Source organism: Lycorma delicatula, chromosome 2, assembly GCF_047948215.1.
Source record: "Lycorma delicatula isolate Av1 chromosome 2, ASM4794821v1, whole genome shotgun sequence".
Taxonomy (NCBI): Eukaryota; Metazoa; Arthropoda; class Insecta; order Hemiptera; family Fulgoridae; genus Lycorma; species Lycorma delicatula.
The window spans coordinates 28,068,975-28,213,153 of record NC_134456.1 but is presented as its reverse complement, the minus strand read 5'-3'; the positions used below and the strand labels follow the sequence as shown (position 1 = coordinate 28,213,153).

At 30.3% G+C, this 144,179-nt stretch overlaps 1 protein-coding gene across 2 annotated transcripts; it reads right to left on the bottom strand.

The window, feature by feature from the left end:
• Positions 1 to 93,797: 93,797 nt before the first annotated feature.
• Arp2 (Actin-related protein 2) lies at positions 93,798 to 140,891 on the bottom strand. 2 transcript variants are annotated; one of them, XM_075358571.1, is made up of 10 exons: positions 140,737 to 140,891; positions 138,178 to 138,288; positions 136,535 to 136,549; positions 112,491 to 112,570; positions 110,954 to 111,089; positions 108,385 to 108,594; positions 107,836 to 107,985; positions 104,148 to 104,241; positions 97,530 to 97,714; positions 93,798 to 95,644 (listed from the first exon to the last, which is right to left on the bottom strand). In XM_075358571.1, exons 1-10 carry the CDS (start codon positions 140,782 to 140,784, stop codon positions 95,474 to 95,476), a joined length of 1,200 nt encoding a protein of 399 aa, XP_075214686.1. In that variant the 5' UTR covers positions 140,785 to 140,891; the 3' UTR covers positions 93,798 to 95,473. The 2 variants fall into 2 exon arrangements, with proteins under 2 accessions (XP_075214686.1, XP_075214687.1); XM_075358572.1 differs by lacking the exon at positions 136,535 to 136,549.
• Between the last annotated feature and the right edge of the window lie 3,288 nt (positions 140,892 to 144,179).

Genomic DNA, 144,179 nt, shown 5'->3' with positions numbered 1-144,179 from the left:
ACGCTTATTATCTACTTATTATTTTTTTTTTTTTTTTAATTGGGCTGTATAATGAAATTAAACCAATGAAGTCGAAATTAATAAAATTTAAAAACCGGCATTTTCAATCGAAGCTGGTCAAGATTTATCCTGTGCCAATAATCTTATTTTTCAGCAACATCGTAAACACTACTCTTTGCTCTTTCAGCAACATCTAGAGCACAGGGTATCTTTATTGTCCATGATAACTGTTTTAATACTTTTATCAGCATTAAGAATTATGATTTTATCTCTCACTGTCAACATTTTCAATGGCGTTTTCAATATTTTTAATAAAATCTTTTGTTGGCAACGGTTTATGTGTAACTGTGTCTCGCTCGTGACTATTTAATGTTAGTGGTAACGCAAATTTAGGTCCTAACGGCACCTTTAATAACATATTCAGGAATTGGTAATGTTGATAAATTTTGTATCCATTTTTAGTTGTATTCAACGAAGTTAGGTTTCCTCCACCGGTATCCACCGTGGATAACTGTGTTCTTTGGTTGTTGGGTTTCAATTAACCACACATCTTAGGAATGGTCGAACTGAGAATTTACAAGACTACACTTCATTTACACTTATACATATCATCCTCATTCATCCTCTGACGAATTATCTAAACGGTAGTTACCAGAAGCTAAACAGGAAAAAGAAAAGGTTACCTGTACCTATTTTTTAAGCGGTTGAATCTTTTTCTTTTATAATTTTAAAACTATTTTCGCATTTGTGTTCTTCCTAAATTATAAAACTCTCAAAAAATTGTGTAGGTAAACTACCCTTTATGGTATTTATTTCTTTAGAAATATCATCGATAATATTTTCAATTTTTACATTGGAGAAACATCTTAATACCTTAAAAAAAGAATAGAAGCCCGTAAAAATAGAAAGGAAGAAGTGACAGCGCTCACAAAACGTACAGTAGAACATAAACACTCGTTTGATTTCAACAGCACCAAAATATTACACAAAGAACAAAATACACATAAAAGGACCACTCTAGAAATGATAGTTATCATCTATCTCCACCTCCATTGCTGGCCCTATACCTCGAACTCATCAGGATGCTATGATTTGTTTATTTTTATTAACCTTGATTTTGTGGCCGCAACCTGCTCCAAGGAAGACTCAAAGGTAATTATTGACTCCTGGACATCTTCCACCAAATTTTTCGGATGATTTTAACCATCTTATTGGACAACTCGTGCCATGATTGATCCGTTTGTAGTATAGTCCCAACGATGTGTTCTGGCGAAATAAAAAATGCCAAAAACATGCAGTAATCATCCTATTTATCAACGGTTTTTTTTTTCAAAACTATTCTGGACAATATAATTATTAACAGATTAATAAGACAAAAATATTTGTAAAAAATAAAACTCATATACATTTACTGCATGTGATGTGTTAACTAAATTAGAAATTGGTAACTAAGACAGGCGAAAGGAAATACTTCACCAGAAACATAAAACAGATATATATGTGACATATATCCGTACTAGTAAGTCAATTGCTTTTTGTTACTAAGAATATAAAATTTATTATCATTATTCTTTTTTTTAACACTTTTAAACGCTTAATATAATGAGTTTCTACCAACGATGATTATATATAATAATACTCAAATTTATTCAGAAACTATCTCACCGTAAGGAGCTAACGAACTTTTGCAATAAATTCATGCACTTTCCAAAATAAGGTCACTTTTAGTGACAGGTAAAATTTTTAATTATTATTTCTTTATTATATTACCCCGTAATCCTTATAACATTTATGAACGTGATGAATTCTTTATCTTCCTTAATTTCATTTTTTCTTTCAGTTCCACCATTAGACACTTAAGTAAATATCTTTACTTTTTGAATAGCAAAGAAAATAACGAGCTCGGAATAAGACAGAGAAAGAGAATTATGCATAACCTGCATTTATAATCCATCTTAATGACGGTATTATTTTAACAGAAAAAACGTAGAAGGAAGGAGAATAAGCCAGCGAGATGAAAACTATTGAGTCAGCACACATTTAACAGAGAAACTGAGTACCTCCTCACTGTTCTCTTCTAAAGCGAGAGTTCCTATACGACTCAATGTCCCATGAGAGCCAAAGAATAGGTCAAGAGTGAAAAAATGTAGAATCCAATTCCAATTTAGATTTGTGACAGACATCAAATTCTTCGATCTTGTCAAGGTACATTATTCTCAAGAGGTGACAATTTAATATCCTAATACCCTAACTATATATATATCAAGAAATAAAATAATTTTTTATATTGAACACATTTTTATAAAGAGCTTTTATCTAATTCCTATGTATCTCATTTAAAGCACTATGTCTTAACAATTCAAATTAGACTAATTTAAATTTAAAAAAAGTTATATATCATAAACGATTCGTTATTTACATTACAGTTATCATAAATAATAATTCTTGCTCCACTGGATGTCTGATCCCATCTGTTTTGTGAATTTCGTGCACGTAGTACACGTTATATTTTCCAAAAATCCAATCGGAAAAATACATGAGCATAAAACATAAATATAATAAATAAAATAAAATAAAACTATTAACACATATTACTATATTTACATATATATATAAGAAAATCGGTAGTGAAAGCATCGGATTAAACGTATAAATGTAGCTGAAAGGACACTTTTAAGGTATATTTTGAGTGATATCTCAATATGCAAGAGATCAGTATTCTTTATGTATTTGGGAATTCTCATTGTCCCATTGACATTGTGTTCAGTGAATAGGGGGCTAGTGTGTTTATATTCATATATCTGATTGTTCTGTGGCGTAAATTAACTTGAAAAAACACATTATATGCTGTTTTCTATTCAGTAACAGTTTTTAACCCTTTTGTGATAAGTATTTTTAAATAAATTATTATTTTTAAACTAATTTTTGTGTAAGTAAAAAAAATTATTGCTGTTTGATCTGTTTTTACGTACATTTAGAGTACTTGAACATAGAGATGAAATTTTTTCTGGAGTAATATTTTCGCATATATGCTTATATATGCGAATCCATAACATTAATTCCCTCACACAGAAATCGACGGAACCATTGACAATATTGTAGCCGTTTTTCTTTGTCGGGCTCAAGAAGTTGATGAACCGTTTGAATGCGATAAGGTCGTAATTGTAATTGTTTAGTCGCCCGATGAACAGTTGATTTAGACAAATTAATTACAGCAGACAAACGTCTGATCGATTTATTTGGCGAGGCGAATAATCGGTCTTTCAGTGACTATCTGTATTCAACACTGACGCAGATCTTTTGTGTTCCTTGTTATTAACAGAACCAGTCTCTATAAATTTTGCAACTAACCTTAATACTGATGTTTTGTTAGGAGCTGGTTTGTCTGGGTACATATGGCGAAACAAATCTTGCACTGCAACCACTGATTTCGTACTGAGGTACGACTCAACAGTGAAAACACGTTCATCTAGCGAAAACACCATCTTGTCTCTAGCAATACACTGAACGTTATGATTGCATTGTTGTTACTATCGGTAGTGTTCTACTGCGTCGCCGCGATGTTCAGATGTTGGACGAGTCCATTTCTGTAACGAGTAGGGGAGTAAGCTTGACTTTTGAAATTTCATGGATGAGTGATTGATGGGTTTGAGTTTTATATGGGACACCCTGAATATATATATGAATAAAAAATTATTATAGCATACTGTAAAACTATTTTTTTTTTGCTTAAATTATTAGTCACCACAGAAACTTTTGAAACTTGTACATTGGAGTATGGAATGAATTTTATAGGGTATAAAAAATGCCATGCCTGACAGGATTCGAACCCTTCATCCCCGAATGAAAGGCTGAAACTCTCCCACTCCATCACGAGATCTCAACCTTTTAATTACTTTCAAATCAATATATACAGAGTGTAACCATTGGATTGAGACGAGAGTTTGATACGTTCAAGGTATACATTTTTTTATACGTTTCTTGAAGTCAGTAAGCACTCAAGTCATATTTATATATTTATTTCATTTCTAATCACACTTAGTATTTTTTTTTTCTTCAGAGTCAATTTTCAATTGTTTTCAGTGATTTAATTTAAATTATTTCTTACAGTAAATTTTTACTGTAAGGTCAGGCTTGGCCTTTTTCATACACAAAAAATTCATTTATTATAAAATAACTGTAACTGGGCATAAACCTATTTCTGCTTTGAAATAAATAAATTATATCTACATTATAAAGATTTCTATCTGTAGTCACACTTTTGTAAATCTTTTTTTTTAATACTTTTATTTATATTCGCATCAACAAATAAAGTCATTAGCGACTTATCTGTGTTATGTAACTGTACCGGTAAATTTGTAGTCTTGAACAAACTCAGGTCGACTACTCGTGACACGTGTGGTTAATTGAAACCCTACCACTAAAGAACACCGGTATCCACTATTGTAGATCTAACACTCAAAAACTTTACTATGGTACAAATTTGTCTATCTGAAAGATTTCGGAATCATAAAGATGATCTTTTTAAAACAATGTCAGGAACATGGTAGAAATGCTTCATCAGAAGTATCGCAAAATATTTTGTTATTTTTCACTCCATAAAGAATTAATGCTCTCTGTTGATAAAATGCAATGCAAGGAAGAAAAGAAATTAGATGTCAGAAGCTTTAGAAAAACAGTATATCAGCAACTATTACAGAAAGAATGGAGCGAAAGCTTGTAATAATTGAATAAAATTACATCTAATGATGAATCTGCATTTTATCAGTCAGATTTGATTTACAAAGTTTGATGTCCATTTTTTCAACTGAAGAGTCATGTGTTACACAGAAAAACTATGCAAACACAATTCCTCAGGAAAAAATTCAACATAAACTCAATGCATAATGTGTACAGAAACACATGGAAGAATGATGAAAAAAGAAGTGATGAAATAGGAACAAGATTAAGAAAGATTTGAATTGAATAATTTGCAGATATAACAAAAAAAAAAAACACTTTTTTCTGATAACGTGTTGGAAAAAATCATAACAAACCGGTTGCAATCGTCTTTATTATCCTTATCCAAAATACTTTACCCATTTGTATGCAATAGAACAAACACAGCCACATTAAGACTGACAGTATGAATAGCACTATTGAAAAACAGAAACCGTTTTGCTGAAATTTATTCTACATGTAAGGGTTAATTTTTATGTTTCGGCAAGAACTAATAAGAAGAGAAAGACTACCAATCCTTATAAAGTCTAGGAGTCAACATCTATTGATATTATACATAGATTTAAAAGATCTTTCAAAGAACATTATAAAGAACTTCTTAAAGGATGAATTTGGAGAGAACATTGCGTATCAAATGATTGAAATATAACAAAGAAAAATCAGGAACAATGTTATTTAGATAGAGCTAATACAGTTCATACAAATGTATAAAAGTTTTTGTAAAAGGGCACACTCAAATACCGAAATTAAAAACGATGCAAATATTGCATAATTTTTCACTTGTCGTTCCAGTAGTTAAAGGATAGTTTAATTTACCCTGCAGTACGTGATGAATGGGATTTTAAAACAATATACTCATAATTATTACTGAGAAATAATTATATCATAAAGAACTTTTTGAAACAACTTTTTTTTTCTACTCTTTAACCAGATTGTCTTGGCAGATTTTAACTCTTCATAAGTTATTGATTGTTTAAGGATTAAAAATAATTGTAAAACTGGGTCAAATATATCAAATATTTTCATTCAAGCAAACATTCAATGTTATTTTATTAATTTACTAATCAATTGTATTGACAAAATAAGTAATTTGTTACTTCCTTGTACGAAGTAAAGAAAGTATTGTGATCGCGAAAAATCTCGGTTTCCAGATTTCAACGGAAATATCCATTTTGACCATCCCTGAATCCATTTTGACTAGTTTTGGCGTGACGTCTGTACGTACGTATGTATCTCGCGTAACTCAAAAACGACTAGCCGTAGGATGTTGAAATTTTGGATTTAAGACTTTCGTAACATATAGTTGTGCACCTCCCTTTTAATTGCAATCTACTGAACCAAAAGTACCTAAAAATGTTCAAAATCCAAACAAAATTGGATTTTGGACTTTTTCTTAACTTCACTAATAAGCCCTCATTGAGAGTTTTTCAACAATATACCATAAGTGATATTTATGTTCATTGGTTCTAGAGTTATAGCCGAATAAAATTTTAATTAATGAAATGTTTGGATCTTACATGGGGAAGGAATAATATCGGTTCGAATCAGATTTCATCTCCTTTCTTTTTAACTTTTTTTTATTAAATATAATGATTTATTATTATTTATTTATTGATTTATTATTTAGTAATAAACCTGTAATTGTTCATAATTTTTTTTATCGTAAAATACTATTACGATAAATAATTATTCAATAGTAATAATAAAAATTTTAAAAAATACGAGAAGTTATTAATGAAATAGAATTATATGTACTTTTCATTTTAAAAAAATCTGATGTGAACACCACATGACTTCCTTGTACGACTATTAAATTACATATACACATTTAAAAAAAATGAAAAGTACATAAAATTTTATTTCATTAAGTTCTCATATATTTTTTTAAAATTATTATTGAATTCTAATTTACCGTAAAACTTTTTTACGATCAGAGGTTAATAATTATTAATAAATGAAACATGAATTTTATTTATACTATTAACATTATTGCAATTTGTTAAAACCAAAGAAATAATAAAGAGATTAAGAGAAGATGATAAATACAAAGAGGAAGAAAATGTTAAAATCAAAGAAGAATAAAACGGAAGAAAGTGTTGCAAACCAAAAAAAAAACAAACAGGACAAAAATGCTGCAAACAAAGAAAGAATAAAAAGATTAAGAGACGATGACAAAAGTAAAGAGGAAGAAAGTGTTAAAACCAAAGAAAGAATAAAAAGATTAAGAGAGGTTACTAGATATAAAGAGAGAGAAAATTTGAAAACTTGAGAACGTGTACACAAATTAAGATCAGAAGAATTATATCAAGTCAAAGAGCGTTTAAATGATTGGCAACAAAAAACAAATAAACGAAATGATGATCAACTCCGACTTAGGGAGAATACCGCGACAATATCAGAGGAGTAATGAACTAAAAGATAAGAATTTTTTGAAATTTACTAAAGATCGGCATGTTTGCCTCAGTGTATATGTTGTTCTTGTGAGAGTCTATTTTTCAGTTACTCTGTAGATAACTTTAATGTAGATAAAATTAAATAGAAATTACAGAATAATTAAGCAAAATTAAAAAGAAATTAAACTAGAAAATCTAAAAATAATACTATTCTAAATTATAATTTTTTATTAATATTAAATAATCAGATGTTTCACCAAATCTATTACGTATACACATATGTAATAATGCCTATTAAATTACATAACACATTTTTAAACATAAATAAAATTTTATTTCACTAATAACTTCCAATTCTTTTTATTTTTTATTTTTTTTTATAATTATTTATTGTAATTTTTTTTCAATTATGGGTTAATAATTAATTATTAATTAATCAATATATTTACTTTAAAAAAAAAATTTGAAAAACGTTAAAAAAATTTTAAAAAATAACAAAATCCCTTCCGGAAGGCAGTAGTAGATTTCACCGGTGCTAAGAAGGGGATAATAAAGATTTCTACCTTAAAGTTAAGAAAAATTACAAATTTACTCAATACCACAAAGATTGCATGTGAAAATCTTTCAAATGTTAGCATACAACAAGCCCCATCATTTACCAATTCCAGCAAAATTTTAGTCATCTTTTGCCATAAGGGTTGGTCATATCAAAAATTGTTTCAGACAAAAGTTTTAGGTAATGTTTAGAGGACTAACCACCACTTTAAATCGATTCGATCCTGCGCCTATTAAGGGAGGTATGATTTTTTTTCTCTTCAAAACCCCATTTTTTTCACCCCCTGTGCCAATAGTTGGTGATATCAAAAAAATTACTTCCATAAGTTTTAGGCCGTTATACAAAAAGTAATAGGAATGTTAAACGAATTTGGTATTTTACTTAATAAGAAAGTTATAGCGATATTTTGTTGTTTTTTTTCGAAAAAGTCCTCCTATTTCCATTCCCACGGTCCGATTTTGCCCATTAGCAAACTCAACCGAAATTTTGGGTCGTATTTTATGTATCAATTTCAAAGTGATTAGCGCAAAATTATGGCAGTTATCATGTCCACAAGAAAGTGAAATATATACTATATATGTATATACATATGTACATAAAATTTTGAGCTAACGGTGGTTTTGGGGTCTGAGGGATGTGAAATGCGAAGATATATCGAAATTTTCCGGACGTCGAATCATGGTACCATTTAAATAAGTTGCTTTCTTATGAAATGTAGCTAAAAGGAAATTAAGTCTGATTCGAACCGATATACCTTCCCCTTGGAAGATCTAAATATTTCATTAATTAAAACTTCATTTGTTTATAACTCTGAGACCAATGAAAATAAGTACCACTTACGATATATTGCTGAAAAGTTCTAAATGAGGCTTTATTACTGCAGTTAAGAAAAAGTAAAATTTCCAAATTTTTTTTTAAGATGAGCTTTTTTGGACATTTTTGGTTCAGTCTATTGCAATCAAAAGGGGAGGTGCACAACTAGATTTTACAACAGTCCTAAATACAAAATTTCAACACACTACGGCTAACCGTTTTTTAGTTATGCGAGATACGTACATACATTTATACATACACACTATGTCACGCCGAAACTAGTCAAAATGAATTCAGGGATGATAAAAATGGATACTTCCGTTGAAATCTGAAAACAACATTTTTTGCCATCAAAATATTTCCTTTGCTTCGCAGAAGGAAGTAAAAAGGAAAAAATTGGGGTTAGAGCTGTATTAAAAAATCACAACGCAGGAAAGAACTAAAATACTCAGGTTTTTTAAACTTTTCGTTGTAAATTTTTTGTTGTTAGCATTCACAAACATTATTTAGTTGCAACTGGAAAAAGCGCATTAAATTATATTTATAAATACATTACATTTAACAAAATAATGTGTAATGGAACATAAACCGTGTAACATTTTCGCGGCGGGTCGTTTAACAAACCCCCAAAAAAATTAGGTAACTTTTTCATGTATAATTATTTTTTGTATTTAAAAATAGATAACCATTGCCAGGAAAGTACTACAACTCAGCTGCCAATTTTTTTTTAATATTTCCTTACTTCTTTTGCATTGCTATAAACAAATTTAATTAAAAATTACTTTTCATAAAATACTTTAAGATATCTATGTCACATTACAGTTTTCATTGATTAATTACAATAAAACTTCTACCAAGAAGCTGAAATTAGGATAAACCTTTTGTAATTTACAAAAATTATTATTATTTTACAAAAAAGGAAAAATGATTTATTGATTATTGAATTTAAAAAAAAATAATGATTTCATTTTCATTCGATTATTACAATTCTTTTAACACATTTAATAAAAAATTCAATGATATCTATTTATTCAGAGTTTGAAATGTGAATAAATTTCACATTTTCTCTGACATCATCAGTTTGCCTCTTTCATCACAGATGGAAGTCAACTTTTTTGATCAATATTTCTTCTAGCTTTTCAGCTGCTGCTACGACGGCTGATCGGCTTCAATTAATTTTATATATTTTTTAATATATATTAAATATATTGAAGTATCTAAGATTTAATTTATATTTATATTTCCAATTAATTATACAGTTTTAGTATTTTATCTCATCTGAGATGCATTTATTTTTTAATATAATTAACATTTTAAAAAACATTAATATCAGATGTATCGAAACGTCTGTTCATCGTAGATAACATGCTCTGAGGTCAGTAATAAAAAGAAAAAATTGTCCGTTAGTTTGTTGCTAAATAGCGTTCAATAGTAATTTTTTTTTTTTTTTGGCGTATGATACGCATTTATTTCAGATTTAATAAATTATGTACGCAGTTAGTAATATGTTTATTTAGATGTAATTGGGTTTTAACTTATCCAGAATTAAAATTGTGTAATTTTAATTTTAAATTAATCACCGTTTAACAATCTTACAAAGATAAATATTTTAACAGTGGCTAATTTAATAAAATAAATTACCTACTTTAGAATATTTGATTTAGAACTAATTAAAGTAGAAACTATAACGAAATAATGTAAACATGTGTAATGATATTAAACGCAGCGAGTACACGGAACACAGTAAGATAAATATTATACCGCAATGCTTCAACTTTAAACAGTGACGTTGCACAATAACACTTCACTTGAAAACTTCACTGTTTGATCTGTCTTGTTTACAATAGGTTAAACTAAAAGATTTGATAACATAAATATTTCCTTGACTTCAACGTGTATAATAAAATGCTAATCATAATTTCGTTTTCTAAGTATTATTTCTTCTGTAGAGATTAAATGTATTACATACAAATTGATGTTGTGAACCAATTAAATTGCGTGATTAAGTTATTTTACTAGGCGTTAAAAATGTTATCCATAATTTTCAAAATATTTCTCCTAACCGTAATGTTAACTGAACCCTAACAACATAAAAGGTTTTTATATTACTTTTTTTACTATATACTTCTCGAGGGGACGAAGACGAAGGCTTGGAATAAGAATGGATGGCGAGAAAGCAGGGACTTGCCGCCAGGTAGAACACCAATAATGATAATGATTTCCTCTTCATTAATAAATACTTTAACCGTTATTAAAGTTATATATATTCTTCTTAGCAAGAAAGGAACAAATCATTATCTCGTAAAGTTAGTATTATAACAGTATGTATAGGCTTTATTAACGGTTGTATTGGTGAGGATCAAATCATTCATATGGAATATAAATCTACAAATATATTTTGTATGAATGAAATAATTCGTCCTAACCGGCAAAATGAAACTTAGTTATCGCTAAAATTTAAAGAAAAACATGGACTTTTTTTTACGTTATTCAATCAAACCCTGCAATCAACCATTTCATATTCCAATAATGCAACTTTAATAATTAAAAAAAAATAATTGTTGTTAGCAATTCTTTCCGGAGAGGATGAGATGAGTGTTTTATAGCGTGTGTAAGAAATGTCATGCCTGACCGGGATCGAACCCAGGACCTCCGGGTAAAAGGCTGAAACGCTACCACTCGCGCCACGCAGGCTGGCTTTTTATTGTCACCTAGTCTTTCAACAATAGCTCTCAAAAGTTTCCCATTAAATAACTTTTAAATAAATTTTTTTTTCCATTAAATAGCATTTTTTTCCACTTATAAAGATTATATGAAAAGAAACTGAGTTAAAATTAAAAATTTTCACTTAATTTTCACGTTAATTGAAAACGATTAAAATATGTTTCTTGTTGATGAACGCTTTTAATGCAATAAAGAAAGAGACCGTAAAGGTTACAGGTTGCGGACAAAGTGAAACTGAACTTGAAAGTAACTTCCTTAGATTATAAATCTGTTTTATGAAAGGACGCCACGATGATTTACATATATATTTTTATATTCAATTTCTGGTTCATATAGAATATTTTTTTTGTAAATTTTACATCGATTATCAGAAGATTAGTTTCGATTTCATCAAAGTTAATATTAATGTTTGTGAAAACCATTGACAGTGCTAATGGGTACCGTATGTCGAAATGCTTCCTTAGTTCCTTCTTTTCTAATAACTCTACATTTGAATGATTACATTAATAATCATACTGATTGCATTATTTGAACAAGAGCGTATATATTCACCCACAATACACACACACACGCGCACACAAATTTACTGAGAAGGCAAATTAGAGAAGATTCCTGAGAATTAAGAGATAAGTCTATGAACTGGCAAAAGAATATGGCAAAAAGATAAAAATAAAAAATTTACAAAATATCAATAGCACACTGCATTAATTTTTTTTGCGTTTTTATTTCAGATATTACGAATTTGATTTTTTTCCCGGACAATCTCGGAAACGTAAGTGACGAACACGGTGAACGTTTCCACCAAGATATTTCGGTGATAGAAAGCCGCTAAAAAGGGAAATAGAATACTAACATGCTAGCCGATTACCGTTGAACATTAATTCGGGATGTGCCTGACGATATTTATAAAAGAAAAGCATCAGCGAAATCATTCTAACAAGTGTAGCCATTCAAAATTATAAATTTTACAGATTTTAACTGTATTTTCCCTTAATTTTTTTTGAAGCGTAATCTGTTTAAAACTAAGGGTGTTAGAAAAATTGTATTTAACGATCTGTAATGTACGCCAATAAGTAATTCATGAAATGGTATGACACTTAGAGAAACATTAAAAAATTTGTTTTTTTTTCTATCAGTGTAATTCAATAAGAAATATAAGTTAGCATTTAATTATAAGACTTTCAACCTAAAATATTCATTTATCCAATTTCTATTTTATCTCGAAATAGCTCACCTTATAGTTATTGATTTTTTCTCTATTTTATAGAGATTTTTTATGTTTTTCATTCTTTAAAATTGTGTTAGCAGTTTAACTTGAGGAAACAATCGCAGTTGCGCTGTCTGCTCCACGGAAATTGGAAAAAACTAAACCGATATAATCTGGTAGTATAAACACTTCGTTGGCATCAAAAACATTGCCCTAATACCACATTTTCATGTTTAAAAATTTAAATAAATTTTAGTATTAAAAGAAACAATAGTAATGTGCAATCCATATATGTGTTATTCTGTATATTAAGGAAATAAGAATGTAATTAATTTAAAGCCGGAATTCAGATCTGGAACCTTTGATATATCAATCGATTTTCTAAAAATATAAAAAAAGAAAGTATTAATTTTCATTACATTCTAATAATAATAAATGAATTATGAAATTCTAAAGCTTATTCTGTATAATATAAATGTAAAATATTTTTAATAAAATGAGCATTTTTAGGTTATTAGAATTATATTACATAACATTACAAAAATTTCATAAATTTAAAAAAGAAATTCTTTCTCTATCCTTTTTAATCATACTAATAATCAAATTATTATCATACATTGCACGAGTTTAATTAGTACGTTAATTTGGATTTCAAAAGATAACATCATGTACTGAAATTTCTAATATATTTATAAATTATCAAATAAATTTTTAATCAAACATTTATTATACAAAATACGAAATAGTGAAGTTTTTATTTCATTTACTTAATTAACTATTACAATTTTCTTATAAAAGATTTCTCTTTCAATCCATCTCTGGTAATGTATCATTATTGCAAGGGTTTTGCCTGTTAATTTGGAGCCGAGTGATTCGTTAGGATCTGTGTCTCAAGATACTGCCAGCCAAAAATCATCTGTATATATATATATATATATATATATACATGAGTTATGACGAAATGTCAAAATCGAAAGCACAAAAACTTTCGTACCAAGTTTTTGTAATTTTTTTTGTCAAACGGCTATCGGATTTGTCATCTGCGACCTCAAAAACCCCGCATAGCCGTTTTGCAGATTTTGAAATTTTTTACACACGCACCTTTAATTTCTACACTTAATTTACCTCCTTCCGGGGCATGTTCGCCAAAGTAATGGTAGAATATTGTATTGTCACCCGACCTTAGTAACTGTACAAAATTTCATCAATAGACAATGTCAGGAAGTATGTTAAATTAAGGATGCATGATTTGAGGTCAAACATGAAAAAAACCATTGTAAGTTAAAGAAACCCAAGTAAAAATGTGTTTCTTTCGGCTTTCTCATAAAAATAGATTGTAAAAGATTTTATGTTAGAATATTATTCAGGGAATTAAACAGTAAACAGTATAATATAGTTTGAATTTCTTCAAAAATTCTCTTTTTGATCAAATAAATAGACATTGATTTTACAGAGTGATCAACTTAAAATCGAATCGAGTCGGCAATGAATTGCAGTTATTTGAGTGTCATCTTTAACGCTGCCACTATTGGTTGGGTAATATTATTACTTTCGTCTATTGTTGTTAGTTGTAAACTGTTTAAGCTTCAGCACCGTGTACTTTCATTCTTTGTAATTGTGTTTTTGTAAAATGTCTTATTCGTTCGAGGAAAGAGTTGTTATAGTGGATTATCAACTTTCTGGATCCTTTCAATAGATACATAAATATTCACGGAAAATTTTCCAAATATCCAGCAAAAAAACAGCATATTTGCTTAAAAAATTGTGTACAACGAAGCCGAATTCAAACGCAAAAAAAAAAATAGGCAATCTTCCGTTACGACTTCGAGGTCATAATCGGTATTCAAAAAATAATTTCTACTAGTCCCATAAAATCTATGTAAAATGTCACAACAAAGTAATATAAAATACACAACTTGCAGTAAAATTCTTCATGATTTAAATTTAAAACTCATTTAATTGAAATAATAATTGAAATATGAAAACAACTTAATGAAACAAACAAACCGAAATGTCTTAAATATTGCTACTAGCTTCTCAAAAACATTGTCGATGGACTCATAGACACGACGCTGTATTTAATGTTAAACAAGGCATGGTTTAATTTATCTGGGCATGTTAATTTGCGCAATACCAGGTACCGAATGATTTAAAAACCTCACCAGATATTTATGCGTCCACTTTACGATAATAAAATCGGGGTATGGTGTGCTGTTTATGGTCATCGATTAAGTGGTCCAATATTTTTTGACCGGATGTTCAATACGAAATGTACCGTACAGTTTTCAAAGAACTCTGTGCTCGGTTAACAGATCGTGAAAGAAAATATGGAGAAACGAGTCTCACATCAAAAGATTCACTAAAAAGAATGCGGCTTCAAAAAAAGAATGATGAGTCAGCAAAGGGTGGTAGCCTCCTCTTCCCCCAGATTTGTCTAGTTGCGATTTTTTCCTTTGGAACTATTTGAAGGATAAAGTTTATAAATCAAATCCTTGTACTATTGATGAACTGAAAGCGAACATTCAACAAGAATCAATGTTATTGAGAACAATGTTTTACAACAGGTGTCTCTTAATAGAATTACTGGAGTATGAAAATGCATCGATGAGCAGGGAGCTTACTTAGAACAACTTTTAAAAAATTATGGTAAATATGTAAACTTTTTTCTCATATAAATACAGTATTTACGTTTTTGTTTTTCATTCCATTCAGAAAATGTAACATGCAGTAACTGTGTTTAATCTGTAGTGATTCGGTTTTAAACTGCTCTAGTATAAGCAATATTATAAAAGTTAAAACTTGAATGGCAAATAATCCAATAATCGCAAGTAATATTACTAACTGAATTTATTTTAATTTAAAATAAATTATTACTTTTACATTGATAAAATAAAATCATGTTTTCTGAAAAAGATTACACATTGAATTTAATAAGTTTTTTTATGGTAATTTAATACTTTATTAGTTTCACTTATCGGAAATGAAATTTTTTTTTGTAGGAATTATAATTCAGAGGTCATTTCAGTTCATTGTACTTTTAAGTGTCGAATTAAATATTTTTAGTTAAACGGCGTAAATATTAAACAAAAAAATAATAAAACCTAAAAATAAACTCATAAATTTTAAACATTGAAATCACTTATACTTCGCATGCAATATTATTTATTCCAGATAAATAACAATAATTATAAAATATTTACGTTTTAACCATAATGGAACTAGAAATATTGTCCATACGCTAGATATTTCTCAAAAAAAGAACTTTAATAAATCTTTCTACTTTAAACGTCAATAAATATACGGGTTAAATATTTTTAAGAAATATGCAAAACTAAAATATTTTTAATAAATTTTAATTTATTTATTCTTTTTGCAGATGTATCTAAAATTATACATATATATTACTTTTTATTATTTTCTTTATTGTAAGACTGACATGAGGAAACGTTAGATCCTTGCAAGGAATCGAAACCAGCATAATTTGAATGAGAAGTTAGTATGCTGAGCTGACCACTGCTAGCAGGCCAGTCGTATTAAAGATATATTGAAATGTTAGATCAGATAAGAAGTTAAATTAGAATAGTTAGGAAAATTAAATTTAGATAAGAGGTTAAAACAAATTTAGTATTTTATTGTGCTTTTACAAAAGAAAGTAAACATTCATTGTTATTGTTATATATATAGCAGTTCTGTAAAAAAGAAATATATATATATATGCAATCTGATAAGTCATTAAAATTTTACGTAGCTACAATTTTACAGTTTCAAGATAATAAAATTTTATTATTATTTAAACACTCGTAAAATTTTAATAGAACTCGAGTAACTATGTTTGAAGCTACTGAAAAAGAATTAATTTATTCTCATACTGACAGATATAGTAAATACGAATGTATTTAGTATTTGTATAAAAAATGAAGATTATGAATTCAGATACATAATCTATTGAAGTTTAATCGATTAACAGCAGCAAATGTATAAAGTTTTATATAAACATTAACCCAGTTGCATTAAATAATACTCACCGAAGAAATAGTCTTATTATTTGAACACATGAAATAAATTAACATAAAATACAATGAATGTTATTCGAGTAGAAGTTTTACAAGGTACAATGCGGTGGAAGAACCGCATTTCGTTGCAGAAAATCCGGCTATTTAAAGGACAGTATTAATTTGCATTTTTAGGAGGTAGACAATGGATGGTTGTTTCAGCATGAAACAGTCCCCTGTAAGGGTGAATTAATTTATCTCGCCGGCCATTGTGTGTTGAAGCCAATCTCAGTCGGTCTAATCGCGACCGATTACAGTGCTTTATATGCAAACTTTCCGTTCTTCCAGATTCCCTTTCGCATCGGAATACGCCCCTCCGTGCTCGCTTTTAACCATTTCAACCGTTTCATTTAATTAACAGTTTTATGTATGTATACATATCCTTGTAAGCCCCAAGAATGTAATAAGCTTCTACCATTCAAAATAGCAGAAATGTATCCCGACAATAGAAACATTGCTTAACAATGAATTTTCATTTACTTGCTTTTTATAATAAAACGCATAACGTTGAATTTTTTATATTAGAACAATACTGAAAGAAAATCGAGTTTACGCATTTTTTTATTTAATCCTTTGTGTTGGTGTACATGGAAAAAAATATTTAAATTAAAAAGACAAAAAACATGTACAATACTAAAGTATTATCGAAATAATCGCACTAAAATACTTCATAAAATAAAAATTCCCATTAATTATATAATTTATAATACATTTTTTTTTTTACCGTTACTTATTATTAATAGAATTATGTAAGAGCTTCTGAACTGATTGTTATACGGGATAATTAATTTATACTTACGTGGAGATATTTGCAATGCGTACTTTCGATCATAAATTTTAAGGATTTTATAGCAATCATTCAGAAAGGAACAGTAATTTTTGCCGGATTTAGTCGAAAATTACTTTTCGACTAAACGATGAATTAAAAATTTAATAAAATGAAAGAGAATGTTTTCTCGAAATTGCACGAGTATATCTTAAAAACAGATAGTGAATTGATATTTCAACTTATTGCTTATGTAGATAATAAATCACCTGAAACTTACCATAACTGATATGGTTGTATACAATTTGATACAACCTTTCAAGAACACAGGTTATTGCTGAAAATATCATAGGTAAGTCCACAATTAACAAATTTCCCTTGTCAGGCATATTACAAGAAGTTAAAAGTGACGTGGCTTCCTATTGTTTTCTAAACCGACCCGAATATAGGCATTATTCATCATTACTAGAAGTTCACCAACATTCATCGGTAAATTTCAGCAAAAGGGCTGGCGATATAGTGAATGTCATTTCCTTGACAAGAGAAAACTGGCGTCTTATGTTTCATACAAAATCTATAAAATCAATCTTATAAAAAAAATAATAATAATTCTTTCGATTTTTTTCAAATAGTCATCGGAAATTCAAAAACTTGACATAGATCTGCTCCTAGTCGAACTATTAAAACTGTTATTGAACTGATAATCCTGTTTCCTTTATTTAAAAGAGATAGATTTTTTTTTTTATCCAAGATATTGTCTGCAATCTCTAAGTAAATAAAGTATTTGAGTATAAGAAATCCCTAAAACCCGGAAAGCAGTCCTAAAACAAACATGTATTCTCATTTATATTTACCGATAAAATCTGTCACAACTAATGCTTCACCGGTTACTATAAATCCATAACATAATTATCCCTCCCAACCACACCAGTCTACACAAATCTGAATTTAACTGCCGCAAGAGAAACGAAAACCTAAAATATTGATCATTAAATAGACATGTTACACTTGAGACTTCCTCTAGTCATAACATATTTTTTTTTTTTTTTTTTTTTAGGGAGGTTGCGTGACAATAAGAGTTAGTACAATTATTGTAAAGTAAATCAGTGTTACAGAATAGTTGGTGCTAAACTGGGCTTTGATATTTGTTGAAAAGACCGTAATAGGAATGAATAATTCCTTAGGCAGGAGCGTTCTCCTGCCTAATTATGCGTGATATTCCGTTGAATATCACGGTAGTTGTTGAGTTCGTTAGTTGATACGCCCGGAAGTATTGGAAACTTTAAGTTAAGTTCAGTATTGCAGTAATGCAGCATTGCAATAAATTAAAATGTTTAAATACTACTATTTTATTCACCTCGTTCCTCTTCACATATAATGATTTTAGAAGCAACATTCTGGATAAAATACTGTTTTAGATTATCTTGTAAAGTTTAACACGGTGATTTATTTTAATAACGGCATTAAAATGAGTACAAAAGGATAGCGTCTACGATCTTTTTCAGTAAATGAAAAACTGCGCGTTATAGAAGAGGCTGAAAAAATTGGAAATCGGGCGGCAGGAAGAAAATTTGACATAGATGAAAACTGCGTAAGAAGAAACAACTTCTGGTGAAAGGCACTGGTAGTAAAAGGGCTTTTCGTGGTTTAAAACCAAAATACACAGACGTAGAAAAAAAAATTGTATGACTTTGTTGTGGAAAAAAGGAAATGCGGTTATGCTGTCACGACAGAAATGTGTTAATCATATGCTCGTGAAATCGTTAAATCATTGAATAAAGATGATTATAAAGCAAGCCGTGGATGGATAACACGATTTTTTGCACGAAATTATTTGTCAATAAGACGAAAGGCGACCATTTCTCAACGACATCCACACGCTTATAAACAAAAAATATTACATTTTCACATATACATAATAAATCTTAGAAAAGATAAAGGCTATTTGCCTTCTCAAATAGGAAACGCTGATCAAACCTCCTATATTTTGAAATGCCATTTGATAAAACCGTAAACAAAAAAGTTGAAAAAAGTGTTACGATTCGCACTGGTGGTAATGAAAAACAAAGGTGTAGTGTTATGCTTTGCATTACTTCGAATGGATCAAAATTACCTTCGTACATTGTTTTTAAAATAAAAACTCTTCCTACCCTACAGGTAAATGGAGTTATTATCAGAGAACAGGAATCAGGCTGGATGGACGAAACCTTAATTTTAGATCGGATCAGGTGTATATGGTAAAAGCGATCAGGAGATTTACTTAATAAAATAAAAAATACCGGTATGCTAGTAATGGATAGTTATCGGGAGCATACGACTGATAAAGTGAAAGAGATTTTAAAAAAGGGTATGACAGACCAAGTAATAATTCCAGGCCGATTGACATCTCTATTGCAACCACTAGATGTCTGCATTAATAAACCGTTCAAATCTGCATTAAAAAAACTGAACAGTAAATGGATGGTTCATGAAAATTTCTTTCTCACGCCTACAAGAAGAATCAAACGCCCAGATTTTAACCAGATTTGTGTTTGGATAAAAGATGCTTGGGAACGTATACAAATTCCACGGAATTAGTAAGGAAAAGTTTTAAAAATGCGGAATATCTAATGAACTTGATTGTAGTGTAGACGATCACCTTTGGCAGAGCGACATGGAGACTACCGGTAAGTCTTCTGCAGACATTCGACAGTGACAGTGATTAATTAAAAATAAAATCCCATATTAAAAAGTCTATTGAAATGATCCTTTTCAACATACTTTCTTCTCGTTTTACTGGCCTACTGATTTTGAATTAAACTAGTACTTACGGTAATTAATTATTAATGTAATATTAATATTGTAATTTTAATGAACGAAATAAATGCTTTACTTTCTGAATATTTTCGTATTTACATATTTTTTTATAATATCTGTTGCACATTAAAATACCGGTATACACTCTATTTTTATTTTATTTTTTATATTTTCGGTCCTGAAAATCATGGTGCGGGGCTTATTCGGGGGCGAGGGGTACTCGAATACATACTGTATATTGCGAGGTACAAGTGGGCTGTCATAATGTATTACAATTTAATATCCTTAGATGGTTAAAATTTGGCAATTAAATGCGCAGGAGATTTACAGATTTAAGTTTGAGAGACCGCATTGCTTAGGGGGTTTGATGTTGTACTGTTGCAGCATCCTATGTTGTATCCGCTGAACTGCCAAATTGTTCTCGTTGGAAAACATTTGATTCTGGTTCTGATAGCATGTCCGCAGCACTGCGCAGAAACGAACTTCATAAAACAGTTCGCAAAAGATCATTTAGTTTTTGCCCGTGTGGCTGAATAGAACTTGCGTCTATCTGTTTCTTGCATGTTCATTTTTCCAATATAGATATCCTGCTGATCGTCATCTTGAGGTCTGGTATAAAATCCTACGATTGTCAGGTGCCAGTCGGTTCCCTGTTTGTACGGATGTGAACGCTAAGTAACTTTCGTGGCATAGCGGCTTCACCGATGATGGCGGTTAATTAATTGAGGGCTTTTTAACAAAACATAAATTGTAGATATGTAATGTACCTGGTGAGTTGCCCACCTAAACAGGTAGGACGACGGGCGTCGGTTTTTGTTCTGGGCAGCCATGAATTGGGAATGATGCAGTACAGGGCAGTGTGTTGGTCAGTTATTGTGAGTGGTGGAGTTTGATTCACTTCTGCCGCTGAGGTTGCTCAAAGCGTGTCGCGCCGTGGCTTATGCTAACGATGGTCTCCTGCTATTCGAGGGAGTCACGTGGACGGAGGTTGAATTCCAAAACACTAGAGCATGCAGGATACTCGAGCTAAAGGGTCATCAACATAAGACTTCGTTTACCTCGGAGAAGAGCACGACGATGCTCGACAAAGACCGTTTGGCTGTGAGGCGGCTAGTCGGCGTATCGTTGTCTCGAACACCAAACATATTCTAAGTCCTCACAGAGACAATTATAAGCGGGATTTCTAATGACGGTATTTTCTAATGTTTCGCACCTCATGTTCGTCCCAGACCAAAACCATCCCGGATCTCCACCGATCGGGGCCTTTGCTATCTCCTGACCTTAAATTCAAAAAACCCAAAAAATTACCCCCTCCCCAAAAAAACGACGCCATGTAAAATCCTTCTGTTGCTAGGCTTTTCGAGCCATTTCTCACTTATCCGACCACTGCCACAAAATACGCCACCAAGAAAGTGAAACTCCTAGAAACGGAAAGATTTGGCCTGGCGAAATTTTTTTTTTGGGGGGGTGTAATTTTTGGGTTGTTTTGGATTTTGAGTCAGGAGATAGCGGGCTCCCTGATCGTTGGAAATCCGGGAAGATTTTGGTCTTGGACGAACAGGAAGTCAAAAAAATTAGAAAAACTGATCCTCTTATAATCATCTATGTGACGACAGAATATTTTTCGTGTTCGAGACATCGATACGCCAACTCGTTGCATGACCGTTTAGCTCTAGTGTCCTGCATGTTTGAATGGCTTGGATTTCAACCTCCAACCACGAGTTCCCTCGACGAGCAGGAGACCACCGTCAGCCAGGTTGTTGTCTTCCAGTTGAGTTCTGAAGTATTTTAAGGCGTCCAGCCTGAGGTCAAGTTGTTAAAAAAGTAGTTGGTTGAATAGATGATAAAAATTGTCAGTGATCACCTATTATTTAATATGTATTGCGATGCTTCGGTTCAAATCCAAGTATAAATCTAGTTACTATAATTAGTTGAAGTAGATTTGAATTCAATTCCCGTGAAACACTACTTGTCGGAATTAAATTAACGGCAATGTCTCATGAATTATCGGCTTAAAATGGGGTAAGTATGTTGCTAAGTGAGGGAGAATGCGTTAAATCAACTTTAAAACTTATAGTTTATAAATTCAACATAACTGATAAAAGAAAGGAAAATTTTTATTATGAATTTTGATGCTTAATCCGACATTTTTATTATCCGACACGTAAAGCATTTGATTTTTATTCATGGTATATTTGCCTGATATAAAAAGAAATTTCTTTCTGAACAACTTTTGTTTCTCTAAGTAAACAAACCGTAAATCCCAGCACACTAAATATTAAAAAAAGTTGACAACATAGTTGTTCCCATCACGCAGCTAAAGCCGTGTTCCAGGAAAGTCCTACAACTATGGGTTGTTTCTGATGCATGTCTTAAAACAACTTAATTTAAAATATTTATCTTTTTATTTAAATATAATTTTTTTCAGGGTTATTTAATTTACTGATACCAACTAAATCACGCGCGCATACCGTATTTAATTCGCGCGGGTGTGGTGGTACTAGCGGCGACGATCGGCACTAACTAATGAAATTTCACAATTTATTTAGAACAAATTTCCCTTGTACGGTCGGCAGACTGGTGTAGTCGCGAGGCTTAACGTACCAGGTACCAAGTCAACCGAGCGATCGAATTCGAGACGCAGCCAGACCGAGTTACTTCAAATATTATTACTCTATTAAATATTATTTTCATTATTTCATATTTAATATTATTTCCATAAATATTATTCATCTATTTAATTCTACCGCTCACCTGTGATGTCACAACATAGTAGACGACTACAATAGCATTTTTTTGCAAATATTGTTTTTTTTTAATAGTTAATAAATGTGAGAAACATGACCTTAATTAGTGAAATCTCGAGATACTGAGGGGGGCCTTGCTCTACAGACTCACTCCATAGACCTTTTAGTTGAAAATTTAATGGTATTAATGCCCCATTTATAGAAGTAATCTGACCAAGTTTGGTCAAAATCGGTTCAGCAGTTCTGGAGATGCAAGGTGATTTAGAGGCAAACTCTTAACATACACACACACTTATGTGTGCGCGCGCGCGTACATACGAACATTAACATCTGGAAAATTTCGATCCGGTTTTTTGGGTTCCTTAAATGTCAAAACGTCAAGATCAGGTGAAAACCGCATATATCCAAATTGGACCGACAACAATACTTTCCCTTCTCTGCTATAGCGCTATCTAGACGGGAAAGTAAAAACTATAAAACTATGTTAAAATATTAGCTCATTTTTGTGATCCAGTTTGTGATATAGATAAATCACAATAATTTAATCTTTTTGTTATTTTTTAATTGTTCAATAATATATGTATTATTGTATAAATAAATTTTGAGCTCTACCATGAATTTTAAAATTCCTTAATAAAATAAAATTAATTACGAATAAACGAATAAAAATGAAATTAAAAATAATCATTATATTAGACCTATATACTGTATATCACCGATCTAGAAATGTTTGATCTAGAAAAATACCTGTTAAATAAAATAAAGAAAAAAATAACTAATGAACAAGCACAAAATTTATTATTAAATCTTTTAAACTAGTTCAGATTTAGCAAGTATATAAAGTATCATTAAATAAGTGAATAAAACAAAAGTACTCTTGAAAGATGTAGGAAACACATAAAGATAGAACATCCGACACTACATAGCAGTATTGAAAAATAGTGAAAAGAAATGGAAAAGCCATGTTTTCTAACTCACACACACTTACGGATATACGAAACAATGAGAAATGATGCTGTTACAACTTTGTTCTCAATAGTTGACAGTCCTTTTTTTTTTTTTTAGATATCTTAAAGTTGAAATATTATTATGTGTTAGAATGTAACAAAATATTTAAGTAGCAATAAAAATAACGGTTACTTAAAACACTCATTCTAAGTAAGCAATAACTAAAATTTACTATTCAGAGTCGTTAATCAGATCTATTGGGAGTAACTACAGTTTCAATAACTGATCCTTCTCAATACTTTAACTTAACCAAAAAGAAAGAATTTATTAATATATTTTAATCGTTTAAAACTTTTTATATAAAGTTTAAAAATGTACGCTGTATAATAATTCAATACTTATTACAAAAAAAAAATAAAAATAAAACTAAAAACATACGTCTTAGACTACAAGAAAGAGTTAATAAATTTATTTTTATATTTTTTTGGATACAGGTGCAGTTTCATTATTATTATAAATCTGTTAAAATTATCGATCAAGAAAAACGTGTTCCAGTTAATTTGACCTTCTGACATTTCCTTTTTTATTTGTGTGGTCATGACACAATTACGGCGTTATTTGATATTTTATGAAACATTATTTTTACATTTTTAACAAAATAATAAATTATATTTTGTATATAATTTGTATAATTTTGTATATAATTTGTGAAAAAAAAAAGACTATGCTCCTTAGTCCAAAAAATCTATTGTTGTTAGACGGACGTTTGTGCGTATGTATATACGAATGCATGTTTGGACTGCTTTGGTCTTAAAACTCTGGACCCCGTTGACCGTATTCATCAAACTTCATAGACCTGCACAGGTACCTTCATGAGGAAAGAATGTATATAACATATTTGAAAAAAATTGGAAAAAGGGGTGGTGGTGAGGGTGTTTTAGCCGAAATAGATTTTCAAAACTTTATCCGGGTACTTAAGCAAAAACGTTTCTTACAAAGTTGAAGTTTTTTTTTATCAAGAACACAAATTACCAAAAATGTTTATTTAATATTCACACTACAAAAAAACAAAAATGACTATTTTTTTCGATTTTAGCTATACCTTGCTTCAGAAAAAGAGATTAATGAGAGTTTTTTGCGTATATATTTTTTATATCCTTAGGCCTTCAAACTACTATAACATATTTTTTTTGCCCATCCCACTCCAATGGTCTGTGGTAACAAAAAACTTTTTTTCATTTTTGAAAAACAATTTTTAATTTAAAAAAATTTAAATCCATCTCGCATGTTATTATTGCACTTAAAATGTAAAAATCTTAATTTTTGACAGCCCTTACTCTTTAGTATTTCTTGGAAAAAAATTTTCAAATTCCTTCCTAGAAAATTACAACTTTGTTTATTAAACAATTTTAAAAAGTATTTTTTAAGTTTATTATCCCCACTTAGAAATTATTTTCATAAGAATTAATTTTACGAATTAGCTTTTTACTCTTGAGTATAAAAGCTCCCTAATGTAAATAAGAAATTTCAAATTTTTAACGTTCAAAACGTATTTTGTTAAAGAATAAAGACATTAATGTAACTTAATACCTTTCCCCTAATAAAAGATCTCCCAAATTAAAGATTTTAATTTCGATTTTAATTTATTTAAGATGAATTTTAATATTTTAATTATTAAAGAACCATGTTATGCATCAAGTCCGGTGTAGCCAAGAAATTTATACAATCATGGCCGAATTTTTTTTTTCATTTTTGTTTTACAGAAAAGGTTTTTCACTTCGATATTTTTCCCTCACTTACCGAGGTATGGTCTGGAATATGCTTACATTTATTGTATTTAATGTAATTGTAAAAACTGAACATTTTAAAAGTACAGTAAATGGAAAGTCCTGGAAATAATTCTAAAGATACTGCCAATATAGTATGATTATTTTTAGCAATGAAACCTGTTAGTCAATTACAAAATTAAATCAATAACACGATTATCCGAGAACTATGATTTGACTAAATTAAGTCAAGAGAGAATAAAGTTTTCGTATAAATCTACGTGGAACTGTAATATTCAAGTAGCATGAGAGCATTCTCACAATTTTTAGTCAAATCATAGTTTTCGGATAATCGACTGTTTAAAAACAGTCTAATTCAAGCATGACTGAATAAATAATTTAATAAACCACATCTCATTCCAGTAATAAACATACTCGTGGAACGATTTTCGCTTTTCTTAATTTTTTATAATTATCTTTAATTTTCTATTACCTCTTCACGGTCTTCAGAGTTTCTCAACTTCTTTTTGTATCAGTTGAAAGGTTTGATCTGAATTATTACTGATATTTCGTAAATTTAATTTAATTTGTTATTGGAAAAGTAGTTTTAAACTAATTTATTCTGAAATGTTTACTACATTGCTGACCCAATAGAAACCCCATCAGTAAATTAATTAATTAGTTCAGACTACAATTATTCAGTCATTGGAAACACATCAAAATGGTAGTGGAATTAATTAATATAATTCTATCAGCTTATAAATCACTTAAATAAACCTACTTAATAGGTAACAATATTTTACTAAGAGAGATTAAAAACATAGAAAACCAAATGAAACCTATATTTAACGATATTTATTAATTTACATATTACGCAGTATAAATTTCAAATTAAAACAACAAAAACTTATTGCATGTAAATATAAAAAAAAAGTTAAATATATAAAAAAAATCATAGGCGGTATTTATTGTAATAATAATAATAATAAAGTGTCAGTGGCGTCGCTAAACCTTCCGGAAAATATAAAAATACTGGTTTTAGATATAAAACAATAGATAAAGAAAGTGAATATTTAAATTAAAACGTTTATTTTGAAGTTTGGGAAAAATTGTAAAAGTCCAAACCTTCAACCTTTTAAAAGGAATAAAAATTTCTACGAGTAAAATTTACATTGGTTCAACCCCAGTTGAGATATAACCACTGATCCCGTCTATATTCTGTCACTTTTACAGATTACGATTCCAAAATTGAACAGCAACAATGGACAAATTTGAAGATTTTTTCTCTAATCTAGCCCTCACTTTTTCTGTTTTGCTTCCAGATCCACCGTAAAGTATTATTTATTACAGGATGAATGAGGATAATATGTATGAATGGGTCAAAATCCTTTACTAGGATTTGAACCTTAGAATTCTCGACTTAGAAATCAGTTGTTATTAATCAAAATAAACACACACAGACACACAAACACACACACACACAGAGCCAAAAATATAATTTCTACATAACAATCCAACATTCGGAAAACGCTTTATAAATTTTAGCTTGCTGCCCTATGAAAAAGACTATCAAAACTAATTAGTTTTCAGAACATACTGGCGTATTGTAAAAAGATATTAAGTTAAAATAAATAGAAAAAAAAAATACTTGTACAAAGTTAAATGCATGACGAATTCAAAACATATAACTTATGACATTTTATTTGTTACAACAGAAGAAATATACCGATCGTTAGATTTTGAGTTAAGTCGTAAAACAATTTTGGAATTGTTTAACGACCTTTTAAAAAAAACCTTGTAAAAAGACCTTGTAAAAAAGACCTTGTAAAAAAAACCGTTTTTCCTATTCTAAATTAGAATAGGAAAAACGGTTTTTTTTTGTAAAGAATACTTTACCTTTTACATCGTTATTACCACCCTGAAACTAAAATCTTTTCCATTTTTTTTTACATTTATTTTCTTAAAAAAAGCAAAACTTCCAACAGCATTCTTATATTTAAATCTGTTACGTTTATATGATTTTAATTCCCTTTAGAAAATTAATGAAAATTGCGTGTATTTTTTGTAGAAAAGTTCTTCATATTTTACTTTCGCTTATTACTTGAGATCCATAGCTATCAAAATTTAGATCTATCTTCGATTCCTTTGAAAATTATTCATGATTCTTTCATTTTAATTAAATAAATGTAAAAAATTATACTATATACTAAATTGTCACCCGAATGTTTTTTATTATCCTATAGTAGTAGTTATCTTGTATTAAAGAGCAATGTTTTTTTTTTTTTTTTGGCAGTCGTGTATTTTAACTTTTAATATTCATTTCTTGTATTAATAAAATTGTATTACTTTTAAAGTGAAAATAACTATAAAAAAAACTATTTTTCTTCTACAAGTACGGCTGACTAGTAATAATTTCAAATAAAAAAAAGAAGGTTTTTCTATGATTTAAATTCTGTAAGTTAAAGTAAATTTATTCGTAACGCTTTCATAAAACGAGTTATGGTATTCAAAGCATCTCTTACGAATTATGAATAGAGCAGACACTGTTAATCAGTCAATATTCAAATAAAATAATCCATTGTTGAAAAAACAGTTATTGCAGTATTACGGTATAGAACTAAAAAATAATAATAATTAGTATTTATTTAAGCTAACCATTACTTATAAACACATTACATTAATAGAAAAAAGAATTACTTGTTTTGCAATAAAAACAACAGCCAAACAAAAATTTTAGCCAATAAAAATAATGAATATACATGACCAATCGGAATACGTCAATACAAAATTTTACCAATAGCAACACTTATAAGACGTGACAGATTGTAATACTGAACGGTGTTCCCATCCAATCACTAGACCGCAGTGCGCAACGGCTTTACACCATATTCCAACCAGTCGCAAGTCCAACAAATAAGTATGGCGTAATGTATGTATGCACATTTATATATATAGTGTGTTTTCTTATCACTAACAAGAAAGTTCAAAGAAAACAGCAAGTTTTAGCCAACAATAATATGGAATATTGTGACTACTTTTATCAAAAATATTGAATGTAATTTTCAAAATTTTATTACGCTTTTAAATAAAAGAAACCCCTTCGGCATGTTGGAAGGCGTTGGTAGATTTCACCGGTGCTAAGTTGGGAATAAAAAAGATTTCCAACATAAAGTTAAGAAAAATTTCAAGTTTACTCAGTACTGCAATGGTTGCATGTAAAATAAGGTTTCACATGTTCAGCATACGACAAGCCTCATCTTCTTGCAATTCCAGCAATATTTTTGGTCATCCCTTGCCGTAATATAAAAAATTGTATAAAAAAATAATATAAGATGGGGTTTGTATCTTATAATTCTAGCAACATTTTATTCATCCCTTGCCGGTTTGTCATATCAAAAATTGTTTCAGACAAAAGTCTTAAGGTAATGTTTAGAGGACTAACAAAAAATTCGATGCTGTGACTATTAAAGGGGGTATGATATTTTTGTCTACGATACTCCAGTTTTTATACCCTGGGCCAATGGTTGGTGATATCAAAAAACTTTACCTAGATACGTTTTAGGCCCTTATTTAAAGAATAATAGAACTTTAAACGAGTTCGATATTTTACTTATAAAAAGGTTATAGCGGATGTTATGTTTTTTTCGGAAAAGCCCTCCCACTTTCACTCCCATGGTCCGATTTTGCCCACTAACGAAGTCGATCGAGATTTTGGGTCGTTATATTTTATGTATCAATTTGAAAGTGATTGGCGCAAAATTACGGCAGTTATCGTGTCCACAAGAAAGTGAAATATATATAAATGTATATATAAACTTTTGAATTGACATGGTTTTGGGATGACCAAAACCACTGTGGTGAGGGAAACCAAACCATCAGTGAGGGATGTGAAACGCAAAGATATGTTGAAATTTTTCGGAAGTCGAATCATGGTATTCATTATAATAGGTAGTCTTATGAAATCTACCTAAAATACAAAACCTTCTTGTTTAACTAGTATGGCATTCATTTATTTCATGTAAAAAAAAAGTAAATGTGTGGATTTATATTTTTGTTAGATGCAAATCTTAAAGTGCTTCATTGCAACAAATGTGAAGTTGACACCATATTTGTTTATGATATACCAAATATACAGGTAAAACCTCCTCTTTGAATCACGAGACCTTGCCGTTGGTGAGGAGGCTTGAGTGCTCAGTGATACAGAGTAGCTGGACCGAAGGTGCAACCATATTGGAGAGGTATCTGTTGAGAGCCAGACTAAGGAATGATTCCTGAAAGAGGGCAGCAGCTCTTTCAGCAATTTTTAGGGGCGTGAGTCAGGACGACTTAAACGGCCATATCAACATCACTCAGTCCTCTGGGTACTGCGCAGCTGAAAGCAACGAAAAACCACAGCTGCATTTTTCCAAGAAAATGTGGCTCTCTGCATTTTCATATAGCAATGATGGAGGCGCCTTCCTTGGTAAAATATTCCGGAGGTAAACTAGTTTCCTGCTCGGATCTCCGGGTGGGGACTACTAGGGAAGGGGTCACCAGAAAATTAAAAAATAACATTCTACGAGTCGGAGCGTGGAATGTTAGAAGTTTAAAAAAAGTTGGTAGGCTAGAAAATTTAAAAAAGGAAATGGATAGGATAAATGTGGATGTAGTAGGAATTAGTGAGGTTCGGTGGGAAGAGGAAGGCGACTTTTGGTCAGGTGATTTTAGAATAATTAACTCAGCTTCAAATAATGGGCAGGCAGGAATAGGTTTCATAATGAACAAGAAGATAGGGAAGAGAGTAGAGTATTTCAAAACGCATAAAGATAGAATCATTGTAATAAGGATAAAATCAAAACCTAAACCGACAACGATTGTTAACGTCTATATGCCTACAAGCGCCCATGATGATGATGAGGTAGAGTGTGTATACGAAGAGATTGATGAAGCAATTAAACACGTAAAAGGAGATGAAAATTTAATAATAGTTGGAGATTGGAATGCAAGCATTGGAGAAGGCAAGGAAGGAAATATAGTGGGTGAATACGGGCTGGGCAAAAGGAATGAAAGAGGGGACCGACTTATAGAGTTTTGCACGAAGTATAATTTAGTAATTGCCAACACCCAATTTAAAAATCATTATAGAAGAACATACACTTGGAAAAAGCCAGGCGATACTGCAAGGTATCAGATAGATTATATCATAGTTAAGCAAAAATGTAGAAATCAAATAGTTAACTGCAAATCTTACCCTGGAGCAGACATTGATAGCGACCATAATATGGTGATAATGAAATGTAGATTGGGATTTAAAAACCTGAAGAAAAGGTGTCAGATGAATCGGTGGAATTTAGAGAAGCTTGAGGAAGAGGAGGTAAAGAAGATTTTTGAGGAGGACATCGCAAGAGGTCTGAGTAAAAACGATAAGGTAGAAAATGTAGAAGAAGAATGGGAAAATGTTAAAAAGGAAATTCTTAAATCAGCAGAAGCGAACTTAGGCGGAATAAAGAGAACTGGTAGAAAACCTTGGGTTTCAGACGATATATTGCAGCTGATGGATGAACGTAGAAAATATAAGAATGCTAGTGATGAAGAAAGTAAAAGGAACGAATATCGAGAATTAAGAAATGCTATAAACAGGAAGTGCAAACTAGCGAAAGAAGAGTGGATTAAAGAAAAGTGTTCAGAAGTGGAAAGAGAAATGAACATTGGCAAAATAAACGGAGCATACTGGAAAGTCAAGGAAAATTTTGGGTTACATAAACAAAAATCTAATAATGTGTTAAACAAAGATGGTACACCAATATATAATACGAAAGGTAAAGTCGATAGATGGGTGGAATATATTGAAGAGTTATACGGAGGAAATAAATTAGGAAATGGTGTTATAGAGGAAGAAGAGGAAGTTGAGCAGGATGAAATGGGAGAAACAATACTGAGATCTGAATTTAAGAGAGCATTAAAAGATTTAAATGGCAGAAAGACTCCTGGAATAGACGGAATACCTGTAGAATTACTGGGCAGTGCAGGTGAGGAAGCGATTGATAGATTATACAAACTGGTGTGTAATATTTATGAAAAAGGGAAAGTTCCGTCAGACTTAAAAAAAGTGTTATAGTCATGATACCAAAGAAAGCAGGGGCAGATAAATGTGAAGAATACAGAACAATTAGTTTAACTAGTCATGCATCAAAAATCTTAACAAGAATTCTATACAGAAGAATTGAGAGGAGAGTGGAAGAAGTGGTAGGAGAAGACCAATTTGGTTTCAGGAAAAGTATAGGAACAAGGGAAGCAATTTTAGGCCTCATATTAATAGTGGAAGGAAGATTAAAGAAAAACAAACCAACATACTGGGCATTTATAGACCTAGAAAAGGCATTCGATAATATGTAGACTGGAATAAAATGTTCAGCATTTTAAAAAAATTAGGGTTCAAATACAGAGATAGAAGAACAATTGCTAACATTTACAGGAACCAAACAGCAACAGTAATAATTGAAGAACATAAGAAAAAAGCCGTAATAAGAAAGGGAGTCCGACAAGGATGTTCCCTATCCCCATTACCTTTTAATCTTTACATGGAACTAGCAGTTAATGATGTTAAAGAACAATTTAGATTCGGAGTAACAGTACAAGGTGAAAAGTTAAAGATCCTACGATTTGCTGATGATATAGTAATTCTAGCCGAGAGTAAAAAGGATTTAGAAGAAACAATGAACGGCATAGAATAAGTCCTACGTAAGAACTACCGCATGAAAATAAACAAGAACAAAACTAAAGTAATGAAATGTATTAAAAATAACAAAGATGGACCACTGAATGTGAAAATAGGAGGAGAAAAGATTGTGGAGGTAGAAGAATTTTTTTATTTGGGATGTAGAATTACTAAAGATGGACGAAGCAGGAGCGATATAAAATGCCGAATAGCACAAGCGAAACGAGCCTTCAGTCAGAAATATAATTTGTTTTCATCAAAAATTAATTTAAATGTCAGGAAAAGATTTTTGAAAGTATATGTTTGGAGTGTCACTTTATATGGAAGTGAAACTTGGACAATCGGAGTATCTGAGAAGAAAAGATTAGAAGCTTTTGAAATGTGGTGCTATAGGAGAATGTTAAAAATCAGATGGGTGGATAAAGTGAAAAATGAAGAGTTATTGCGGCAAATAGATGAAGAAAGAAGCATTTGGAAAAATATAGTTAAAAGAAGAGACAGACTTACAGACCACATACTAAGGCATCCTGGAATAGTCGCTTTAATATTGGAAGGACAGGCAGAAGGAAAAAATTGTGTAGGCAGGCCACGTTTGGAATATGTAAAACAAATTGTTAGGGATGTAGGATGTAGGGGTATACTGAAATGAAACGACTAGCACTAGATAGGGAATCTTGGAGAGCTGCATCAAACCAGTCAAATGACTGAAGACAAAAAAAAAAAACATGTAAAAGGAGTTTTGCCATTTCTATTTTCTGTTTCTAAGCTACGGGAACATCATTAAATTGGTACGTAAATAGTTTAGGTAAAGTTAGATTTTATATGAATATCGTTAACAACAATAATTAATTTTTCATGACATTTTCCTCAAATGAATTGTCAATAAGGATTTCTCAGTCTATCTTTTAATTTAACAAAATGTCATCACTTTACTAAGTCAATGATAAATTATATTGTCATTTGCTGAATATTTTTACCGAAATATACTGGTATTTACATTTTTATAATTAAGTAAATCCGTTTCTTCCTGGAATATGGAATCATTTTTGCGAAAAAAAATATAAAATTGCTACCATTTTTAATGAAACCAAAAAACCATGAATCTATATTACTTCTGATCTATCAATTCATGTTCACAGGCGCGCGCGCGCGCACACACACACAACAAAAAAACATTCTAATTGCTTTTGTTATTCACCAAAGTTGCAGTATTTTGAAACGTGTATTAATTTTTATTCATCCAATAGGGCGATAAGATGTAAGAATTTTCATTTATTTAATTTAACTTATTTGAACTTGACTTTTCTACAGGTCAAACTGTATGAGTGTAGAAGATTACGTTTTAGGAGTAAATATGTTTGTGTATCGTTGATTTCAAGAAAAATATTTGAAAAAATAAATTAAAACTTTATATTTATTGATTATAATTTTTCGAAAATATTTTTATTACAGATGCATTTGCATTATTTTAATAATAATAATAATAATAATAATTGTTATTAGCGTTTCTCTTATCATCTATAGAGATGTCTTTTAATAAGCATTTAGGAAGGGAAGGAAAAAAGAAGCTATTTTAATTGAATTCAAAATTTAGTGCAACTATTTTTATTTTCCTGGCATCATAGCTGAAAAAAAAGATATGCTGAAAAAAGGAAGGAAGTATGATAATCGGTCAAAAAGTAGGATGTGGATTTTTTCTAAGCATTCATTTGTTCGACAACATTTCTCGACATTTCATAACTCAAGGACACCAAAAAAAAAAGTACGGGGGAGGTAATGTTCGTACGTACGAATGTTTTTGGGATCAGTTTTCTCAAAATTTTGCAAACATAACCCCACTTTATAATAAGTTCAAAACATGCGCGCATGTTTATCTTACCATTTTTAACAAAATTTTTCTTCAAAATTCCCCCTTCCACAAAAATCGAAAAAATTACCTTTTTATTTGTTTCATATTAATATTATTAAAAGTTTACTGTTTAAACTTTTAATAATAATATTACAATAAAATTTCATCAACCTAGCCCAAATAAACAAATAAGTAACTTTTTATTTATTGTACATTTTTCGGTGAATATTTTAGTTTCTTCCATTTAACATTGTAGAAGGTGATTAGGTGTTTAGAAGGTGATTTTGGAGGTGGGAAGTAAAAAAAATATCGATTTTTTGAATATTTAAAATTTGTTTTTTGTATATTTAAACTTTAATTTTACAATAAAACTCGTAAATTACCTTCACCCCAAAAAATAAATCTTAGTTATTTTTTTCAATTATTATTGTTTTCCACTATATAAGAATAAATAACCAATGTAAGGAAAGTATTATAACTTTGTTATCAGCTTTTTTACAGAGTAAGTCGAATGATTAACATATAATGAAAAGTATCAGTATCAAAATTCCTTTATAAAGAAAATTTTCACTTCGTGGAATATAAAATCCGAAAACCTTAAAGAGAAACATTAAAGATTGCTCAAAGTATGTTATACATACTGTGCTGTAGCTTGAAAAAAATCCAAATTTTAGTCGAGTTTATTTTTATTTCTTGTTTATATACAAAAAAGTTTTACTACAAGTGAAATGGTTAAACTTTAGACTACGAATGTATTGTAGTTTATTTTTTAAATCCACTCTGATTAAGATTAATTTGTAGAAATACGAGGTCTGTTCAGAAAATAACCGAACTTCTTTAATTACGCACTAACGGAGATATTAAGTGACGTCTGGCTGGCAGCATTGTGTTTCGCATAACCTCGTCTCTAACCACATGTTTTTGGATTGTTGATATCTCGTTTTGTTTTTGTGTTATTGTTATTTGAGTGCAACGTGTTTAAGTGTTAGTAGCGATTTTTGTAATGTACGGTTTTTTAGTGATTGAACTTTCGTCTCTATGTCGTAGAGGTAAACCCAGTTTCGTCTCTCGTCATGATCCTTTGCATGTTTCTTCGTCATCGGTTTGTTCAAGAAGAACATCCACTCGATATTCTTTCTCGTACTTATTCTTTTCTTCCAATTTCCCGCCCAACTCGAGGTGATGGGCAAAAACTGAAATAAAAAATTACCTTTGAACCAAAAAGCAATTTGCATTAGATTTTTCTGGAACCAACCGATAACATGCAAATAAAACCAACTTATAAATTTCTTCACAACACTACCGTTAATAATATCTACAGAATATATCGCGCTCTCTGATAAACATCCATTCTTGCTCAATTATGAGAATAAGGATCCAATAAAACTATCAATCTAATATATGAAGTAAAGTGAACCGATTTAAATACATTAAATACGAAATTAAATTCAGCCTTTGTGCTAACAACTCAGTAGAGAGAAGTACAATTATCCCCGACAGAATTTATTTAGCTTTCTCATAAAATTACTTCACGTAATATGACTTTGTGAAATGGATTCACTCGCTATTTAAATTTCAATGCTCAGTAATGAATGCAGAAATTTCGATAAATTTACAGCTACAAACGTTCTGAAAATTTTATTAAAAATTTTGATAAAAAAGTTATTCAAATAGCTCCAATGATGTTGAATTTTAAGCGATCATCTTTAAAATATAAACAAACGAACCATGCATACTGAAATTTATAAGTCCAATTATTTATCTTGAAATATATTTAATCATTCATAAGACTGACAACATCCGATCAACTGTGCAATGCGCACAAATCTGATTCATTACAATGCGTAACTCTTTTGATCAATAGAGCTAGTAACGCTGTTAATACCATATCCCACCCAACTAACTACAAAACCATCAGTTTTGTAGTTATCAGTCATAAGATAGTAAACCGTTGATAACGAAAATAGCCATTTTTTCGTCTCATTAAAATTAAAATCTATCAGCATTCTAGAAAAACAATTTATGTCAATTACCCAAATTATTGGTGTCAATTACCACTACAGGAGGTTAAAAATATAAAAATTTGTCTCTTCCAAATTTCATTCGCAGGTTGGGTTGCGTATTTATGATCGTATAATTATTGGAGCCAATTGTCAGAATGTAATCAGATAGCTGCTTAAATATAACATTACGTAAATATAACTTAATATAAATTTTATTGTTTTGGCTTAAGTAAAAGACGACTAGTTTTGATTAAATGTGTCACACATACACAAATATACTCAAACAGTATAAACTAACAGAATTTACCTCCTTCTATTTCGTGACATTTTATATAGGAATATAACTGCCGAAAAAATCAAACTACTGGATTTATTAAAACATTTCTTGAAAAATTTTGTAATACAATTTATTAAGAAGATTGGGGGAAATTTGTCACCCCAAGAATGATAGATAAAATAATTTTGGTAAAGAAGAGGAAGAACAACTGATCATGATTCCTGATGGCATTATTTTGTACATCGGAAATGGTTATATACGTAAAAAATGAAACTACCTTTTAATATTAATTACAAAATAGTAAATTTAAAAACTTTTTTTTTTTTAGAAGGCATAAGTAATTTAATAAAAACCGCAATTCAAATTGATTCATTGGTTAAAGAGTTAAAGAGGAACATCGACAAAACAAATATAATGAATTGCTAATATCCGTTACGGTGAACTGTCGAGGATAAAAAAAAAGTTATCATGCATTAAAAGTAATCCATAAATCACTGGTAATATGGATATATATTATAAAATACGTTTTATACTCAAAGTATTAATACTTGCAGCTACTAACCTCATAAATCTTAATAATGTAATACATAAATTAAAGTATAGGTTAGTTGATAGTGTAATTTTAATATCGTATTTTTAAAACACTATTTAACATAAATCTAATAACTTAATGTAAAATACTCTGCTAATAAGTTTTTGTATAAACACAGACATTTTATTCAATTTATTGTAAGTGTTACTAGTAAGGTAATACGTTATATAAATGTTAATTGCTTACTAATTATTATGGTTTTAAAGATTACGTGCTGGTGTACATTTATTCCTTAGTCTACGAGTCAAGTAATACAAAAAAATAAATAAGTTATAATAAACTTTCTTGTCGGATTAAAAGTAATAAGAAAGAGATATAGTTTTATATTTTATACAACTGAATACAAAGTCACGTCAAAGAGGAGCGGTGGACTTCCGTCGCACTACAGTAAATTTTTATGAAATAATTATACTCTGTTCAGTAGCATAACTATTACGTTGAGCAGATTGGGACTAATTTAAATAAGTTTTATTTAATTTTTAATTAGAAATTGCAGTTAAAACCTTTTTTCAAAATAATTTTATTGATTAATTAATATTTCGTTACAAGTTAAGCGTAGTAATTTAGAAGTATAAATCGGTTTTATTAATATATAAAACGGCGTACTTAAAAATATGTATTAAAAGACTTAAGAATAATAAAGCTTCTGGGGAAAGTTCAATTATAATATAAATGTGGAAGAAGGCCAACATAAATGCAAAAGAATTCTTGGTCAAAATTTTCCTATTCTAAACTTAATTTAGATTGTTTAGATAAAACCATAAACCAAAACAACGTTTACTAACGCTTACTCTAAAATAAAATTTCTGGCAGATTCTTTTCTCATCGAAACCGGCGTAAGACAATAAGATAGACTTTCTGCACTGTTTTTTAACTGTGCTCTTAAAAAGGTAGTTAAAGAAGGAAACAAAAATTTAACAAAAATAGTGAAATAAGACTGGGAACCAAAGAAATAAAGATTAACTGTATAGCCTTCGTTGATGATATGGTATTATTAACTAAAAACTGGAAAAAATCTGAACAACAGATTAAAAAATCTGATGTTGGCGTCACTTGACTTCCTTATACGCCTATTAAATTACATATATTTTTTATTACAATTTTTTTTTCATATTTTTTTGTTACTGTATTATTATTTATTGCAATTTTTTTATAGTCAGAAGTTAATAATTATTAGTAAATCAATATATTTAAATTAAAAAGAAAGTTAAAAAAATATATATGTATATGATAACGGATTCGAACCGATGTGCCTTCCCCTTGTAAGATCCAAATTTTTCATTAATTAAAATGTTATTTGGCTACAACTCTGGAACCAATGAAAATAAGTACCACTTACAACTAAAACTACAGTTTTGGAATCTATTTTTTCAATCTTTCATGCCAGATTTCGTATAAAAACATTAAATTTACCTTAATTTGGATCCCTAGAATTACAGTCTGACTTACTTTTAACGAAAGTGCAAAAATTAGGACGAATCTTTTCACCAACCGACACTTGCTAACGAAGCGTTTCCAAATATATGTTTATATGAAATTTCTTCTCTATTTTAACCAGTAAAATATATTCAGGAGGTTAGTTACATTCTACGCGAATCACCTCTATATAATATACACACGCGCGCGCAAGTATATACAGAGCAAACAGTTTAATATTAATTTTTTAGTTGTGCAGCGGTATTCCACCCTGTTCCAAGTTATTTATTCTTTTTATGGCACTAACACCTCCTATAGGATCCCAAAATATTATATTTTGAAAAGACTGGGTAAGAAAATTTTGATTCTCAATATAATTTTTGGTGACATTAACAACAATGACAATCCTTTTGAAATTAAAAGGATAAAAGGATGTGGTAAGGGAAAAAATGGTAAGTGAAATTTCAAAGAAAATTTTATAATTAAGATTGGGAAAAACTCCTGTTAAAAATTTCAAAATATATTTAAAACATTAGCTATAAAAATAATTATTTTTTTAAAACATGTAAACGGATGATTCAAATAAAATTAATTATTTTAATTTATAATGAAAGAAAATGGGGTAAAGACTACCATACACGTATCACAAATCTGGTGATTTACTAACCTACAAAGGATGTGAGTAAAGATTTAGTAAAACTCTGAGCTATATCTTAGATATCCAGCCGCTCCGAATCATGACTTTTATTGTAAGAATACTGCGTAAGTAGCGCATAAGTAGACAAATTAAAGACATACTACCAGTTCAAGTTTCAGAAACGCTTGTTATAATTAAACTTATATAAAATAATTAGATACACTTCGTTCGGGAACGCAGTGTCCCGAGCGGAGTGTAATGTTTGGGGCTCCTTAGTTGCTATCCCACTCAGTAAAATATATTCAGTATTTCAAAACCTATAGTTTATCTATAGATTTCATTAGAGTACAATCTTCTCATGAATTTACTGAGAATTCACAACAACAAGGGTTCCTTCAGGATTTTATTTAACCTGGATCCTCAACCACTGAAAATAGCAGTTATACTGAACATCGCCCGCCAGAATGTAATTTGAATATTGACAGTTCTAGTGGGAGAAATTTACTCAACAAAGAAAAATGAAGTTTAAAAATATATGTATGTTTTTTTCAGTTTTAACCAAGCGTTTTTAAAGGTTGTCCTTGTCTAATATAGTGTCAGAAAGGCACTAAGCGGTTTTATTTTCATAAATACAAGCATTTTTCGTCAAAATTCCATAAAAAAAATTGTATTTCATTTAAAAAATATGAAACAGTAAATTATAAAATTATCCAAATATATTTTTATTTCAATGAAAATGGTTTCAAAGCGATTTTCAAAATATTTCTCAAATTAAATTTCATTAATCTGAGTTTTTAAAACAACAAATTAAGGTTAAACATCACCTAATCTAACAACTAGAAAAACAACCGAATAAATGTTAAATTAAATAAATGTTTTACTTTATTCAAGCTTAACATATACCCTAGGGCAACTGCATTGATAAATAATGCATCATTAACTTATAAAATAAATAAAAATTAAGCAATAGAACGGGTTAAAATTTCATCATGTAAAATGATTTTTTAATCATTTTTTTTTTTTGTAGTGACATCTTGTCAAACCAATAAAATCTATTATTCAAAGCAGGAGGGAAGGAAAAATTTGTCATCTCACGGATTTCACTTCACGCATTTACGAATTTGGAAGCTATGCACTCAACTCTACGGAAGCACAATGACTATAGATCTAACTTAACATTCAATATATTTTACACATCAACGATGTTTCATAAAAATGACAACCGAAATAAGATGTAGCTGAAATTTGATTTTGAATTCCTTTTTTTCATTTTCATTCGAGAAAATCTTCAAATTTTTTTGTTTGGCTAGAAATTTCTTTAAACGAATTTACATATTTTACTTTTTTTGTAAGTACCTTTAACTGAGTTGTTAAAGCATACATTTTTTCTCAAATATTTATTTGTAGGCTTTGAACAAAAAAAGGAATCACTAATCAACTTGTATGATATAAATATTCAAACGCGCGCGTGCGCACACCCACAAATATATAAATATATAATATAAGTATATATATATATATATAAATATATATATATATATATATATATATATATATATATATATAATAGTGTGTGTGTTTATATAATTTCTCTTTTTAACTTCAATACAGAGTGATTCAGGAGGAAAGGGAGATAATTTGGAAACTTATTCTAGAGCTTTAAGTATGGAAAAAGGGTCATAAAAACATATGTCCAAAATCGCCTAACAGCTGTTTTTAATTTTCACAAATTAATAACATTTTTTGGTTAAGTTTTGTTCTGTCTTGTTTTAAATAATAAAAAATTATTTTTATTTTATTTTGTCATGCACATTTTAAAAGTTTTCTCAGAATTAAATTCTCTACAAATTTTGTTTATAAAATTTACGCATTTACGAATAATTAAACAAATTTATTGTACTTTAATAAATTTATTGTAAATTTAATAAACCGTGTTTATCGTCATTGAATTATTCTGTTTTACATTAGATACCATCAGAGGGGATCAAGCGGGTCAATCTGACCTAGACGCCAAGTCAGGGGGGCCCATAATGGCACCCCGATAGGTATTATTTAAATTTAAAAATGTTGTGTAAAATAATATTCAGACATACAGATAGCCTAAATATAACAGGCCGGTAAATACAGACCTACCATTATATACATTTTTTTTTCAAATCTATAACTAGGACCAAAAGAGAAAAATAGGTATCGAACATTTTGTACAATACGTAATTCTCTAACAAAATAAATATCACTTCCTTTTGAAGAGGCGATAAAAAATAATTCTTTAAAAAATACTTAAACACAACAGATAAAATTAAAAATATATTTTATTTTTTCTGATAATAATAGGAATGTCCTTGGATAAATACTAACAAATAAATTAATATATCTAATTAATATTATATATTAATAAATCTAATTAATATATCTATAAAGATATACTTTTTTCAGCTAAAATTTTATTTAAAATTTTACAAGTAAAAGTATCTTTGTGTGCTTTAGACTACTGTAACGAATAAGTTGTACAGTGAACTTGCTTTGAATTGTAAGAGTTTTTCAAAATTTTATTCATTAATATAGTTGTGAATTTCATTTTAACCACTTTTATATCGCTTCTTTCATTACATTTATAATTATTCGTATATTTCATAACGGAGTAACATTTTCAACATGCCGAGTGAACATTGATCCTTAGTTCTCTTGTTTTATTTCTCTCCCTCCCACGACAACCTCCCAGTATTACCTTCCAGTGATGTGCTTACAAAATGTAAGGACGTATCTTAATTTATATTTTTTACATCTTATTATTTGATTGCATTCTGGGCTAGAGTATCATTTGTCAAAATGTTCTGTTAAAATTGAAAATTTGAAAAAAATTATATCATACAAAATATATATATATATATATATATATTAAATTCACAGAACACATTTTTTATGAATCTAAATAATATAGCTATTATGAAAAAGTAAAATTTTTAAACAGGTTGTTTTAATAAACAATGTTAGAATAAATCGATTCACTTAACAACACAGAATTAATAAAATAGTAGTAACACGAGTGATGAAAGACGGTTGGCTACATGCGTCTTTAGCAGCAGAATCCTAACGTTAATTATCCGGGATTCCATACGGCTAAGAATCCAGCAGAAACTTTCTTGTGTGTTGCGACGGTTCAACTCAGCGGTTGAATTATAATTTCGGTGATTATAGGATCTTCTAAAGCTCGGAGTACATAACACGAATCGTTAAAAATAAGGATTTGACGGTATTTTGGGTTAATGATATTCAAAACCATATTGATGGCATACAGTTCAGCTTTGCAGACACTTCTAATACCAGGTAGACCGAATATATAAGTTCTGTCATTTACAACAAAAGCGCATCCAACGGTACCATAATAACCTAAGAACGAAACTAAAGATGAAAACGTTTTAAAGTTTTCATCTTTGATCTTTAACTTATTTTTAAAAATAAGTTAATAAAAGAATAAATAAAAGATATGAAAATTAAATTGAAATCAACTTAATAAAATAAAATTATCTAAAAATAAACTTCTATTTCTTAAAAACGGTTAAAACGATAGAAAACAAAAAAAATTTAATTGTGTTTTTTTTAAATATTCTCTCTTAAAAATGGATCAACTAATCAATAAAACTACCAAACTCAGAACTAGAATTTACCACTTTCATAGTATAAATATAACTTTAAAAGCCTAGTTTTGTTAGAAATAATAAACTATACGACAACGATTTGAAAAAATAATTTTTTTAAACGTCTTATGTTTAGTGTCAAATGTTATTCAGAATAATACGAGTAATTTATTTCATTAATATTCATTCATATCTATAAATTGAATATCCGCTAGTGGTTCCCTTTTTTAGAGCAATTTCCTTCGGTCCAACATTTCTTCATTTGTTAAAATTTCAAAAGTAAGACAAATACAGAAATATACTCAAACAATAAATTTAACAAAATATATGCTAAATAGCAGTTTTAAACGATAATTTATAATTGAAAGTTTTTGAACTTTTCGGAGAAAAATTTATTGTTCCAGTACCAAATACCTTTAAAACGAAGACACAAAAATCCTTAAAGCAACACTGGTAAAATCAGTGATGATTCTAGGCGGTTTGGAAAGTTCTCGGCCTGACAATGATGAATAAATGGTGAATGTATGAATAAATGACTATGATATTTATCAAATGTGTACTTTAAATGACGTGGTACGAAGTCTCAGATGTGTGCGATTAGCTGCTTATTTATGGCGATCGAGAAAATCAAGCAAGCTTTGTTTGTGAAAAATGGATAAAACAGACGTTCCAGGTGTTAAAAAGTACTTTGTTTTAAAAGAGTTTAACCTCAACGGAGTTTCAAAAAGAGTATCCCCTTCGTTTATGACGGTAAAAAAAGTGGGTTACTGAATTTATACGTGATGGTACATTCTGCTTTTTCCTGTTTTAGCCTCCGGTAAGTACCGTTCAGATAATAATTCAGAGGATTAACCCACCGGGTTGGTCTAGCGGTGAACGCGTCTTCCCAAATCAGCTGATTTGGAAGTCGAGAGAGTTCCACCGTTCAAGTCCTAGTAAAGTCAGTTATTTTTACATGGATTTGAATACTAGATCGTGGATGCCGGTATTCTTTGGTGGTTGGGTTTCAATTAACCACACAGCTCAGGAATGCTCGAACTGAGACTGTACAAGACTACACTTCATTTACACTCATACCATCCTCATTCATCCTCTGAAGTATTATCTGAAAGGTAATTACCGGAGGCTAAACAGGAAAAAAAAGAGATACTTCAGAGGATGAATGAGGATGATATGTATGAGTACAAATGAAGTGTAGTCTTGTAGAGTCTCAGTTCTACCATTCCTGAGATGGTGGTTAATTGAAACCCAACCACCAAAAAACACCGGTATCCACGATTTAGTATTCAAATCCGTGTGAAAATAACTGACTTTACTAGGACTTCAACGCTGAAACTCTCTCAACTTCCAAATCAGCTGATTTGGGAAGACGCATTCACCACTAGACCAACCCTATGGGTTGTGGTGGTACTTTTGAAGGGGATGACCGCACGGGACGTCCAAAAATTTAACAACAAACGAAATCGCGACAAAGTGCCCTAGCTTGTTGACATTGAAAACATCTCGATACCGTTTCCACTAAATTTTACGCGGTATTTTGAGAATAGGTGCCCCTTGTATTAATAATCAACCAAAAATAAACATATTCGACTGAACTGTTCCCAAGAATGTTTCTGCTGAGTTTATTCAATGTTTTATAATAGTAAATGAAAAAATTATTGACCATTACACGACAAAGACCAAATAATAGATAGGAATAAGTAAAAGTGTGCCAAAAAAAATCAAAACCGGTTTCATCTGCAGGAAAAGTCAGGAAAAGTTTTTCAGGATTCTTGTGGTGTAGCACTAATAGACTATCTGTAAATGGTCTGTACGATCACCGGGACGATCACTTCACTTCTGGATAGATTGAATGGTACTATTCAGGCTAAATATTGTCATTTGGACAAAAATAAAGCGCTGTTTTACCTCTATAACGCGCCTCTACACTCGTCTCGAGTTGCTGAAAACTCCACGACTTATGCTTCGAAGTGTTTCCACATGCGCCGTATTTGGTTCCTAGCCACTACTTCCACTTCCCAAACCTAAAAAATGTTTCGCTGAATGAAGATTCAAATTATGATTTCAAATTTGAGACAATAACCTACTTTATAGAGTTAAAAAAAAGTTCTATACTAACTGCATAAAAAAGTTGAAAAATCGTTTGTATAAATGTATCGAATTGCATCGACCTGCTGAAAAATAAAAAACTAATCCCTGAAAAATCTTCTGTTTTCTATAACATTTTCCAAAGATTAAATGCTTTAAAAAATGAAATAAAAATTAATTTATACGAATGAACGTTTTTTGGCCACAGAATGAATATTGATTACAATAAATAAATAATTTGTAAGATACCACTTACAAGAACTAATATTTCAACCTGAAGTTTAAAAGGAAGTAAGCAAAGAAAGAACAATTGGCTACTTCATTTAAAAATATTTTACTATAACAAATACATACACTATAAATAATACACAATATAGAAAGAGCAGAAACGAAGGAGCGGAAAATGGATACCATTTATATAATGCACTCCTTTTTCTCTTCAACTGAGGTGTAAGAAAAAGCAGAATATGTTTGATAAAACGTTTTATACCCGTTCATGCGAAACCTTCAAAATGACTTGTGTATAACATGAAGCCGTCCCATTTACTGGAACATATTTCAATGATTTGAGAAGAGCATTTCAAATAATACAAACAAAGTGCAATTCCTTTACGATTCTGTGTGATCTTTAATGCCAAGAATTGAAGACAGGTTACTCTCTTTTCAATAGGAAATTTTAATGGAATAGTAAATAAATATCATGCAGAATGACATCCCTTTACTTTCTTAAAACGTGGGATCTATATAATAAATTTCAAAACTGAAATTCAATTCATCTAAAAAAAACTCCACTTTTTTATATTCAGCCTGTAACTGAACACACTTGCCTAAAGCGAAATAAATAAAAAAGACACTAGTAAAGAAAAGGAATGTAAAATTTAAGAACGAATCAGTAACACTTACAGAATTGATTGAAAAAAGAAAAAGAAAAATACTCGTATATGTATTTTTTCTTGGCTGAATTCATAATTATATTATACATAATTTATGTATATTTAAACACAAACTATATACTAATATATAAATAACGATAATGTTATTATTATTATTATCAATCATCTTTCACTAAGTTTACTAACCATGTAATTAAACATAAATAAATATATCTCTTTTTTTACTGGGTACAAAAGGAAATGTCATCATTAGCGCCCGAAATCGATATTTATATGATAAGAAAATAATTTTAAAAAATTAACCTAAAAATTATACTAAAGTAATAAATAAACACATCCGACATACGTCAAATAACATAAATAAACGAAAACGGTTGCATGAATAATTAAATTTTTGGATATAGATGTACGCCTTAAGAAATCGTATCACATTCGATAACGGAGTCATATTGTTACCTAAGATCTTTCTGATGTTAGACTCAAATTTAAGTTTCCTACCCAGTGTCGCATAACAGACACAGTCCACCAGTTTGTGGTGTACCATCAGTTGGCAGTCGCAACGAACACAAACGGGTGGATGAGTCCGAATCATCAGATATCCATGAGTAAGCCTGGTGTGCCCTATTTGCAAACTGCAAATAACAACCTCCTCACAACAGTTATTCCTATGTATGAAGAGCTCCAGGGTGACATCCTGTCCTTAACTAGACAAAATTTATTATTTATGGCAGTATTCAACCTTCAAAATGTGTTCGCCACATCAATTGGCGCGGTAAAGAGGACTCCGCAGTTTTCCAGTCCAATCGGCTGCGGTGACTGTACCGATACACCCATCGTATGAACCTTTCTCCAAACAACCGATGATGGGAGTTATCGAAAAAAATAGGTATCGACGTAATTCTTCCATGATTTCCATTTAGCACATCCTGACCCCCCCCCCTCCCACCGTTGTGGAAGACACCCGCCTTGTAATGATCCCGGTCACCATACCACCCCCTCCTTTCATAGCCCTGATGGCCTTTACCGGAGGTCGTCTTTTAGACTTTCTAAACTTGATAACATAACACAGTCATCAGATTTGTCTCTGTCAGGATGTCGGTGATACAAATGCCTCGGCAGACACTTCCATGACGTATGGCCTTTTCCAACCACGACCACGTATCACAACTTACAACCCTCAACTATCAAATAAACCGGTTCGCAAAAGCGTGATCCCGCTCCTTCCTCTAATTCCGTAGGTTTCACACCGAAACACTCGACACCAAACAGCCCTTATGTTGCGGAAGGTTGCAGAGCAATTCAGTCGTAGGTCTTCGATTGAAATTACGTAAAGCCCTGCGCCAATCTATTAATACACGCCTGCAGTCTTCATCCCACGAAGGAACCTTGGCTTTTCAGATGTTAAAGAGATAAATTCATTCACGCTATCGAGAATTTGGTGTGTGAACTTGATCAGTTGGTGGATCGCGTTACCGTTCTTGTTACACTTGCCAAAGGAATCCTTGTATCCGATCCAGTCCACTTTCTGAGCCACTTTTACCCACCTGCATGGCTGACTCTGAGATAAATCACTACTACTGACTGAGATAATAATCGGTCTATGAACGCTTCTAAAGAAACTTTTGCAGAAACGCTAGGTGAGACGTGAGAATAGGGTTGCTGAATATAAGGACAGAGCGATGCACGAAGCTGTACCTGATGAAGATGATGAAATCCTCCATCTGCTATCTTTATGTCCCGTACAGATGCAACGTGCACAAATCTGTTCCTTTTGGCATCCAATTTTGGAGTGACAAAACCCTGGCACTGAAACCACCTTCTTGGGTTTGATATATCGGTCGCAAACGAACAGAAGTGATAGCCTGCACACTGCAGGCTACACTAGAAGAGCTACACTAGCTCTTCTGATATTTTCCCTAATTCAAGGGAGTGCACTTGCTGAACTTAGAGAGCGTAAAGAACTAAAGAGCGTATTTTGGGGCTCTACTATTACTGCATCTTTCTCTACATTCTTATGGGTTGCGAATTTTCGGCATTGGTCTTCACTACATATTTCAATCAGTAGTGCGACACTCCTATGCTTTTTAACAGACTTCGGAGACCCACAGCCTGTTATCATGTACTTATTTATTAGAAAACCTTTGCAAATGATTTACATGATGATTTACTTTCCTCGTTGTATTTAACTACAACAAACCATGCATTTGTTACTTTACCACTCTCTGGTATATCTCTTGTATTCATTTCGTAGGACACATCTTCGGCAGAAGAGTCGGTCAGTGTCTCTTCAAACTCCCCAGTTTATTGGTTTCTCAAGTAGACCGACAACCATCGAAAAAGTTTTAACTGGGACTGCCTTACGGTACCCACGAGTTCCAGCGTTTTAACGGACTACTCCAGCTGAGTGCGAGCGTACTGAAGCTAAAGCTTTGTACAACTGGGTTCACCCTGGTGCCCAGAGGATATCATTTGAAATTCAGTACGAAGAGACATCTACTCATCGGCACGACAGTTTTCACCTTGGATTACGGTTGCGTTTCGTACAGTGTCGCCACACCATCGAGTGTAAATGGAAGGAGAAACAGTGTAAGATTTTGTGTCGCCGTGTAAGCGTATATGGTGTTACTTCTGTAGAGTTTGTGGTGTAGCGTATTTGTATTGTGTTAAAAGTCCAGTGGCTCATAGTGTAGTAAAAAGAAAAGCTGCAGAGACTAGGGCCGTGGGAACGCCAATCCCCAAAGTCCTAAAGAGTAAGACTCCCCGTCGGGGAACAGATATGCTGTGCCATAGATATAAAATTGAATTTCCACAAAATTTTCTTGAATGGATCAAGGAAAACCGTGGTAAACCCTTAATCAGATCAGCTTTACAAAATGTACAATTAATTGTTAAATAAAATCACGTGTGATTAAAGACCATACCAATTATATAAAATATAAACAAATGAAATAATAATAAGATAGATACGTGAAGATATTAAATACAAAATAAATCATAATTCAGAAGAAGTTCATGTTAATTAACATAGATCGCTGAATTTATGCAGAAATTTCAGGAAAGATTTTTAATTAACCTTTAAAAAAACAATATTTATCCATAGAAAAGTATTGGTTCTGTAAAAGAAAATTTTTTAACTGAATTTTAAATAAATTGTTAGGAAGATTCGGTAAATTACTGAAAATAGCAATAGGATCATAATAAGAGCCTTTCTCCTAAACCAAGTATTGCATGAATTACATGAAAATATTTCTGCAATCTGATTTGCCAGATGGATATTGATATTATTTTTTTTAAGAATAAGTAACTATCCATTTTATCAAAGATTATACATTCATAAATATAATATAAGGATAAATTAACATTTTTAATTTTCTAAATGTCGGTTTACATGACCAAACTTATGTGTTCCAGTCAACCCATTTCTGTATCTTGAAAACCTGCCCTGCATGTTAAGAGATCTCCAAGAGATGATATACTTCAGAAGTAATTTATGTAAACAAAATGTATAATAATGAATCAAAGCGTTTTATTAAACGCCTTAATAAATAAATAATTTGTAAAACGTTTCTCTTGTAATTATAAACTTTTTCAAGTTCCAACGTACAGAAAAATATTCCATTTAATTAGCCATCCAGTGAAACGAAAGATTAAATAATCAACTCATGATAATTTAAGCTTTGTACTCCCGACAACTCATATGACCCTCAACTCAAAGTGATGCCAACTCCCCTCTTCAAATCTTGTTTGTTTTATCCACTCTATATTCTTTGTTCCTCTATTTTAATTAATTTATTATTTTATTGTGAGGGTGTATACATCACATAATATTCTATAGTATTATATCAAAATAAAATTATTATGATATATAATTTGACTAATATTTACCAGTCACGGCTTTGCGCACGAAAATTTAAATGAGAAATTTCATAGATTGATTAAACTGAACAACACAATTGACTCATCAAGACTAAGTTTTATTTTTCGGGTTTGTTTAAAACAAACTGTAATTTGGTATTCACATATCGTATTTCATATTATAAATACATTTACATAATGAAGAAATATTTTTAAAAAATACGATTACAAATTAGTATAATCATGTCACAAAAAGAGATAAATATTAAAAATTAAAAAACACGTTTGACAAAACAAAACACTGCTGACAAATATTGATCTTTAATATAGGATAATTACTAATATAGAACAATTGACGAGCGTGCGGGTGACATTTTTTTATATAGTATAACTTTTTTTTCAAATTTTTCAATTTATTTAAACATATATATAGCCTGTGACACTTCTGTTAACTCAAGGATTCCAACTCAGGGTCATACATCTTATTGATTCAGCCATTGAGCTGCTACGGTGGAACAAACACACACCCTAAATAAAATCCAAAAAAATTACAATGAAATTGTAAACCGTACGGTAAGAGTCTCACAGATATATCATTTCTTCCACTCAAAAAACAAAAATTTCTGTAATATAAATAAAACTGTTGTATCAAAACGATACTGATATCAAAAAAACTAAGACACTACATTTCTATTATCAAAATCTGTTCTTAATTTAGAATTTTTTTTTTTAAATTTCATCTGAAATATAAGTAATACGTAATAGATATACAATAATAGACAATAAACAATGTTTAAGCATTCCGTACAATAAGAAAAAAAAGAAAATTTGTTACAAAAATCTCACTGGCCCGATTTAATTTATTGAACAACGAATAATCATAAGGATTATATTATTTCTGTAAATGTGATATGTATTATTCTAATATTATTATTATATTTATAAGAAAAAAGTAAGAAAAATTTGTTACAAAACTCACACTGGCCCGATTACCTTTATTAAACAAAGAATAATACATATCACATTTACAGAAATAATATAATCCTTATGATTATTCGTTGTTTAATAAATGAAATCGGGCCAGTGAGATTTTTGTAACAAATTTTCTTTTTTTTCTTATTATACGGAATGCTTAAACATGTTGTTTATTATGTATTATTGTATATCTATTACTTATATTTAAGATGAATTTTTTTAAAGAAAATTCTAAATTAAGAACAGATTTTGATAATAGAAATGTAGTGTCTTAGTTTTTTTGATATCAGAATCGTTTTGATAAAACAGTTTTATTTATATTACAGAAATTTTTGTTTTTTGAGCGGAAGAAATGATTGATATCTGCGAGACTCTTACTGTACGGTTTACAATTTCATTGTAACTTTTTTTGGATATCAATAGGTTTTTTAGATTAATCTTTTATTTTTTTATGAATTACTGATTGTTATCTTATGAATTTATTGTTAAAATTTATTGTCTTTCTAAAACAAATTGAATTTCACGGCCAATTTTTTTGTTGATAGTCATATCATTCACTTCATACCATATTTTTCCTTATTTTTATAAAACTAATATAATGACCTTTACGAAACGAAATCCGTGATGTAATACTGCACTTATTACTTTGTAAGTGCAACCCTCAATTTTTATCGTTAAATTCGATTTTACCAATTGAATTTATTTCTGTTTTATTTATTCCTATTTTAATAAAACTAGTATAATCTCTTGTAAACTAATACTTTTATTTTTTTTTTAAAGAAGTGATGGGAATTTAAAAAATTGTTTCACTTTCAGTACTTTCATTTACTGTTAAAACAAGCTGTAGTATACTTTCTTTTAAATTTTATTAATTCAAGTACATTGTCGGGTTTTTGTACGCTACCTACTACTATCACGTACTGCTATCTAGCGGCGCGATTCGTAAAGGTAGATTAAAAAAATGAATAAAATTACAAATTCTAGTCCTGCGGTTCATCAAATGGAAAAAAACGTTGCCTAACAAAATTTGAGGTATTTTTTTGAACGTATTCTTTACTATAAATCCAATTGAAAGGAAATATAATGTTTTCACGCTTATTTTATTTTTTCCCCTAATTTTATTTCACTGTTAGGTTAGGTTATGTTTAGAACTGTAAACGTAGTTCGTTGACTTCGTCGCCTCTTAATGACAAAGTTCTAACGAACTCCGTGATACATTACACTCCTTTTTGGGCAATTGTGTAAAAAGACTAGTAAGACAATAATTTCACACGTATGAGATATGAGTTTTCCTAATCGTTCAGAATGATGCGTTGAGATGCGAGTTATTCAAAAAAGACTCATTCATCTGATAAATTTTTCAAATTTATTTAAACATATATATATATATAAAATTTATGACACTCCCGGTAACGTTTAGGATTCCAACGCGGGGTCACAAAAATCAGTTCAGTCGTTCAGCTGCTACGATGGAATAAATATACATACATACCTACATACACCCTAAATAAAGTGCTTACAGTCCTTTCTGAACAGTGGTGAAAAATTATGTCAGAACCTCTTTGTATACCACTTTAGTAGTTCTTCCATTCGGTGCTACATTCACCAAACTTGATTGAGAACTTACTGCGGGCAGGCATATAGAATTGGCCGTGAGCAAAATTACTCTTCTCTTACATCGATTCCTGCAACTTTCAGTGGAAGTATTTACCCTTCAACTTTCAATGATATTCATCTTTACCCTATTTCACTCCCTTAGAAGTCAAATTTCGCAAAACCCAGTAACTGTTTTTAGAATATTCATCTCACAAATATCTATGATATAAAACCGACTGAATAAATCATTAATTTAGAACATATCGATGATTTTTTAAATTCATGTAGATCATATTTCATCCTCTTTCACCCCTTCAGACCCAAAATATCGAAATACGCAGAAATCTATTTGTATATATTTATATAAGAAATATTTTAAAACAAAAATCAAGTCGATATCTCTATTAGAAGCTTAGAAAATCGAGAGAAAAAGCGCAAAATATCATTTCACCTCCTTAGAAATCGAATTTTGCAAAATCCTTTCTTAACTGACCTCCACTGTGTAAAACGAATACCCACAAAATTTCATGTCTCTAACTTTAATAGCTGATAAGTGAATAAATCAGACAATTAGGATATCTTTGCTTGTAGGTATAGATAATTTAAATACACTAATAAACAATGGACTTATCTATCTACTTCGATCTATTTGAACAAAAAAGAGAATGTATTTTTATTGACATGAAAAAAAAACTTTCGTGAATAGTTTAGAGAATAACAATAAAAATACAAATAAAATTACTGGTGTATTTTTCAAAATTCGAAATTGCTGAGTTTATATTTTTTAAACCACTTCTATTGTTCATAAATTCATAACAATTTTTTTTGTTTTTCATTTCCAACAATGTTCATTTATTATTTTTTGTTACATAACAAAAACTGTCACATTGCTATAACCGATTCTACATTGTGTTAATTTTGTATATTTTTCTAGTACCGTAATCTCTTTTTTCTATATTTGTGAACTTCTAATTTTTTTTAACACTGAAACGTTTATCCAATACATTTACCGATACAATTGTCAAAGAGTACACTGTAAACAATTTGACTTTTTAGTTTTTCTATTGGTGCTTTTAATTTTGAAAACAGATGTATTTGACTAATATTTTTCATATCCAATAATCCATTTACGAGTATATCTACTTCAAAGTTTACAGATAATCCAGAAAATATGAAAATGTTAAATAATTTTTCCTGAACGCATTTTTATCACACTTTTTTTTAATTAAATAGTTTACGTATTTTCTTACTAAAAATCTGATGTGAACATCACATGACTTCCTTGTACGCATGTTAAATTACATATACAGATTTTTTTACAATGAAAAGTACATAACATTTTATTTCATTAATATGAGTAATCTCTGATATTTTTTCATATATTATTTTTTATTGTTATTATTGAATAAGAATATTTATTTATTGTTAATACTGAATAAGAAATTTATTGGAAAACTACTTTTACAATCAGAGGTTAATAATTATTAATAAATAAATATATTTAAGTTAAAAAAAAGTTTAAAAAAAAGGAGATGAAGTCGGATTTGAACCGACGTGCCTTACCCTTGAAAGATCCAAATATTTCATTAATTAAAATTTTATTTGGCTATATCTCTGGAGCCAATGAAATAAGTACCACATATATCGTTGAAAAGCTCTCAATGAAAGCTTTTTACTGCAGTTAAAAAGTTCAAAATCCAAATTTTTTGGACTAATCAAAATGGATTCAGGGATGATCAAAATGGATATTTCCGTTGAAATTTGAAAACCGAGATTTTTCGCGATCACAATACTTCCTTTGCTTCGAACAAGGAAGTAAAAATACAGCCAATAATTTTCTTTGGATAATTTATTGAAGGTTCAGTTAGCCAATCTACTAATTACAAAATCTGTATGTTTTATTTTTCAGCAGCAGATGAATTGTGCTGAAAAAATTTTATTTATTTTCCAGGCATAGGTTTTGAGTGTACCATTATATAAATCCTCCAGTTTTGTTAAATCTATGAAAATGTTGTTTGGTTTTTAAATTTATCTTTTGACTTTTATTTTATCGTGTTTATTAAATTGATTTAATAAGCAATCTATTTTATCTTCAGGTAAGCACAAAAAAGTCACCAAAATATTGCTTATAAATAATAATTTGGACATATATAATACACTTTTCTCCAAGAATTTCATTGTTAGATTTGTTAAACCTGTGGAACTTGAGTACTAATAGCCAATTCCTAGTGTTCTTAAAATGTTTAGATGTATTAACATTACACCTATATAAATATATTAATGGAAATTCTTGTTTATAAAGCTACTGTGTCAAATTATAATATTCTGCAATTTTCTCTTTATTTTATTTAATTATAAATTTTTGAAAACTTCATACATTTTTTACATTACATAAACCCTTATAAACGATTGTTTTGTACTATTCTAACAAAATATTTAACAACAATTTTTTTTGTCTCAGTAAGAAAAATATATATATGATTCTGATAGTATTTTTTTCTCCTGAATTCAAATATGATATCGGTTTCCCCCCATCATGTAAGATTTCCGAGAGACAGGCATTTATAACTTCAAACATTTTAATACTTTCTGCATTCTTAACTACACAATATTCAAATATTTAAGTCACCTAGAAACTAAGAAACGGCGATTTTCTGCTATATTTCGCCTGTGGAGCATCCCTCTTGATGGTCCAACAATAATCGGCCAGCATATTAGGATTCCATTTGTTTTTATACCTCTTTTCCTTACCTGAAATCTCCTGATGAAAGTATTCCCCGAGCTTATCGCTCACTGCGTCAAAGATTTTCCGAGAAGAAATCTAGGTGCGAGTGCAGGAAGTGTACTTTTAAGAACATATTACAACCCAAACCTTTATAAGATCGTTGACAATATCACGATAATTTTTCGCCTTTCGATTTTCCAAAAAACTCTTTAAATGCTTGTCAAGTTGCTTTCTTCATGGATTCAATAGTGCCTCAAACCGTTCATCATCATTAGTGATCGTATTTGTGTACCCAAAAATATTCCTTCTTTAATTTTTACATAACTAATTATAGGAAACTTTTGTTTTAACTACATGAAACCAGGAGTATTGTCCATGGACTTGACGAAATTCTTCATTAATCCTAGTTTGATATGTAACGGAGTTAGATGCGCATTTTTTGTAATTACACAATGGGTCATGTTTCACATTTTTCTGTTCAGGAATGTGTGATTCGCGTTTATGCCATTCTTCTCTAATGAAATGGTTTTTTCTGTCCCTACTATTCACCCAAAAAACAACAGTACTTTGTGTAACCAAGCTGCAAACTAAGAATAAGTGCAATTACCTTCAAATCAACATAAATATTCTATCCATATATTGCATATTGAAGCTTTCCCAACATAAATTTAAAGATTTCATATGTTTCTTTCATACTAGCAGAGTGGGTCACAGGTACTGATGGGAGTTTATCGTTTATGGTACTTATGGGAGTATTATGTAGAATCACAGCTTTTAAACTAACTTTATAGGAATCAATAAACAAGCGTTATTCTATTGGGTTATATTCATTACAAAGTGTCTCAGTAAGAAAAGAAATGTCATTACAAAACACTAACCATTTTATTCAGAAAAATAGTCTTTAAATTCAGATTGACGATTACGATAAGTACATGTCTTTGTATTCATTTGCAGAAGATTCCATCCTTTTAGCCGGGGAGCAAGCATTTCAGACTGTCTTTTGGATAACTTTAAATCTCGTATGAGATCGTTAAGATTTTCTTGAGTCAATAAAATGAGGCTCAGATGAACCGCTTTGTTCAAAAGTTGTATCGTCGGAATCTGTTTCTTTTTCTTCCTTACTTCCATCAGACTCTGAGCTCTCTTTATCTAATGTAACATGTTCTGAAGGCTTTGGTGTGTACGATTCTTCGCAGTGTGGAACTGGTCTCATTGCAGATTGCAAGTTAAGGTACATCACTGTATGTTTTGACTTTGACGTAGTCCCTTTAATGTTTGTGAAGCAGAAATAACAGTCAGAAGAGTGATATTTGGGTTCCCTCCAAATCATAGGGATAGCAAATGGCATTTTTCCATGCAGTTAGAACACGATAAACAACAGATATGTGGGGGCCAGGCCCTTGTTTAGTCTCCGACTTTACACCCCAAATAAAGTTCATAACACCTTTTTACTATTGGAGTAAAGTTTCGTCTTTGGGACATTAGCGTCACTTCACCAAATACATAATAAAAATTGTTAGGATGATTTAAACAAACACTAGGCATTTTGTAACTAACGACTAATTAAAAGAAATAAAGCTGTAAATACGTATGTAATACAGAATAATTCAGACACACAAAGCACTCACAATGACGTGCTTACTGATTCACTACTATCTCACAACTGGCATAGGCTACACTAGATCACGTTTGTGCATGTCTATACACGTCTGAACCTGCACAACCTGAATTACCTCATTTGGTTCCTTCATATTTAAGCACTAGGAGCTTTGACTTGACAGTGGACAAATGGACGAGAAAACGTTTTAAAATATTTAAAAAAATTAAAATAACAAAAAAACTGTGGGTGATAGAGAAATTCCGAATACATAATTGAAAACCGGATAAAAAAACTGCATTTAGTACAGCTGTTGGTATTCGTGAGACAAAAATCATGTTGACCAGTGTAATGTACGTTGCTCCTTCTATAAAGCTTATCATTATTTATCTCTTCGGAAAATTTTTGTGCGATTTAATTAGTCCGCAAATCCTTGGTGGCTTGGGATTATTGAGACAAGAAATCCTTTCATCTGTTTTCTAATCCTAACTTAGTTTGATCAGTTTTAAATAAATTTAGTCTTTGTTACTTACAATTTATAAGTAAAATATTGGTTTAAATATGATTTTATCATTCAGTAAAACGTACATTTTTATAAAGTTATCCATTATGACAATGTTATTACTTGGGTGAGAAACTATTACACGTATCACTAGAGTATTATTTAATTTCTGTATCTTTAAGATTTTTTACTTGTAGGCTAATATTTACGGATTTTTCCTTTTTGTTTAGATATATGTTGAAGAATATATTTCTTTTACGGTATTTGTCGGTATTTTATATAGCGCTACTAACATTATTTAATATCTTATTAATTTTTTCTTAATTGTTAATAATTATATTCTTGACGTTTACAATTATTCTGCTAATCGGTAACGGTTTTTAAAATATCTTATTGAACTCTTTCCTTTATTTTATTACCAAGTAATAAAATCCGTACTTTGATCGGTCTCAACGTAAAAATTGTTATGGGTTGGTAACGTAGTTTTCAACTTCATTAGATATATAATAAAATGTATGTAATACTTAAAGATATAAAAAAATATTCAGGAATTTATTTCTCTATGTTTAATTAATGATACTATTCAACAAAGATATATTCATGAAAATAAAAATTTAATCTACAGAAATTTCTACTTTTACCTAAAGTTACTACTGTCATTGAAATATTTTACGGTTATCTTTGTATTCATGTTAAACAGATAATCAGGACGGCGCCGCTATCCCGTACAGGAAACGTGAATAAGCCTATAGGAAGTTGCCTAAGGAAATAAAGTTTTTCTTTAGGAAAATCACGAAACGTATAAAAAGTAAAAAATTCAAAAAACGATAAAATTAATAAAATATACTGTAACTTTTGATATCAGAAATAATAAATAAAAGTGAAACTTGTATTTAGGACTTTATTCAAGTTAAAATCACTGTAAAGACGGAAAAAAGGGATTTAAAAAAGTAACTTAATATAAAGCTTACATACCTCGGGGATTTTTCAGGCAGAATGTATCAAAAAAGCGTTCTTTCACATTTTTTCACTACAATTAAATTAAAGTAGATGAAAAAACGAAAGAATAAAAAATTACGTAATAACACTTAATTTTTCTGTTGCAAGTACAGTAGGATTTGCATTATGAAATTCTGGAGCAGTAGCAACATTTCTACTTACAGTTTACAGAGAATATGATAATGTTACATATAAAATTATATAAACGATCAAATTTATTAAGCATAAAACATGCAATCTGAATAAAAATAATAAAAAAAAATTATTTTTGTTTACTACTGCATTTTTGTTTACCATGAAGATGGTTAAAATCAGCTTGTTCTGAAGTATATGTAAACATCCTATTCAGCTACGAACCGGCTAGATTTTGATTTAAAATACTAATTCTATTGGCTAATGATCATAGCTGTTGATGACCGCTCCATTCATAAAAAAATTATTATTAATTTTACTTTTCTTTTGACTGTTGGTTGAGATCTTACAATAATTTACTGTAGAGTAATAATATGATTGACAAAATATTGATACGTTAAAATAAAATCAAACAAATAATTTTAAATTAATACGTAATCTCGAGAAAGTCAATTAAATTATTATTATACATTAAAGCAACAAAACGTTTATGCAGTCGAAATAGGAATATTAGAAGTAATCATTAAAGTTATGAATTTTTGTCAGGCTATACTAGAATCTACATAAAAGTAGCCAAACTTTAAAACCAATTCTTCTCCAAAAAAAAATGTTGTTGAGCACTGGAATTTAAAAAAAAATAGCTGACAACAGCGTTGTAGGATCCCGTCACGCGGCTAAAGCCGCGTTCCGGTAAAGTCCTACAACTGTGGGTTGTTTCTGATGTACGGCTTTACACACACAACTTAATTTAAAATATTTATTATTTTATATAATATTTTTTTCGTTTAATTAATTTAATGATTCTAACTAAAGCGCGCGCGTATACCGTATTTAATTCGCGTGGGTATGGAGGTAATAGCAACGACGGTCGACCAACGTAATTTCACAACTGACATGGAACAAATTTCGCTTGTAAGGTTAGCAGAGTGTTGTAGTCGTGATTTTAACTCACCAGGTACAAAGTCAACCGGATGATCGAATTCGAGACCCAGCCAGACCGAGTTACTTTGGTACACTTTAAATATTATCCATGTATTTAATTATGCCGCTCACCTGTGACGTCACAACATAGCAGATGACTGACTATAACTGCATTTTTTGGGGTGGGGTTGCGAATTGGCAATTTTTTTTTTTTGTAAATATTATTATTATTTTTTAATTGTTAACAAATGTGCTTAAGAAATGACCTTAATTAAGCAAAATCTCGAGATACTGAGGGTGACATTGCTGTACAGCCTCACCCCCTTGACCTTTTTATTTTGAAAATTTAATGGCATCAATGTCCCATGTTATGTCTTATAACAAGTGTTGTAAATGTCCACCATTTTCCTGAAGGTAGGTCCAAACTCTTCACCCCATATTTTTTTGACATGAATTCCACTAGCCAAATTTTTTTATCCTATGAAGGTGTCAAAAATTATGGTACAAACATTTCAGATCTGCCTTCAGAAAAATGGTGGACATTTACAAATTTACTAAAAGAAATTACCATTTGTGCGTAACTAAATTCCATGAATAAAATCAAATGTATCTCTGTATCATAGTCACAATGAAAATACAGTGTATAGTATCATGATGTGCACGATAAAATGATCTCGGTATATAAAAATGTTAAAAAAGATTTTTGAAACAAACTTCTTTTAAATTTATTTTAATACTGTATTAATATCTTATTTTATTTCTTAAGAACAGTTTATATAGTTTTGATAAAACTATAAAACACGTATGCTTCTTTTATTTTATCATTATTTTTTTTATGATAAAATAAACTTTTTATTTTATGAAAAATATTACCAATTGTAAACTGTTATATATATATATGTAAACTCTTATTTTTATCTTATATTTATATAAGATATATATAATATATATATATATATATATATATATATATATCTTATATATATATATATATATATATATATATATATATATATATATATATATAATATATATAAATATATATATCTTATATATATATATATATATATAAGTTTATTTATTTATATAAAATGTTATACTCTTACCTAAACAAGTCTCTTTTTTACTGTTTAAATGTTAAACGCAATATAAAAAAAAATTTTAATACAGTTTCATTAGATACAGAGAGGGCTACAAAATTTCCTTTTTTCTTTTCTAGGACAAAATTCACAACCTTTTAATGATCTTTATAACATGAGTAACATAAAGTACACAGAAATTCACTTGAAAGCATAAACGAATAAGTAAATATTTGTTTACTTGTTACAACAAAACAGACTGCTTTTATAACGTCATGTTAAATACATTCTTCAACTCATAAGCACAACCTCTGTTTTACTTTGTATTTAAAATCTGGCTAATTAATATTTATATTTGTTTAAAACTAAGAATGCAATTCTATTACATGTGTAAATGTATTAAATGAAGCAATTATTTTAACGTTGATTTTTTTAAGAGGTGTTTGGCAAGCCCTTATTATAATTCTATATTTTTACATAATTAGACAAATCAACCATGGATCGAAAAAACTATTTTTTTTCTTTCATTACAAACACAAACTCACTCTCATTTCTCTCTAATTTCTTTACTTTCAGAAAAGTTGTTAGTGAATTTCAATAATAAGTTTTGAAATATAAAAGAAAAAAATATGATTTGTTTTTTCCACTATTACAGGAAACTGTCAGTACTAAATGAAGATAAATAATATTTGATTAAATTCATATGGAAGAAATGTTTCATATGAGCTTCTCACAGCACCTATCTGGAGAGGAATTTAAAAATTAATTCTTCTAAGATCAAACTTACTGCTAATACTGCTTTTATGATTTTTTCCCCAAAAACTCACCTCCAAAATACTGTGTTGCTAAAAGAAACAATAATAAAGTGTTGTATTATAAAATATTGTTTTGACAGAGTAAAATTATATACTAGAAAGATTTTATAAAAATAAAGAAAGCTTATACAAAACAAAAGTACATATGTAGCTACTACTAGAAAAGATCTGATGTGGACTCCACATGACTTCCTTGTACGCCTCTTAAATTACATATACACATTTTTTTAAACTGAAAAGTACTTAAGATTTTATTTCAATAATAACTTCTGATATTTTTTCATATTATTTTTTATTTATTGTTATTACTGAATTATTATTTACTGTAAAACTTTTTTTACAATCAAGAGGTTAATAATTATTAATAAATCAATATATTTAAATTAAAAAAAATCAGAAATTAAAAACAAAAAGGAGATAAAGTTGGATCTGAACCGATGTGCATTCCTCTTGTAAGAACCAAATATTTCATTAATTAAAATTTTGTTTGTCTATAACTCTGGAACCAATTATGATAAATCGTTGAAAAGCTCTCAATGAGGGCTTGTTACTACAGTTAAGAAAAAGTAAAACATCCAGATTTTTTTTTAATTTTGGACACTTTTGGCCCAGTTGATTGCAATCAAAAGGGAAGGGAACTAGTTGTTACAACAGTCCTAAATTCATAATTTCAACATCCTGCAGCTAATCTTTTTTAGTTATGCGAGATAAATATGCACATACATAAGTACAGATGTCATGCCGAAACTAGTTAAAATGGATTCAGGGATGGTCAAAATGGTTATTTCCATTGAAATCTGAAAACCAAATTTTTTTCACGATCACAATATTTCATTTACTTTGTAAAAGGAAGTAAAAATAAAGTGTTTGCAGAAATGTTTTATAATTCAAATGTTAGAATGCATAATAATTGTAGTTGCACAAGAAAACTTTTACAAATATTTATTTCTTTAAATGCCAATATATGTTATGACTGTCCAAATGTCAGCTGCTATTTTTATATTAATAACAGATTTCATAGTCTGATTTTTCGTTTAAAAATAAGCGCAATAGCATGTCATAGATATAATATGTCAATGGATAATACTACTGTAGTAAGTAGATTTCACTTTAATGGGTATATAGAATATTTTATTTAATATAGGTTGAGCAGAAAAGTTTTACTATTTTAAAACTGGAATTATTGATGTAGTAAATAAATATTTTATTTATACTGGTAGATAATTATACACTATACAGATCATTTCAGGAATAAGTAAGTAGACTAGTCCATGAATAAAAAAAGGAACTTTCCTAACACTTGACTGGATGGATCATGGGAAAATCATGTCAGCAAACCATCAAAAACAGCAAAATTAATTATATATATATATATATATATATATATAAACAGTTCAATAAGTGTTGCATACAAGTATGTTTTTTTGTACAGGTTAAATGAAGAATCAGAGGTATCTTTTTTGTATTATGGTTTTATAAAAGAATTTTTTTTAACTTTATTTTAAATAAATGTGGGAAAAGATTTTTTTAAATGCTTGGTATTTAATTAAAAATAGCAATGGAAGTGTACATCAAAGAATTGTTGTAGAAATAATAATTTCAGACCTTTCATTTAAATTAAAAGTTTTCATTTGCTAAAATATCGGTCTATATGATTCATATAAATTTAGTCTATTGTGTAAAATAATAGGTCACATTTATCTGTCTTAAAAACTCATTCAGCATTTAAGCGCTCCCAACACGTATTAATCTTATTAGATAGAAATATACTTAAGCATAATAAAAAATTAATGATAAGCTTTCTCTTTATTAATATATCTCAAAATGAAACTTAGGGTTTGAATTTACAAACATCAGATCTTGTATGAAATATATTAGAACATCTGCAAGAATTTATAATTAACAAGATGTCCAGAAATTTCACACTACAGGCAACAAAAATATAACTACTAATAACATTATAGAGATATTACCCCCTAGTAAGTAATATTTTAACTTAATAACAACAATATAATATGCACAATCATAATAATTTGCACAATGATGTTCCCAATAATAATAATAATAAAATGCACAATGGAACAATTTTATCCAGACTTAAAGATACATAATTTTAAGCTGTCCAGTGAATTATTTTTTGAATGGCTTACAAAGAATTTTTTTGAACTTGGCAAATAATTATTCTTGGATCTACAGGGGTCTCATTCATCTACAAAGAGAGTAAGCAATGAAAGGTTTGAGATTTTGAGGAATAATGACAAAGGATACATATTTGTGTTCTGCATCTTGAAATGCAGACTTATATTTTTATTGCTGTTTTAATAAAAAAATGAAATTTCTATTGTCTGCTCAGTTAGTAAGTATGAAACTAAAGCTAGATAGAAGAACAAAGGTAAAAAACCTTCTCATGAAAAGGTAAAACTAAATTGGACAGATTAAGAGTAATATAGTGTTTAGTTAGTTAGATACAATTATAACCCACCAAGTTGGTCTAGTGGTGAACACGTCTTTCCAAATCAGTTGATTTGGAAGTCGAGAGTTCCAGCATTCAAGTCCTAGTAAAGTCAGTTATTTTTACACGGATTTGAATACTAGATCGTGGATGCCGTTGTTCTTTGGTGGTTGGGTTTCAATTAACTACACACTTCAGGAATGGGTTGAACTGAGACTGTACAAGACTACACTTCATTTACAGTCATACATATCACCCACATTCATCCTCTGAAGTATTATCTGAAAGGTAATTACAGTTAGCTTAATAGGAAAAAAGTTAGATACAATTGTACTTTATGGAACATATTGCTTCATTAAACTTTTTATCAGAGATATCTTTTATCAGAGATTTTATTACACAAAATCTCTGATAACTCAAGTTAAAAAATTTGTATTTAATATATTACACAACTTTTCTCACTGTAATCTGGGTGCTGATTTCAAATATGCTATTGAAATTGTTACCACATAAACGTTTTAGGTAAATTGTAAATTTATTATAATAAATTCATATTGATCAACTGTTGGTTACAATTAAGAATAGTTTCTGTATTTTTACTTTTAAAAAATTTACATATATGCTTAATAAAGAAAAAATTAATAAATATATACACTGCAAGACATATACAAATATGTCTGTATGATGACATCATATAGACATCTGTTGTTGCCTACTACAGAGTTAAAATCTTATTCAGTCTAGCTTCACTTGTTTTTACTGTGTGTTGTGTTTCACAGAGTTATTAGTGTCTTGCTACATAACAGTTTCATCAATCCTTTATAATATAAAAGTGATTTTTTCACTTTTAATTGCTACAACATGGCTTCTGCAAAGTTCGTGAATGTTCAAATCATCCGGACAATTTTTGTTGTCTCTGGTAAATTTACACCTAAGTCTCAAAGAAAGACTATTTCTGAATTGATAAAAGCAGCTCACAAATTTTATTTTGATTATGCACTCTGGAATTAAGATAAAATTTGAGCACTGATGTATCCTCAGCTCTAAAGCTGGTATCACATGGAGAGGAGTTTTCTCCTGTACTTGTACCACCATCTAATCCGACATTGTTAGAACAATCTGAAAATGAAGCAGATGATGTAGAGTACGTTGAAGAATTTCTTCCTGTATCCGATGAGAAATCTCCTCATTTAATTCAACAATGTGAACTTAATGATTTAAAATTATCAAAGCAAAAGCTGAACCTAGACTGCAATGGTGAAATCTTATAGCAGAGAAAACAAAAGTTACTACAATGAGGTTTGCAAATCAAGAAACTGTTTAAGAACTCAACTTTTGACAATAAACTTAGGGAATGTTAACCAGCTCCATGGAAGTCCTTCAAAGATGTTGTTGGTGGTTATTTAAGCAACAGAAAAGATGAAAACTATGTTTTTTTGGTTAATAAGATGTTAGAAAACTACAAACATTTAGGATAAAGCATGTCATAAAAATTCGTTTTCTACATTTCCCCCACCTAGACTTTTTCCCTGAAAAGTTTGTCTCTATAAGGGATGAGCAAGGAGAGCATTTCCACCAGGATATTCTGACTATGGAGCATCAGTACCAAGGAAGATGGGATCCTGGAATGATGGGTTACTATTGTTGGTTGAGAAACTGGTCAAACATCGTACAAACAAAAACGTTTGTCAACATATTTTAAAAATTAAATGTAAGACAATTTCAATGATTTAAACTTTTAAAAACTGTTATTTTAAAGACATTACCAGTGGTTTAGAATTATAGAAACTGTTATTTTAAAATTATATTAATGTATTTCAATTTATCTGTGTTTGAATAAATAAATGTTTACTTGATTTAACAATTTTTAAATGAATACCCATAAATAATAAGTTTTTTTAAGTATTGATTTCATGGTGATTATGCATTTATTGGTAAATAATTCATATGTATCTAAAAAATGTGACGTATTACAAAAATTCTCAGTTACTGAGTTAATACAGTTTTGAATTCAGCACCCCAAAATTAGTTAAAATCACCATGTACGATTCCGGATACACAAAAACTATTTTTTTTTTTTTTTTTTTTTTTGACTAGTGATAATTATTTGATTAGAATTTTTTTGGTGGTTCAGTTAGTGATGTACATAATCACACAATAGTTGGATATCAAAGTCTGAAAATTTTGTGATGACAGAAACTGGTGGGGATATCTATCTGTTTACACAGAAAAAAAATTACTTAATTGTTAAAAGCAGATATCCAGAGTCAAATAAGATTTATTAAAAAAAATCTTTGTACATGACAATGACCTGTGAAGACAACCTATTTTGGGTACAGATTTGGAGAAGTATATTTCCTATCTACAGAAATCTCTTAGTACTGTAGTTGAAAAAGATTTTAATAAGCAAGAATTGTGAGTTGTACATCTGTACAAATTATGTTTTAAAATGAGATTGAAATTTGCCACAACATTAAGCAACATTTACATCTTAAAGATGTTTGGTTAACTTTTGCTATTTAACAAATAAAAATCCCTGTGACCTGTATCAGCTACTTTAAAATAGTCCAATATCTATTCTTTGGTGTTCTTTATCACACTGTATGTACATACATACGATATGTGTGATAATGTGACACACATGATAGCTGGACATCCAGTCCAGCTACTGCAACTTGGAATACTCAGAGCAAAATGCAAGAAATTTTCAAATTCAAACTTTTATAAATTATTAAAAAATGAAAAGAGAAGGAATTTAGCTTGCAGCTGGATGAGGCCAAACATAGTGTAATAATGATGCTCACTTGATTTGTTATGTACAGTTTATAAATGGCAATATAACATACAAAGACTTTAATTAACTGTATACATTAACTATTTTTTATAAACCATGTGCAAGATTTTCTCTTCTGTGAAAGTATTACTACTAATTGAAAGATTCAAGACTTGTTCAAGATCCATGATACATGTATATCCAAAAACAGTTTGGAGTGGACGAGTGAACTGAATGTTTACTGAAACAGTTTCGTGACTTTGTTGATGCTTGTTTTATGTCTGGTTATTACACAGGATTGCAGGGTTTATTCAGAGCAAAGCCTCTGAAGCCTGGGAACCACTGCATTAGTCAGAGAAAGCACTCACGTCAAAATATCTGAGTCCCAGATTTAACCAGGTCTTAGAATATGTAGTGAATGAAATAAACTTTATAAAAACTTGGCCATTGAGTCAAGATTTTTCAAATAAATATATGAGCATATGGGATCTGAATGTATGTCTTTGTTGTACTAAAGCACTTCACAACGTCTTTCTTGTGGTAATATGTTGTCTCATATGCTTGAATTATGACAAGAGATTTATACATTTTTTAAAGAGGAGAAACACAAGTATACTGAAAATTTTGTTTATGAAATTATTTTTAGTAAAACTAGCATATTTATGGGACATCTTTGAAATACTGAATACTCTGAAGCTTTCCGTGCAGGGAAGCAATAGGCATCTTTTAAAGTTGAAAAATTTTAACTTTTATAAAAAACTAAGGTTACAGAAAAGAAAAATAAATGAAAACGAAGGCAGTAAAATTTCCCCATGTTGCAACAGTTTTTACCTCCAATGAAGGTAATTTCTCTCAAGGTATGAAATCCATTTTTGATGAACACTTATCACATTTTGTCGCTTGATTTCAGAAATATTTTCAAAATTGTAATATTGACCAATTTGCTTGGATTCAAGATCTATTTAATGTCACTGCTCCATCTGAATTTACAGTTATAGAAGAAGAGAATCTAATTGAGTTGTCTTGTGACAATACCTTGAAAACAAGATTTGGCAGTATGGAATTAACTGAGTATTGGATGTCAATTAAAGATGTATATTCTCTCATAGTAAAGCTCAGAGAATTTTAATCCCATTTGCTACTTTTTATTTGAGCAAAGCTAGGTTTTCAGCAGTTGGTGTGACAAAATCTAAGTATTGCGCAAAATCCCACAATTTGAGAAAATGTGTGGCAATCAGTAGACTTGTCCATGCCATTAATTATTATATTTAGTTGAATTAATTCATTTGTGATATAACATGTCTTTTATTTATTTTTACCTAACCCTTAAAAAAAAACGTTACGGGGTATTTTGCAAATCATCGAGTATGATTTGCAAAATATAAATAGAATTTGACGTAGGGCATTTTTGGAAAATCTGGATTTTGCAAGAATGCCGAGAATCTAAAAAGTTTGGAAACCATTGGTTTACAGTTTACACGATTGTATTCAGGACTATAACTCCTATGTCTCATTTGATATGTTTGCGAGTACAGTGGTCTCTCTTGATTAAAGTTTATTTCAGTCAACTAGCCTCAGTTACCGTGGATTTACAAAAAAAAATTACACCAGTGGCTAATAAATTATGTCGTACTCTCACTTGATTTAAAACTTGAAAAACATCATTCAACACGATTATAAATAAGATATAAAAATATTATCAGGTAAAATTTGGAACTCTTTTTAATATATCATATGTAAAAAATAATTTACTCAAATATTCCACAATTCTTTTTCTTTTTAAGATTTCCATAAAAAACCTTTTTTAAAGTGAAAAACATTTTTCAAGTGGATATTTTGACATTTAACAAATTTCAATGCACATTAATCAACCAACACACTCTAAAATTCTTAGCAAAACAGCAGAACTGCCGTTGATACAGCAATATAAAAAAATGTTGTAATAGAAAAATTAAGTAGTTTATTATATATGAAGTGGTGACAGACAACCCCCTATGAACAATTTATATCTTAATCCTTTCAGTAAGCAGAATGAGGCAAGTGATGATTCAACCAGGCTTTCCGCAAGAATCCAATTTTTACACGTTGAAATTCCCAACTTTGCAATTTTTAGGTATGAACAAAATACAGAGAGATTCAAAGAAACGGGAAATTTTAAAAATTAATAACATTATGAAAAATTTTTTTTAGAAAATGAATTTTATTTCATGTAATTGTACAAATGTTGCCATTTTAGGATACATACATTTTAGTTTGTTTTTTAAAGATGACATCTTCCAGGTGACCTCCTCTTCTACGTAAAAACTCACGAAGTCTCTTCGTTAAATTGTTCATGGTTTGACGTAACATCTCAACTGGAATTTCCGCAATTGCTTCTCGAATCTTTGCCTTCAGTTCTTCCGTTGTAGCAGGTCTACTGTGGAACACTTTGCTTTTAAGGTGACCCCACAAAAAGTAATAGGAAGCTGAGAGATCAGGCGATCTGGGAGGCCATTAATGTCACTATTTCGTGAAATGACACGTTGTCCAAACAATCGGCATACAGCTGCCATCGATATTCGTGCAATATGTGACGTTGCTCAGTCTTGTTGAAACCAGGCTGTGTTAAGAATTGGTGGAAATCTCTTTTGTTGTTACTCAACAAAGGTTTCAAGCATGGCTACGTAACGAGCCGACGTCACTGTAATCGCAAGACCGCTGTCATCCTCAAAAAAATAAGGGCCTATAACACCGTAAAAAGACATAGAACACCACACGGTCACTTTCTGGCTGCGCAACGGACGCGGGTGTAGCTGCGTAGGATTTTCTTGTGCCCAGTATCTGAAATTTTGCTTGTTAACAAATCCACTGAGGTGGAAATGCGCTTCGTCTGACATCCACAGTTCGTGAACAAACTCTTCGTTATCATTTATCTTCTGAAGCATTACATTACAGAATTGTGCTCGCACAACTGCATCGTTCGGTTTCAGTTCCTGGACGATCTGCAACTTGTACGGATGGTATTGCAAGTCCTTCACTAACATGCTTCTAACACTTGAACTATGCAATTGTAAAGATGCTGAGAGACGACGGATTGACTGATGTGGACTGCGTGTGACAGCATCTTGTAAAGCTTGAAGATTCTGTGGTGTACGGACGGTTCGCTCACGGCCTGGAGGTTTCTTTTTCATTGCTGAACCAGTTTCCTCAAAATTAGATATCCATGTTTTAATTGCATGTGCTGATGGAACACGGTCGTGCCGTCCAAAATTAAAATGACGGCGAAATTCTCTACGCTCTCCCTCCACACTGTCACTGTTTTTGTAAAACGCTTTGATAGCAAATGCACGTTGCGCACCACTCCAAAGATCCATGACAACTTTTTTTTTTTTTTTTTTTTTTTAGGGCGAAAAACGGTTGAACGTTATCATCGCCCGGAAAATAAATAAATAGATAAATAAATAAAAATAATTTTTAGATAAAATTAAAACTTAAAACTACTATCACAGAAAAAAAATCCGGAATGGGTGTAAAAGGCCCATTCTCGGATAACAAAAACACTAATATGTAACTTAAAACTATGTTAAAAACTATCACATTAAAAATAAATAAAACTTAAAACTAAAAAAGGAGATAAAACTTAAAACTATTACGTTTACAATCTTACAACTAATATCACAAAAATCTTACAACTAATATCACAGACGAATTTAAAAAAAAAAACAACAAAAAAATATGAATATATATATAGAAAAAAAAAAAAAAATCCGATAGGGAGTGTAAAAGGCTCCCTACTCGGATAACAAAAACAATACATAGGACAATACATGCAATTACGAAAGAATACATACTTATTAAATTTTTTGCATTAACCCTATACTACGTAAAAATATAAACATCCGGTTTAAAACCTCCTTATCGTCACGCAAGATACCACGGATGTTACTAGGAATTTTAAATTTACGACGCAATGCCGCATAACATATGCAGTCCACGAGTATGTGGCGCACAGTCACGCGGCAGTTGCATCTTGCGCATAGAGGTGGTTGTCCTCTTGTAAACAGGTACTCGTGTGTGACTCTCGTGTGTCCTATCCGCAATCGACAGAGAACTACTTCCTCACGCCGGGGTTTTCTGTATGAGGAGTTCCATGGTAACACAGAATCTTTAATCTGACGGAGTTTATTATCAACGGTGGCTGTCCAATTGTTTTACATAGTTAATGAAATCAGAAGTAGCAACTCGGGTGGTGAAAGGAGGCTGGTTACATGCTTCTTTGGCAGCGGAATCTGCATGTTCATTACCTGGAATCCCTACGTGGCTAGGGACCCAGCAAAAACTTAATTCTGTGTTGCGATTATTCAACTCAGCGATTGCGTTGTAAATTTCAATGACGATAGGATGTTTGGAATAAAAGTTTTTTAAGGCTTGCAGAGCACTACACGAGTCACTGCAAATAAAGATTTTTCTATATTTAGGGTTAATGATGTTTAGAGCCTTATTTATAGCGTATAGTTCAGCGGTAAACACACTCGTAATACCGGGTAGACCAAACATATAAGTTCTCTCATTAACAACAAATGCACACCCAACTGTATCATTTTGTTTCGATCCATCAGTGTATACAACCGCGTCTGGTTTCATCTTGGAGAGAACACACTGAAACATTTGCTGAAAGACAATAGATGGTGTTGATTGTTTATTGTATGTGGTCAGGTCAAAATTAAAATTTATAAGGTTTATTCTCCACGGAGGATATGAGCAAGGATATATAGGAAAGAATAACGGTTTGTCAACATTTATATGCTGCAGCAGACGCCAGGTACGGATACCTACCGGTGCAGTACGACGTGGATGGTCCTCATACTTTCCTAGATTAGGATTTCTAAAGACTGACTCAAGAGCCGGGTGATTTGGTTGTCCTCTGAGACGAGCAAAATACGATAATAAAAGCTGGTCTCGTCTATCCCAAAGTGATGGTTCACCACAGTCTACCAGTAAGCTTGCGACAGGACTAGATCTAAACGCGCCTGTGGCAAGCCGAAGGAAAGCATGATGTACACTATCCAGCATTTTAAGCACGGTTTGACGAGCTGATGAGTAGGCCACACAACCGTAATCTAAACGGGAGCGAACAAAGGAATAGTAAAATCGTATCATACATGATCTATCGGCTCCCCAGTTGGTGTTAGTAAGGACTCGCATCATATCTAGAATTTTGGAACATTTTGTTTTCAATTCTTTTAAATGTTTGACCCAAGTAAGACGGCTATCAAAAATTAAACCTAAAAACTTAACGTAAGTAGAGATAGTAATAGTCTCACCGTTCAGAAAAATTTGCGGAATAGAAGGGTTTCGTAGCCGAGAAAAAACTACACATTTTGTTTTTTCGGATGAAAATGTGAAACCAGTAATCCTGGACCAAGCTTCAAGGTGATATATAGTGTTCTGCAGTAGTCTCTCTGCTGTAGGTGCCGAACGGCTTGCAATGTAGATAGCAAAGTCGTCAGCAAATAGAGAGCATGAGACAGGAGCCTGAACACATTTGGTAATATCATTTATGGCTACAGAAAATAAGGTGGCACTTAATACACTACCTTGGGGCACTCCATTCTCCAAGATGACACTATCTGAGAGCGAATCATCCACACGAACACGAGCCGTTCGGTGATTTAAGAATCCCCGGATAAAAGCAAGCATATTGCCCCTGATTCCCCATTTTTTGAGAGTGTTAAGAATACCACGTCGCCAGGCTGTGTCATACGCCTTTTTTATATCAAAGAAGATAGCGACGAGGTGTTGCCGATTGAGGAAAGCGTTTTGTATGGCTGTTTCTAGTGACACTAAGTGGTCAATGGAAGATCGTCCTTGTCGAAAACCACACTGTTCTGGAGATAGAAAGCCATGTTTCTCCAAGTACCATGTAAGTCTGCGGTTTACCATTCTCTCCATTATTTTACACAAAACGCTTGTTAATGAAATAGGGCGATAGCTTGAGGGGTTCGTCTGGTCTTTACCAGGTTTTGGTACTGGTATAATAAATGCTTCTGACCAGCCGGGTGGGAAGACTTGTTCGGAGAATAAACCGTTGAAAATATTCAAAAGTTGTTGTAGTGCCGAATTAGGAAGGTGTGAAAGCATGGAAAGGCGAATGTTGTCAGGTCCAGGGGAAGTGTCCCGTGAATTTTTAAGTGCATGTAACAATTCTTTAAATACGAATGGAGTGTTTAATTCACCAACCGAATCACCAATGTTTAACGACAACACCTCCATTTGTATCTTGTACCGTTGAAAATCGTTATTATATGATGAGGTGAGAGACACCGAGCGGAAAGATTTTGCTAGACTATTTGCCACTTCCGAGGATGATGAAAGGAGTTCTCCTTCATCAATAAGACCAAGAATAGATTGTTTCGGTGATCCGAAGATTGGACGAATTTTCTTCCATACAGTAGACGTGGAAGTAGTGCGTGAGATAGTGCTCACGTATTTCGTCCATGAATTCCTCTTAGCGTCCAAGAATACTCGACGGCACACCGCTCTAGCCCTGCGGTATAAATTTAGATGTTCTGTTGTAGGCCTACGATTAAATTTACGTAGTGCCTGCCGTCGATTCCTAATAGCATTTTTGCATTCATCGTTCCACCATGGAACGAAAGGACGTCTAGGATTACCCGATGTTTGTGGGACATATCTGTTGGCATTCTTAAGTATCATGGATGTAAAAGAAGAATATTGGTCGTGGATGTTCGCTCCATCGTCATACTGAGATTGGAATGCTTTACGGTATCCGTTCCAATCCGCCTTTTCAACAATCCATCTCCGTGGCCTTCTTTTAATCTCGCAGTCTACACCGAAACTAATAATAATTGGTCTATGATCACTGCCGTGAAAGTCATCACAAATCGACCAATTAAAATGAGGGAGTACATTCGGTGAGCATATGGAAAGATCAAGGTTAGATACAGCACCAGTTGATAAGGACATAAATGTGTGTGATCCATTATTCAGTAGGCAAAGGTCAAAATCTTGTCTCAATCTGTTTATCATATTTCCTCGAGTGGAGCAGAAGGTTGAGCCCCAGGAAATATGATGGGCATTGAAGTCTCCTACTATTAACGATGGAGATGGTATTTGTGTAAGGAGATTTGAGACATCTAAAGCACTGAACTCAGTGATCGGTGAGAGATACAGATTGCAGATATGCAATTTGAAGGGAATAGTGACCTTTACTGCAATACCAGGAATGACAGTGGTTAGTTGAATTCTTGTAGCTGACACCCCATTCTTCATGAAAATCGCTACTCCACCACTCTCCCTACTGTCTACTAGGCAGTCGTATCTCTCGCAGAAGTATCCTCTAAGTGTAATTCGGTCATGTTGTAGAAGGTGAGTTTCCTGGAAACACATGATTAGTGGATCATGTGTGTGCGCCAGTACTCTAATATCTTCAATGCGGGACCGAATACCTCTAACATTCCACTGAATAATGTTCATAAGTGTAAAAAACAAATAAAAAAATAAATTTCGGAAACTATATAAAAATTAGTTGTACGTGATTCGGTTTTTCTTTTTTGTATTTTTTATTTTAAAGAACTCCGATGCCCTAGGGTCGGGTGGTTCTTCAACCATATCCTCCAGTATATGAGGTGATGGTGGAGGAGATTTATTTGAATGGGATGCTGCAGTTGACATCCCAGAAGAGATAGTTATGTGGGTTCCCTTTATGGGGAGCTTATTAGGTGGCTTACTGCCAGCTGTGATAGTCGCTATTCGTGGCGGTACGACTTTGGGAATAGGAACTTTCGTATGTATCATACTGTTTGATTCACTAGCTGCGACGGAGGACTTTTTATTCATTTTTGTCAGCTCTGAGATAGTGGCTGTAAGTGAAGCTACTTGATCAGATAGCATCTGAACAAGTTTTTTAAGCTCATTGCAGAATCCGCACTGCTGATTATTAGCATTTGTAGGAATTTGTTTAGTTGTAGCGGTGGCAAAAGATACGTCTGGTTTAACCAGGTTCCGTGAGTTGTTTATCTTTTTATATTCTCTACGTGCAGCCGGAAAATATAGTTTTTGCTCCGTACAGATTTTGAGAATTGCCTTTTCTTCTTTAAAAGTTGGGCAATCTCGGGAGCGGGCTGTATGTGGACCACTGCAGTTTGCACATTTTTCACTTTCTTTGCAGTTAGTGTCGTTGTGACCTTCTTTACCACATCGAGCACAGATCTCAGTTTTCGTGCAAGATGTTGTAGTATGACCAAAACCTTGGCATCTGAAACATCGCCGTGGGTTGGGTATGAATGGTCGTACCCGAACCGAGAGGTAACCCACTTTAATCTTTTCTGGTGGAACAGGGAGATTGAATGTTAATATAAGAGACGGTGTCGGTTCTTCTGTTCCGTTCTGCCGTTTCATTATACGTTTCACTTCAACAACATCTTGGTGGCAAAGCTCGTCAACTATTTCAGAGATATCTATATCTAGAAGGTCTCTACAAAAAATTACACCCCGGCTCGTATTTAGCGTTTTGTGGCATTCTGCGCTTATATTTATGCCACCCATATTACGGAGACGTAAGATAGATCGACTCTGTTCATCGTTGAATGTTTCAACCAGAATCGATCCGTCACGTAATTTCCTGATATTCTTAGGGGAGCCACTTGCACCTCTTATGGTTTTGTTAATTAAGAAAGGTGAAACCTTTTGAAGGGAGCCACCTTCCTGACTATTTCTGAGAACAATGAATCTCATATTTTTATATTTCGATTTTAAGAAATTCCCTTCAGTAGGACTTTTATCCTCGTCAGACGAAGCTGATCGAGGTCTCTTCGCAAGACTTAAATTGGTGGTTTTTTCAGATGGACCACCAACCATCATTGTGTTTGTTATTGGAACTGAAATTTTGGTCCCACGAGTACCGGCGAAAAATGGACCACTCCAGCAGAGCGCACGCGTACTGGAGCTAGAGCTAAATACAACTGGGTTCGCCCTGGTGCCCAGAGGACATCGTTCGAGACTCACTACGTAGAGCCATTCACCCATCGGCAAGTTTTGTTCCCACCTTGGGTTACGGTTGCGTTTCGTAAGATGTCGCAACACCACCGAGTGTAAATGTAAGAAATATCAGTGTAGGTTGTTGTTGTGTAATTGTGTATGTTGTAATTTATGTAGTGTTCTTGGTGTAGTATATGTGTAAAATGTAAAGTGTTCCGCAGCTCATTGTATAGTAGGAAGAAAAGCTGCGGAGGCTAGGCCCATGGGGACGCCAACCCCCAAAGTCTTAAAGAATAAGACTCCCCGTCGGGGCCATGACAACTAAATGGCAGGTTAGGTTAGAGAGGCTGGCGACACTTATCAAGTGGTACCAATCGCCCACGGCTTTCAACACAACTTTCAAAATTTCCCGTTTCTTTGAATCACTCTGTAGAACTGAAAAATCTAACAACACAATTTTTTTCAGTATAAAAATGCATTTTTTTTTTCAATAATAAAAATTCACTGTTGTAAAGAAGTGCAATATTTTGCATATGATGAATACTACATATAAAAATTAGATTTTGATCTTTATATTGCCAAGTAAATCATTCGCAAAAACAATTGGTAATTTAACTTCTCAATGCAGGTTTTATTTTCTTACAGTAATAGGCTTTTTGTTAGTTTTTCTTTTAGACACAATAAAAGATTATGATGCATTATTTTATTTTAGATCCTTTTCAGAAATATAATGACTTGCTCAGTCACGTAAATTGAAGATGTAATTCAATTAAGATTTATCAAGATTACTATATAAAATAAGAAAAATTCTCAGCTGTACATGCAACTTTATGTAGATCAATAAAACCCCCGTTGGTTTATTAATTTTTCACAACTGGCCATGATTATCTGGCCAACCGGCCAGATAATCATGGCCAGTTGTGTGTGATAATAATGGCCACCTATGGAAAATTACATTTACAATTTTCCCAGATTGTTTTTTTTTAAAACTATGAATTCTAGATGTCTGGCAAGTCAGTTTATTGAGTTACTATATTGCTCTTCTAGGTTCAGTGTAATCACAAATTCAATTTCTAGCAATAATTTAACATTTTTTTCCTCCTTTATTTTAATGATCATACATCTTAGCTCATTGAGTTGATCTAGTGGTGAACTCCTCGTCGTCGTTGCAAATCACACGTTTAATAGCTAGAATTAATTCTTCATCAGAATGTATTTTTGTTTTGCATACAATATTTTTCATTCATTCCCAGACGCATAAATCTAAAGGTGTTAGATCGGACGATCTTGGTGGCCAGGAATGAGAATTTCCACGACCGACCTAATTCTCAGGTAAATGATATAAATGAATGGAAACAGCACAAGAGTAGTGTACCATCATGCTGGCTGTACTTTGCATCTCAGCGCTGGAGGAACATTAAGTATCTGTGACATTTCTTCTTGAAGAAAGTTAGCATTTAAACGGCCAGGTAATATGAACAGTCCAAACATCTGATTGTGAGGAAGACCGCACCATACATCGACGCTAAATCGGTGTTGAAAATCGCCTTCCTCCCTTTCATGAATATTTACTCCTGACCATGTATGCTGATTGAGTAAGTTTTTGACGACATAATTATATAGTTGTCCATGCTTATATAGTTGAGAAGTGTACCATCTCCTGGGCGTAGATGTTGTACTGGCGTTTTATGATAAAGACAAAACTTGTTTTGTTTAAATTTTCTCCAAACCATCGAATGTGAAACTCCAAGCCGCTCAGACAAACGTCGTGTACTGACGCCTGGACTGCGGTGAACCGCATCGATAATAATTTCATCAACAGCGTCGTGTTGGACAGATCAGTCGTAGCTGGTACGAATACTAGGTTGTGAACCTGTTACCCGAAAATTGCGAAAAGTCGCACTAATTGTTTTGGGACTGGAATCCTGTAATTCAGAAAATTCAGCTACAGCTGCTGCAGTGGATAATTCACTGCAGCTGTAGGATTACTATTAGATACACCCAAAATGAGTACTATCAGCGTATTCCTCTGTTGTAAATAGGAACGGCAATACTTCAATGGCATACCGATCAATTCAAACTAAAATTCATAGTACACCTTCGCTGACAACAGCACAGTTCATAGTGCCTGATACACTTAATCTACCTTACAAAATGATTTAAACACTAATAAAGTATTGCGCCTTCTTAATCAACCGTTATTTTATTGCCAACTTTGAAATAATAATTTTTCAAATAGTTTATTGTATTTCTGTCATTAACAAAAAAAATTATAATCTAATAAATTGTTATTTATTTTTACTTTATAATTGTTTTCTAATTTTCTGTTTTGTTTTTTTTTTATTTTTAACAGTAACTTGTGTTTTTAGAAGGTTTCCACATCACCAAAAAAAAATTTGGTTTTATTTACATAAAATACTTTTTCTTCGAATGTAGTAATCCACTTTCTCTAAATCAAATTTGTACTTTTCTAACTTTTCTTTGTTTTATTCAACCTACCTTACATCAATTTGATCAGAATTGAATTCTTTAAACTTTTGTTTAAAATTTTTTTGTGTTATTATTGATTCAACAAAGGTATTGTACGTCAAATATAAAATAAGATTTTTAACCCCAATTTACTGATTTCACCTCAGATTTTTTAAAAGCTACTGCAGACACGATTCTAGGACCTATTTTATTCGAATTTTCAGGTCAAGAACCATAAGAAATCACAATTCTGTTCCTTGATTAACATCCTAAAAATGTCAGTACGACTTCATTTCTCCGGAATTGCTGAAATCCGAGAAAAATCTTTCACTAGCCGTAACTAACAAACAAAAAGCATTTTACGACATAAGTTTATATGAACTTTTTCCATCATATTCACAAATAGAATAGGTTACGAAAGTACCGGGAGAACTTCATGATACATTCTGTATAATGTCTTTGTAGTATGAGCCCGTGGGTTTTGCATGCACGCTCGCGCGTGAGTGAATGTGTGTGCCTCTATCAACTAATTAAGAAAAATTGTGATATATCCATCGTTATTCGGTTACATTACAAGAAACCCAAATTTATATTATTTCTGCAAGTTTTAATTGATTTTTAACCAACGTAAGTTTTTTCACATTCCATCAAGCTATACTCCTCTCTTAATAGTAAAACAAGTACGAAAACTTTTGTAGGGTAATTTTCGTATTTAATTAATAAATTTCGATTTAAATTAATAGCAAACTGACTGTACAGAAATTGAACCGATTTCTAATTTCGATTTACAAGCGTGTGAAAGTTTGAACAGTGTTTCACCCTTAACGATAATATATTTTAGTAAACATAACTTCGTATTATTGTTGGTAAACTTGCTGTTACTTAAAAGGTTATACGTATACTTTTTTATGACGAAAAAAGTGGCTTCGTGATTGGTTGGGATATAACACCATTGTGAAAACCTCTTTTACTCGTACTTTGGGCCAGTATAAGTTTATATTCCAATTGGCCCAATACATTAATTAGTATGATTACTAAGATATTAACAACTATGTTTGGTTGTAATTATATATATGCAGTCACAAATATTTAGTGTTTTCATTGGCCTAAACATGATAGTTTCCGATCGATCAGTCTATCACTTTGTCAATAATAGATAAATGTGGTGTGGGATTGGATATTTTTTTTGTTAGGAGAGCAACTAATTTTTCAAATTCAGTGGTACCTAAGTATTTTATTATACAAATAATGTTATATCTGTAAATGATTACCAGGTTGAAGTTGTATTTTATATTACATTTATATATTAGTCGATTATCTGGATTTGTCAGTTTGAGCGTTGTACAGAAAAACTAAACGCCGTAACTGATTTAAGTAAAAGTTAAAAGAAAAAACTTAATTAAATGTTCAAGGAACATGGAAAATTATTTTTTGGGAATATTATGAAATATACATTTTATTTTCAATAAAAAAGGAAATTTTGCTAGTTTGTTGTACGAAACAATACAATTAATGATAATATGATTACTATTATTATGGTAATCATATTAACATAATAATGATTGTTTTAAAACTGAACACCCCGCTTCTAATAATTTGAAAAATAAATATTCTAATGTCTTGACCTTTACAACTGGTCGATATCCAGAAAACTGTTTCCACAAAACAATAGCTGAAAAACAAATTATTTCTTAGGTACTTAAGAGGATGAATTTTTAGATCAATTTGCCGGTCTTGCGCACGTTTAGTAAATCAAGCTTTCTTTTTCCCCCTACACTCCAGGACCGGATCTGCAGTCAAGCGTGACCCAGTCCAGGGGTGTGTCCTTGCGACTTTTAACGGCCTCCCCGCCTGCCGGCATGACAGGTCGGCCCGCGGTTATGGATCTTCTGATTTTAATTTTCCTGCCTCTAACTTCAGAGGGAGAGTAACCGGGCCCGGCTAGCTGTTCCCAGTCCCATCCGCCGGACTGTTTTTTCTTCTGGCCCGGGGGGGTCAGGAGTTCCCGTGTTTCCTCACTGCCGCCCACCCATGCAAGCACGGAAGAACGCAGCTCAGCACAGGGCTGTTCTTCCCCTCCCCTACCACGTCTTCCACCAGGGCTTTAGTCTGCTCCCCATTCTCTGTAATCCTTTTCTTTCTTCTTTAGGATCTCTGTAATCAGCTTCCCTATGTTTAGCCATTCCCTTAAACCCTTTAAAATGTATGGGACAGCGGTTTCAGGCGTCATCCATCCGAATTACAATTTAACCTGGCCCCATCCCACCGACGACATTGAAAGAAGGTATGGTAGGGGGTGTCCTGCAGCCCGCAATATATGCAATTCTGGAACATCCTTCTACCAAACCGATAGAGATATTTCCCAAATTCGCCGTGACCGGAGAGGAAGTGTGACATGATATCCAACCTCTCCATGCCCCCTCCGCAGCCACGACTCCAACCTGGGTATGAGAGTGCGCGTCCAATCGCCATTCCTCGCCGTGTTCCATACCTCCTGCCATTCTTGAGTTAATAGTGTCGCCGCATCTTCTTTGGTCATTCCCTCATATTGTCTTTTTCTCTGCAAAGCTCTGAGACGAATCGGGGGACCCCAGCGAGTACCACAGCCTCTGCAGACACCGTTATGTACGCACATGTTATTTTTAGCGCGGCCCTTCGTTATATCGACGTCAAACATCTGACGTCTTTCTTTCTGTCACGACAGCAAATTACTCCGATATCGCATATAGCAACACTGACGTTGCAGCAGACATGAAGCTGAATCAGTAAATTAAACTGAATTATCTTAACTTCCTTCACTATTTTTTAGACAAATTTCAATTATGAAATTATTATTTTTGAAATAAAGCACACGAATAGAAATGAGTTTGATATAAAAGCTTATCTTCCGATTTTTATTAACGATAATTTAAATTTATCAGTAGTATGACATAATAAGTATTAAAAAAAAAAAATATATATATATAATACTTAAAAATAATCTATACATTAAAAGTATAACACAACCAGCATAAAGCAAGAAACCCGTTTTATGGTCGTGCAGATACTTATATAATAAAATACGTCAGTTAGTCGGCATCGGTATACACATCAGAGTTATGTCATGTAATTTAGTAATAGTTATATATTTGTCAGAATAAGCAATTTAGGAACTGGTGTACATATTTTTAATGAATGAAAAACTAAGATCTTATATTTAATTTTAGTAGAAAGTAAAAGAACCGTTATGCAGATGAATACCTCTATTTACACTGACTAAGTTGTATCAATAATATTTGTACAAATGGATCTCAAAAATACTGCAATTTTCAGATCTTGATAAACATTTAAAGGATCTCTCAATTATGGAAAATATTTTTTCCCATAAAGAAAACTTATATTTCCCATAAAGATCACTTCAATCGAAAATTTTTTTTAATCAGTGACAATCACAAAGGATATAACTTTATTCAGGTTTATGCAATAACTGTGGATTGTATAATGCATCTCTCTAGACCCTGTAGGGGAAGACACCAGCCGTATGACAATCCGGTCCGCCTTCTTTGTACCTAGCCATGATGGGCTTTACCAGAGGTCATTTTCAAAACCTCAGGCAAAAGACCTCTCTCAGTCTTGTTCTTGCCTCAATCAGGATGCCACCAATACAAATGCCACATGTAACATTTACATCATTGTACTATTAATCGTTCGATGTTATCCAAACAAAAAAAACCAATCAATAAGTCTTAAACAAGACTGGACTAATTGAGCTGATAATAAAACAAACTACACCCTAATGGGAAAGATTGAATTCAACAAACACTAGCAAAAATAAAATAAAGCAAAACATAAATAAAGAACAACAAAAACACTTATACCATAATAAAACAATAAATGGGAAACCCAAGTGGGACCCTACCCTACACACCTTCAGCAAACCTTTCTTTTACAAGAAATCTTATATATTCTTCAATGATAGTCCATTTAGTCTGGCTATTCCAATTTTCACAGATATCCAATGTCTACCCGATAATATTAAGCCAACCAATCACCTCCATACGCTTCAAATAATACCACAAACACATTCGTAGAGACATGAAAGGCATCATCCAGCACTCACATTGCAGACATACCCCAGAATCAACCAAGCCGAATTGAGCCAATCTGCCCTTAAAGAAATTCACGTCACACATTTGTTTGGTCATACCCGAGAGGCACCCCGCAAACCATTAACATCAGGAAACAGATGAGTACTTACTAGTACTCAGGGGTCAGGATGTACTACTGTACATCCTGACCCCCTAGGGGAAGGCACTCTATGCTACCCCGTCCGTTCCTAGCCCTTAAAGCTGAGTGAGTGTGTTTGTATGAAAACAAGATTTTTCAACATTGGTAAACTTCAGTCTGTAATTAAATTATTAATAATGTAGCCACAATAATAGAATGAAGGCAGCTTCACTTAAATTTAATACAACTAATTAAATGAGATAAGGAAAATAATGCAGTATTATTCTATCTTTAGTGTTAATATTATAATTAATAATAATTATATTTTATATATATATATATATCAAATTTATCTACCAGACTGTAAAAATGAAACTGTGAGTATAAGTTATGAAATAAATATGAAGTGTGCTAGTAACATAAACAATATATTTGTTATTTCTATAAATAACTGACAATCTGAGTGAGGCAAAAGAAAAATACTACAGCCATCAGAACAATATTGTGCAGTACAGGACACACATGTTGTTTATGGCATTAGGCCATAAACAAAAAATGCATTCAAACGAAATTTCTTTAGTTGTAAACCAATTCAACCCCAGTTCATCTAAAACCTGTGATGAGACAATCTGTTCCAATTAGCACTAGATATGTACAAAATTAAAAAAAAATATAATTTCCTTTAATATTAAAAGTGAAAACTAAGGACAAAGAATCTCTTCACTAATTAGCTGTTAACAGTCTCGTAAACGATCAACCTGAGAATTGAGAACAAAAATAAAATAATGAAGTATTATCTTTCTCCTATTGAATTGACCGAGTACATTTTATGTATTAACAAACTTGCAACTTTTTCTTACTGCTGTGATGCTAACAAAATCCCCTGAGGTCCAAAGTTTTCTACTTGTGAAAATATGAAACTCACTAACTCCAATTGTAAATAGAAATTTAATGTTACAACTAAATATCAAATGAATTTTTATTGGATCAGCATGCTGATTGCAACAGTACTCTTGGGTAAATAATGGAAGGCAATGGAAGACCACTTCTTTCTCCCTTTCTCTCTAAAGTCCAGAATGAGATGGCTGTTTTTCTTAAGAAAAGGCTAAGTTATATGTGAAACTTTTAACATATTTCAAGTTGACTGCAAATGTTACAGTTACGGTTTCCAAAATCAGCAAAATACTATTACCTGTGAAAATGTTTATTTTGTACACTTCAAAGTCATAAAAATTCCTTTTTACTGGTACAATATTTTCACAATAATAGCTTTCCTTTGGTTACAATTCAGACTAGCTACAATACATAACCACAAAATTTAGCTGTAAATACAAGAATCAACTAGATGAGAACTATACATAATGCTAACTTACATTAATAAAAAATTGGCAATATTTTCAAGGAGGAAGGTTGCTATTCCGAATTGTTAATAAAATCAGAAACAAAATCCAATAATAAATTATCAAAGATATATATCACTGATATAAATAGCTATTCAGGAAAATATAAATTCAACTGCAACATCCAAAATAAATACTAGCACTGGGTAGACCAGCACACATCCAGCTACAAATATAATGAAAGCATACACCAGTGGTGGCTCGTCGCTAAAATTAGTGAGGGTGCTGCTCCAGAAAAGTTTTTCTGGGTATTTCAAGGCCACGGTTAAAGTTTTCTGTAAAATAAAAGAACCAAAAAAAAATCAAATAGAATAGCTGGAAGCAAGATAATAATTCTACAATCACATTCAACTTTATGGTATTCAGTTTTTAAGCACAATGTGCTTTGCAAATCTTCTCATAGAAATTGCATACTCTTTAAATACAAGTATATTCATTATAACATACAATTTTCACATAAATCCACAAATTGTTCATGCTTAAAAATTATGAAATTTAGAAATACATTACATCAGACAAAAATGACGGATACTTATATTAACTACATGCTTTGCTCTAATACTATCTGACAATGACATATGATACTCACAATATCTTCTGAAAGTATATTAATTTTGAATTTTTAAGGTTGTTTTAAAAATGTTTAACCATACTTTCTCATGTTAATCACTGAATAAAATTACACTCTAAGAGACAGTTAGGGAAGCAGAGAAATGGATAGAAGTATCTAATCATGACAAAATTGTACATTTACTTTTAAATAAAAAAGCATCATATGAAAGAGACAAATCGAACAAAAGTTATAATTTTAGAACCATATTCATAAAAAATAAAATATTCACAAACAATCGTATAACATTAATAATAAAAACCCAAACTGTAACATATTATATGAATGTCTACAATAATATTAGATTTCTAAACCTACCTTTTAACAGTAATGCGAATTAATAATTGTTTTAGATAAATAACTATTAAAAATCATACTAATGAAAACATAGGGAAAGATTATTCCTTTGGGTTTATATACTGAAATTTTATGTTATTTGATGATAGCTGTAATAGCAGAGAAAGTTCAAGATAATATGATTACACTTATGGGGAATGTTGAACACATTTAACTGTTTTATTAGACCACTCTGAAGTTGAATATTAGAAACTTGGATTACCAAGAACATGACAAGATACAGTTAAAAGTTCTTAGAATTGGCTTAATTACGTAAAGTTTCACATCTGCAGCCCTGAATATGCTGCTGATAATGTACAAAATATTTGCCACCACAAAAATAAACATTATACATGTAATAATAAGTAAAGAAAAAGATGTCTGTTACTTTATCCCATAGAATATTGCTATTTAAATATATTTATTTATTCAGTTAAACATGTGACTAAAAGTTCAAAGTTAAACAAATTTTAGATCCAATTTTCTTTCAACTAGCACAAGAATTATGGACTACAAAACAAATAATGGTACTGTTATTAAATATTATAACTCGCTCATTTTTTCCATATATGTGTTGTAGTGAAGACAGTTAAAAATTGCCTTACCTTGTGAAAAGATTTTAGTTCAAAGCCAGGCAAACCAGTTATATTTTTATAGTCAGTTATATTTTAAAGCTTAACACCTCCCCAATATATTCAGCCATTTTTTTATGCTTAACTCAGCATATGGGTTTGAACCCTGTGCATGAGAATTTGAAATAGACATTTTGTAGCATATGAAAAATACCATGCCTGACAAGGATTTGAACCTGAGACCTTTCAAATGAAATGCTAATATTTGCATAATTAATTCCATTCAAATCTGTTTCTTAATCCTGCGTGAAAATATCATCATTATTATTCCTTCAACATCAGAATATTATTGCATTCAAATAGTTGTTTCTGTTTTTTAAAGATATTCACAGCTATTTCATATCTGATTGTTTCAAATTTTTGTGTTATTCTTCCAAATTTAATAATTTGAAAACTCTAAATGTGACTGATCCAGCGAATAAATGACCAAAGTACATTTTTAGTTCAAAATACGAGGGTAGATCCAGAAATAAGGTTTCCATCAATTTTACAAATAGAAAACATTGTTTATTCTCATAGAAATTTACATTGTTGGAAAGAAGAAACTTTGCTATATTTTTCTACATTATCAAAATCTTTTTCTACGCATTTTCATAGACGGTGCTCTTCTGTATCCCAATTTTGTAGAACTCCGCCACTACCCCGCTGAGGAAGCGTTTCACCTCTTCTTTGACTTCATCGTCGCTCTGGAAGTTGGCCACTCAAGTGTTCCTTTAACTTGGGGAACAAGTAATAGTCACTAGGCGCAAGGTCGGGACTGTAAGGTGGGTGGGACATGACAGTCCACCTAAAGTGTGTCAAAAGTTCCTGGGTTTGACGGGAGATGTGAGGTCGGGAGTTGTCGTGAAGCAGCATTACACCGGCTGTCAGTCATCCTCACCAACGGTTCTGGATAGCTCGCCTGCGTTTTCTTAGTGTTGCACAATAACTGTCTGAATTGACTACTGTCCCAGGTTCCATGAAATCGATCAGAAAAATCCCCTTACGATCCCAAAAACTGCGACTGGTGACCCTGACTGACACCACTATTTGGATTTTTGTTTCATTTCGGGAGTGAAATGAAACGCCCGTGTTTCGTTTCTGTAACAATGGAGTCCAACAATCCTTGCTTATCTTCTTGACACTTTTGAAGAAACTGGCGAGCACGGTCAAGACGTTTCTCCTTGTGTTCTGATGTCAATAGCCATGGTACCCGTCGAGCACAACACTTGTGATACCCCAATTTTTTTAGTCAAAGCTCTTTCCACTATACCGTAAGAACTCCCAGAAATCTACGCAACAAGTTCATGGACGGTGATCCTCCTGTTTTGAAACACTTCGCATTGGACCATCTTGATAACCGCCTAAGAAACTGACGGTCTTCCACTGTGTTTTTCATCGTGGAGGTCCTTCCGACCGGCACTATACTCTCTGCACCACTTTTGGACGTGTTGAACGGACATACACTTGTCGCCATACACCTCTGTCAACTAACGATGAATATCCATGGGTGGAGTCCCTTTGATGTGCAAAAAGCGAATTAAGGATCAAATCTCGCACTTGGTGGGATCAACAAGTTGAACCTCCATCTCAGACGGCTGTTGAGCCAAGACTGAGCGATGGAGCAAAGTGCAGCCGGGGAGAATCGAGAGTGGAGGAACAGCCGCGCACAACAGTGTTGCCGAATTTTGCCTTCCACCTTCCTGTGCAGCTGGAGCTCTTTGGGAACCTTATTTCTGGTGGATTGATCCTTGTACATACAATCCTAAATCAATTGAACTACATAAAAACCACAACAAAATCTTGAGATATTTTCTTTCATAGGTTTTTTGTAAAGGTTGTCACTTTCCCTTTTTGTGACATTAAATCAGTAAAACTCAATGCCTAAGAAAATAATATATTGCTTATTCTAGTAATGCAGAAGTAAATAATTGCTCTGACTATATAGTAGCGTAAAATGTAAATAAACATTGTAAAATAATAGAAATCCTCAATTAAAATGTTAAGATAAAATTAAAAAATTTGAAAAGCTTCACTAGGCAGGTCAAGCAAATAATAAATTAGATATTAAAAAAGTTTAAATTCCCAAATAAAAAAATTACATTTCTGTCAAAAAAAAAAAAAAATATTAATTGGAGTCTTAAAGACCACAAAGTGAAATGATTGCAATAGCAACAGAGAGCAATGAATTTTGAGTCAAGGAAGGTTAATATTATTAAAACTTATAATATTAATGCAAGGTCATACATACATAAAATCTTTTTCTTTGTATAGCCCATCAATTAATTGTTTAGTAAAATATAGGGATCATTACAGCAATCATAAGACTTAATGGAGTTGTGCCGAGTCATTCCCAATTTATAATCAATTGATTTGTCTTCCAACATAAAGTAACTCAAGTATACCGCTAGTATTTGAAAAAAGAATATACACAGTCAACTCCCGATTATCCATGAACAGCAATGCTTCTTGAAAAAAAATAGTTTTAAAAACTTATAAAGAAGCTAAAATTTAAAGGTTTTTTCATCGCTCTGCGATAGATTTTACTCCATTCATTTGGTACTTAAATGTGAGCTTGTTTTGAATATGATAATGCTGTACTATAGTTCATTGTAGATATGACACGATGATAGTTCATTGTGTGATATTAATATGCTATGCAAACTTAGAAGTTCAATTAAAAGAAAGTGTTTTTGGTCACTAAAACAACAATCAATTGTGAATTATTTTTTTTTTAAATCCGAAAGCGTAAAATATACAATTTATTATTATTTTTTTAATGTCTATGTATTTTTTTTCACTGCTGTAGTTTTAATAAATGTTTGTTAATGTATTACATAGTATATACTTTATTGAACATACAATCTATTTATGAACAGCATTATTGATAATGAAAATTTGTTATGTTAATACGTATTTTGAATAAACTTCTGGATATTACTTTTACCAGGTATATAACATTGTAATATAGTGTACTGTATTTTATTATTCCAATTATATATTAATATAATAATACATGTAAATACATTAAACTGCAGTACAATTTTAGGTATTATAACACATATTACTCAGATATTATGTTTGGATCAACCGCAATTTTGGATTACCCACATGCTCTTCTTCCCAGTTATTACCGTAGATAATCAAGAGTTCACTGTGAATATATAAATTTATTTTTCTAATCAATCCTTTCAAGAACCATATCACCTCTGTACTAATAAATATATAATGTACATCAACTCAATCCATCCAAGTACAGAATTAATAAATATCTTACCTTATTTTGTTGTTTTTCTACAAGAGTACTTTGTGGAATCCTGCATCATCAGTTGTATGTAAAAACACGTTTTACATACAATATACATACAAAATAAGTTTTTGGGGTTACCCAACTGACTCCATATACTTTGCATATGTATTTGTATTTTAATCTTTAATTTTTTAATTTTTTTTGTGTTTAATATGTAATTATACAAAACGTTTTTTACATATAACTGATGATGCAGGATCCTGCGAAAGTACTCTTGTAGAAAAACAACAAAATAAGGTAAGATATTTCTTAATTCTGTACTTGGGTGGATTGAGTTGATTTACATTATGTATACACAATATGTCTGAAAAAAATCCTTAACTAAATCAAATAAAAATACAGATTTAAAGTTAAACAAATTTACTCACATCAGTCCTCTACGTAGAACCTTCTCTAGTTATACACTTGCTGCAGTGCCCGTAAAAGCTGTCAAATGCTCTGGAGAAATCACTTTGTGGGATCACCTTCAACTGTTTGGTGCAAGTCCTTTGGATGGCCAGAATGTCGTTGAAAAAGCAGCCATTCATCTTCAACTTTAGTTTCAGTAACAAAAGATAGTCTGTTGGGAACCAAGTTGGGTGAACGGGATAAGACGATGATTTGGTTTGTGGAATTATAATGTGTTACAACTGTTTCCATGTGTGCTATGGCATATTGTGCGAGAGTCCAGTTGCCCGGATCCCGGTACTCAGGCCAGATTCGATGAATGTGATGCATCAGGCGTTTCATTAGTTCCAAATAGAATTTAGAATTCACACTTTGCCTAATTGTGCGTGTGCTTTTGCAACATTTTCGTCATGAACAGCTGTAGACGGCCTTCTGATTCGTTTGTCGTTATCCAATGACTTTACAATCTTCAAACTGCTTCCATCACATGTATGTTGTAGTACAAGATGTAGCTTCATCATCGAATGCTTGCTGTGTTGTAGAATAAGTTTCAACGAAAGACTTTTGAAGTCAACACAAAATTTTATCGCGCTTCCACAATGTACGCAGCTGAATGTAACTCAAGACTGGAGAGATAAAATGTGATGAAATGTTGTACACACACTCGTCAGACATTGTATTACATAGTTCCTTAGTTGCTTGAGAGATGGTGCTACTTGTATCGATTACAGAAATTTTCAGACATACTGTGTGTGTGTGTGTGTGTATATATATATATATATATATAAGTCTAGATATATATCTAGTCTGGTACACACACACACACACACACACAGCGAGAGAGAGAGAGAGAGAGATTTTTTTTTATGCAGAGTATGTGTGTGTGCGCGCGTGTGCAAGATTATATATATATATATATTTACACAAGTCAATTTTCCCAGCAAGCAGATTTATATTCTGTGAGAAATTTTGAAATTGATAATAATCAACTGATATAATTGATATTCATTTGAAATTCACTTCAACTTTATAAATGTATTGAGAATAATATCTAAGCAGAAACTAAAAAATTTAGTTCTTATGTTATGGTACTCCCTCTATGAGTCATGAGACCTTGCCGATGGTGACTACTGCACAGCTGAAAGCAAACTACAGCTGTTTTTTTTTTCCAAGAAAATGTAGCTCTCTGCAATTTGATGTAACAAAGATGGAGGCGCCTTCCTTGGTAAAATATTCCGGAGGTAAACTAGTCCCCCATTTGGATCTCCGAGTGGGGACTACTAAGGGATCACTAGAAAATAAAAAAATAACATTCTATGAGTCAGAGTGTGGAAAGTTAGAAATCTAAAAAAAGGTTGGTAAGTTAGAAAACTTAAAGATGGAAATGGATAGGTTAACTGTAGATATTGAAGGAATTAGTGAGGTTCGGTGGGAAGAAGAAAATCACTTTTGGTCAGGTGATTTTAGAATAATTAACTCAGCTTCAAACAAAGGGCAGGCAGGAGTAGGTTTTGTAATGAACAAGAAGATAGGGAAGAGAGTAGAGTATTTCAAAGTGCATAGCGATAGAATCATTATAATAAGGATAAAATCAAAACCTAAGCCAACAACTATTGTTAATGTCTACATGCCTTCAAATGCCCATGATGATGAGATAGTGTAAACGAAGAAATTGATGAAGCAATTAAACACATAAAAAGGAGATGAAAATTTAATAATAGTTGGAGACTGTAATGTAAGCATTGGAAAAGGCAAGGAAGGAAATATTGTGGGTGAATACGGCTGGACAAAAGAAATGAAAGAGGGGACTGACTCATTGAGTTTTGGACGAAGTATAATTTAGTAATTGCCAACACCCAATTTAAAAATCATAATAGAAGAATATACACATGGAAAAAGCCAGGTGATAGTGCAAGGTATCAGATAGATTATATCATGGTTAAACAGAGATTTAGAAATCAACTCATCGACTAGTAAGCTTATCCTGGAGCAGACACTGATTGCGACCATAATTTAGTGATAGTGAAATGTAGATTGGGATTTAAAAACCTGAAGAAAAGGTGTCAGGTGAATCAGTGGAATTTAGAGAAGCTTGAGGAAAAAAAGGTAAAGAAGATTTTTTAGGAGGGCATTACAAGAAGTCTGAGTAAAAAAGATAAGATAGAAAATACAGAAGAGTGGGAGAATGTAAAATAGGAAATTCTTAAATCAGTAGAAGTAAACTTAGGCGGAACAAAGAGAACTGGTAGAAAACCTTGGATATAAAAGGATATATTGGTGCTGATGGATGAAAGTAGAAAGTATAAGAATGCTAATGATGAAGATGGTAAAAGGAACTATGAACATTAAGAAATACTATAAACAGGAAGTGCAAATTAACAAAAGAAGGGTGGATTAAAGAAAAGTATTCAGAAGTGGAAAGAGAAATGATCATTGGTAAAATAGACGGAGTATATAGAAAAGTTTGGGAGAATTTTGTGATACATAAATTAAAATCTAATAATGTGTTAAACAAAGATGGTAAACGAAATTATAATATCAACATTTTCGTCATGAACAGCTGTAGACGGCCTTCTGATTCGTTTGTCGTTATCCAATGACTTTACAATCTTCAAACTGCTTCCATCACATGTATGTTGTAGTACAAGATGTAGCTTCATCATCGAATGCTTGCTGTGTTGTAGAATAAGTTTCAACGAAAGACTTTTGAAGTCAACACAAAATTTTATCGCGCTTCCACAATGTACGCAGCTGAATGTAACTCAAGACTGGAGAGATAAAATGTGATGAAATGTTGTACACACACTCGTCAGACATTGTATTACATAGTAAGGCCTATATGTGGGTGGAATGTACTAAAGAGTTATACAAAGGAAATGAATTTAAAAATGGTGTTATAGAGGAAGAAGAGGAGGTCGAAGAGAATGAAAAGAGAGATACAATACTGAGATCTGAATTTAAGAGAGCATTAAAAGATTTGAATGGCAGAAAGGCTTCTGGGATAGACAGGATACTGCAGAATTACTGCGCAGTGCAAGTGAGGAAGTGATAGATAGATTATACTAACTGGTGTATAATATTTATAAAAGAAGGGAATTTCCGTCAGACTTCAAAAAGAGTGTTATTGTCATGAATACCAAAGAAAGCAGGAGCAGATAAATTTAAAGAATACAGGACAATTAGCTTAACTGCTCATGCAAAAAAAATCTCTAACTAGAATTCTGTACAGAAGAATTGAGAGGAGGCTGGAAGAACGTTTAGCCGAAGACCAATTTGGTTTCAGGAAAAGCATAGGGACAAGGGAAGCAATCTTAGCACTTAGAATAATAGTAGAAGAAAGATTAAAGAAAAACAAACCAACATACTTGGCATTTATAGACTTAGAAAAGACATTTGATAGCGTAGACTGGAATAAAATTTTCAGCATTTTAAAAAATTTAGGGTTCAAGTACAGTGATAGAAGAACACATTTACAGGAACCAAACTGCCACAGTAATAATCGAAGAACATAAGAAACAAGCCATAATAAAAAAGGGAAACCGACAAGGATGTTCCCTTACCCCCTTATTTTTAATCTTAACATAGAACTAGCAGTTAAGATATTAAAGAACAATTTAGATCCAGAGCAACAGTGCAAGGTGAAAAGATAAAGATGCTACGATTTGCTGATTGTATAGTAATTCTAGCTGAGAGTAAAAAAGACTTAGAAGAAACAATGAATGGCATGGATGAAGTCCTACACAAGAACTACCACATGAAAACAAACAAGAACAAAATGAACGTAATAAATGTAGTAGAAATAATGTAGATGGACCACTGAATATAAAAATAAGAAGAGAAAAGGTTATGTAGGTAGAAGAATTTTGTTATTTGGGAAGTAGAATTACTAGAGCATGATGAAGCAGGAGTAGTATAAAATGCCGAATAGCACAGGTAACCCACAAAGTTGGTCTAGTGGTAAACTCACCAACGTAAATCAGCTGATTTTGAAATCGAGAGTTCTAATGTTCAAATCCTAGTAGTTACTTTTATACGGATTTGAATACTAGATTGTAGATACCAGTGTTCTTTGGTGGTTGGGTTTCAATTAATCACACATCTCAGCAACGGTCAACCTGAGACTGTACAAGACTACACTTCATTTACAATCATACATATCATCATAATTCATCCTCTGAAGTAATACCTTATGGTGGTTCCAGAGGCTAAACAGAAAAAGAATAGCACAGGCGAAATGAATTTTCAGTCAGAAATATAATTTGCTTACATCAAAAACTAATTTAAACGTTACAAAAACATTTTTGAAAGTATATGTTTGGAGCATAGCCTTACATGGAAGTGAAACTTGGACGATTGGAGTATCTGAGAAGAAAAGATTAGAAATGTGGTGCTATAGGAGAACATTAAAAATCAGATGAGTGGATAAAGTGACAAATGTTGAGGTGTTGTGGTAAATTGATGAATAGAGAAGCATTTGGAAAAATATAGTTGAAAGAAGAGACATACTTATATGCCACATATTAAGGCATCCTGGAGTAGTCATCGCTTTGATATTGGAGGGACAGGTAGATGGGAAAAATTGTACAGGCAGACAATATTTGTAATACGTAAAACAAATTGTAAGGGATGTAGGATGTAGGGGGTATACCGAATGAAACGACTGGTACTAGAAGGGAATCTTGGGGAGCTTCATCAAACCAGTCAAATGACTGAAGACAAAAAGAAAATTTATTTTAGTTATTTTAACTGATTTTAATTGAGAGTATATTCAAGTTTATATTAGAAAGTATATTACTCTAAATCAGACATCATATCTGTATTCAAGAAATATTTATAACAGGGTAAGGGGAGTAATATGAATTAGGAGAAAAGAATGGAAGTAATGCCATTGACTTGTAACAGGTAAAAGCGTATACAATTATACTACAGCTGTTTCAAGATTTAATGAGCTTTACTTTTTCTCCTCTTTTATTTTTTTATTTTATTCACAAAAATGAAATTTTGAATAATTTAATCTTTGAATTATAGTTGAGATGCGATTCATCCAAAGTTACAAAGAATAATTTTATACCATACACTCAAATAAATGAAATATTAAACAACTCACAGGCATACTTCACCTAATATGTATACATAAATACAATAACAAAATTTTATAAAATAAATTTACAAGCATAAACCAAGTATCTAACTTTAGTACTTGGCCACTTCACAGCTTAGACACAATTCATATCACTAATTTTATGAATCATAAAACCAAAATTCGAAATCTGTTCAGCAAACTTCATAAGTCATAATAATAAAAATACTAACAAGTATTTCATAAACTGAATCGTAAAACACAAAACTACTTTAGATGATTTTTGAACTTAATTCAATTTTTATATTCTACTGCAATGAACCAAGTATCTTATTCAGGATTCTGCACGGAATATGAAATTAGAACACCACATGAAATTTCACATAAATTAATAACAGTTACAAAAAAAAAGAAAAGAATATTATTTTAATAACTGATAACATAGAACAAAATTTATACAAAATAAATAAATGCAATAATCAACACTGGTTAAAAACTTTTATACTATACATGTAATAATAAAAATAAAAAAAACATAAATGGCAAATTGTTCATAAATGTTTATACAAATAAAATTATAATGCCATTTAAACTAAAAATAATCTATAATACCTTATTCTTAAATAAATTAAGAAAATATCTTTTCATTTTAAGATTGCTAAATTATAATAGATTAATACAAAATAATATAAATAGTTAACATAAAAAATATTAAAAATAAAATTACTATGTATGACATATATTTTTATATATATATGATACCCTTATAATGTTTGTACCATCTATTATACTTATAACATTATAATTTAAAATAAACAAATATAATTATTAATTTAATTACTGTATTACAGTAACTGAATTAAAAATTTATTGTTTGATATAAACAGCAGTTCCTTTTAACAGAAGATAAAAAAAAAATGTAATTTAATCAGGGTCTTCTTTAACAATACGTATAAAATACAACATTCATAATCATTAATTAAACATATTTTAACTGAAATTTCATACAACATTAGAAGAGATAAACTGATCAACTAATGACAAAATAAACTCACATATACGAATAATTAAGGTAGGGTTCAAAACCATCGGACACAAGATAATAAAAATAGATTAACAGTCTTACAGACAGATCTACCTCACAATGGACTAACATTATGCTTAAACATTTCAACTAAATAATAATATTATTATTATGCGTATTATGCTTCAAAAATATATTTAGTTCAGCAATAAATTATGAATCTTGAAAACAGGAAATTCACATTAAGTTTATCAAATGAATAAAGTTTATTTTTTACAAAGTTTTACTACTTTTATGCTGGTATAAAAAAGTATGATTCTCATAATAGTTATTTCAAAAAAATAAATTTAAATAGATCCCAAGGGTGCCAATGACATCAGCTACTTATATGACTAAAATACTAATTTTACTTTAAAAATTACCTTTCAATAAACAAATTGCATCGAAAGGTTTTATTAAAATTCAAAAGAGGATTTATATTACTTCTGATAAATGTATCTTTACAAAATGCTGTAACATTTGTTAAATGTATTAGATAAAGAAACAATAGTAAAAATAAAACAAAAAATGTCTGACACTGAAAGTACAAATATTATTTAATATTTAGCTAAAATAAAAAGAATTAAACAAAATGAATGTCATTATAGTGGAGACAGGATGAAAGATGTTTAAATAGATAAAACAAAATCCATCTATATCACAGTGGAAATCACTATTAATGTTCATAAGTATACTGAAAATAAATAAATAATGGTTTTCATCAAATAACTGGTAAGAGTAGCTTTGTAATATCCTTCTCTCCATTAACTTTATATTGTGTCACTAAAAACAAGTAATAAACTATTTTCTTATTAGTCTCAATACTTTCACTGAGCAAAAATTTTCAACTTGTAACTGAAGAACACCAGTGGAATATAAAAAAAAAAAGCATGTGTAACAAAAAATTTTAATATAAATTTAAAAAAATATAACGGAATGTTAAAATATGTCTGAAAAAAGGAACTACTGCCAGAAAAATATAATAAAACAAAGAGGAAAACAGAATAAATTAATCACTTTAAAACTAGCTAGCGCGTAATCCTAGCTTCTGCAATACTTTGATTCCTTTCTCTTGATATTCTTGATTAGTTATCCACCAGTTATCTCTGTCTTTCATCACCTCAGCCAATACAGCACCCCCAATGAACACCATATCTTTTCGTCTAGGAGGATCTTCAATTCTTATTTTAAATTTCTATAATTAACATAAAAAAAAGTTATGAATATTTTTTTTTAACCGGACATAATCAATACAGTCTAGTGAAAATGATGAAAAGTTCTACTGAAAACTGGAATTAAAAAAATGTAATACTAATATAAATCCAAATTAACAAATGTGGATTTATATTTTACCAATCATATCTTTACTTTTAAAATGGGTATAAATAGTCTTTAACACAATAGGCTTATGGATTCCTAATATTTATTTATTGACTAGCTCATAACAGAAAACATCCAGTTACTATATATGTACTCACAGAATCATTACAAACAAAACAAAACAATAACAACAAAATAATCTATATCATACATAATAAATATTATATTTCGTTCAGCACATGCTTTAATCTATGATAATATATAGTGATAGCATCTAAAAAACCTATCGACAATGCAAATTTCATAAAATTTCTTCATCATAAACAGTAATGGTGAATTGATATGTTGTGATGTATGAGCACTTGGCACAGCAAAAATATCCTTAGGAAGGCCTTTGACAGCCAGGATATAAATATTCATCTCACTCAAAATCCAAGAATTATCAACATAACCAATTATTAGTTTATCAAGTATATAAGACATGCTAGATTAATTCTATGCACCAAAGAAGACACCCGAAACTCCTCCATCAAATTAATTCAGTGAATCACGAAAGCATACAAACTATGCAATCAATAACACAAACATTTTAATTTTAGCATTCTGGTCTGAATAATATCAATTAATTTGATATTATTTATATTTACAGAATTCCAAATGATGGATTTATACGCTAATAGAGAAGTGACCAAAAAATAATATAATTTCAGTATTGTTGAGTCCTGCCTAAAATTACCAGTGCTTGAACAATAAATCCAAATTTTCTAAACACTTTAAAAACAACTAATTTTATAAACAATATTTATGATTATTAAATAATCCTTTGTGAAATAACCATAATTACATAAATGTCTTCTAATATTAAATAAATTTAAATGTAAATTTTCCAAGCATTGATTTCTAAGGAAAAAAGACTTTTAATGGTATACAGTTATTCAGCCAAATGGACACTGTACCTAGCATTATTCAACATTGGTAGTCTTCTATAAGAGTTGTACACTAACTATAACTTTCTCCCATTAAAATTTATCCTAGTTCACATCTTCTTACTTTCAAGATAGTATGTACCGAGATATTGCAGGTGTCGCAGAACAGCTTTTTAGTTGAAAGGGGATAATTATCTTTATTAAAAGTATTCTATTGACTATTGAGTTTGTCAGCCAGTAAAATATACAGACAGAAAACACTAAAATTACAACAAATGTTGACTAAGCAAACTGCTTTGCACCAATGATGTTGATTAAATTCTTTGTAGCAATTTCACAAATTGACTTATCAATTCTGAAAAATCTCTAATTCCTGCAAAATGTTTCTTATTTTCAAAGTATTTGTATACAGAATTTTGCATTTTCTGATTCATTCATTTTTCATAGGAAAAAAATCAAGGACTTTTATACTTTCTGGAATCAATGGATGTAGTGACAACCATCCCAAATTTAGAGAATGAATTAACAACAATACATGAACTATTTCAGCAAATAACAAAATATATATGAAACATAAGATCAACATGGTTAAAATTCTAGAAGCGAAAGGCCCTATTGTGAAATGCTGATCATATAAAAGTTTGACGACTTAACCACATAGTAAATAAATAAAATAAAGAAAAAGGTAATAAACTTTTAATTAATTTAATTTTAATTTAATCTGATCCTTTTTCTATCACTGAAAAAAAAAAATTATTTGAACTTTACTCTGGCCAACAAAAAGGACCATTTTTTTAAAAACAAATACTAAAAAGTAAGATATACTAGACGTACAGCCAATTTATCAATATCATTTTTAAGCACGCGTTCAAGATAAAGTTGACGAATTTCTCGCTCAAGTCGACTTGGTAAACCAGGATACATAGTTGAACCACCAGAAAGAACTATATGCTTATATAATTCAGTTCTCATGTCTATATTTGCAGCCTGAATAGTGTTGAACACAAGTTCGGCTATGCCTGAAAATAATGTAAAAAAAACAAAAATACAAATAAAATAATTATATTATATAAAATAAATATGTTTGAAAAAAAATTATTATAATTAAAAGTAAGAGATTTTTAATTTAATCTAATTTCAATGATTACTTCTACCACAAAATTCTTTCCAAGTAGTTTTAACTGAAATGTTACAGACTACTACGGAAAGACTCAAATTGTTTGTCAAGTATAAGCTAGAGTTACTTAATCTGAGAGCAAGTCAGTTGTTTTTAGGACTGAATAACACCTGCACTTCAGTAGGTATAAGATAGTGTTGAGCACCACAATACTTGATTCAGTTAATGAAGAAAATCAGTAACCACTTTATTTTTCATTTTAGTCACTGTAAAAGCAATCTGATTTTGTGCACATAAGTATGGCTATAACATTTTCAGAGTTTGTGTCTCACAAAAAGATGCTAACAACCAGTGTTGTTATGTTTCTCAACAGACAGAAATTAATTATGATTAAAAAAATCACCATGGCATTAAAAAACTACACTTTCCAATTTTGGCAAAGCATCTGCACAAGGTGCTTAAAATCATTATCTACTTTGTCCATAGTTGCATATCAATATTATCAATAATAACTTCGTCAGTCTTTTGACTGGCAATCATGAATTTATTACCTTATTTAGCAAGAACAATATTATAACAAAAATATACTATACCGAAATAATTTCATAAGATTTACTGATTAAGAGTATATGTTATAAGTATTGTAATCTCAGTATGGTTGGCCTTCCACCCTTTGTCTATAAATATTTTATCAGATTTATTTTTAATTTATTTTAATATTTTAACCTTATATTGAAATTTATGAAGATCAAATTTTTATTTTAAAAAAAATTAGGTCAAATTGTTTTTATTAAACTTTTAAAAAACTTTGTAACTTCTCAATCCATGGGCTGATTTTCAAAATTCAAGTTTGCTTTTTCTTATAACTTTGTGCACTTCCTCACTATAAGGAAGATTTCTAAATTTTGTTGTTCTTTTAAGATTTTAAATTTTTGTTCAGAAGAAAGAATGAGATAATAATTCATTTAATTTCTATCTTCCCACTTGAATGTTTCTGTAAATGATTTTAGTCTTATCTCTTTCAAATATTAATTCTAATTACTGTAATTCAAAAAGTGTTATTACACAAGTCCATTTTTTATTTTAAAAATTAAATATTTCACTACTTACTGATTGATTTTCATCATTCAGATTCTATTCCTTTTTATATTATTTTCTGTAGATTAATATATCTTTTTCATTTTTTCTCAAGTTAAGTTTAATGTTTTACAAATTTTATAATATAATAATAATAGGTGTTCTGCCCAAAGGGAGGTTTTCACATGGCTGCTCTCCATTTCATTTTATAGCAACTTCCCTTTTTATTCTGTCTATCATTTTTATTCGTCTCTGAACTCTTGCTTTCCTCCCCATTATAAATCCTTCCAATGCCGTCACCAACAGGCAGTCACGTCTCAGCACGTGTCCCAACCAACTGCATTTTCTTCTTTTTATTATTCCAATAATCTTCTCCTACTCTACGAAGCACCTCCTCATTCCGAACTCTCTTCATCCAGCTGATCTTTTCCATTCTCCTCCAAACCCACATTTCAAAGGCCTCCAATCTTCTCTCCTCTCCCTTCCTAATAGTCCATGTCTCTGCCCCATAGAGGGCTACACTCCAAACAAAACATTTTGCAAGTTTTTTCCTTAGTCGCAGATCTAGTTTGCTACATAGCACTCTCCTCATTTTGCTGAATGCTTCCTTTGCTGTAGCCATTCGTACTTTAACTTCCTGATCACACTTCATATCTTCCTTAATGATGCACCCTAGGTACTTGAAGGATGCCACTCGCTCAACTTTATTTCCCCCTCAATTTTATAATATGATGAAAAATGTTTTAGTCAGATAAAAAGAATATTAATTTTTTATTTTCATATCAATGTTTAGGTAATTTAACAGTCAATAGTAACAGCAATAATCTAGATTTCAGTCATCAATAAGTGCAAAATTGCATCTGCTACTATAATTATTATTATTCTCTCTGTCATTAGATCTTTGTTTATCATCAGTATATCAGGCTGGGTCTCTGAGACCCAGCAATTTTCATTTTCAAGTATTTTTGTATTAAAGGTTCTTTGTTTTGAATTGAGCATTCATGTACCTTCCCAAAACACTCCAAAGAGAGTGCTGATGTCATAATTCAGCAACTTATCGCATCAGTCTGTGAATAACAATTCAATAAATTGCACATGGGCCTGACAAACCCAGCTCGACTGTTCTCATTATCAATTTTAAGTCTGTATAAAACATAGTGTTTTAATGTTGTATGTGCCAGTTGTGTAATGCACTGTGATTAGAATAAACTCTATTGACTTTCTGATAAACTTTTAAAATATAAGTGGCAGAAGAATGAGTTTCTAATACTGAAATTGATTGAATTTTATGATGATTTAAGTTAATGATTTTGACGCTGGTCTGGACTTTAAACGATTTAGTGACCAAGATAACAATAGTGAATGTGAACTTAGTGATGGAGAAACAGAAACTGAAGAACCAAAAGTGGATTCCATTTCTAGTATTCCCATACCCACTTTGGCCAGTGCTGCTGATGCAAATTCAGGAATGGCTATCACACTTCTGTTTGGATAGAGATAAAAAACCAAATGAAGGAAAGTTTTCCTTCAAAATGTCAGAACTAAGTGGCACAACATAGTCTACACACACTTACCTGGCATTGCGCACATAAAATGAAGTAAACCCATCTCTAGAATCATGGGAATTGTTTTCCAATGAGCCCTTGGCTGACTTAGTAGTCGCATCAACTAATATTTTACTGACTTCATAAAACAAAATTACCAAACTGACCAAAATATAGCTAAACCAAAAACATGAACAAAATAAAGGCTTATTTTGGCCTGTTGTACATAGCTGAAACTCTGCATGGGAATAAAATGAACATTGAAGTTTTGTAATACTGATGGGACTGGAACAGAGATTTTTAAAGTAATTATGTCTTTGAAGAGATTTCGATTTTAGATCTGTTGTTTGATTTGACAACAAAAATGTGGAGAAGGGAACAAAAGCTAGATATCTCGCTGCTTTGAGGATCCTTCTTGATATATTTATCTCATATTGTAATAAATATTTCACAGTTTCAGAAAATGTGACTTTAGACAAAATGCTGGTCCCTTTCAGACGACGTTGCAGATTCAGGATGTGTATGCCAAATGAGCCTGCGAAATATGGGTTAAAGGTTTACAATTTAGATTGTTCTAAGACCTGTTACGAGAAGTATTTGAAAGTCTATTCGGGTGTTCAGTCAGATGAACCCTTCAAAGTAAGTAATAAAGCTGATGTTATTGTGCAGCTTACAGACCCTACGAAAGGCTCTGGATGAAATCTGACAATTGATAATTTGTTGAAAAATGAAAACAATCTCACCATTGTTAGGACATTAGAAAATAAATAAACCTCTAGTTTCGCCAGAATAAAAAAAAGAAAAAACAACATTCTAGAATGTTTGCTTTTCAGAAAGAACTCACATTTAGTTTCATATGTTCCTAAACGTAAAAAATGAGTATTACTGGTCAATGCATGATGATTATGAAATTGACTGTGAAAGTGGTGAAAAAGCCAAGCATAGTAATGCACTACAATAAAACTTAGGGTGTTGTTGACATTGTTAATGCTACGTATAGTGAACATACACAGGTAACAAAATTATCGACTTTGTTTTTTTGCATTTTTAAATATTGTGGAACTTAATAATTATGCTGAACTCGGCTCAAACTATGAAACTGTGAAGAGAAGAGAATACCTCGCAACTTTGGGAAAGTCTCTTATAAAGCCCTGCATGACTAAGCATGCTATATAATAGAAGTTTCCATGAGAAATTCAGTGTCTTGCTTCAAGCCTTTCTAGTGTAGAAGAAAGGAGAGCTGATCCATAACAACAGAAAAGATGATACAAATGTATAGACAATAAAACCAAATATTTTGTCAAAAATGTAAGATATGGTTGTGTCTGATGCATGAAAACTTGAGTAGTCACCAAATGTTTGAATCTGCTTTGAAAAGTAAAGAATTTACTGATAAGTAACTTGTTAATATAACATGGATTTCTCTTCTAATCTACGTAAAATTAAACCTTATATTGTTACCTTTGTAAGTATGCACTTGAAAAGACATTAGAATAGGGTTTTCATTTTTTTAAATAACTTTTTTCAAAATACTTGCATTTTAACAATAAAGCAATAAGTTTTTTTTTTAATTGTTTAAAAATAGTTAAAACCTTTACGAAATGTAATAATATTATACCATGAAATCTTGTATCTCACTAGATACTAATGATTTTTTGTAATTAAATACAATTAATACTGAAATATTGTACTTTATTTCTTGGGTTGAACAGACCCAGCTCGAATATCCAGTAACTTTTTTCGGTTGCACAGTGTGACTGAGAGGTGAAATTGAATTTTCTTCAAGTTTTGAGAGTGAAGAGTATGAATATACCTCTCACTTAAAATATAATTTTCTTATATAAATATAAATTTCATTGGTTTTCTAAATCAATTTTATTGAAATTTATGTAGTAGTGTATCTGAAGTTGTGCGTATGAAAATTTGATGAAGATTGGTTGAGTCATTCTTCAGTTGACTTTGTATTGGTATATTTTTCATACACATTAGGTCTGAAAAGTTCCTGAACTAAATTTCTATAGTCGATACAAGTAGCGCCATCTCTTGGACAACTAACGAACTATGTAGTATGATATCTGACAAGTGTGTGCACAAAATTTCATCATGTTTGGTCACTCCAGTCTCAAATTATATTCAGCCGTGTAAGTTGTGACCTTGTGTGAGTTCTTGACATGGAACAGAGAAGTGCAACAAAATTTTGTGTTCCAACTTCAAAAATCTTTTGTTGAAACTTATTCTATGACACAGCAAGCAATCGGAGATGAAGCTGCACCTCATATTACAACATACATGTGATGTAAGTGGTTTAAAGATGGTAGAGAGTCATTGGATGATGACAAACAAAGTGGGAGGTCTTCAACAGCTGTTCATGGTGAAAATTTTGTGAAAGTACACGCACTCCTGCTTGAACAACCTCATCTTACCCTTCAGGCCATGGAAAATAGCGAAACATCGATAAAGATGCGTACGTATAATTCTAATAGAAAAAATTAACTGCTGAAAGATGTGGTCTCGTTCACACTTCTTGACCAAAGGGCAAAAACAGGTGCATTTTTTTTGCGTTCAAGACTTCATTGAAACTGCCGATAGGAACCCAAATTTTTTGCAAACAAAATTGTAACTGGGAAGGAAAACCGGTTTACAAGTATGATCCACAAATGAATCATCAATCCGCTGCTTGGTTGAGTCGTGGAGCGCACAAAGACCAGTGAAAGTCAGGCAGCATAAATTAAGGGTGAAAACAATGTTGATTGCATTCTTCGACTCAAAAGGGCCTGATTCATCATGAATTTGTCCAAACTGGTCGAACCACGAATTCTAAATTCTATTTCGAACTAATGAAACGCCTGATGTGTTGCATTCATCAAATCCAGCTCAAGTACTGGGATCCGGGCAATTGGACTTCCTTGCACGACAATGCCCTGGCACACATAGCAACAGTTTTAACACATTATTATGCTGCAAATCAAATCACTGTTTTATCTCACCTACTCTATTCACCAACTTGGCTCCAGCAGACTATTTTCTGTTCCTGAAACTCAAGTTGCAGATGAAAGGCCACTATTTCGACGACATTCCAGCTATCTAAAGGGTTTGCACCGAGCAGTTGAAGGCGATCCCACCAAGTGATTTCTCCAGAGCGTTTGATGGGCTCTATCGGCGCTGCAATGAGTATAACTAGAGGATTCTATGAAGAGGGCTGATGAGTAAATCCGTTTATCTTTAAATATATATTTTTATTTAATTTAGTTCGGGAACTTTTCAGACGTACTCTGTATGCATACGCAATGAGTCACAGTGGTGAATGAGTTTAAATTTTATGCTAGTGTGTGGGTCTCCCAGTTATTTAAAATTTTTTTTTAAATTATGGTTATAATGATTTAATTTTCTTATAAACAAAAAATATATGTTAATATTAAATAAATAAAAATTATACCTCTTTTAGTTTTCTCATTTAATGTGTTTTGTATACTTCTTGCACAAGAAATTAGGAAAAATAATTATAACAAAAATATTATACAAAATAAAATAACAAACATTGGTCTTCTTGTGCAGAAGTGTGCAAGATTTTTTCCTTTTAATCTAAAAAAAACATTTTTTTCATCATGTAAATATATTTTTTTTTATTTTTTGTATGAAGGAGACATACCAATATTCAGTCAATAAAATATAAACACAAATCCCTGAATTAATTTACTTCCAAATGTTTTATACCTTGGCCTTCTACGTTTATAAGATGTGGTTGAAACAAGGCTTCAGGTGCTTCAAATCTTTCACCACCCACTCTGATAACACGTCCATCAGGCAACTGTTAAAAAATGAATTACTCCATAAACTCAATTAAGTCAATTAACAATATGTATTAAAACAGGAATATGTATCTTACAAAAAAAATTAACATAAAGTAGACACTCATAAAAATTTTTGCCTAATTCTTAAAAGTGTTATTCTAAGTGTATTATAAAAAAGTAAAAATTACATAAACATTCTACTAATTTGCAACCATTTTTCCGGGTTTTATATGCTTAACAGCAGGTATTTAGAAGAGTTTTTAGAATCAGTTATCAAAAGCACAATATATAAATGAATGATTACAACCATTTATTTACAATGTCCAATGATCTTCGCACCTGTACTGCACTGGAATTGTTAAGGGTGCCTCTAAAAAAAAGTGTTGTGCAAAAGAAAGTGGTAGATGGTGGTAGTAAAACGACGTTCAATAAATAGTGATATTCATAGTACTAGTAAGCACTGCTATGAAAAGATAAGCACTAGCTACCAGCATGACACAACCACACTGTTTCGTCTCACATCACCCCTGGGCCGAGGCACACTTACCAGAGTACTCTACTGTGGAAAAGTGAATAACAAAAATAAATCACTGATAACAATATGTTCTCTGCTCTCTCACTATAAGCAGGAAATAAGCAGCCACCATGCACACGTTTTTACTAGGTATTATGACTCATTGCACTAGTTTGTTGTGATTCAAAAACTCAATACTTCAATGCCAGTTGGGTTGTTTTATCTCATTTGTTAGGTGAGAAAATCCTACTCTTAATTATATAAGTCAACAACAAAAAAAAAAAAATTGGAACTTAAATAAAAATAGGTAAATTAGAATACAATTTTTATGCTGATCTTAAAATGAAATCAGTTTCTGTTATCACCCTCAGAGTTTTAATTATGACCCTTTAAAATATTCAGAAACTTCTTAAATAATAGAATACAAGAATAATAATAAGAATTACAATTGAAATTCCTACCTTTATTTTGCAGACATTTACATCTACCTTATTTCTTTTTTCTTATTTTCCTTTTGTGTTCAGTGAAATCTTCTCTTTTTTATCATCCAGCAGTAGTCACTCATTATAGATTCATCTCATCTGCTTTGTTAACATTGCCCCATCTGCAATATTCTTGGTGGAACCTTTCTCCTTGTTCGTCACTTATTTTACCAAGTTTAAAGGGGAAAACTCCAAATGAAAATGTAAAAAGTGAATTTTGAATGACATTCTGCTGCCTAAATTTTTGTAGTTCATTTATAGCTGATTATGGTTTTCAACTTTTTTGTTTCCAAGAAAACCAGTAACATCTTTGAATGACTTCCATGGTGCTAGTTCTTTAGGATTCAATTTAATGTCATATATTTTCATGATTAATCTTCTTATTTGTGTCCCAATGAATATTTCCTCCTTTAATTTGGATTCACTTAATTGTGAAAACACCTCAGCTAGATATTTAAAGCTATCTCCATCTTTATCTAATAGTTTTATAAATTCCTCATCAGGCCTAGTTTTATCTGTAGAGATGTAAAATAACACGATCTGCTTCAACAAGGGGAACATTGATAACATTTTCCTTTCCTGGGGTAAACTTATTTCTTTTTGGTCAGTCTTTAACTGCATAATGTTTGTCTGTAGCCTGACTATCAAACAAACACAAGAAAGCATATATTTTATAAAGCCACTCTGAACCCCAACTGCTTGCAGGTCAGCAATGATTCCCCATGAGTGTTCATCATAATTAATAGCTTTTAAAATTTTGACATACTTTCATATGTTTCTTTTATTCCTACAGTATGTGCTACCAGTATAGAAGAAAACTTATTCAAGTTATACAACACTGCCTTTAAGCTTCTTTTTGATGAGTCTATAAATAAATGCCAATCATGAATAACATATTCAATGTGCAGTTCAGACATTAGCCCCTTAACATCATCAAGGCAGAAACAAATTAAACCATCTCTTCCAAAGTATTTCAGTAAATTTTCCTTTCGATTTCTATATACTGAAATGTTACTATCCTTGTTTAACAATTCTGCATGTTGTTTTGACAAATATAAGTCACAAATTAGGTCACACAGTTCTGCTTGTGTAATGAGGTGAGGTTCAGTATTTTATTCTTCTGTAATGTAATTAATATCTATTGAAGTTGAGGATTCATTGATTAGGCCTTCAGGGGAATCAGAAATTTCTTTCCAAAAAGTTGGAGCGATTGAAATAGGTAAATCAACACCATGAAGTACCGGTCTCATAGCTGAACAAACCTTTGGGTATGCAATACTGCTTTTATTGTTTGAATTAAAACCAGTAACATTTTTTAAGAAAAAATACCAGTCATAATGGTTGGTAGGCTCTCACCAAATCATAAGTACACCAAAAGGTAAATATCCTCTCTTTTTCCTTTTAACCACTGGGTTAGTTAATGTAGCACTAGATGTAAGCTACATGAGGAGACCAGGATTTATCTTGGTCTCCCAAGAGACAGTCAAAATAATGTTTGTAAGCAGTTTTCCGCAGATTCGATACTGGTTTTTGTTGACTTTTCATGGTGAATTTTCCGCCAACATAACAAAAATATTTGTAGAATTTTTACCACTACCACAACTAAAGAACACAGCAAGTCATATCAAGAGCTGAACACATACTGAAGAAAATTTCATCACATAGAATTTCTCATTACTTGACTTATTGACATGTTTATACATGTCTGGCTTGACATGAAATGACATCATTTTACTGTTATGTATCAAACATAGGTCTACAGCAAGCATCACAATATAAATCAGATGTGAATAAGCAAACATACTAATTTATTTGTATTGATTGTTCCACGAATGATGAAATAAATAAATTTAACAGACTGTAACTTAAGAACATTATCTCATGGATTGTTTCAGAATATACATTCAGATTCAACATATAAAATATTATATAGAATACCTACTCCCTTTTCAGTTCCAAATTTTATGTTGACTAGTATTATTTGTTACAGTTACTTAATTAACTTTTGTGAAATTATATATTATAACTCAAAATCAAACTATTAAATGAGAATTTATTTTTATAGGACAGAACAGTAATTTGGATATACATATTTATATCCAGTGTTCGCTTCTATAGGAATATTATTAGTATAGTTTTGACCATGATATATAAATATATCAATAAAGTGTAATACAAAATACACAGTGATTCTTGTCAGATGTTACTGAAGGACTTCTTTGTCCACAGTACATCAAACCTTCTAACTACTGCTGCTTATACCTAAAAACAGTCAAAAATGCCATACAAATGAATGATACTGTATAGAGTAATCTGTCCTATTATAATACTAACAAATAATTATTTTATAATAAGCAAAAAAATCTTCATATGTATCTCATCATTAAGTGAAACTGAGCAATAAATTGAACACCGAGCTGTAAATTAAAAACATGTTAATATAGCACATGCTATTATTTTAGGTTTATAAAACACTACCTAAGATTATTGTAATATTGTAGCTTGCTATAACTTTGTGTACTTTCTACTTAAAAAAAACACATACTTAAAAAAAATACATGTCTTTGCACATATGAGGTTAAAAATAAATATAGAAAACATAAAATAACACTTACAGTATAAGGTTCAACAAGAACTGTTGTTTCTAGAGCTAATTTTTGTTCAGTTTCTATATTATATCCAATATAACAAAGCTTCTCCTTCATTATTCGTACAGTTTCAAAATCTGCAGAATGGTTAAATGCATAACCTCGCAACAAAAGTAGCTAGAACAAATGATATAATAATATAAGAATAAAATTTATATGAAGATATAAATAAAAATAAAAGATATATTCAAATTTTTTCTTCAATCTATGACTGGATAAAAAGTAATATGTAAATGGTTTAATATCCGTATGAATTAAATAAAACATTAAATTCCTAGTTACCTAATATGATACTTTAATCTGAAACATTAAAAAATAAAACTAAATCCAAGCTATCTTCGCAATAGAGAAATATTTGTACATTTTGGTTTGTTATACATAACTTTTTGGCTAGTAAGCATGAATTCAAGAAATACAAATAGCACATAATAAACATATACACTAAGCATAATAAAATTATGTAATAGTATACTATAGCATATTAATTAAAATTGAAATTACATTTATTTATTTCACCTTAATAAGATAACGAGTAATATCACGTCCAGCAATGTCAAGTCGCCTGGTGAGATGAGGCAATGCAAACTCTTCATATACAGGACAAATATGTGTGACTCCATCACCTGAATCAACAACAACTCCGCTTAACAATCCTTGGGCATACAATGTCAATACGGCTTGAATTGCAATGTATGCTCCAGCAAAACCATAACTTTCAAACATCACCTATTTAAGAAGAAAAAAATTATGGATCTGAATTTACAATAAAAAATTTTTTTAAATATAATTAAATAATTTTCAACTGCTTTTCTTATAATGAACATAAGCGATTCCAGGTTTTAAATAATACTTAAGCTTTGTTTAATACTTAACTTCGTTTAATAATACTTTAGCTTTGTTTGTTTTAATCAAAGTAAAAGTTATTAATAGTTAACTAGTTAATAGTTAATAGTTATTAGTACATAACTAATCCAGACACAATTTTGTAACAATTTATGAAGATCTGTATGTATAAAATTAAACTGATACAGTAACAGTAAGTTAAATGTGCATTATAAATACAATATATCATACATTTTTCAAAGACAAATTTCTGTCACATAGCAATGAAATATAACAAAGACAACAGCCACACTACTAGAGCTTAATTTAATATAAATCACATACTACTTATATCACAGTTCAGAGGTTAACTTTTTATGATTAATTCACATTTACTATAGTATCTTTGCTATGTCTTCAATAAATGGTCTATTAGCAGTTGCTAAATATGCAGTCTGCTTAAAGTTTTTGCTGATCTTTTAAAAATAAATTAATTTCTTAATCAAACATTATTATTATTTTATTATAAAACATTATTTATGGATTTAACCACTATAACAGTTCTTTAAGTTCTGAATTCTTAGTTCCTGTTGAACTAATAAAACTAAAAATACCCTACAAAATTAATAATACACGTTATACAAAGTCTGTTCAGAAAATAACCCAACACTTTTTTTAATTACATGCCAAAAGAGATATTTAGTGATGTGCAGTTGGCAGCATTGTGTCCTGCATAACTTTCTCTGTAACCTAATGTTCTTGGATTATTGATATCTTGGCAACTTCTTGAACAAGACAATGATGACGCAAAGGAACATAACAGGAGACGAAAGCTGGGTTTATGGCTACAACGTAAGTCAAAAGTTCAATCATCAAAATGGATTGGCAAAGAATTTCCACGCCCCAAGAAAGCACATCAGTCTCAGTCCAATGCCAAAGTGATGCTCTCTGTTTTTTTTCAATTTTAATGGAATTGTGCATTTTGAATTCTTACCTCAAGGTGAATCACTGAACCTTGACATGATCCTAAACAGTACGCAAAGTTTTGTTTTAGATAATTGTATCAGATTCTTTCTTTTTAATGGATTATTGTAGTTAATTACAGACGTTATTTTATTACTTGATAATATTTTCTTCACCTTATTAAATTTTGCACTGTACCTCAAGGTACATGGAAAAATCCACAAAGCATATGGTTCCTAGACGTTATTTTATTACTTGATAATATTTTCTTCACCTTATTAAATTTTGCACTGTACCTCAAGGTACATGGAAAAATCCACAAAGCATATGGTTCCTACATCACAATCACACTTTAGACCCTACAGCACACTCAGCTTTGTCAATTTATCAGTTTTGTGCCAAAAATCCAATGACTGTCCTCCCTCAGCCTCCCTCCTCATCAGACCTGGCTCCTTGTGATTTTTTCTTATTAAAATCAGTGATGAAAGGACACCGTTTTGCGACTACTGATGACATTAAAGCACATTTGTCACAAACCTTAAAGACCATTTCAAATGAACCTATCCAGGACTGCTTCGCGAAGTAGAAACACTGGTAGGAAAAGTGTGGAATAAGGAAGCAGAGTACTTCAAAGGGGACAAGGGGCAACAATCAGTAAAATTAATAATAAAGATTAAAAAGATAAAGTTCAGTTATTTTCTGAACAGACCTAGTACTTCAAGAACAGTAAAAAAGAAACACCAATATATAATATTCATATGATAAAATATCTAATTATAATTATATAACATATCTATCAACACCCAAATCTTTAACCTAGAATTTAAAATCTTTCTGGTCATACGGGATTAAAAATATCAAATAACATTAAGCATGTTTTTTTAAATTACAAATAATAAAGTTTTTATATTAACTATAAAGAATATCGTTACACTTAGAATTATAAAACATAAAAATCTAAATAATGCAATATCTTTTTTAGTTTAAAATACAATAACCACTACTATATTGTGTTCTCACAACAAATGTGGAAAATTATAACTGTTAAATATTATTATAATGAATTATAACTGTTATTATAATGAACACAACTGCTTTTCTGAAATATAAGTTGTTTCTTTTCCACAAAATACACCATATAGCAACACAACAGTACAGCATACAGCATGCTTGCTATGCCTTACAATAAAAACCAAGTGCATGCAAATTCACATACACACAATGACACAAACAAACAAACATATGTATAATCAGTATTTGATTATGTAAATTAAAATGCAATAAATATTACAAATTTTACTTCAATCATTTTTTCTCTATTCTTTGTTGGGTTCATTGGTGGTTCTGTTAGAAGGATCTTGCATTCTTTGGGATCAATGTTCATTTTTTCAGGACCAAATGTGTAATCCCAAACATGACGCATATCTTCCCAATTTCTGGAAAAAGTAATAACAAGTTAAATTAATACTACATAAAAATCAATTAATTTTGAGAAAATAAAATTTTATAAAACAATAAAAAAAACTCATTTTGTAGTTAAAAAAGAAAAAAAAATCACATACTAGACTTTTCAAACGACTAACAGAGGAGGGGAATTGATCATATTAGGTATTGAGAACCAAAGTTTTCGTGAACAAGAAATAATAGTAATAACAAATAAAGTGTAAACATATAACAATGAAGTTTTAGGTAATGAAATATTTATGAAGTATTTAAGACATCGGAATTAGAATTTTGGTATAATTACTCGATACAAATACTTAGATTTTAGAGAAAAGCACAATTTTTTTTTGAGAAATATTATACAATTTATTACGTAAAGATGACAAAAATACATTGAAAAGGTTTTTTTTAATTAATCAATTTCTTGTTCAATTTTGCTGCTCTGCTTGAGGCCATAAGATTCTCATCAAAGACTTAATGACAATAATTAGTTATTGCATATTTTTCTGCTGCTAAATATGCCCAATTTCTGATTTAAACCAAAATACAAAAAAAAAATTCATCAGGATCATAATTCTGATTTATAATCTACAATTACTTTAGTGGGTAACTTACATTCTTCACCGACACTCAATAAACCATTTATCAATTTCTTAAACTCATTTTGCAACAAGAAGCTTCCTGACACTATAAGACAGCTAATTTTCAGTTCCTGTGGCAGATTTCCAGTTTCCAAACTTTCACTTTACATTTTCAGGGAACTTTAGCTTTGTTATTTTAAATATAATTTTATGTAAATGCAGTATAAGTGATGTAACGTACAGAGATAGTAAAACTGTCTTTATCTTAGCACTAAAACGTTTCAATTAGGATATATGATGGAGTAATCCAAAAATAACCCTGTTTTACAACATAAGTTTTATTTATTTAAAAACGCTCATGATTTCATCAAATTCATCACAGAATCAACTATTTAAACTACAAAGAGTTCATCCATGCCATTTTCAGTTTTTTAGAAGGCAAACTTTGTCTACGTACATTTTAAAAATTCTCACAGTTTCAAGTTCCCAGTGACCAGTGGTTTCAATTTAAAACTTCTTGTGGTTTTAAACAGACTGTAGCAATTATTCCTTGTTTACTTCTCTTTTATCCCATTGTTTGCCTCTCTTCATTGACAACCAATGTCTTAGTAAATTCCATTCTAAAACACAGTCCAATCTAACAACAATTAAAAAGTTAGATCAGTGGCTCTGTTAATATGGCAGCTTGAATGTGTCAGTCTTAGTTAACCACATTTTTACTATTAGCATATTGCATGTAATTAAAATGACAACTTATTACAATATATCTTATTGTTTTCATGTTGATAAAAAAAGGAAACAAAAACTACTTACCTTACAATTCCGTTTTCCATAGGATAATTGACTTCTAACATTGATCGAAGTTTACTGGCTTCATCTCCAACCATTAAGTCCTAAAGTAAAGAAAAAATTCCCAATAAAATTAATACTTAGCATCTGTTTATTCTATAGACAAATAGTATATTAATTTTCTATAACATCAACAACTACAATTAACCAATGTGCTGGAAGTGTTTCATATACAAGGGTGCCTGAAAAGTTTTAAGCCTCAACATGAAGATGGCAGGACTCGTCAACAAGAGTTAGGGAATGTATTCGCACATGCATTAAAAGGTACTCACCAAAATTTCAGTCATTTTGGATGTTCAGTTGTTGTTTGATGCGAGTGTTTTTGTGAAAATGGAAAAACTGAATATCGTACCATGATTAAATACTTGCATTTGAAAGGCAATCTATGCAAATTAAAAGAGTTGGACGCTGATTACGGGGACTCTGTCCCATCATTTTCCACTGTGAAAACATGGGCACCTGAATTTAAACACGGCCACACCAGCTTGATAGATGATGAGTATATGGTATGGCCAAAAACTGCAATCGCCACTGATATCATCGAACATGTTCACCAAATGGTACTGAACAACCGATGAATTAAGGTTACAGAGATAGCAGGAGCTATGGGCATATCGAAAGAACATGTTTGTCATATACTAACTGAAGAATTTGATATGCATAAGCTATTCACGTGTTGGATGCCGCATTTGCTCATTTTGTATCAAAACATATTCGAATGAATATTTCCAAGGCCCTGCTGGAGAATTTTAAGCAAAAAGAGTCAGATTTTTTGCATCGATTCATAACTGTAGATGAAACATGGATCCACCACTGCACTCCTATGAAACAACAGTCAAAACAATGGACTGTAATGGGTGTACCTGCTCTGAAAAAGGTGAAGACGGTTCCATCGGCCAGGAAGGTGATGGCGACTGTTTTTTGGGATAGTAACAAAATTTTGTTTATTGATTATCTTCAATAAGGCAAAACAATAACAGGACAGTATTATGCATCATTACTTGACAAGCTGAAGGCAGAAATTGCAAAAATACAACCACATTTGAAGAAGAAGAAACTGCTTTTCCATCAGAACAATGCGCATGCTCACACTTCGACAGTCGCCATGGCTAAAATTCATGGATTGCACTTTGAATTGGTTGACAACTCACCATATTCACCAGATCTGACCCCAAGCAACTTTTTCTTGTTTACTGATCTTAAAGTTTCACTTGGAGGAAAGAGGTTATCGCATATGTAAATCCCTATTCTGCGGAGAAAGACATCAGCTATTATTTGGAAAGGTTAGGGGTTACAGCATCGCTGGAAAAAGTGTATCAAGTTGAAAGAAGACTTTGTCGAAAAATAAAACTATATTTGACAGAAAAAATACATCTTTCTATGTTTGGATTAAAACTTTTCAGTCAACCCTTGTATTTATAATCAAAACTATCTATAATCTTATCTATAATCAAAACTATGATTTTATTCACCATTTAATGTTTTTTGATTTTATTCAAAATTATTTACCCATAATATATTTAAAAGTGAAATTAAATCTTTGATAAATAATTAAGTAAAGGAAAAAATGGATAACTACTAAAACAAATACAGGAAACTTTCTTTCTACATATCGGGAACACTTAAGTTTAGATTTTTTGATATTAAATTTTGTTGGGATGACAGGTAAAATTTGAATCATTATTCTTTTTTTACATTTATGCATGTATTTTTGATCCTTTTTTTTATTTTAAGATTAAGATACCTTTTAAATTTATATAAAATATACTTAATGTACATTTCAGCTGAAGTAGATTTTAATAGTCTTCTCCATCTTTTTTCTAAGTTACAGCTTTACACACCACTACATTAATTTGAATAAGTCTACTGACTGACTTAAAAGCTAAATTACAATAAAAATATAGTTTAAATAATACCTGAAACATAGAAAGTGTGTACAATTGTTCAATAGTATGTAAATGCAAATAGATCTTTATAACAAAACAATTAGATTTATAATTCTTTTTTTTTTTACTAGTTAAAAAAAAGTTTAAATCATACATGTCCTGAAAATAAAAATTCTGAACTATACTATCAAAATCATTCTTATTTTTTAAATTAAATGCAAGAGAGGCAAAAATACCTGTATTAAGTAAAAAAATACAAATTTATAAATTTGATTGAAATTACGCAAATGTATTTCTGTTTACAATAACAAAATTTACTTCATATCACCATATAAATGGAAACATTAATTTTCATCAAAAAAATTACTGGTCTTTGTTAGGTTTTAATACAGTTAATTTGATACACATTAATCATTAGAAGATAGTCAAGTATTTTCCTTACTTAATTACATCCTTCATACTTTGTTGATCTTATTTCCTTCTGAGACTAGAGACTAGAATCTTAAAAGAAGGAAGTAAAGAACACAAGGCAGCATTGGCAACAGGAATCTATGATGTCTTTCTTACATCAAGAAAAGCAATAAAAAATTTGGAATTGTTGTGACATACCAATAACCTAAAAAAATTATTTTCTGACATATAAATGGATTTAGCAAGCTTTTTATGAGACTGAAATTATAAACTTTCTAATTAGAAATCATACAATTTATTTTTCTGAAATTTTTTTTTATTATGATAAATTTTTTGTCCCTAAGTGATTAAATTATTAAAATTTCTTGACAGAAAAATCTAAAATAGTAGCCGGAGCAAGCAGTAGTTTTAATTATTTTTTATAACAAAAGTTTCTTTCAAAATGTTTCAGAGTTTATAATAGAAGAGGCAGTTTATTAATAACATCTAATCTGCAACAAAGGTTAATATGTAAGAGGTAATACAGATTCATTATAGCTAATATACAAGGCATATTTTTAAAATAAGGCAAATTTGAAATAAAAACTGAACTGAAAAACATGAACAAACTTTATTACTTATGTATAAAAACTACATTTATTTACTACTTTTCTACATAGCTGCCTTCAACTTCAACACATTTTTCATAGCATTTAATTAGCTTCTTCATTCCTTCTTCAAGAAATTCCACCACCAATGACTTAAACCAAGCAATAACACTTTTTTTCAGTCATCAATGTCAAACCTTTTTGTTGCAAAGCATTTTTGAAGATGAATAAAAATAAAATAAAATCTGGGAGCTAAGTCAAGGCTATAATGTGGATGATTGGAGATTTTCCAACAAGATTTTTACAACTACTCACTGTCTGATTTGCCATGTGTGGTCGGGCAATGTCATGCAAATACAAAATCACAATACTCTTCTTGCATAAATTGAGCAAATATTCAGTTGTAAAAAGATTCCAAGTAGGGGTGAGATTTTGTGTTTTTCATATCTTCAAGAAGGGCAATGTGAATGCCAAAAACAATTATAGAAATATTGCTTTGATATAGTTTTTCAAACTTTTCTTATATAACTGCTAATCATATGAGTTCTTTGATATAATTTTTCAAAATTGTTTACTTATATAACTGCGAATCATATAAATTGGACTACTAAGAACAAAAATTTTCCAATGGATAAAATGGTTTAAAAACTACCACGTGCTGTGGGTTATTTTTGTATTCTCTTCTGTTATTAACAGAGGTGACAGCTCTTGCCTTAAAAACTAACGGTTTTCACCACATTCATTAACTTTAAACGTGATTTATTGCGTTATGCTAAATTGTACCATAAATTGAATAGCCTTGATTTAAAATATGTTAATAATTATAATGATGCAAGTTTAGTGGTAATATGAGAAGATGAAATGAAGTACAGAGTAGAGATTTCACTGGAAGTACTTCAGGGTGATTCTGATCGTAACCGTTAACACAATTAAGATTGTTTTCTGAGGAGAGGCGCAATGGAAAAGAAATATTAAACTTCGATGCTACAATAATAATGAGACAGAATTTTCAACTGGTTTAGTTATTTTCATATAAAATTGTCTTTTATGGTTAATTTTTAGTATCAGCAGATGAAGTTAAGAAGGTTAAGTTGGCATCTACTGAAGTAATATTCTAATTAAAACAAAATCAAACTTATAGGTAAAAAAAAAAAAAAATAAATTATTTGATGGTCTGGTAAATTCTATACATCTGTATTTATCTAAGTTTCGAAGAATCATAAGAATGATATAATCAGTGCTTAGTTTTTTAAATATATTTTTACAATGACTAGAAATATTCCTAATCAGAAGGTTTAGTTGGAAAGAGTAGCAACTAATTAGAATTGAAAGTATGAGTATTAAAAAAAAAATGCTAAACTGGATGAGACTAAAAACCATGTAATCAATGGATCAAAAAGATTATGTTTAAGGGAGCTAACAGTATTGAATGGAGTATATGTAATAAACTACAATAGAGAAATGCAACATCAAAACTAAATTAATTTGTGTGAAAGCAAAGATTTTTTAAATAATGATTCAGTAACTGCTGTCAGGATGAAAATGAAAAATATTTTTATGATATACACTCTGCCTTTCAATTAAGTTTTAGCTCGATCTAAAAAATTTCCTAGGGCAGTACACAAAGTTACTATTCTAAACTTGTATTTAAAAGCCAGTAATTCTTTGTATATTCAACAGAGCTGTTTTAATTGAGATAGGATTTTTTTTTTAAGGAAATGTTTATATATTTTCCAGCAATTTTATATATAGTTTGTGTGATTTGACCTCACTAGGTTATACATCCTTCACTTTCTTGTTTGTTTGTCCTCTATTTGAGGATAAATGAGCATCTTGTCTTGCAAGTTTTTGTCTTAGAAGAAAGTATAGTGCAAATTACATTCAGATATTACTCAGGATGTAAATCTTAAAAAAATTTATTTATTGTCAAGGATGTTGATAAACAAATAACTTATACTGTTATGTAATTGGGCTTTAAAAAATTGTAATCTTCATTATTTGGTAATTTTGTGAAGTGTTTATATTTACTGTTGAAACTGTTTATGTTAACTTTTGGTAAATTAATCTGTAGTTGTAAATTAAATGGATTAATTACAAAGTGGTATTGATTGGTAGTCATATGATTGACTGTATTATATATGGTATATTATATGTTTGTTTTGGAATTAATGTAACCTATATATGTACAAAATTGTATTTATTTCACCCATTTATACAGGCATTCCCTGAAACAAAATAAATAATATCATTGTTTATCTTTTTAAAAAAGTAATTTTCATTTTCCCCAACATTTTTCAGAATTCCTATACTAAATATATTAATAATAGATATTAAAATGTAATTGCAATGCATTAAAATTGTTTTATATATGTTTAAAAAAATTAAATTAGAATAAACATTAACAATGTACAGAGCTTAAAACAATGAAGTATCAAGTAACCTTTGTTAAAAAAAAATAATATATATATTTTTTTATACTTTTATTTATAGTCGCATCAAAAATTAAAGTCGTTAGTGACTTATTAGTGTAATGAAATTGTACCAGTAAATGTGTAGTCTTGAACAAACTCAGGCCGACCATTCCTGAGAAGTGTGGTTAATTTAAACCCAGCCAATAAAGAACACTGGTATCCACAATCTGATATTGAAATTCAAATAAAAGCAATTACCTTTATTAGGATTTGAACCTGAGAACTTCAACTTTAAAATTAGCAGATTTATGGTGACAAGTTTACTACTAGATCAACCTGGTGGGTTTTTTCATTTGTTTTTTATTCACTGCTTAAATAAGTTAGATTTAAAATAAAACTAAACTTACAGTATATGTAATTAAAATTATTGATAAGTATGACAAAATGTGATTCTCAATTTTAAAATAAAATTAAAAAAGAGAAACACCTGCATTTAAGCACAAGGAAATTTCATTCCAAAAGAACTTTTCAGATGTATTGTGTTGCACCTTTTCAAAGGTCTAGGTGGTTTGCAAAATCACTAAACAAACACTCCTGTTGTTAGCGACACTACCCACTACAACAGTACAGAGACTGCACAATAACTCAAAAAAGATCTTCTGGTGGTACATTAACATGTATCTGAAGTTTTTATTTTTTACCAAATTAAGTTCTTAATCTAAATGTATATTACACAAAACTGAAACAGTAAGCAATACTACAAAAAATATAATACACATGCAAATTTTAATTCATTCAGTACATAAAATGTAAAATTTTATTATTTTAAATCAACAAAATGCTATGCTACAATTATCATCACAGATTTTTATTTAAAGTAAAACATTTTGTACTTAAAATGAGTGAAAAAAAGAACAAATTTACCAATAATTAAAATGAAAAAACAACAACAGGATAAACTCTGAATTTTAAAGCATCACATATTGTATATTTAAATGATGTCAAAATACGTTTAGTAAAATATCACCAAGTATCAATTACCAAAGTTAAACACAAAACATTATAAAGTACGAATTGCTAACATGCATTTCTAAAACACAGATACAGTTCACATCACTAATTGATTAATTAAAAATAAATTAGATTAAACAGAAATAAATATATAAAAAAAGAAAAAAAAATTGTTTCTTTTTAATATATTAAAAGAAATGTAATTCAAAGAGCCTGGTAAAATTACATTTTCTAAATAATAATTTTTAAATAAATAAAATTAATAAAATATTTTTTTGAAATCATCTTTGAAATGGACACAATATTTTCAGAGTTCATATTTTATTCTCCAAAAATAAATGTAATCTAATTTTATGTTGAATAAACCAATCTCATAGTGCAGTTTTTAATCTCTGTAAATAAAAAAATGCAGTACTATCAGCAGATAGCAAGCAGGATATGTTCTTGAAAGTTTATGTTACTAAAATTTAATGTGGAAAATAATATGACGGTCTACAGCAGTTGTGGGCAACAACACTCACTCACAGCTCATTATTTACTATATAAAGTTATTTCCATTACAGAATATTAAAAATAAGAAGTTATGCAGCACTGCACTACCACATGCAGCTCAATTTGCACCTTTAACTACATATATCACAAACCAAAGCTTAACAAATTATAACCAAAGTTATTATTAAATATTATTTTTTTATGAAAATTATAAATTACAACAATATTCAAACAAATAGTGTAAACGATAAAAATCCACCAAAAACTGTATAATTGTCTTTGGTATAATTTTGCTTACTTAAGTAACTAATATAACTACAGAAAAAACCTGATCAATAAAAAAAAAAACATTAAATTCTGATTTAACAGACTCAAAAACTTCCATAGTTCTCACAATTTTACAGAAAATTTCATGGGAAGTCAACTTCCCATGTAATAAACAAACTTGGCTAAACTGCAAACAGGAACGAAATCTTTCATGTTAATTTAAAATATTTCATCAAGGGTATGATATTTTCAAGAAATATCAATACTTAATTTATATTAAGTAGATTCATGTGTTTTTTAATGTTTACTTATTAAGATATAAATTATACAGAATACAGAATCAGACATCCCAAAGTTTTAGTCAATTTGTTTTCTTGCACTTGTACATGTATTTATACTCTTGCACACATATATTGCTATTATTCAATTAATGTAACTGGCACCTAATTATAAGTAGTAATTTATTAATGATTTAATACACAAACAGCCGCACAACACAGAACTCTAATATTTTTGATGTTTTGATTAATTTCTGTAAAGTAGTCTTCATATTAACTAAATGATCACCACTATAAAGAACAAAATAGCAAATAATAAATCAGTTATGATAACACCATAACAGTGAGAAGCTATATCAGAAGCAAAGAATATAAAAAGCCAAATCCTATTGTGATGTTTTTCTTTTTTATAATTAATTCACTCACAGCTAAAAATTTTTGAGTAAGAAAGATACCATGCTGATTTCATCACAGAACCTTCCAAATTACAGGTAAATACACTATCACTCTGTCATGAAGAGTGGCAGATTATCCGACATATTTAAAAGTAATTTTACCTCACAAAGAATCCAAATTATTAATATAATTTTAAATGTCTGAATGTTGACTGAAAATAGAGTAGCTGTACAACACTATACTGGGTGTTTCATTGCAACCCCCCCCCCCCCCCGGAAATTTTCTCTTAAATTACGCACAATATAAAAAAATAACCTAAACAAAAGTTACTCAGACTGAAGGGGAACAGCTTATATCAGACTTAAGGGGAACAGCTTAAACCTTGGATTTAACCTTGAACTTGGCTGTTATTTCACAGTTAACATGATTTTTTCAATAGAATACCTATTTTTGACCCATAAATGATTAGTCATATGACCTTCAAAAAGATTCCAAGAACATATGCATGATCACATACTCCAATATAAAATTTTCCGCTCTTTTCATTGGTGGTGGTCAAAAATTGACAATTCCATCTGAAAAAATTCATGTTAACCTTAAAATAACGGCCAAGAATCTATTGAACATCAGTTTCAAACTGATCTATCCATAAATGTCTTAATCAAGATAAGTTAGATATAAATACTATCTTTCAATACTATTTTTCAATAAAAAAATGTGAACAATCTTGTTAAAAACCATTGAGATTCTTTCAGAGATGCATATTGAATAGAATTGACAACTGTGTATAACTTTGATTAAAAAAAGATGAAATTCTGTGTATACATTTCCAACTACGCCTCAAAAAAAAAAAAAAAATTCTTCACCAAAATGAAAGAAAATCAGCTTAAAAACTTCAATATTTTTATATACATTTTCAACAGATCAAATATTATTTAAATTAGTAAATTATTCCATTTCTTAAATTATTTATTTATAAGAATTTATTAATTATTTATGTACAATGCAAATCCTGTTCTCCAGTTTGAAACCTACACTAACACTTTCTTGTTGCTGGCAGAGCAGCAAATTCTTTGAAAGTAGTAAAGTGAAACACTGACTCTTTCAACAAGACATTTCACTATATTTAATTTGTAAGAATTTTAGCATTACGCACAAACAAAAAATATTGTGCAGCAAAGTACACAGCATAGTACTGCTTAAAATGTGAAAGTAACTTAAGATTTATAGCATTAGTAAAAGGTTTTAATTAAGCATACACTCTCCTTGGAATACTCCGTTAGAATACTTCTCAGAAAAAAGAATTAAGTGAAAAATGTTTTTAAGGAAATATTTTTCTTAAAAATATCCACATAAAATAATAATTAAGTCTCTCAACCAAACATTAAATATAAAAATATATTACAAAAATTAGACTGATTATAAAGTACAAATTAAATCAAGTAATAGTTTAAAAATGATATCTATGGTTGTCAATAAATAATATCCTATTCAAAAATACTTTTTGATACTGCAAAATCACACAAACAAATGTTTTTCTGAATAACATTAAATAATGTAACATAAAACTCAGAAAAAAATAAAGAAATTTGATTAAAATAATTATAATCATAAACTAAATATAAATTTTAGATAAGTTATAAAAGTAGGAAAAGGCACTGTATTTAAAAATTGCCGTTCTTAGCACAATATAAATCATTGAATAAAAGAGCGTGTAAAAAATGAAACTGAAACGCATAACACAACCCTAATTATTACAAAATGACTACATGAAATGAATTTCTAATTAAAAAAATAAAATACTTCAAAAACAACAAAAGCACATGCATTGATAACGACTACTTAACATATCTTACCAAAAATAAAATAATTTCATTGCAACGCAACAAAATGATGAATATAATATAAAACATTAACTCCAGTGTAACCCAGTTTAATTTGAACTGATAGGATATTACATTTCTGATTTAAGAATTAGATAGGCATTTTCACTGTAAGACCTATTATTGGTGTCTAGACATATGAACAGACTCAAGAACTCACAAATGAAGAGAACATCTCATATTAGTCTGAGAATTATTTCTTTGTAACAATTAAAACTTCTTTTTTTTGCTATAGTAAAATTCTTGAAAATTATTCTTAAGAAAAAAAACAATCAAGGTACTTTGTATATGTTAGAAAGCAACTTATCACCAAAAAGAAATATAGTTCCTTTAAAATGATATTTCTTCTACAAGAAACCAATCTTTTAAATGGTTTTTAATATTATGACTATGCTGTTATACGTAGTTAACAAACATCTTCTAACATAGAAAAATGTAATGATATTTAAAATAGCATGGTGATCAAAATTGAAAGAGAGAAGCTTTTGTTTCTCTGAATCTGAGGGATATGTTTAGATGAATTGTACATTGCACAATATTACAGTAATTAACGAATTTTGAGTAGCTGCATTAATTTTAAAAATAGGCAATAATCTTTTGCATCAGTGTCAAATTTTTTAATAACTAACCATATGATCTCAGTTTTATACTTCTGATTGTTTTTCACCAGACTATTTCCACTAATATCATCCTGGATAAAAGAGTAGATGATCTTAAGAGTCAACAAATACTTCTAAACTACACTTTTTTATCAATGAATTACACATTAACATAAATACAAAATCAAAAAAGTAGATATTAATCTAGATGAAAATTCTTCAATGCACATACTTATAATTTTATTATAAGTGTGTGGATTGAAAAGTGTGACTGTATATTATAACATAATATAATTTTATTATATTCTTATTATAAGGTAATATTATTACCTTAGCATAAGCAAAATGCTTAAAAGAAATGTAAATGATAATAAATTTAAGTGAAAAAGAATTTTTACAGGAAAGTCTGAAAAGATTCAGACCTTTTCAGCAAAGGTCTGTGTGGCTGGGAAATGAAATATACATTAGTCTGTGGTGTTATTTCTTTTAACAAAAGTATGTAAACTGAGAAAGCCACAATAGACTCATATGACATGCAATAAAAAAACTACATTACAAGGGGAGTGTCTATTCTCACATTTCATCACCAGCATTTTCAATGTGAATTAAATATGAATATTTTCATTACATAAATATAAACAAAACAGAACATGAGCATCAGTGAACTCATAAAAATAATGAGTATTTATTTATTATAGTTAACAAAGTTTTATAATATGGCTATTCTTTTTATTATCCTCTATCTACTATCTCTATTATCCGCTATCATTTCTAGCAACCAAAATTAAACACAATTTGAAGACGTGAAGTTTTCTTTTACAGCAATAAGGTGAAAATCACTAAATTATTTATTTACTGATAAAATTATCAAAATAATTTAAAGTAAATAACACAACAAATACACTTCATTTACAATACTAGAGTACACTGAAACACACAACATGCAAAATGTTGTAATGACTTACAGGAAGCTCCTATGAACAGTGTGAGCAGCAAAATAATATAAAGCTTTTATTTTAAAAAAAAGTAATAGAATAAATAAAAATAATATTGATTGTGCAAAAGTGTTAAAAACTATATCAATAAAAATGTGATTAATAAAATTTTAATATCACAATACACATAAAAAAAATGTGATGGAATGAATGAAACCATCGATTATGATAATTTTTCACTTTACACAAACAAGTACATCAGTAATCATTCCCGAAGGGGATCATTATGAATTACAAGCAATTTTTTAACTTATAGGTGATAAAATGAGAATGAGAAATGAATTAAGTTGAATATATGATTTATAATGAATACTTCATCAATTTTTTTTTTATTTATTTTTTTTTGAAACTGTATTTTCACAATAGACCAATATATGTCCAATTATAGAAAGTCTTGTACAGTATTAATACAATTCTAATAAATTTATTAGTTTTATTGACAACTTCTATGTTACACTAACTACTCTCACAACTCTTGCTAAACAAACTGCAGAGTAAAAAAAAAATTAATGTACAGACATTTCTATGCCCTGTTCCATAGACGTAGCATACAGGAATTTTATAAAATTCCTACTTATTCCCATGAAGAAAAGTGTAATGATGATAACAAAATAATATTAGTTTAATAATTTCTTGTTTATCACATCAATATTTTAATATAATCACAAAAGTTCTAAAAAAAAGTTTATGTAAGCATATAACATAGTTAACAATATATGTCAATCATTTCCCTTTGTGACTATTATGATTATTTTTTGTGGAAATGGAATGAAAAACACATGATTAAAACAAACATAGTATTTAAAAAGAGTAATCAATATCCTGGAACAGTAACTGAAAATTAACTTATACAAATATAATCAAATATATGGACACTCAATAATTAACGAGACAAATTGATGTAAAGAAAATACGATTCTCATTGACAATGAAACTTTTTGAAGGTCAAGTTGGCAACCTTAGGAACACATTTAATAGCTGTTCAATAATAATTAAGCTCTTTTCTTGATTGCAGAATGTCAGCTCCACTTGAAATGTGAATCCTGGAAGAGCAAAATTCAATGATAAGATTTTTGCTATCAAAAGGTGTGAAACCAGCAGAGATTTACTCAAAAATGTTGAAACAGTATGGTGAAAATGTTTAATCTGCAGTTATCATTTATAAGTGGGTGGAACAGTTTCATTCAGGCAGAACAAGTGTGACTGATCTCCATCGCTCTGGAAGACCTGTTGAAGTTTCGACTAATGCGCTGCAAAATCACATAAATGATCTCACAAAGACTGGCAAATCAAAATTTCCCAAATTACTAGTTTGTGTAACATTAGTGTTGGAACCGCATATTGATGACAGCTGAATTATTGCAGAACGAGTTCGAGATGGGTTCCAAGACAGCTGACTCATGCCCATAAACCCGGATTCGAATGGGAGATGTTACCCACATCTTCCGTACAGAGGAAGATGTGGGTAACATCTCGCCCAAACCTCGCCCCACCCGATTTTCATTTGTTTGGCCTGCTAAAAAGACATTTTGTGCAGCAAGAAGTTCGATGACATTGAAGCAGTACACAAATGTTTCAAACAACAAGAAGTTTTAAACAGTTTTCAAACAGTATACAAATCTTTACTTCTATGCTGAGGAAATCAGAAAGCTCATAAAACAATAGGAAAAGAGTCTAAATGTTGCTGGAGACTATGTTGAAAAGTAGTGTAAGTTTCATTGTCATTGAATAAATAGTTTTTTTCTACACCAATTTGTCTCATTAATTATTAAAACACCCATCGTATGAAAGTTATATGTATACTTTTTTCTATAAGTTAAATACATAACAATCACTGAATGAATTATAATGACATAATTAATTTTAATAATGAGAATAATCCAGAAAGTGTGGAAGAGAAGTGAAGGTTTTTTTTTTTTATTTGTATGGAACTATTAAATTTTTTTAAGGAATTTTTTTGCTAATCCAACTGATCAGCATTTTATAGCATCACTAAATCCGAAGTTTTAAAATGACAAAAGGTACTCTTACAATGTGAGATAAAATCTAGCACCTTACACGACCAAAACATTATTTCATTAAGGGTCTAACTAATAGAATATTTAGCATAAATGGGCATTACATGTTTGGTTGCAGAGAAATAGTTGATTTTTTAAAAAAATAAAAGTATATGTTAATCAGAACATGATGGAGGTCAATGCATAATATAAACTTCAATGAGAGAAAAGATTGATTATATCATAAATTCTGAAAGTGACATTATCATTAATTCATAAAGGGACAGACAATGTAGACAATAATATGTATCTTAGGTGTTAAGTATGAAAAAGGACCTTTTTTATTTCTAAGTAATAAATCATAAAGGAATCATCCAGAGTGCACAGCTGCCTGTGGTAATATCTCCCAAACTGTATCTCTTGTAAATATCTTGTTCAAAATATTAGATAACCCCATAAAGTAGCAAACTGCAGAAAAAAAGGGTGTAATGCAGTAATTTACTTCAGATTTCTTGCAGCATGTTGTTGCATTTAATGACAAAGCATATCAGACAGTCCCAATAAAAATAATCCGCCAGCTAAAGAATAATCATACTTTTCAAAATATCATTCCTCATAATATTCAAAATAAAAATTATACCGCACCAAATATCGATGTTCTACGGTTAGCAAAGAATAAATAATTTTAAAAGTCTAATTCTTAAACATAAAGATCTGATATGCAAAAGTAATTCTAATCAAGTTATTTTATAAAACTAAATTAATCAAAATAGTTTTATGATAACATAGAGTAAGGTTGTTTTTATTAAGATGAGATGTTTTATTAAAGTAAAACACAATGAAACAGTAAATATTGAAATTAATAAAATAATTTTTAAATACTAATTCATTAACAATAGATAGTTAAATTATTGGAGGCAATACATTTTAACTTTTTATTTAACAATCACATCACATCCAAACAAAAATTTAAGAAAATTAGCTAAATAACACCTTTAATTACTGGTTGCTTTTTATTTATATTTACTTCAAGTAAGAATTTGAACATTATATAATTTAATATGAAAATAATATTTATTTTATAAATATACAATTCTAAAAAAGATGTTAATATCTGATAAATTATTTTACAACATGATCAATGATAAACTTATATAAAATAAGTTATTAGATTTCATAATAATATAACTGGTAAATTGATCAGTTGAAAATATTAGTCACTGCTATGTATATTTTTTTAGCTGAAAATAAAAATGAAATTAATATTTAGTTAATTAACAGAATGGGTTCATGAGTAGGAAATGAAATTTAAAACACACACACACATTCACATTCTCGGTGGATCATACATTACAAAAGTCAGGGTTAATCAACTTATTTAGTAATGGAGAGAAGTGACAAGAATATAACAATAATGAGAGATAAGGTAAGTACACATTTTATTTGCTTATTTATTAACTTTGCACTTCAAAAACTAAAAGCTAACACTTACATCTATGATTTGAGGTGAGGGAGAAGAAATGAATTTTGTAATATGAAAAATACCACGCCTAATCAGGATTGAAATATTTCAATAAGCATGAAACAAGCAACATATGTAGTACAGAATAAACATTATGAGATTAAAATATTTAAATTTAAGAAAAACACAAGTCCCCTAAACCTAAGTCTTATAATCAAAAAATAACAAAATCAACAAGACTAAAGACATGGTAAAAAAATTTAACAATCCACAATCAATTTTTTTTAAACAAATTTACTGGAAAATGATACCGACAGTACCATCATCAAATAAGATATATTCAGAATTACAAACTGTTTAAATAGTAAGTAGGTAACCAAAAGTGATTTCCTGTTATAAAATTTAATCTAAAAATGTGTTTTGATAAGGTGATTGATATCAGACATACTTCCTGTAAGATGAGGAATTTCCTCTTTTAAACTCATAATCGTTAATTTTCTAACAAAATCAAACATTATACATAAAATTCATTTAAAAAAATCCTTTTAGCTTTAATATTCTTTTAATGTGAAGAAATATATAGAAAAAACCTAGATATAAATCAAAAATTTTTTTAATTTAATTTTAACACTGCACAAAGAAAGAAGAAAATAATTTAAATGAGATAATAAGATTAATTAGGCATATAAAATAACTTCTTTATTCAATAGAGTATAAACAAAACATGAATGTATAATGTAATAACAAAAGTGAAAAGATATATGAATTAATTAATATTTAGAAGTGTTAATTTTGGTTTGGTTTACAGAGAGTAAAAAGATAAAAAACGTTTTCAGGAAATGGAAACAAAATTAGAATTTTAAAAATGGAATAAAATATTTAAACTATAGTGTTAACGTATAAATTATATATTAATTTAAGATTTAAAATTATGGCTAACTTAAAAAAAATTCATTCAAATCAACTGCTCCTAGTACATGGAAAAAATATGACAGTCCACTTTTAAACAAATGTTCAAATTTCAATAAATGGACGGTATTTATCAAATTTTGTTAACACATCTTAACTGAACTACTAAATGAAAATAAAACTATTACCTTTTGAAATTTAAAAATATCCATGTTAATCCGCCATGTTAATTCTTAAATACAATAAATATTATTTTAGTAAAATACATCCACACAAGTAAATTTTAGAGCAAATTATTTTTTTCTATTTGATTAAACTCCATTACCTTTCCTCAGTTTTTCTAAAAACAGTTCAAATTACAGGTAGAACACATAGTATAAACATAATATGCTTAATAATTTACTAAATGTTACTCTTTATAACAAGCTACCTTGAGCATTTCATTTTAAGACAAATGACACCTAATTTGTTTAAATACAGCTAAAAAACTGGTGAAATTTATCAATGTTTAATACAATGCATTAATGTTTATTTAAAAACTTTTTTTGTCCAAGACTATAAAAGTATGTATATAAAGGTCACATAAATGTTAAAAATGCAATTTAATTTTACTAATATTAATGAACTTTACTAATGGATTAGATCCATTAGTAACTCAGCTGACAAGACAATTAAAATTTAAACATGTTTAGGCATTTTAAGATGCATCTAAAACTTGTACACAGAAATTATCTACCATAGTTCATAATTCCTATTAAGTGTTTACAGATTTAGACAGATGTAGACTGTTCAAATGTCCATATAAGTTAAAACTATGAATTGAAATCTGACAAGTTGGCCTTGTAAACTCTACAAACATTCCTGAGCCACTCTTTGTAAAAATAAATATTAAGGAACATTGATAAATGGACATGGGTACTATTATGCCTAAACTTTAGTTATATACAAGCAAGAAGAAAATTCAATAGTATTTCATGCAATAGGATAATAAGAAATTTTAAATATGCTTCCTCAATCAATCTATTAACAATCATTATCAATGATTTCTAAGAAAAACATCCACAAAATAACAAAAAAATCAATGCTGATACTGATATTTTAGCATTTAAGTTAAGTATCAGACAGATTTTCTTCTATTCAAAAGAGTACGTTATGGAAATTATTTACTAAGAATTTAACAAAGAATGCATCATAAATAAAATAGCAGGTAAAAATACTGGATTATGAGGAAGATGATTAGTTAATGATTGAAGTCAGCCTGCAAGAGAATTTGAAATTGCTGAAGGTGATATTAAATCGCAACAAGTGAAGAATATTTAGGGGTACTGATATAGAAACCTCAAATGCATTTCTAAAGACTAATCAACTCTTCTGCAAGATTATCATTGATCTCCTTCATTCTTGCCAAAAGTCTTTCCTCTATTGCATGTATTAAACACATCAGTCTAACATTAATACAACATGTCATTCTAATGCAAACACAAATGGATTTTGGATTGGCTAGAAGTCTATGATTTAAAAGATGCTTAATGACAAAATCCATTAGCTTAGCCATACACCACAAGTGTCTGTTATTTCACAATTTTTATAAATATTTGTCTTAATTCATAGTAATATAACAAAACTATTCCATGATAATCACAGCAAAATTTATTTATTTTTTAAAAGTAGAAATTATCTGTAGTTTTAATTGGTAATTTACAAATACTGTCAATTAATAATGCTGCAGCATAGTAGCAGTAACAGGTTAGTTAGTATGTTATGCATTTACTTTTTCCTAAAAAATCGCAGCCGTCATTTAGTTATTTGGAAAAACATTTAAACAAATAATGTCATTTTGTTTATATAAAATACTCTTAAGATTCAGTACATAATAATTTTATTGAAACAGTAGATGGACAATGGAATAATCTACCAATTCAGATGGACATATTTATCAAAACTTTGACCCCAGAGAGGGAAATAACAGGATGCCCTCTGGAGGGCATCCTGATGTTTCAATCGAAATTTCCTGAAAGTTGTCCCCTCTAATTTTTTGTGGAGATCGCAAATCAGGTCTCAAAACCCAAAGGGTGATAGTCTGGATTCACCCAATCTGAACTGATAAATTACTGGGTATTTACTGAAAACGTTACTTCTTAGACATTAATTATTTAAAAATTAATTGCTCCCATTCTGAACCCTCAACACCAAAAAAAGTACATATTTAAAAGTTAGAGATTTTGAGTTTGTTCAATGCAAAAAGTTAGCATAGTCGTTATTAAGAGGATGCTTTTTAAAAACTAAAAAAAGCCCATAGGTTTTGTAATGTGACCTTAACAGTTTAAAAACTACTTCAACCACAAATCTATATGCGAGTACGTATAGATTACTCACTTCTTTACCCTCACTTCTTTTCCCCTCATCAGGAACTCCCAAACCCCAGCTCCTAAGAAACTGAATTTTGCCAAATGGATTCTAATTAAATTGAGGAATTTACAAACAAAACTTCACACTCAAAGATAGAGCTCTACTGTCAATTTGGTTTTTCTGCTGCCGGAAAAACTGACACCCAATGTAGTCTACACCGGAAGTTAATAATCTTAGGAATGGATTATTTTATTTTCTACATACTTGAAATAAAAAACTGTTGCACAAAAAAGGGAATAATTGAACATTTTCAAAACTTTTATGCTGCATATATGACATAATTAACCACTACTCCCAACATAATGGCTACAAATATAGATATACAAGATATCTTATTATAACTTAGTGACTCAGATTTCAGATATTTGTTATACTGATTAGTATTCAGTTTGAAACTAAGAATTTATATAAATGTTAATTTAACCCATTTTTTTCCAAAATAATAATTTACAACTTTTTTGTGATTTTTTTTTCATTTTATACACATCTTTACTATCCAGTTTAAAAAATAAGACATGAAAGGAAAACTCATATTTGTAGTTACTGAGTTATAACCTGTTACATTCATGCTACAATGGGAGTTGCCTCCCAGTTGCATTAATGCAACATTGGAAAATGATGTAAATAGTAAATATATGACTGATAATTACGTTAAATAATTTTATTAACAGTAATAATAATAAATATTAACAATAATTTCAATTCACACTATTTTCTGTAATATTTATAATTTTACTTTTCAGCTGCCTTGTGACATTTTTTATAACAGTCCACATATAAAAATACTTGACATTTCTTGCAAATATAAACAGTTTCAGTATGGCACACTTTACAGTTTCATCTTGCATTAGTTTCATTTCTGTCTATAATATGGTCAATTTTGTTTTTTCATTCATTGTTTGGTAAACTTGTTTTACAGCAATACAAAAAATTTCTGTCACTTATGTGATGTTCTTCAATTTTTGCTGATCGAAGTAATGATAAAACTAACTGCAATATAAATTCTATCTGATTAATTTTATTTCCTGTTGATAAAATATAAAATTTTACCAGTTTTCCTCTCATGAAAATTTTTGCCGAATGACATCCAAAGTAAGGGACCACTGGCTTGTAAGTTGAAATTTTATGAGAAATAAAATTTCTCATAAAAATTAGGACCCAAATTGGCTGAATTTGGCATTCGATTCATTATATGAGCAGAGGTTTGAAAATTTGTCCAATTTTCTATTTTTTGTGTCGTCTGATAAATGGATGTACTTTTTTAATTTCATCAAATCTATTTCGCAGCATTGTCTCTCATACAAGATATATACGTTTATCGGGATCTTTACTCCAGTACATTTTACATTGGGAAGTGAGTTATAGCCCATCAGAATAAGAATTCTAAAAATATTTTCCAAGTCTGGATGAGTTAAAGCTATAGTTATTTTTTCCTTAGCATATGAGATAGAAAACTCAATAATTTTGTCCAGGAACACATAATCAAAAATTAAATTGATTTTTTGAAGAAATGTTAGACCTCCTTATTGTTTTTTTTATTTCTTTCACAAGATTATTTATTTCATTATCATCTCAAATTTTTTATGCAGTTGGTAAAGAATTTCCCCAATTTGGACACGATTTATGTTCCTTGACTTTTTCTTTTGCCATTTTATGTTTAGCTGGTTCAATACTAATGGAACTATGGACTTCAGAAGAACCAGCAATATCCGAAGGAATGAGATTACCACAGTCTATAACAATTTGGTTATCAGTGTTTTCTTCATCCGTATTTTTATCAACATCAGGTGGTATAATTACTGAATGACACTGCATGCTGCTTCCTCTTCCCCGATCTCATCAAGTACTGCAAGCAGCTCTTCTGCTATTCTTAATATTCTTGTTGAAAACTCATAGCAGAATATACTGGTCAAAGTAATATGTCAATATCTGCATGCTAATAATTTCATCTCACAGTTCGGTGATAACTCAAACTACACACTAGAAACTAATAACTACACTTATATTATGAAATAAAAAAGTTATTAAGCACTAAAATCTTAACACTGTAAACAAAACTGAAATATGAATGTAACGTAGCTACAGTAATGATGGCAACAATTTGTTTTGATCAAGGCACTACACACAGCAGCTGTTATCTCAACTACCTGTAAATTCCCAACGTTGCACCAATGCAACAACTGCACATTACATTGAATATCAAAGAAACCCAAAGCTCAGTCGTAACGGAAATGACTCGGCAATAAACTACATATAAAAATAACTGAAAACAACAAAAAATTCAGTTCTGAAAATGTACATACTTTTATTTCTTACGACAAAAACCAGACTCTGAATGCACTGGTTTTATCATTATTCAAGTTCACATAAGAAAGGAAACATGTATAAAAATATTAACAAAAACACATTAATAAAATCTCTATTTATTTTAGAATTAATAACAAATCAAAATAAAAGTTACATATCACAAAAAAAAAAAAATTAATATATATAAATTTTTGTACTGTTGTGTTTATGCAATGTTGGGAAGAAATGGGTTGAACAAAAATCATTTACATTTAAATTTTACAAAATAACAAGTCCATTAAATATGTAAACGCTACATAAAATTAACTAGAATGACACACAACATTTCAAATTGTTATTTGCAATACCACTTTACTTGACTAATATGGATATTTTCTACAAGATGGCAATGTTCATTACATCAATTCCTCACTTTATCAACAAGTTTATGTGTATTAAACATAACTTTATAAAAAATCATGTGTTAGTGTTCTTCATTACATTACTTCAAGAAACAATGATACTGCCCAGTATCACTAACAGTATAATGTAAATATTAACAACTTTTACTAGAGACCATGAATGATTTTTAAAATATAAAGACTCTTAGTGTGTAATAAGCAAAGATAACATGTAATCGATTAATTAAACGAATCAAGAGAAATAAATTTATTCAAGAAAATCCAGATCTTAGATTATAAATAATCTAAGTGATAAAAATATAAATACTGTTCCAAAATTATTTTTTAAATATTGTGAATAGAAGAAATTTATTTTAGTACATTAAAAGGAATAAATTAAAATTTGTTAAAGGATTCTAAACATTGTCATGCATTAACTAAAAAAAAAATACATATATATATTTAAACCAGATTTACTTGCATAACTTCCGCTGCACTGTTTATTCCTATTTTTAAGCTCTAAAATATCAGCACTGAGAAAATACATTTTTTACTCTAAAATGCCAAAGGTTTATTGCGCAATCAAACTAAGCAATGTAAAAATAATTTTACAATTTAGTTACAAAAAATTTATAACAGGCACAATAAACTCAGAGCAGTTTGAAGAAATAAAGTCAAATACTCTAGCTAAAAAACATATTTCAGTGTTGCTAGTCATCCACTGTTACTGCTCCAGATACAGTGTCTGTCAAAGGACAACTCCTTAAATTACACAATATTGCTTCCTGTTTTTATACTTTTGCTAAACCATACAGTGGTAGACATTATCCAAATAACTCTAAATATGAGTGTTTTTTTTATACAAATTCGACCTTTTTAACTTTAAAGAAATGATTTTATTGCAATTTGTTTCTACAAGGACTTAAATGTAAGCCAAAATTTAATTTTAAATAAATTACTCTAGAACTGATACACCCAGACTAATGAATTTTGGTATATGTACAGATTTGCAGGTAAGAGAGATGCTGGAGCATCTCTCTCATCATAGCCTTGCAGGTAAGAGAGATGCTGGAGCATCTCTCTTACCTGCAAGGCTATGCAAGACATCAACATAGCCTTGCGTAAACCTCTGCTTAATGAACAAGCTAAGAAAAGGCAAATGAGATGGTTATGAGAAGTGTAATGGATGAAAGAAGCCTGGCAAAGATGGGTTTTTCAGATGAAAGCAGATTTGAACTATATACAAAGATGGCAACAGCAAACACAGAAGTTTCTGCCATCCTGCACTGCACCAGTCGTTCAAGCTGGAGATGAAGCAATAATGAATTGGGATGCATAACCAATGAAGGTCCTGGAGAACTGTACATTATTGATGGATCAGTCAATCACCCGAGATATAGAAAAATATTGGAGGAAATAATGGTTCCATCAGTGACTAAGCTAATGAAAGAGAATTATCTTTTCCAGCAAGACAATGCTCCCAGTCACCAGAGTCACATTATGGCAGACTGGTTCAAAGAAAAAGTAAATGAACTGCTACCATGGCTAGTATGCTTGCCGGACCTCAATTCCATAGAAAACCTATGGAACTCTATGACAGTCATGTTGGCCAAGAGGAAGCCCAAATCAAAGGACGATTTGAAGCAGAATTTTGCTATGTTGTGGCGAGACATCACTGTTGACAAATGCAGAAGGCTGATCAACTCAATGCCAGATCATGTGAAGGTGGTCAAAAAGCCAACAGAGGGCACACTGATTAACTGTAAGATTGCTCTTTTTAATTTTTTGTAAAATTTTAAAATAAACCTACTTACAGAAAACTCAAATTTTGTATTTTTTTTATGATTTTCTTAAACTTTTGACAGATACTGTAAGTCTTCTGCATTACTGGCCATACTTCGTTGCCACATAGCACCATTTATTTTATAATAATACTCATTCACTATTATTCAGATGAGTATCATACATGCATTTAATTCGAGATATATCTACTAATTTTTGCACTAGTCTATTCGTTTTAAACTTAACTGTACTTTATCATTCTATTTTTTTAACAAGGTTTTTTCTTAAACACCAGTATTTTGTGATTATATATGATAGGTTACATTTACCTGGTATAAATCCTAAGAATTACTATATTCAATGTCTTGAATATTATTTTTATGATAATGACAACTTATGGTTTTTTTATTTTCATGTAAAATCATCATACACACAAATATACATGCAGCTTGTGTGTATATGCATGTGCACACACACACACACACACTTTTTAAAGCTAGTTGCTTGAAAGTGTGAAGAGGTAATATATATTTTTTCTTGTTTGCAAAATGGTATATTAGTCATTAGATGTTACTTACAGAAAGGAATCAACATTACTAGAAATTTCTCTAAAATCACTGTTAAGAAGACTTACCATTTGGATCAAAATATGATTTTGAAATATCACTATCCAATATATTATGTATGAATTAATCAGTAAATAATTTTTATATCATGTTATTATTCATTTATCAATACTGAAACTAACATTTAACATTATTCTAACTAAAACACTGAATACCAAAATGAACAGAATACAATACACCATTATATAATGGTTAACTGCCACACGGTGACAAAACAGCTTTAAAATCACATGACACAAAAGTTTGATTTTATTTTAGTATTACAATTTTTAACACATTACACATTTAATAAAGAATATGAAATGATAGGTGAAAAAAGCCAGATCCTTGCTGGGAATTGAACCCAAAACTAACTAATTTAGAAGCCATTAAGGTAAACAAGGCACCAAGTGGGCCAAATGTAGTGGTCTATACAACTATCAACACCTCATTTGTAACTTTTACTATGATATCATTCATGCAAATAGTGTTAATAATAAAATATTTTTTACTTCTAGACAATTTTTTATATTTTTTTTTTATATCCAAGTGCAGACATTACACATGAGTATATAAATTTAACATGGAGAAACAGATCAGACTTATAATAATATTGATGAAATTCTAAAAAGTAAATGTTGACCTCTAATCAATAACAAACCTGTTCAGGGCACTGTTTATGACATTACTTACTGAATAGTTTAATTAAACCTAATGCATCATAATAAAAAATAACTATTTATCATTAGAACTGTGAAAAAAACATATATAGGAAAAACAGAACACTAAAAAACTGTTAAATAAGTATGATATAATGCTTATTTTATCATAAAACATAACAAGCAATAAATGAAAGCTTCAAACTGGTGTTAGCAAAAAAAAAATATACGTATATAAATTCAAAAATCTTTTCTAGGCTTACAGAATGTCTTCTGTCTTACTTTGACACAATAGTCCTGGAAAAAAATGTTTGAAGTGATTACTTCTTATAAAAAGAATTACTAGATAAAAAGACAACTTCAGTCCTTATCTATTTAGAATAAAACACATCGAAATTAAATATAACTATTATTTAACTGTAACTAAACAAAGGCACAACATAAATAACCTAAAAACAACTATTTATCCCAATTTCTGGTTTAAAAGAACCATGTTAACTGTTTTCTTACCAATCAGCATTTTATAAAATAATACACAAAGAAATAAGAACTAAGAATTCATTGTGAAACACAATTGGAAAGTACCTAAATCTCAAAAAAGAATTTATTGTGAAACACAATTGCAAAGTAACTAAATTTCAAAAAGAACTGTAAAGGAATGTTTACTTTACAATGTCCTTAGACTGACCAAATAAAAAAGCATAACAATGAGCTTTTGATTTTTTAACTGAAATATAAAACCTGCAGCTTTCAGATAAACCCCAATGAACAGCAATAAAAGTTTATTAGCAGGTAATTCCACATTATTATACCAGCCGTTCTATTAGCGTTACCAGCTCCACCAGTGAAAGATTTTTCCCTAAAATGAGATATACAATAATGGCTAGGAAAGACTGACCTTGAGGTCCCTTCCAAAGAAATCCAATAACTAACTGCATATATCTCATGGTCTTGCTAACTTATGCAGACAACCTCTTTCATAAAATAATGCAGCAGTATGGTCTGTAATAAAAGTCTCCTGTAACTACAGAACACTTCATCCTTGAATATGAGGGCCTGACAGAAATAATTTCAAATCACTCGGGTCAGTCTTTTAGGATGGATGGATGTGACCTGATTAGTCGAGAAACTTCGTTTATGAAAATGTAATTAAAATAAGAATAAATAAATGCTGTCTAATATTAACAGTTATGTGAAACACCTGTCTGAGGTTCTATTTCTAACGATCAGTTATTTCTAAAGTCCAAGGACTTACTTCCCACCCAAAAGTTGAATAAAAGGCTTAGCAGTCACAGAGCTGTTAATTAAGACCATCTGTGCCAATCCCATTAGTATAGTGCAAGATAATTCCTTAGATGTACTTCTTTTTAGCTCTACAAAACATAATTATTATTTTTTTGAATAAATACATGTTTAAAATATTCTGAATTTGAATTTTCCAAACCTTTTGATTCATAAAAATAACAAAAAGATGGCTATCATTCAGACTATGCAATTATTCATTTTAATAAATCAATAATTATAATTCTATTACAAACCAGAAATAAAACATTAATAAAAAGTTGATGGTTTATGTCGCATGTTTAATTTTTTAGGGTAGTTAGGTAAACAATGCACAGAACAGTAACCAACTTCCTTAAAATGTAAACTTGAGGTGGTAATACATATTACTACATAGTCAAGAAAGAAATCATAAAACAATTATTACTAAAGTTAACTTATTATTCTTAATAGATTAAAATATAGAAATACATTTTATTTTTACATAAAATTGTATAATTAACACAAGCAATTTACATGTAAACAAATATACATGCACAAACACACACATATGCATGTACACATACACACACTCACTCACTCTCACACATTACAGCATTATATATACACCTAGAAATTACAATCAGTTAGTAAAGTGAATATACCTTCACTTCAATATCTCCTATCTTATTGACTGCTCGGATGATAGGTCTCCCCACCATAGATGGAAATATGTGAGCTGGAAAATTTGATCCTGCATACCCACACTTCACAAACTAAAAATAGAAGAAATCACAAATAAAAAGTAACGTAAAATCTTGGTGTGAATATAAGAAGGAACACTAAAATGTAAAATTAAGCCAAAATAAATAAAAAATGCTTAGTTTCCCTTGAACAATAGATAATCAATTAAGTATACATTTACTATTTTTATAAGATCTACATATCATTTTAATGATTTTTTTTAAGTATACTCAAATAACAGCACCCTTCAGTTTTGCCTTCTACCTTTTTTTAATATATATGTGACATATAACATTATAATAGCTCCATTCAAATTGTAATGATTAATTCAACAGAACAGAAAAGTTATGACATTTAAAGAAGAATCATAAAATGACAGCCAATGTACTATAATGGGAATGAAATAATATGAACAATTGTTGGATCTTTTCTTTTAAGTGGCAGCATTTTAATTTTGTTGGGAATGGTGTAAACATGTCTCAATGTCATAGCTGCATGGTGCGTCATTACTGCCGCCACCAAGCAGTAATTATTTTTTTTTTACAATATTCCATTCCTCAGAAATCATTCTGCAAGTTGAAGCCTTCATTTATTGTTGTCATTATTTTCATAAAAAAATGTAATTTTTATTTGTTAAAATGAATTTACTGCAATTGACCAGTCAAATTCACAATAATAAAATAGTGATTTAATTCTTGAAAAACAAAGGTGTTCACACAATTTACACTTGTGTGCTTGCTAATGGACACAAAATGAAATTATACACTCGGAAGTACAAAATTATTTGAAAAAATTCTTCAATGTATTGCGGAATTCGTGCCACCCAAATAAATTATCCTTCATATTTTGTATTATATTTCACATTATTATTGTTCTGTATTATAGGCCTACAGTATTTTTAGTTAATCTTGTTCATTTTTTTATGTATGTTTATTTTGGTATACTGTACGTTGATTATTATTATTATTATTGTACAATATATGTTTATTATTAGATAAAGTTAAAAATACAAATTTGTAAAAATAAAATAATTTAAAAAGATTAAAGTAAGCAACAACATTGTAATCAATCAAATACTGAATTATTATTGCTTTGACAATCTGACATCACCAAGTCGCAGCCAGAGGGCCAGTCACTGTGGTATTGCCGACAATATACTATAATTATGTCATTCCAGCTAATACAGAGGCTCATTTACATTATTCCCAACAGAAACACAAATGCTGCCACAGAAACGATCTTAATTGTTTTCTCTTCACATTTTGACTAATTTATGTTAACTATTATTATTTATTTTGACTATGTAAATTTATGCTTTTAAAAGACACATTTATGACGCATTAATTGTTTATAGCCTTTCCTTTTTTTTGTGAATTGATTTGAAAAATACCTGCCCCTCCAAACAGTCAACATGTAAGAAATTGACTTAACATCATACCATTTTGCGCCTAATATGCTTCTACATGCCTTTCAATATATCAACTCAATAAATACTTGTACTATGAGTATACATTTAAAATACAAACAAATGTAAATTGTAATATTTTATACAATACATAAATAATATATATACACACACAAACAAATAAAACATAAAAATCATTAATTTTTCATATTATATTTGCATTGGTTACATTAATTTCTAACGTTACCAAAATAGAATAAAATAGTTTTCAGGTGATTAAAATGAAAAAACACCACTGTTACTAATTTAGGTACAATCTTATATTTTTAAGTAAAATAAAATTTACTGCATTCGTACTGACACAAATGCAATAAAGTTGTTACTAATAGGGTCAATAAAAATTTTCAGTCAAATATAATTTGTCCATGCAATTTAAAAGGAATTTACAAGGCATAAATATTATTTGATTAATAGTGTGTCAAGTGCGGTAATATCCAATAACGTACTATAAATCCTGATATTTGAAAATCAATATTTGTGAAAATCATTACAGCATAAAACAAGTGATGAGATGAGAGTGATTGTAATTACAGAACGAGTAGTTTGAATTAAATATTTACAATAATATAAATAAATCATGATTAATGATTTATTTTTATTATGTATAGCTTTTGATTAGCTTTTAATAAAAAGCTAATTTAATTTTTTTTTAATTAAAAAAATTTTTTTTCCAAAGCAGTGTAAAACAATAATCAACCCTCAAAAAAAAAGAAAAAAATGAATATTAAAACAAACTTTAGTAATTATTAAAGATTTACAAATTTCACTGAAACTGGTGAAGTAAAATATTACGTTAACATTCGTAAAAATGTTACAGGCCCAGCAAAAAAAGTGTAGTGAATCACACGTTTACATAATAAAATTTACAGTTCACTGCAACACTGAGCCAAAAATAAAATGAAAGTGGCAATAAAAGTAATAAATAAAATTAAACTGTTAGTAAAAACGACTAACTAGTTGTCATGGAAGATAGGTTAAGTTACTTTTAACACATATTGACACAGTTTCGACTCACCCCAGTTCCATTATCACAGACAATTACTTTTCTACCTTCTTTATCCATTTTTCTACTTAATATCTAAAGAATTAATATAAAAATTAAATATTTAATAAAACATAAACCGGTAGGTAACACCCATTGAGATCATCAATCCCAATCTGACCAATTCTGAGAATTCTAACCTCTATGTTCAATGACTATACCACACAGCAAGATTTTTTTACACGCAACTTTTCTGAAAAAGTATTACTTAATGTATACTTAAGTAACCAATTAAAATAATTTCAACTACTTCAAAATTGCTTCAAATTGTTTAAACTAAAACATAATTTTTTTAAGTGTAATTTTCTAATTTAATTTAATATTGGCAGTACCGTATAACGAACGAGTACCGCAGAGATTCAATGCCAGTTAAAAAATTTTGTACGTAAATATGTGTTTTATTTCATGAACTGGCTAAATTTATATTACAGAGCCTTTTTTCATCTAAACACTACGGAAGAAGTAGTCTAATTTTTCCTATCCATTAATTAATTTAACCTATTATACATAAATAAAATTAAGAGTAGCTAATTTATTTTCCCTTTTTTTAATCAAACTAATTCTGGATTAATACCTAAATTTTTAACTCAATTTCTACTGTAAAAATCCTTCAGGTAGTTTAAATTTGTTTTAATTAGTTAATCAACTCATTATGCTCATTTATTATTCTTTTTTACCAGCCTCAATCACCCATGTATATATTCATTCATAGTATTCTGCTACTAGGGCGGATCCTGTAACATCTGCTGCTTTCCACATTTTTATCCTTTGGTAACCTTTCTTTCCTCTTTACCATAATCCTAGTCATCATTTGAACTCTCTTCCTTTCCTTCCATTCACCAAGCCTTCGCATTCAGTAATAAACATCTTCTTCTCATACTATGTACTTGCCAGTTCCTTTCCCTATATTCAATCACATTTAGCATTTTCCTGGTCTCTTTTATCCTCCTTAATACTTCATTTGTTATATGATCTTGCCATCTGACATTTATCATTCCACATCTCAAAAGCCTCATTTGTTTTCTTTCTACTTTTCTCATCGTCCATATTTTAACTCCACAAAGCATCACATTTTAAATAAAACATTTCACTAAACTCTTCATTAACGCTAAGTTTAACTTTCCACAGAGCAGTCTTCCCTTCTCATCAAATGCATCCTTACTTCTTATATTAATATTAATATTCTTGTTTTAATTTCTACTGCACAAGTCAGGTCAGCAGTTATAAAGCTGCCTGTCTGAAATTTCTTTACCTGTTCTAAAGTTCCATTTCCTATCTTAATCTCAATCCTCTCCTCTTTTTCACCTAATACCATACATTTTGTCTTCTTTTTGTTTATCCTCATACCCTGACTTTTTCATATAAGTCATCAAGCATTTCTTTTAGTTTACTTGGATTCTCCGCCAGCACCACCATGTCATCAGCAAAATTTATACAATTCTATTCATCTTCCCCTGATCTTTATTCCTCTTTTCCCATTCAGACAGCATTTAATCATTTCTTTCAGATATATACTAAACAGTGTTAGTGACATGCAGCATCCCTGCCTCACTCCCCTTCCAATCCCTATTCTTCCTGTCATTTTGTCTCCTACCTTCACCCTCACTCTTATTCTCTGGTTATACTACAGCTCTATTTTATTAGCTGCCTCTCTTTACAGTCAATTCCCTTCTTTTCCAAAATTAGCAGTAATTTATACCATCTAACTCTGTCAATCACCTTTTCTAAGTCAACAAACATAACATACACTCTCCACCTCCCTTCCATATATCTTTCACCTATTACTCTTAGCAGCCCTGTATTATACCCTGTTCCAACAACTCTCCTAAACTGTTCTTCCTCAGTACTGCTATCCAATTTATTGTATATCCTCTTTTTAGAACTCTTTGCAGTTCCTTAGCTACATGTGATATTAGGCTAAATTTTATATGTTCTTCACATTTCTTTGTATTTCTTTTCTATAGGTACCATTATTTTATTCCAGAAGTCGTCTGACCACTTTCTTCTTCAAGTATTCCATTGCATAGATCTATTCATAACAATATTCCCACACATGTATATATACATAAACCCAGTTTATTTAATTCATTTGTTGTATTGTACTGCAGATATTTATACTTTCAGTTTTGTGTATGAGTTAGTGTGTGTTTGGGTGGCTTTAGCAAAATTAGGACTAATTTTGCTAAAACCACACAAATACTACAATTTTTACAAGTTAAAAATTGTAGTAGATCAGAGGTATAATAATAATACTCCTTTTTCCTCTTAAATAAACATCAAAGAATGTCAAAGTCTAAGAGCAACGAAGGAAAATATTTGATAAAATTCATTGTTTGTCTGCTACAGATAACAAATACTGAATGGGATAAGTGACTTGGTTTATACTAAGAAATACATTTTTTGTTATATTTTGGTACTGCTTTTATGCAAATAAGGAACCATTTTTTTTTTTACAAGTAATTTCAAGTATTAGATACAACATCAACAAGTATTTGGATAAATTATCTAATTTGTAGAAGTTGGCAATTAAAAAATTACAAAAAAAGTAGTAAATAACTAACTATAAATAATCAAAAAATGAAAGAATAACTGAGTACTCAAATATGATGACCTAAGTGGAGATTTTTCAAGAATGCTAGTGAAGAATCATGAATATATTACCATTACTTCAAATCTGAATGGGATAAAGTGAGTAACAACTCAATTTTCAGTTGTAAAAATGTTATTAACATGATTTAAACTATTTTACAAAACAAATTTTGAAAAATGCAATTAAAAATTTCATTAAATTATTATCAAAAGGGTGTTAATTTTATTTACCGTAATTATCTCACAACTTTATTCAAAATCAAAATAAAATAAATTTTATTTTAAAATTATTCAAAAATGATTCCAAGGTAATTTAAGCATGTGAAAATTTTAATTTATTGTTTTAGATCTCATAATAACAATTTAGAAGTTTCTGACTTTATTATTATCATTTTTTATTTTTGTTTTATTTTTTATTATATCTCTTTTCCAAAGTATGTCTAGAGCAAGTAAGAATAAAAAAAAAATCACCAAGAAAAGCCATGATCCCCACAGATATTTTCAAATAAATTTTGTTGAACACATGGCTAGTGTGATAGTACAATTAGTAATTAATAAACCCATCTATGAACACACTAAAATAGCAAGTTTTTAATGTAAAACTTATTTAAAAAGATCTTTGAATCCATAGATTATAAAATCCTAAAAGGTTATAAAATACTGCAATATCTGGAAATGCTTTACCATCTATAACAACAGAAACTTGATATTTCTCACATGATAACTAATGGGTTTTAAATAATATTAATAATTACATACATATGTATACTAGCAGACCCGGCAATGCTTCGCTATTACTAGATTTGAGTATGGATATATAGATTAAA

Excerpts from the sequence above, each read along its gene's own strand:
- Arp2 (XM_075358571.1), bottom strand. The coding sequence starts at position 140,784 with ATGGATAAAGAAGGTAGAAAAGTAATTGTCTGTGATAATGGAACTGGG. Across the intron at positions 138,289-140,736 it reads TCTGTGATAATGGAACTGGG|TTTGTGAAGTGTGGGTATGC; the intron begins GTGAGTCGAAAC and ends TTCTATTTTTAG. Across the intron at positions 108,595-110,953 it reads ATAGAGAAAAAATGATTGAA|GTGATGTTTGAAAGTTATGG; the intron begins GTAAAATTTGTA and ends CTTCTTAAATAG.